Source organism: Hippocampus guttulatus, chromosome 3, assembly GCF_054856545.1.
Source record: "Hippocampus guttulatus isolate MCC_2025c chromosome 3, RoL_Hgut_1.0, whole genome shotgun sequence".
Classification (NCBI taxonomy): domain Eukaryota; kingdom Metazoa; phylum Chordata; class Actinopteri; order Syngnathiformes; family Syngnathidae; genus Hippocampus; species Hippocampus guttulatus.
Window position 1 is genome coordinate 3,314,989 of NC_141263.1, and position 122,903 is coordinate 3,437,891.

Genomic DNA, 122,903 nt, shown 5'->3' on the forward strand with positions numbered 1-122,903 from the left:
ATGAAACCACTCTGAAACTGAAATTTACACAGCAATAAAAATGTGTAACAGTCCACGTAGGCAGCAGCGTACACAGCAGAGGGAGAAAGGTCTGTTTTAAAACCAGTTTAAAATCCCAGATTAAACTGGCGGACTCCAGATTGAATACATATATAAAGTTTGCCTACACAAATTGTTGAAAGATTGGATTTCATATATTTTAGAAACAAACCTTTCCGTTGCAAGACAATTGGCAGGATGGCCGAAGGTCCATTGTGTTTAGAAGTAGAGATATAGTTCTTGGGCTAACAGAGAGGTTCATGGAGCCTGAGGTAGGTACAATTCCTAATGCAAAGCAGTTTGGATCATAAAATGACCAACAGCTAATGTCAATGTCACTGACGGCACAATTGTGATTGCGATGGACAAAAACGATGGTGACTATCGCCTGAAAGCTCGTGGAAGACTTGGGGGGAGTAGGAATTTTTCTGCTTCCAAGATTTCAACGTAGCCTCACCTTACTCCTCCTTCCGGCACCCTCATGCCCCTTGACCAAAGCCTCACCAGTGACCGTGCATGAAACATCTAACCGTAGGTAAAGTGCGCTCACTGCTGAAAACAAGCTGAAGTCACGGCTGCTACGCTGGTTGGCATGGCTTATTCGTGTTGGTAGTCAAAACACTAAGAGCTCTATTTTCGTAAATCCTGTAACTCTGCGTGTAGGTGGGTAAGGTTTTGGTTACTTAGTGGATAAACAACCGCATCCCCACTGAATCTAAAAGAGGGACATCTGTGCTGATGTGGGCGTGGTCACAGACAAATTCACTCCTATAGAATCAAATCGACTCCTTTCACTTCCTTTAAATTTTGCATACCTGTACACAATTAAGTACTTCGACAGTCTTTGACATGGCGGAAGAAGAAATTCATTTGCTTGAGTCCAGGCGGTGGAGCGCACAGTACGTTTCACAAAGCTCCAAGCAGGCCTCTACGGGGGGTTTACTTGGTTTGGGAGGAGATCACAGATGTGCACTGTAAAATGGGCAACTGCCCCCACCCCCACTTCCAATGCCAAGCAGTCAGGATGCTTAAAAAAAAAATGTAAGCGGAGTTCAGAGTCTGACTGCCTGCGCCTCAAATTCACAGTGTTTGACCAACTGTACGAAATGTTGTAAGCGGTCTCAGTAGGTTCAAGTTCAGACCGACTTTGTGCCACCGAATTGCCACTACGCTCAAGGGCACACCACGTTTACCCTTGATTTGTCTCGGCAGCTGTCCAATTCATTGTTTTGAACTTTTTTGGATCACCGGAATTAACTAATCAGTCCAAGAAAACTCCATGCGTGAGACTTCTCAGCAGACACAACGCGTGTCAGACTGTGTGTGCTTTATGAGTGGGTGTGTGCGTGCATGGCGAGTGATTGAGATGTTTCGGTGAGTCTCACATGTTATTTTTGTCACACAAGTTTTAAAAGTAATAATTGAAATACAACTAAAGTCATGAAATGAGGTGCGAGATGATTTTTTTCAAAAGATCATTTAAATAATATTCTTGGGCAAGGTCATTCAGACTTTTTAAAATGTATGACTTATTTTTCTTCAAAACTGCAAACTCCTCCTTCAAACTGCCATCACTGCCAACTCCGGCAGAGTTATAAATAAATAAATGTTAATGTAAGCAGGAAGCTCTTTATCACTGTGCTTACAGTGGACGAAGTCGTGCTGTAAACAAAGTGAGCTTTTGAGCAAGTCAGTGAGCATAAGCAACATTGACTATCATCGCCTTTCAATCTTCTCATTTTTATTTCTTTGTGTTTTAAGACCCTGCCGTTGACCCTTACAATTCCAAATATCAATCTGTGTCTATGTGCGGCATGTCGTGTCTCTTGATTGGTCCTGTATACCGGCCTGCCTGCCTCCACTGCTAAGCAATGAGACAGCGTGATATGACTTCATCTCAAAACAACGACTGGAGGTTTTTGGTTTCACATTTCAGACACACTTTTACATTTGTTGGTCTTGAGTCCATTTGGGAACTGCATTGTTCACCTTCAACTCTGATGAAGTTTGTGGGGCGTATCCGTGGTAGTAAGTTGGAGTTGGTTTTGAGTGGTATATGTTAAATCAATAAAACCGTCATCACTTTGAGGTTAGAATTCTTGCGTAGTGTTTGTGTTTGTATTTCAGTCGATCTTTGTTGCAGAGTCTGACTGCAGTATTGTTGGCTGGCTCACTCACTCACTATTTATACAATCAATCAGGGGTGGTCAACCAGTCAGAGACGAAGAGTCAATTTTTTTACTGAGTTACTACAAAGAGCCACATCATACCCTTCCTCGCGCATGCGCGCGCACACACACACACACACCTTTTTGGGCAAAGATCGTCTTTTGAAGCGACCAACTTTTCACGAACGACCCGATCGCGCACGTGCAAGCATACACACACACACACACACACGCACACACACACACACACACGCGCGCTACGCACTCACACGGGTGCCCACCAGTGCACTCGCGCACATATGCACGCACACCATGATGAGCAACAGTCGGAACGGGCCGAAAATGAATGAAAGCTCAAGATACAAACAAACAAATCTTTCATTTTTTTCCCTACAAACTTCCTCCTCCCACCCCTTGCGGTCGACTTGGGACCAGTTCGCTGGCTCCCGGTCAATTCTGATCGACGTATTGGGCACCGCTGCCTTAAAATCAGAGGTAATTCGCTGACTAGCTTAGCACTTAGCGCCGTTGTTTGCGCATGAGCGGTGATGTAGTCATCTGATTGGTTGCTCTCTATGTCAATCAAGTAACGGGGATGGATGATAGGCTGACAGAGTACGTTCTGTGAAGTTGGCGCCTTGTTTGAATGGCATCGCCGCTGCCGAGGCATTTTCTACGCTTGTCATGTGAGAGCCCGGGAGCCGCATTGAACCAGTCAAAGAGCCGCATACGGCTCGCAAGCCGCGGGTTGGCCACCCCTGCAATCAATGGATGTGCGACATGGCAACCAGTGTAAACAGCACCATGAGAGTTGTATTAAAGAGTGCTAAAAATCTAATCATCTTAAGTTTTGACTTCTCCAAGGCTGCCTGATCCCTCTGTGTTCATTGAATGAGAACAAACATCAGTGGCCAGGTAGATTTCACGCCATTGTTGGACATTAAGTGCCCTATTTTGGTCAATTGAAGCCTGTGAGCTCGGCGGACAAACTGACGTAACTTCATTTTCGTCAACCGTGTTCGGGGCTGTGTTGTGCCTCTCTGGCTCTTGCGGCACACGGAGTTGCCCGTTAAAAAATGGTAACAGAGAGGAGACTGTGTTCACGTAAAAACAGACACATCTCCATTTTCGTGCCGGACAAGAGTCAGCGTGTTTGTTAATTTGGTTGTTCAAGAAGCTCATCTGTCAGGAACAGCCCGAGGAAGTCCACTGCCTGACCCGAGTCCAAGTCCGCAGCAGTGTTTAGGAGCCCAGGGGCTGCCCTTTGAATGGCCTTTGTAGGTTTCCAACCAGTCGCTGTCCAGTCATCAACAGCGTCATCAAATACGTCGATGACAGCCCCACTGCTACTTGATGCAGCTTCTGCAAATGATAAATTAAAAAAGAGCATCTAAAGAAACATTGCTGCAGTATGAAGTGGAGAAAAACAATCACCTTTGTTGCTCACAGGTCTCTCAGTACAACAATTTATAGAATTCTGTTCAATAACTACAGAATATTTATGTTGCTACATTGCGATTAGGAAAGGTAACAAAAATAGATACCCATCACGCACATCACGGGCCGCATAATTTGTAAACGTCTGATATTATTGAAGGATAAATGTGTGCTTATTTTTGCATGTTGTATGATAGAAATGGTAACCGTAGTAACAACTCAGACAACGGTCATTAGCTTTGAGGTTGGCAAGTTATCACCTCTTTCACAACTTTCTAGGAGCTCAGGGGAGGAGGGTCTGCTGCTCTCAGGTGATCCGGACGGATAATAGTCGCTTGAAGAATCTGTCTCAAACTCACTTACCTCCGAGTCTCAACATCAACAGTGGATGCTTCTGGACAATTGTCCACACATAAATACTCCAATCTGTTTTTTTTTTTTTAACTGACATCACTATGCATGATTTTAAAAAAAAAACTTATGCGCAAATGGGAGAATGTGGCCCATAGTGCAGGTCACGGCATTGACATTTGACATTTTTAGTGCAACCCTGAAACAAACCATTTCCTTGCTGCATTGCATTGTATTAGGACAGAAATAAAAACACATCAGACTTCACTGACAATAACTCTAAAAACAGACCAACAGGACATTTGTTGCACGATTACCTGCAGTGATTTGATGGCCCTTTACTTCCTACCTCAGCTAGACAGGAACGGCTATCACAGAATGTTTCCCTGGAACCAGGATGAGCATTTTAAATGCTAATCTAACAGGATGAAATGAAGCTTCATCATGGGAATAGAAAACACCCAAAACTGGAAACATCCTTCTGAGGGTCAAGGGTCATAAGGAGGAAACAGCATACCATGACAAACAGTCGATTTTGGAAACAGATTGGTTCTGAATGAAATCAAGTTGGTTTTGGTGTCTATTTTTTTTCTCTTGTTAAGAAATAGTCGTGATGCAGGAAGTGTTAAATGATGATGTTCAATGTACATGTCACAACATTCTTTATATGCTCATTTTATTTTAACGATAAAGACGGAATTTAATCCAGCCTTAACATTAATTTCTCTAGATCAGGGGTGGCCAACCAGTCAGAGACTGAGCCAATTTTTTTACTTTGTTACTGCAAAGAGCCACATCATACCCTTCTTGCGCAAACACACGCACACGCGCACGCACACTTTTTTGCCCAAAGATCAACTTTTGAAGCGACCACCTTCCCACGATCGCGCACATGCAAGCACACACACACACACACACACGCGCGCACGTGCGCGCGCGCGCACGCGCAAGCACGCACGTGGGTGCCCACTCGTGCACATGTGCACGCACGCCACGATGAGCAACAGTCGGAATGGGCCGAAAATGAATGAAAGCTAAAGATACAAACAAACAAATCTTTTTTTCCCCCACTGACTTCCTCCTCCCACCCCTTGCGGGCGACTTGGGACCAGTTCGCTGGCTCCCGGTCCATTGTGATTGACGTATTGTGCACCCCTGCCTTAAAATCAGAGGTACAGTAATTCGCTGACTAGTTTAGCGTTTAGCGCCGTTATTTTCCCATAAGCGGCGATGCAGTTATCTGATTGGTTGCCTTCTATGTCAATCAAGTAACGGGATTGATGATAGGCTGACGTAGTACGTTCTGTGTATTTAGCGCCTTTATTTGAATGCCATCGCCACTGCCGAGGCGTTTTCGACGCTTGTGGCGTGAAAGCCCGGGAGCCGCATTGAACCAGCCAAAGAACCGCATGCCACTCAACTTGCGGCTCGCAAGTTGGCCACCCCTGCTCTAGATGATTGCTAGTTTGGCTTCTCCTTGAGCAACCTTAATCGAACAGTTGTTGCTGCATTTTTTTTAACTTCAAAAGGTGTCCTCATTTAGTGGATCGTTGCAACATAAACTGAGTTGATGAAAGTGGAAAAGTTGCATTCAAATCGCATGGCTTTCAGTGGCGTTTCTCGGATGGAGAGAGCCTAATTCAACTGACAAATAAGTAAACTGAAAGCCTTACCTTCCATCACCTATTTTGAGTGGTTATTGAAATACAGTTAAAAAAATATGCCGGTGACATTATAAGGGCAGTCTTTCCACTCTAGATGAAACCTTTCATTACAGCATTACAATAATGCTTCTATATTGTATGTACTGTATGCAGGCGGCGTTCTTAAATCATTGAGACGGCAGCAATTTGAAACGTGGCTAAATACTGCCACCTGCTGTCCATCTGATGTCAATACATCATGTTGGCCTTAATAAGCAAAACAGAAATTGCGGCATTGATTATAATAGTGCCCTGCGATTGGATGGCAACCGATTCAGGGTGTCCCCCGCCTACTGCCCGGAGACAGCTGGGATAGGCTCCAGCACCCCCCGCGACCCTAATGAGGATCAAGCGGTTCGGAAGATGAATGAATGATTATAATAGTTTTGAAATTCAAAACGGGATGTGATACATATTAGGAAATAAAGGTGACGCTGTTTATTAGCAACGTTGCTGACACATTTTTAATCAAGATAACAGATTTTTCTTGGATTGAACATTCTTGGCTCATATCCAATCACACAAATTTTATTTAAGAAGGCTTCTTTGATCTTACATGTGTGTCTTGATTGGTAGTACTGTAAATAGTTTATCTTGTAAAAATGCACAAGAGCATCCACTTCTATATTGATGTACTGTATTTCTCTTTTATTCCAACACCTTTACAACACACAGGAAGGTCTATGATGAGTTCGAGTCGTAACGTGTTTCAATGACTGCTCCGACTAGAGACGCACGTTGGACAACGAGGAAGACACAAAGAAAAACAACGCTATAATGCATGGCAAAAATTTGCAAGGGATCGACCAGAAACGGCAAACGCTTCCATAATTCTTACAAAGAGTGTACTTAACACAAGTTTTACCCAGTGCCAGTGTGCACAGCAATACGCCGGCACACGCAACCTATGCAGCTCACCTGCCTTTTTCCGTGACTGCTCTAGCGTAGTCTTATACCAGGGGTGGGCAATTATTTTCCCGGGGGGGGGGGGGGGCAAATGAGAAGCAGAAAATATTGTGGAGGTTAGAAATAGAAATAGAAAATAAAGAAGATAGCACAATGTCTTTGTATGCCAGTAATAATGTAACATTCTCCTCCACCATCACACTCAGCACCGGTTCTCCTCAAGGATGTGTACTGAGCCCCCTGTTGTTCACGCTCTACACATTTGACTGCTCTCCGACTCTTATTAGTGGTCCAGTTTGCGGAAAGTTTTTAACATGGTAACAATCAAATCATTCTAGGAAATGTTCATTTACTCGCGCCACAAGCAATTCACTCTGAGCATGGAAATTGCCAGATTCGGACTGAGTCAGAATCACTTTCTTGTTTTTCAAAGTCTCGTAGATTTGAGTCTTTCTGACTCCAGGCGTCTCCTGAATGTTTCTTACTTTGTTACCCGCTTTGTTTAATCAGATACATATCACTTTCCCTTCCATGGTCATTACTCTCTCCCTCTTTCTTCGTCTTCCCCTCCCTCCCTGTGCTCTGCAACTTGAAGTAACTGCGCCACCTGGTGTTGAAATACCTGTCATTACAAGTGCAAACGAAATGAATGCAATCAAACCTTAATTGTGCACCAATCTTCGGCGGGCCGGATTAAAAAGACCAATGGGCCAGATCCGGCCCGCGGGCCGTAGTTTGTCCACCACTGTCTTATACACAGTAAACCCTAACAAATATAAATATATAAAACATATAAAATGTCCGAAAATATAATCGAAATTTATCTCTCTGGTGTTTGTGGGCTTGAAGCACACATTTTTGTTTTTTTAATTAGGGTTCGTTCAAGGTTGCAAAAGGTCGCAAAGATGTTTGCGAAAGAGTTTTAATGGTCGTAGATAAATTTTTTGAACAAAAAATAAATCACATTTTATTCCAAATGTCTTTGTGACAAGAAAAACTGACCATTAAAACTGTTGGCAAACATCTGGCAAACGTCTTTACGAATGTTTGTGACCCTGTACAAACTGAAATAAAATCAACATCCACTACATTCATAAACCCTCGCAAACCTTCGCCAATAAGTGGAATACGGGCTTTACCGTGCTTCCTTTTTTCACTTCTGTTACGACTCACAGCTCATGTAAAGTTCACAAGCTGAGCTGCGATTGGTCGTTACCTGAGCCCTAAGTACATGTGATATCATTTTCAGCAAGTGGCAAAATGCATTTTTTAAGACGTTATATTCATCATAGACAAAATGTCAACCTTTTAAGGTTTAAAAATGGAAAGGTTAGTAACATAACCCTTTAAATTGTAACAAGTTATTGTCATTTACAGTCTGTTTAATCCCATTGACATTATTTTAATTAAAATGACATGACATGATGATGTTCTGCTGTGTCATTATTGGATGCATTGGATGTATACATATCATGTTACAGGCAGCAATATGGAGTAAAAGGGAGTTAAGAGTGAGATAGCCAAATGTACTATGGAAAGCGATTGCCCTCAACTTTTGACTGTAAATGAGTCAGCGGAGCATTCAACGTGCATAATAGGCTCAGCCTGGTGTTGTCTCCGAAGATTCCAATTTTAGAAGCATCCTTGCGCAACATAATGAACCTGCAAGTTACTCCTCATATTGGGGTTGTAAGCGAAAGAGCTACTTACTTTACTTGGGTGGTACTATAGGCCATTAGCATTGTGTGAATGGCTAAATGAGGTAGCATTATAAAAGCACCATGAGTACCTTGAAGGTACAAAGGCGTTATACAAATGCAGCCATTACCATTCACTTAGCAGCCTCTCTCCAAAGATGTGGATCAAAGTATGCTTCGGGAATGAAGTGGGTTTCCTCCACTGATAGCCATTTCCTGTAAACACTCAAGAGTGTATCAGTTTTACCGTCCTCTACCTCCTAACTGGTATACTAAAGGTGCCATTGGTCTCGTGGTGCATTGTTGTTGATTGTGCAACAGCAGTGGATATCTATCTTATTATTCTGCTTTTGCTGACTATACTTGTTAAACCAAAAGTAAAAACAGAAAACAAGTACAATGAATTGCAAATCATGTTCAACCTGTATTTAATTGAATACACTACAAAGACAAGATATTTAACTCATTCAGTACCAGCCAATTCTGGACCAAGTCTGAAAAGACGTATAAAAACGTCTTTGGGAGTGAATGAGTTAATGTTCAAACTGATCAACGTTATTGTTTTTAGCAAATAATCATTAACTTTGAATCTCATGGCTTCAAAAGGTTCCAAAAAAGCTGGGACAGGGTCATGTTTAGCACTGTCTTACATCACCTTTTCTGGCCTGGGAACGCTTTGAGATCCCTCCACAAGAATTGGAAGAAATGGATGGGGAGAGGGATGTCTTTGTATTTACAGCACAGTTAAGTACTGTACTTGGTAAAGTGCACAGTAAAGTACTTGTTTGGTCCAGAACCATACTGCAGTGATCATCGATACCAGATAGTCGGCCAGATGACCACTCACAAAAATGAGTTGCCAAAACCCCCACACTGTGTGACAGTTCTCTCAGATGTGTCACAGGCTAATTCGTAAAATAGAAAGTGGTGCAAGAGTGAAGATACAAACAATGTACAATGTACATGACAAAAAAAAAACATGTTGGCCCACCTTAAAGGGGACGTGAAAGCAACAACGCCTGAAGATTATGAATGTGGATGACTATTGACATAAATTTACAAATGATATACAAATATACAGTATAAACAACTGAGTTCAGTTTATTGAGAACTTTATTCAAGTATTTAACAATGTACTCACGTTTTTTTTGTTTTTGTTTTTTATCAATCCTCATCCACAAATCCATCAAAGTCCTCATCTTCTGTTTCTGAAATGAACAGCTGGGCAGGTTCTCCATCAAACACGCCAGGTTCCCTCGCGTCATTCTCAGAGTCAGCCTCGTTGCCGTGCAGCTCCTCAGAAATGATGTTGGCTTTTGCGAAAGCTCGAACAATCTATTCACAAACTGACGAAACTCGCCTGATGCTGCCTTCATGTCTTCGTAAAGTTGTGTTCACCATTCCTCCCACGCCGCTCGCAACCTCGTTTTGACTCCAGCTGGAAACCTTTCTTTCGGCTTAAAAATGACTGTAGGTGGCCATTCCAACATTTGTGACCATGTGATTGATGCAAGCATCAGTCCTTCATCGAAGCTATTCAACAACAACAAAACCAACCAAAACCAACAGTAAAGGCCGACTTCTCGCACCCCGTTGGGCGTACAGCTATCGTGCTGGTCCCCTTCTTCTCGACAGTGTGGCTCACCGGGATGTCGAAAGCGAGTGGCACCTCATCCATGTTGGTGATATAGTTGGGCTGTCTTGTGGTTTGTCAGCAATCTTATTGTTGTAGTATTTGAAAATGCAAAATTTGCTTATCCCTCATCACTTACCGTAGCACGAGCTGTAGATTGAAAGTGCTCTATAAATACATTTGAGTTGAGAATGTGGAGATTGGTTGAGAGATCAGTCGGTAATGGAAGCCAAGTGGGGACGGCAGAGCGGCAGAAAAAAGTATTAATAATAAGATATCCTTTATTTGTCCCACACTGGGGAAATTTACAGCCTCCAGCAGCAAGAATGTGGGTAGAAAGAAGAAAGAAGAAAAAACAAACAAACACCGTTTCAATTAATTAATTAATTACTCAATTAATTAATTAATTGATTAATTACAATCTCCAAGAAAGCGTCTTTATTTTATGTAACGCAGAACATGACACTTTTTACTGCAGTCGGAGCGGAAGATGGACAGCTTTTCCTTGGACTGATGTTGCTGCACCATGGTCGTCTTTGCAATGATGCATAGATGGCGTCGTTTCATAAAACAAAAGCACCAAGCAGCATGGATTAAATGATCTTGAATTCTCTCGATTGCTGCTGCTCGATTCCCATAGTTTGCCGTGTAATTGATAGATTACAGATTACTGTGCTTCGCAAGCGCGTCTCAAGATGTTGTTTTGCTCAAGGCACGTACCGGCAATATTTACACCTGCTTCGGGATGTGCCTTTAGCGTCCTCTTTCACTCCCACCCTTCCCACTTTAACGCCCGCATGCTGTCCTCAGTTATGGCCACCTTTCCTCGATGTAAGCTGCGTGTTGGTAAAACATCAGTCGGTCAAGCAGACCCCACATCGAAGTCACACAACAGCATTCACAGATTTTGGAATTCGGTGCATATACAAGGCATTATTAGGCACCACATCCATTTTGGAGAAAATTTAATACATTTATGGTTGTGAAATTACGGTACTTTTGCATTGACCATAATGAAGTCAAGATGGCGCCCGAGTAGGCAGCCGTCAGCAAGTGCTCTCATGAGCCTTGCTTTTTTTTGTTGTTTTTGTGTTTGATTTGTCACTTTGTGTTTGTTGTTATGTCGTGTGGACCTGATGTGGACTTTTTTCAGCATTTTTTGGCCACGACATTCATCAAGGAGGAGACTCTGTGATCGGTGGTTGCGCCTTCTCGGCAGCATGGGCATACCAGCACTGTTTTTGCCTGGGAGGAATGTCGGCGCCATTTGACTGTCGTTGCTGGACTGTCCCTGGGCGCTTGTGTCTTGCGCCTGTAATGGGCAGCATTTTTCACAGCCCCGCTTTGTTCAGCGGAGAGATCGGTGCTGTTGAACGGTCTGCGGCTGGATGGATGTAAGGCTTGAGGAGCCGACGATGAGAAGAAAGGAGCGTTAGTGCGGAGCGCCGATGCGGATTTGGAACTTGGAGTCGCGGCTTGGAGTTTGAAGCAGATTACGTGGGACAGAAGTGAACTGATCTCTTTTCGTCAATGGACACTACAGCTTCGTGTTTGCTTTCAAAACTTAGCTTGTAGCAGACGTGTGCACATTTTCAGCATGACGTCTCTGATCCACTGGTGAAAGGACACTTTGATCCTCTCCTCTTTCATCTAGAACTGCTTCAGACAACAAAGTGTATGCAGAAAAGTGGTGAAGATTGCACGACTGTCTGTGTCCTATGTGTTGTGTTGTGTTATTTTTGTTATTTTGACTTCAAAATGGCGCCGCGAGAGTGGCTGCCTTTCCAGCAGCTCCTATATTTTGTTGTTCTACTTCTTCCTTTCATAACTTTGCTGCTGTGAATTGGGAATTTCTCCATTGCGAGACTAATAAAGGTTTTCTTTTTCTTTTCTTATTGATAGATTTGACCATGTAGAGGGCGGTCCGTGCAGGTTCTCAAGTTCAGTTACTTATGAAGGGAAAACATCCTACTGGTGCATGCACTTAGCACACATTGATAGGTCGGATGTTTTTTTTTTTTGCTTTTTGTTTTTTTTAAGCGGTTCTTGAATTTTGTGCATATTTATGAGGATCAATCAATAAATAAGGTGAATTTTTCGGTATAAGGACCTCTTATTCATACATGAGGTCACTTTTTTAAAAAAATGTTCAACATAGTCTTCCAGCACTATCACACACTTTTCCCATCTGTGCACAGGCTTCCATATTCCCTCAGCGTAAAAACCTTTGGACTGATGTCTCAGCCAGTCGCCCACAACACTTTCGACTTCATCATCACTTTTAAACTTAAAAAATGGCATGTTGCCATCAGGATGTGTGCGCACTGTTGGTGCAGAAAATTACTTTACAAAACTAACATTGAAAGATGGAAAGCAACTTTTCGATCCTAATGGGATTACAGAGTCGGAGGAAGATGTTATAAAATGACCTGAAATTGATCTTTATTTAGGAGAGAAACCTAGTGTTTAAACGACAGAAAACTGCAGCCCTGCTTGGGCCACTGTCAACTCATAGGAGAGAACTACAAACCCATAGCTAACTCTATTTGCATGGCAAGATGAGTGTAATAGCCAGCTGGTAATTTGTATTGTTGCTTATTATATTACATAAAAAGGTACTGAGGATTTAATGGACGGCAATCTAGGTGGGACTGCACCGTCGGGCAACTTTTAAGTTGCTGAGTTGTTGTTGGATGGCCTTGGAAAAACGGCAAAAGTAAACATCACTAACCATAATGCGAAGGAATTAATAGCTTAAGTTACATGGAGCTAGCGAACACCGACGCTCACCGTAGCCATCAGTTAGTTTCTAGTTATCGCTATGAGCAAACACCTAATGATTATTCCAGAATTCCTGACCACTTTAGGCCTCTTGATGCTTCCGCGTATGTGCAGACGCCCTTGTACGCATTGTGCTGCACAGAACGTCTGCAACACATGCCACGCACACGTCAGAATTTGAAGCTGAATGCCTTTGTTCGAGTTGGGTTCATTGTTCGTCAAAGTAAAAACGGCGACAAGAATTGCCCAGAAAATGCAGAGGAAATTAGCAACATCCTGAAATTTGGAATGAAAGTGCAGCACATTTTCAAAACATCGCATGTAGGTTTTGCGCAAGTAAAGGACGCAAACACTGTTATCAGTGGGTTGTTTTTTTTAACATTAGGATCCTACACTAGATGGAGTAATGAGAGCCTCTCAAAGAGCTACCGGTAATTTCTCTGTTTGCATCAACCATAATGCGCACCTAAAAGCATTCAATTTTCTCAAAAGCCAACAGTGCGCCCTATAATCCGATGCGCTTTATATATGGTGTTACAGTCTCTTCATTATATGTCCCATTGAATTGTTTCCCTGTTAGTGTTCCGATGCCATCTAGTGGTAATTATTAGCAGGAACCAATTGTAACGTGAAAGGGTTCTGCCCGACATACACTCAGAAAACTACTTTCTGATCTCTGCACAGCCATTTTGAAACAAAGGCCAAAAGCAAAGTTACCTACTAACTAAACGAAGTAAGGAGACAAGCAAGACTTTTAAGGATATTCAGCTCCTTGTGGATGTGAGCCCCCAAGATTTGTGTGCCTTTTTGTTGAATCAATTGTCTTCAAAACTTTTGTCTTTCATTTTTTTTGTTTTGCAATGCCATTTGTATTTATATGTTTCATGTCCGTGAAACAGACACACACACAATTTATATGTGAGTAAGTGAGAATTGTGCACCTGTCAATAAAACAGACAGGACAATAACATCCCCAGAGCAAATACGATCGAATACCCTGTGTGTTATCGCCAATGACTTAGATACCAGCTGAGAGAGTAGCTTATCCTCCCCTTTGGTGACTTCCTTGAGAAGAGAAGAACGAGAAGAGAATGGTTATTGCCATTGATTGCAAGTGGAAGAGACCTGTGGGTGTGGGTGGGAGCTGTTTTCTGTTGCGACCGCATTGTTCCTCCCTGTGTTCTGACACAAATAGGGAAGCCGTGACTCCCACTGTTCTACTGATAACAAAATCATCTCCTCCTTCTTTCCGAGCGACAACAAAAAAAAGCCATTGATGAGATTATGAAACCATGAAAAGCTTGATTTCAAGTCATTATGAAAGAAAAAAATGGAGATGATTTATGCCGGTTTCAGCTTGGTTGACATGTTGGCGGAACAATGACAAAACATTCAATGTTGTGACTTGGTGGTCCCAATGTGGGCACCTTCACTAATCATATCCAAACAGTTTGCTTGATTAGTCTTTTCTGAAGATCTTCCAACATTTGTGACCATGTGATTGATGCAAGCATCAGTCCTTCATCGAAGCTATTCAACAACAACAAAACATTACCCATTTCCATTTCCTCCCACAGTCCGAAACAGATCTCCCTCTGGAATGACAACCAACGCCCGAGTGGGACTCATTTGCAGGCCTGGGCTTTCATTGCTCAGGCCGCCCCACTGTAGTTCATGTTTTTATGAAGATTTTCAATTTTACATTTATTCGTGTATCACTATAAAATTACCATTCCCTCAAATTCAAATTGCATTTTTGCATTAATCAAAAATCTAATTTACAATTGAATGTGCTAACAAGTTCACAATCAGTGTTGATTTGAACAAGTCTGGACAAAAAGGGACCCAATAGGCAAGTATACAAAACATGGGATATGACATTTTATACTTAACAAGGCTTCAAAATAGTGTGCAACAAGCATTTCCGAATATGAGCAGGGGAAAATACAGAGGTGACGTGGGCGTACAATTTGGACATTTTTGTCACATTGAGCAGCGCACACGGAAGGCGGATACAATTGCTGACCGCGATTGGACAGTAGGGTCTGAATCCCTATCTTTGGGCAAATTCATACCTTATAATAAATATACATGTCTCGAAAGTGCACCACAAGTGTGTTTTACTTCTTTTTTTTTCTCAAGTAAGTGAAGACATGAAAATCATTTTTTTCCCCTCAGCTTCCCCACATCGGTCAAGCCACGCCCCCTTAGCCCGAGAGAAAAATCCTTGCGTGGCGCCTGAATGACATCAATGTGTGTTGTTGCCATTGAATATTACGTCCATCCAGGAGCTTATCGTCACGAGGGTTGCTGGCAATTTGGAGTGTTCCATTAATCTGCCATGCATGTTTTTGGAATGTGGGAGGAAACCAGAGTACCTGGAGAAAACCCACGCAGGCCCGGGGAGAACATGCAAACTCCACACAGGAAGGCCGGAGCTGGAATGAACCTGGTACCTCTGCACTGTGAGGTGAATGTGCTAACGAGTCGACCACCGTGCCGCCGAGATAAAAACAAAGCTTCAAAATATAGAAGTTGACCTCAAATATTGAATTCTCAATTTCGATTATCGACCTAACTGTTACGAGTTGACTGACATTGTCACTGCCAGCCCCTATTTCTAACATGTTCGTCCGAGTAACACAGAGAGTAATCAGTCCTCTTAAGTCATCTCTCCCACTTCACTTTCCTTTTTTTAGCGCTGACTCTCATCTCTCCCTGTCTTCTCTGTGATGCACTCTCTTCTATATCTCCTCTGCGGATACATTCGGTTCCACATTGTTAACGCTGCCCGTGTCGCAGCCCCTCCAGCCGCACCATCAAGGACAGTCAAACAGCGTCGACATTTGGGGCCAAAAATGCTGCCTGTTAAGCCGCCAAACAACAAGTTTCCAACAATTGGACCACCACAGCATAAATCCGGTGCTGTTGCAAGAATACTGCCATGAAGGTATCGCCGGTTTGTGCCGATATTCTCCACCAACAAATACCATCAGCCAAAAATCCAGAAAAAAAGTCCACAACAAGTTCAAACGACATAGGCGCTGTCCCAATACCCAATACCCACACTATACCTTATGGTCCTCAAAATTGCAGACTTAGGACAGTCCGTGTCGTTACGCCACTGTGTTGGATCTCTGTCATTAAAAACAATCGGTTGGTTGTAGTTTTGGAATTCTGCTGTTTAAAATGATTTTAAAACTGCAACCAACAACAATTTTGTGGAGGAAAACAAAGTGCAGGAATCGAAGGAGGCGAAAAAGTCAGACCCTCACTGCAGCACCAGAGTTCATATTCACTTGGTAAATTTAATGTAATGAGCTACTGCCTGCAGGGATGCCAAGCATCAACCTTTCGCTGGGTAGTTTATGAGCCAGAATATTTTTAAAACATACAAATATCCATCCATCCATCCATTTTCCGATCTGCTTACCCTCACAAGGGTCGCAGGGGTGCTGGAGCCTATCCCAACCATCTTTGGGCAGTAGGTGGGGGACACCCTGAACTGGTTGCCAGCCAATCATAGGGCACACTGAGACGAACAACCATCAACGCTCACAATCACATCTTGGGACAATTTTGAGTGTTCAATCAGCCTGCCATGCATGTTTTTGGAATGTGGGAGGAAACCGGAGTACCTGGAGAAAACCTACGCAAACTATGAAATAATATAATACAAATAATAACAACTAATGTAAATATAATAATATTAACAATACCAAAAAGGCCAATCTAACATAATGATAATACTTATAAAATATATAATAATTCCATATTTATACTTGAAAATAATTATTTTGGCACAAGCACAGGAATTTCATCGAGCGTCGCCATTTTCCAGCAATTTTGGTCAAATCTGCAATGATTTGTGGGGAATATGTTTTGGCTGAGGGTGCATGGATGTGGGTCGAGCCAAAGTGTGGAGCAAGGTTGTAAAGGGGGCGGGGCAAAAGAACACTGGAGAATTGGGACACCCCACATTGGCACCCATTATCAGGAACGCGCAAATGAGGGGGACAAGGGCGGGGACAGGGCCATACCAAAAAAATTCAATGAAATTGATAGAATAAATGTACATAAAGTTATCCCACATGTACTCTCATCTTAGGACAAAGCATTTATTCAGCAGAATGGCCTTGCAAGGTTTCACTGAGAGAGGAACAGTGAAGAACAATGTTAAAGGGAGCCAGCCGGTTCCCAAGCTTGGACGCGATAAGTCATCAAGGAGTGGAGCTTCTTAGGCTGCATCGCTGTGTAAAAGAACTTTCGACCTTCCAAGTACACAAAAGTGCATCTAAATGATATTCTTTGAATTGGAGACTTCGCCAACACTCTCAGACTGAAATCAGATAACCTCTGAGGAATGGAAATGGCTACCGTGGGACGGCATGCTCACGACGACCTTGCGCAAATGAGCTCATGAACTCCTCTAAGCACAGGAGTGCATTGTTTCTGACCAGACATCATCTTTCTGTGGACTTTATCGATGGTTCTGACATGTGTGTGTGTGCTTTCACCTCCCTTCCCTTTCGAAGCTCGTGTATTAAGGAGCTCTTTTTTTTCAATAAATTAAGGACTCGGCAGGTTGTATCTCAGAGCGGGTCGGAGATCGTAACCGGCCGGGTACAACCTGTCTGTTCTCTTGTCTTCCTTCCGTGTTTGTTGTTTATTAAATGCTGTAGGTTGCAATAATAACAACTAAAAAGAAATGTAAAAATAAGGTCGGAAAACTACATATAAGAGAAAACCTAGCGAAGCTTGTGTAATAGGCTGTGACTCAAAGGCGCCAAATTCAATTTCTTGACCTTCCATTGAACATCTCAATTGCAATCAATGCAGCTGATCTAAAGTTATTGTTATTCTTGATGCATTTTAAACAGCGTTTTTGTCATCGCGGTTCTTAAGCAAATAAGAAGCCAACAAGACTGATCTCGTGTTACTCTGTGGTGTGTACAGAATAAACAGAGCTAAACGATTAGAAAAGGGCAAATTTATTTCAAGCACTTACATAGAAAAATAAGATCCAATAATAATAAATAGAGTGCCCGAAGACAGGCCTTTTTGTGACAATCAAAATCAAGTTCCACAATACAGCAAAGGCACTACAGTATAGCATTTACCACAATTAGCAACAACTCAATGGACGGGGCATTGATGGCAGGAGTGCGGGGGCAGGATTCATGTTCATGCATAATGCTGTTGACTCACGGTTAAGGCCTCGCTGCATCTGCTTTGCTCAAAACCTGGACTGTTTCTCTATTCACCTTGTGTATTCAATTAATGCGGGGAGGAGGTTGATAGAGATGCACATAAAACACATTTTTTTAAATCCCGTATTGCAATTCCAGAACCATGCAATGCTATAGTCATGAAATGTTGTATCCACTACTGGTCCACTACTTTTTCTCTCTCATGTCCAGAGGTCTCATTTATAAAATATACAGTGTAATATACAGTGGCATGCCTACCATTACTCATAACCTGTGATGATAATTAATTAGTTACAGCTGACAAAATACAAAACAAAACAAAACTACCCAAGTCTACACACTCTGTCATGATCCTGTCCTGTTTGCTTTGTTTCCTCCAGCTGGAGAGTGGGCGTTTCCTCACGAGCCGCACCTGACAGGAATTTGGATTTACATTCCGCCTTTAAAAAGCCACGCCATGCCAACTACTGCTGTCAGAAAATTCGTCTCGCTCAGAACTCTGTATCCAAGTGCCCGAATACTCTAGCTCAGTGGTTCTTAACCTTGCGAGAGGTATTGAACCCAACCGCCTTGTAGTTTATCGCCACATGTTTTCTTTGTTCTATGTAAATAGTATTTTGGTTGATAATTCTAGTCACGTTTTATTAAGGTAAGGCGCTTTGTGTTTTCTTGTTTTTTGTCCTTGCCTTTGCAAGCGTTTATTTTGTGATTTCCTGGTTTATTGTAACCAGCGGCCTTTGCTGTACTTGCACGTTTTTGTATGAATAAAACCTTTTTGTCAATCCTTCTCTGAGTCTACGTTTGAAGAATCCAATTCTGTCCGGAGAACTCCGGACTACCTTGACACACTCCTCTTCAAATACCAAGATTTTATGATATCAAAACCAGAGACCAATAAAAATCCTTTCTAAACACTGGCCCAAAGTGTTCTTTGGGACAGTCCGTGGGTGTGGAGCGAAAATGTGATTTATCTAGGCAATTTTGATTTGGTACCATCTTTAATTTTTCATTGAAAGGTGCCAATGGAATATGTTTGGTTCTCAAAAGTTTAGTCGGCATAACACACACACACACACACACACACACACACACACACACACACACACACACACACACACACACACACACACATATTTTGTTTGACCGTGAATACACCATTGAGGAGCAAATCTACCAATCTCCTGCTCAAAGTCAGATTTGACCATCTTGCCTTTTGTGGCATTATGTGGTGAAGGTAGCACAACTTCAATTCACACAAGGAACAAGAGCTCATGAATTAATTTACTTTGGTACTATAATACGCCAGCAGGCTATGTACACTGAAAAATAAAGTTTCGACCCAAATGCTGTTCTTTGGCTTGACTATGTAGCGTAGTTGCTTCCGAGTCGTATTTCGCACCCATTCTCATTGTTTCTAGAAACAGCCAACTATTATCCAGTGGTCTCAATAGCACCCACTCATGATAATATAATTCTTGGCTCTTCAGATTCTCTGTGCTGCTAAAACAGAGGTTCCAAAAACACTGGGCCACACAGAGAGAACAAGACAACAGAAACAACTTTTGTCTTTTTTTTTCCCTTTGGGTATACTGGTAGTTTCGTGTGAAGGAAGAATGGAGTGGGAGATCTCATCTCACTTTTGTCGCGGGCCATATTTTTTACCGTTTCACTTGGAGGGCTGTTATGACTGAAACCATAGAAAGAAGTCAAGTAACTGCCACCAAAATGAATTCATGAACAAATAATTTTCAAAAAATAGATATTTGTATAAAAATAAATTTTGGTCATTGTCTAGTCCACACAGGAATCTGCTGTGAAAAAGTGTTGCTTCTGTGGAGAACAATTTTGATTGTGCGGAGAGCAAATCTTGCTTCCTCGGCTTAAATGTTGATTTTCCATGTTCAGTTAAAAAAAAAAAAGATCTAAAATGACAAGCTAAAAAGCTAATAAATTGAGGCAGAACAAGTGATATTAAAGCAAAGACTTAAATTGTAAACTCGCCACTTGACCTGGATATTGTTAACAGACTGCATACAGTATGACAGTAAATGTCATTCAACCACACAGACAGTTCATTTTTTTATACACGGCAATAATGTGACGTCATCAATTGAGGCAACTCTTTTGTCTCCATCAAATGGAGACAAAAGCGTTGCCTCAATTCGCCCAAATAATTCCCAACACCTCCTATATTGATCTTCAGCTGGTGATTAAAAAAAAAAAGATTCGATTTATTCCTGTATTCATTACTGCGTATCATCATCTTTTGCGTGTGTCACTCGATGTCGTGCTTTATGCACACGTGTGTCACATCATGGAAGCGTCCAGTTAACATTGCAGGACACATTTGTTTTTGTCACATGAACGAGAACATGGAAAAAAAATAGAATTGGGCATCACGCTCTGCAGTGTATCCTGTCTGACCACGACGTCTAGACACCAGGATCAAATACTACATGTAAAAGTAATATTGGGCACCCGGACTGCTTTCAATTCCAGGCAGGGCTTTGAAATCCGCGGCAAATTTTGCCAGTGTTGCGTCGCGAATTCCTGCAGGGACAAATTGTAGATGATAAAAAGTAGTTGAAGGATGATGCAAAAACCCCCAAAACAAAACAAAACAGAAAGAAACTTCCTTTGGTGTGGCCATTTATATTTAGGAAACCCAACTAAGGCTGTGTTCACATTGCATCTCACTTTTTGCCCATATGTGACACGTATCTCTTTTTTTTCATGCAGTGCAAACAGTATAGTTCCGATTTTTTTTTTTTCAAATACAACCTGGGCCTCTTTTGGATGTGGATGTAAATCGGATAGGTATGCGATGTGTCTTCTGTATGAGATCTCATCCGTGCACATCTTTTGAGTAATAGTTGTTGTCGTTGTCGTTACATTAGAATTTAAATTCATCCCACTTGAAACATGAAGCATAAGGTGGACATTTGTGGCGATAATAGTAATTCAGCCATGGAGGCGTTTCACTTATTATGCACGGCAATGTCATGAGGTCATCTTTAGTGGACATCTCCATGAAACGAGGAGATTGAGAAGCGTTACCTCATATCCCCAAAATGTTTCTACCTCCTCCTGCCTCGCTACTCTGGTGACATGAGATGATAAAATGAGTCGCTGTATATGCAGGGCCACTTGAGTAAACACTGCGCCACATGAAGTCGTTTTTTTGTTGCACGCGAATCAGCATCTGCGCATGCGTACCACATCACGAACGCATTGTTAACATCAGAAGCCGCATTTGTTTTTGTAATGTGAACAAATTGGGCATCACACCTTGCAGTATGAACGTAGAGAAATGGTGTTTTTTGAACAAAAGTCGCAGGTGAAAAACAAGGTCAACTATTATCAATTTGGATACAAAATGTTCTGTGAATTAGGCTCCAATTTTGTGCTGTTTTGATGAATTTGCTTTTTAATTTAATTTGCACTCTAAAACTGTTGTTGGAACGGTTCAGCAGATCACACAATATCCAGTGAATAAGACAACAATGCCAAATATACAGAAAACTAAGCATCTGCAATTCAGTCATACATATAACAGCTTCTCGATAATACAAATTTTAGTTTTGAGTTGTTTTCTATCACTGCATTGCTTATTAACGTCGCCTGGAAGGAAAAATAATGAGATACCTGATCTTACTATTCTTCATTTGTGAATAGACCACATGAACATGTGGTGCTTAAGCACATTTGCAGAATGATTCGTACCCAACCGGAATAAACCAGATGCAGAGTGCTGACAGTGTGTGGCACCGATACAGTACAAAATCTCCACACGTCGACGCACACAGACACTCCCCTGAAGCTACTTAATTATTGAAACTGGCCTCTGATGGATAATATTTTAAAGGTCTCAACAAGAATGACAAATTAACCGGCTCACTTCTTTAAGTTAATCGGTTTATATTTACAAGTGTAGATATGAAAATATTAAATATCTTAGTAAATACTGTACAAAGTCATAAGGCGTAAACATTTCCTCACGGTCAGCTGACCGTCACAACCGCTAACTTTGTGATGTAAATGCCAACTGTACTGCTTGTTTTGTGTTCTTGAACTTGGTTTCCAGAGATCCATGTCTGCCTGAAATATCCCTGATTGACGAAACAACTTGTAACATTGTTTTCAATCACACGCTTTAAAGCGAGATCTTTCAGTCTCACACCTGCATCGGCCTCGTGAATCCATATAAATGAGGATATTTGCCATCATGTTAAACTTTCTTCTTGTCCTGTAGGGGCTGTAAAGCTTTACCGTCGGATTGCAACTTGGTGCTGGCCATCGCTGAGCACCAATCAATCAACGGTATGTATGAGCTCTTTATCTTGTGAAAAAGTGCGTCTGACAGCATTGCTCAGATGTTCCTCTGGGCAGTGAGGTACTTGAGAGCAGCTGAGCCATATTTCCTGGATAAATCCTGGTGGAATTCCTCTTTTATAGTCTTCAGGCAGTTGCGGTAGCTCGAGCTGGAGCGAAACTTGGAGATGTCAAAGCTGGGTGCATGGGGCATGTGGATCATGAAAGCATTCGGGAGAACCACAAGGTCATACTCCTGAAAGGGAAAAAACCGAAATCAATATTATGAATTAATCTGGCATTTCCTGATTTCCTGCATTAATATTGTACGTAAAACTAATTGTAGACGTGTTTCTTTCATTTGGTAAATTCATTCCATAAAGCAGAAGTAAACCAGGAGCTTGCATTGCGAACATCACATGACCAAATCCAGAAAAGAGACCGTGACGTTCCCAATTTAAGGCTAGTGGCACTTTGACGTCCATTCCCGTCGACAGCAGAGGGCGATGCTGCATGAACATGTCAGCCACCTAAATATGGTTGAAAATGGGTGGCTTGACTAATCACCTTTATTCTTATGCCACAAATGTAATTTTTTACTGTGTTTAGACCGGTGTCTGCAGAGAAAGCATATTTTTGCCAGGAAAATTTTGACCTTGACTTCCCCTTTACCAACCCACCAAATTCAAACACCAGACTGAAATGCGCTTTATGCAGCGACAAAGTACAGTGCATGTTATAGATCTGATAATTTGTGTTGCACAGTACCTGTGCGTCAAGCTCGATGATATGGGAAACCTTGTTCCAGCCGAAGCCCACAAAGCGCTGATCATATTCTGGGCAATGTCGTTTCACGACAACATAAGGTTCAAAATCTGCCTCCCAGTCAACCTTATAAGGTGTGGTGGCTGTCCTCCATTTAGCATAGTTGGTGGAGGCATGGCCTTTCGGCCACACGTGATACCTGCAGATAAAATAAGTCATGGTGAAAATGTTTTTCACTGATCAGGTTCCGATTCAAAAGGGTTTTCTATAGAGTTCATTGCATGTTACTTTGACATGCTAGTCACAGAGTTCATGGTGGTTCCAAGAATCACAGGAAGTGCACCCAAGAGACAGATTTCCCTCATCATGCTCCACTCCCATGGAATCCACCTTAATTTTCAGAGATAAACACTCGTCTTTACATTAGTAGTTTTAATTTTCGTGCTCTCGAGCCAAAGACAATCCCAATATTTTCTCACTCAAATCCCCTGAACTCTGGAATTCCACAGTCTGTGTCACTTAGGATCCCCACAGGAATTCCCAAGTTTGTGAGCAAATTTGAGCTGATTATAGTTTCTCCCCGGACAATACACACGTTTTCAGTTTGGCACATGGAATAAAACAAGTCATAAATTTACATTTTCTTTTTGCTTCATACAGTGTTATGTTCTTGGTTTCTTCGTTTTCTGTCTTTCCTTTGCAACTGCTGGCGAGTGGAGTCGGCCGAGGCACACCTGCTAAGAACACACTCGATGTATTTACTTGTGCCTTGATCTCAAATAGTTGATCCCCTCTGGATCTATGACGGAATATACCGGTACCCTCCGTCTTTATAGACAAGAGCACGTTTCAACACAGCCTATAAATACATTTCCTTTATCGCATTCCTATGAAGTCCATACATCCACTTATCTACTAGGTCACTTGAGACTGTACAAGTAAATCTGAGTCCGCCAGAGTGCCTCGTTATTTATGCAGAACCCATCAACATTACCATTCAGTTTCATCAGCATCAATATACAGTAATCACAAGGTATAATAGCCGTGTTAAGGGGCTTTGGAAAGCTCTCCTTTCATTCCTTTCCAGAAGCTGAAACCATCTTTCACAGTTTACTCGGTGTGGCTTTGTCTCAGATGACTCCAATGACTACCCAGCTGTCATTGTGCCACACTCGCAACACTGACTAGCCAAGTCATCATGGAAATGAAAATAAAAATCATTGATGATTTTCGTCATAATTTGTACCGTCCATATACTGTCACCCAGAATGTAAAAAAAACATTGGCTGAGAGGGCACTGTCATGTTGGTTTTAATTCAGTAAACCCTCTATGCTACATTCTCAATCTGGCGCTTTCTGGCATTTTCTTGATCACTCCAAAACAGTAAGCAGGTGAAAGAACCTCTAAATGTTACATTTGATTTATAATTGAAGACCTGGTACAGCCTCTGATGGTATATGCTGCCCTTACTGTTCTCTCAACACATTTCCCATTCAAAACGAACGAAAATCCGAACAGAATCACGGGTGCACCGATGACCCTTTCGGGCCGATCACCGATCTTTAAAATGTCTGACTTGTCAATCCTGATCTTTTCTTTTTTTTTTTTTTCCAGAACCAACAGCATATGCCTTTGATGCTCCAATCTTGTCTTATTGTGAAACATTGAACACTTCCTGTGAAACAATACAAGCGGGTTGTTTTAATTGCATATTAAGTAGTTCTCTGAAATAAAAACCAATACCTTATCGGTAATCTCACAGCAGAAGTGAACAGTGGCTGACTTTTCCATACCTCTGCGGAGGGAGATGAGATCGGTGGAGAAGACTGGTTTTATTTTAAGGGATCAGTCGATTACCGATCCCCCAAATTAAAAGAAATTGGTGCTGATATCGATTCCGGCCGATTAATCGGTGCACCCCTAATGGAATAGTTAACAGCAACCGGGTAAATGGTTATCAGGATTACGGCATTAAAACTATCTCAAGTAGAGCATCAGAACTGATGTAGAACAATTCTGATTAGGGGTTGAAATGAATTGTAGAGAACATTTGATCATAGAATACTGACAACATCCTGCATTCACATTCTTGTACTGTACCTGAAGGTATAGAGTGTCCCCATGTCCAGCATGGAGAGGAGCTCTGCTTTGGATTTGGGGAAGGACAAGCGATAACGCAGTGTCTCGAAAGCTGGAACCACCAGAGCCTTCTTATTATTTGCCATGTCCAATTGTGTGACCGTTTTTCTGCACAGACGAAAGAAATCAATCGATCAACGATTACAAATCCAACCCCATATTTTGGACATTGCTTTAATCCAGCTTGTCTGTCTGATGTTTTATTTTGAAATGGATTCATTTACCAAGAAATTTACGATGCCTTTTTTTTTTTTTTTAAACGTCAACTTTTACATGAATTTTTATGGTAAAATACATAAACACCGGGGATTTTATTTAACACAACAACTACAATGACATTGTCATTACACGAAATCCAGTGTTTCAAATTGTGCACATCCACTCAAGTCTGTCTTTACATTGACATCATTCTTCAAATATACTAATATTATTTCCGCTTGAATCCACTGAAACTGACGACTCATTTTAAGCTTGGTCCACAAGCTTTTAATAGAATTGAGGTCATGGAGGATGGTGGCCACACACAGTGTTTCCCCCTTTTCACTCGGAGTTTCAATTGTATATTTTCTCCAGGTGCATATCCCCTCTCGCTCCCTCAGATCCTCGTCCTCCCTCCGCCTGTCAGTGCCCCCTGCCCGACTGAGCACCATGGGAGCCAGAGCCTTCAGTCACGCTGCTCCAAAGCTCTGGAACAACCTACCTCCGGACCTCCAAAACTGCACACCTCTTTCCACTTTCAAGTCCCGTCTAAAAACACACCTGTTCAGGATTGCCTACAACACATAGCTCTTCCATTTCCTATGTTTTTATGATTTTATGTCCTGTTTTTATATAATATCTCGTTTACTAATTTTTACATTGTATTTTCTTATTGTCTGTACAGTGTCCTTGGGTGGCATGAAAGGCGCTTTTAAATAAAATGCATTATTATTATTATTATTATTATTTGCAGTGTGGCATAATTTATCGTTTTATGCAATTTTTTTCTGCATTATGTGTAATTCTTTGGAAAACATGACAGGAATTGGTCAGTTGCAAACTCCTCATATTCTGTGGTCATTCTGTCATTTTGAGACCTCCATGAACCCGACAGGGGCTGACCATCTCAGCCCCATTATTCCAGCACAAAACATCAATTTAACGCCTCTTCGCTGGCACCACAGCCTTTGTGGACATGCTGTCCATTCAGCAACCGTCCAGAACCTCGTCCATCTGTGTCATCCAAATTAGCATGGTATTCATTGGTGACTTAAACTGTTTGGAAATCAGTCTTCCTGTATTTCTGAGGCCCCCGCAAAAATGGGTATGTGTAGCGGAAATACAGTTAATACAAGAGTTTGAGCCTTTGAAAGGATCCTGCATCAAGAGTTTCTTGGGACGTCAAAGACGGTAGCTTTAAATACTGTAGCTGCTTGCTGTTCATCATTGACTTTTGAACACTTGCTCTGGGCGTAGCATGCATTTGCCTGTGTTGTAATGTAACAGTGTACAAATACTTTGTTTCTATACCCAAATATATTTTTTATATATCTGGACTTTTTTTTCTCCTCTACATTTCCTCAATAAAATAGATACTTGTTGGCCTACTTAGAAACCATCTTTGATAGTTGAAAAAAAAATTGCTTGTTGACATAATGCCTGAACCATAATCAAAGTCCTGCCTGTCCAAGGAGAGAGACGCAACACAAATTACCGGAATTTAATGACTCAGCTGCTCACACATGTTCTGCACCAGAAGATGATAACCAAAATGATTACAATGGTGACAACCAGGATAACGTTACATAGTTGTGGGTGTATTTACAGAAAAGCTTTTCATACATTGGGTGAAGAGCCTCTTGAGCTCAACTGAACTGAGATTTATTTATAGAGCATTTAACCGCATCTGAAAGAGAGTACTGTACAAAAGTACTAATTGAACACGAGTGAAAATAAAACCATTTAGAACCCCCCCCCCCCCCCCCCCAAAAAAAAACAAAAACAAAAACAAAGCTAAAACTACGAAACAAAAAACTGTAAAACAAGAGCAACCTCTCAAGCTGCATTTGAAAGCTATGGAATAAATGTGTGTTTAAGGCTGATTGTAAAATGGATAGTGATGGTGCTTGTCTATTTTGGGCCCAGCAATAGAAATCATTCTACTCTCTCTAACCTTCTGCTTAAACTTTGGTAGCTCCAGGTGCAGTCATTGTAGTGGAGCTATACTTCCTTCATACCATGAGAAAGTATTGTTTAAGACTTGAAGAGTGTTAAGACAGCAGACAGACTAGTGGGAGCAACAATCAAAGCAGCTGAAGCGATAACCTTCAAAGTCTTGTTGCATTACACGACGAGGACTCAAAAACAGGAAATTAACTCAAATGAACACTGCACAAACCAGCGAGACTGAGATCACCAAGCATTCACTGTTCCATTGTGAACAGGCGGCTGAAATACAGTAGACTGAAGGGCAGCAGCCGGTCTTACCTGAGATAATCATAGAGACCATACATTGGTAAGAAGTCCACATCCGTCAGGAAAACATAGGGAGTGTTTGCATTCTTCAGGGCAACATTCCTCACCAGGTTGACGGGGTAGAACTGGCCCTCCTTATAAACAATGTGATAACCGACATTCTTGCGTTTTTTCAGCACTTCGGAGGCTTGAGCGTAGCGTAGGAATTGCTGAGCTTCTGCATCAGACACGTACAGGGCCAGGCTGATGGGCCCTTCCCAGTGCTTGCAAATGGCCTCCAGCATCTGTAGCCTTCCGGTGACATGCAGAAAAATCACATTTTATTCAGACATACAATGCTGTGATAGGTTAGCTATTTTAGTTAGCACGTACATGTATCTGTGGAGTAGCAGTAACAAGCACAGGAGTGCTACAACTAAGGTTACCTCATAATTCACTGCACATGCATTGATAGTTTACTAAATACATTTATAAGATGAAGGACAACGCAATAACGTCCTGCCAGTACAGTGCTGAATGACAGATGTACAAATTGCTACAAAGTTTATTTGGACTTAGAACAATAGATGTTATGTAGGCATTTTTCAGGCAGGCAAACATTTTATCCAGATTTTCCTGATATGCTACTTCTAAATTTAGTGAAATGCCTTAATAGCAGGTACCTATCCATGGATAGTTGAGCTACGAGAGTGACATCATTCTCATCCTCTGTGGGGGTATATTCATACTGCAGGAAGTAAAGATGGACTCTGTGGACGGTGAGTCGCTCACGGCGGAAGTCATAACACTGATCATCCTCAACCAGCTCCTCAAGAGCAGTCTGCAACTAAAGAAAAAGAACCTTTGGTTGAAACATTTTCAGGGTTTGTGGTCTTTGATTCAACAATGGTGAAATTTTAACTTGCCATGAATGATTTCGGGATGTTGGAGGAAACCAGAATACCCAGAAAAAAACCCATGGAGGCACGGGGAGAACATGCAAACTTCACACAAGAAGGCCGGAGCCAGAATCGAACCATGCACCTCTGCACTGTGAGGCCAACGCCCTAACCAGCCGCCTTGCAACAGTCACACAATATCATTTACATTGTTTTTTTTCTTTCTTATTGTTTAGCAAATCCCCATTAGCACAAAATCCTCATTAGCTTTTGCAGCATGCACACATGCATACAAACACAAATACAGCAGTATACTGTAATATCAAAATGAACTAAATTCAGAGAGACAGAGAGAGAAAAAAATGGAATATCCTGTGTATATATTCACAATCACCAAACATGCTGGACATGAGTTGGGGCGAGCAAAACTAAGGAAATTAATCAAAAATGTCCCAAGCACGGTTGGAGCCAAAGATGAATTGGGGCCACATTTGAATGAAAGCACCATCACACAACATTGCATCTACGTAAACAGGAAATAATTTCAGACAAGCAATGCCCAAATAATCTGCGATCCACATGATAATGCACGACTGATTCATTTGAACGCAAGGGGGTCGCCAGGTCGTCCCCAAGAAATTTATGCATGCGGTCCTGTTCTAAAAATTATGACTTGTACACCGGTACACGTCATCCCTCAGTTATGGTGAAATAATTGTGAAAATAACTTGCAATATAACTGGATATGTTTTCCAAAACAATATTCCATCTGTTTCTAGAAAGGCATGCATTTTTGAATTCCATCTCATGACTTATGTCGTGTTTCCCGCAGCTTCTTTCCATCATATGTGAAGTCAAGAATTTTGGATTTCTAATATTGCTCTAGATATTTTGATTCAATATTGTCACAGTATTTCTTAATATACCGGAAATGCACGATCAGTTCATTTTCCTTTTGGTTTGAACATAACATGCGGATACCACTCTCCTCTCATGGTGTATAATTTATATGTAGGAATCATTGATGGTTTTTGATGAACTGTGAATCTCTCTCTCTCTCTCTCCCCCTCTCTCTCTCTCTCTCTCTCTCTCTCTCTCTCTCTCTCTCTCTCTCTCTCGCTCTGTGTGTGTGTGTGTGTGTGTGTGTGTGTGTGTCCAAAACATTCAGGACTTTTATCGGACATGGTGCTACCACGGTGTGTGTACTGTACTTGCGTGTGTTTATCTAACCTGGATGCTCTCTGGACTGGCCTGACTTGGGCACCCAAATAGCTCCCGCCGCAGCAGGTTCCCATCATACTCCAGGAAAGTCAGGTAAAGGTTCCTGAAAAACTCCACGTGCTTATTCTTCACACGAAGCTTCTTTGGAGAGTTCCAGTGGATTACCTAGAAGCACAGATTGAGACCAGGTGTCATTGGGTTCTAAATAGGTCAAAATGATATATATAGAGAGAAAATAGTGTTGCAAGAAAACTATATACAATGACCCAAAACACCGAAGCTAGTCCACAACATGATGGCTTCAGAAAAACAACAATCTGCCTTTTGGAATGACCCAATCAGAGCCCAGACTTCAAATCAACAAAAAAACGATGTAAAGGGGCGAACACACATGAGATTATGATCGAGCTCAAACAGTTCTGCCAGGAAGAGTCGGCTAAACGTCCTCCTCAACGATGTGCAGGTCTGATCCACAGCAACAGGAAGTGCCCGGTTGAGATTATTGATTTGATTTTAATTCTCAGGATTATGAATTGCAAGGGTTCATTTATGTCCATGCTTTTTCCACTGCCATTGTAAATGTTAATGAGCGTACTGAGTTGCAACAGTTTATCGACACCGAATCGATTGTCAAATGTTTCCAATTTTTTTTTTTAATTTGATTTTCACAGAGTCGTTTTCTGAGTTTGGTTATGTGCTGTTCGCAAGATAAGCCATGACTAGTCTTTACTTGAGCAAGTTTACAGCAAATAGCAAAATAGCTGCCCCTTAAAATGGATAAAAATGGGTGGAGTTTTCCATTTGGTTCCTGTTCAATAAATGCAATATTAATCATAGTACCATGTTTAGATTAGTTGGGTTGCATAGAACATATTATTGGAGAGAACATTTTTGACTTGACTTCCCCTTAAAAAAACAAACAAAAAAATCAATCTTGAAGATCAAACCCGAAATGAATAGATGAATTAAAAAAAAAACATTTGGGCGTTTTTTGCTCAATTGAAATAATGTCCTGTTTTTGAATAAAGGAGTGGATATTACAGTTTTTTTCAGCCATTCATCGACAAAAATCCACAGATGAATTAATTATTAAAATAATAATCAGCTGGACCCTTAAATTAGAGTGTAAAAAACATGAAAGGTGACCATTTTTTTCTGCTGAGACAGCAGATCTGTGGTGGGGCGCAAACGCTCGTGGATCTTGATTTTCATGCAAGCACAAGACTCACTGCACTTGCTTGCCCATTTGACAGACCCCTCTGCGCAGAGGGAGTGAGCCGAGTGACAATTATGTGGCGGAAAATCGATTTAAACGTATGCCTGCTCAGACCACGTCGAGCCACTGGTGCAGAGGTGACCGTTGGCCACATCGAGGCACAGGCAGAAAGATACTGAACTTTGCGGACATATTTAAGCCGCCAGCAGCTATCACGGTTCACATTGTCTCGAGCATGGCTGGAGCAGTGGCAATGCTTGACTTCACTCACGCAGAGATTGCTGCAATTATGCATCGTCCTCCTCCGCAAAAAGATGTTTCCATCGAGACTGTTTGCTGTGCCACATGTGACTCCCGCTGCGCGGGATTTATGAAAAGGGGGCCCATTTTAGTTTTCAGTGCCTTTGACTTATATGAGGACTACATAACACGATGACAAAGTTCTCCAGAAAACAATTACAAATGGTTTGCATGTTTTTCTTGCCACTGTATTTCTCATCTTTAACTAGAGATACACTTTTTAGTGGTACGCACCACCTATGTGCACGACTGGTTCAACACGAATGGCTGATCTTGTTGAAAGCATGTCACAGATATGTTCTTAAGAGATCTCGTGGGGTTTGAAAATGTGCACAATTTATTACCCTTTAAGAGTCACCGGCCCCTCACCCAATTTTGTGTGAGTATACCTTGAGGTCAGAAACCTCAGTGTAGCACAGCTCAGAACGAGTGTGATCAGACAGCTGAACGTTCCAGAAGCAGGGCAACTGGTGGACCAAAATCGGGTTCTGCTTTATGAATGCATTGAAGATGTCCTGAAAGCACAAGTCGTTATTACATGTGATTACCTTCAAATATTGAACTAAATTCAAGAACACATTTTTTCCCCCCAATGAACAACAGAGGTTTTCCTCACCTGATCAGCCAGAGATGTACTGAGCATGCTCATTAACTCTCTCTCTGCTGTCAGGCGCCACATCTGCTCCCATCCAATTTGTCGGAGTCGCTCCAGGTAGAGGAGAATTACACCTAGTTTTGCATATGAAGCAAGAGAAAATATGATCATTTTAGGACTCACTGGACAACAGGTTGTTGAAGGTCATCTGTGAGTGGGCAACACTGTAGCGCAGGAGTCTCAATTTTGTAGACCGGGGGCCATTTGTGGCCCGCAGGATGAGATTTTATGGCACCCACCATTTTGCCGGGTCGTTGCACTGGGCATTTTGTGTGTTTGTGCGCATGCGTGTTTATTTATTTATTTGTTGAATCACTCATGGGCTACCATAGCTCAGGCTCATGACATCTTTTGGGGAAAGGCAATTCTCAAGTGACAGCAAGTAGAGTCCCAGTCATGTTGTTTTTCAAAACTCGCCATGAAAAGAAAAGGTTGGCGACGAGAACAACCAGTTTCAAGACAAAGAGGGGATGGAAAGTGGCGAACTGACATGTGACTGCGCAGAGAAATTTGCGGTGCTCAAAAAATTCAGCCATTGCTCAGCCACACACACACACAGAGGAGGATGGAAAATACCAGGGAGATGAGAGAGACAAACCGAGTCAGCAATCTTGTTCATGACCTGAAGAGCCATAAATATTCTGAACAGTTGTTAATAAAAATTGCGAAGATTGGATTAGTTGTACTTTTTTTGAATAAATGAACCAATTTTTTGCATAATGCATAATACAGCCCAGACTCTCTCTCCAGCGGCCCCCCCACACAAATTGAGTTAGCGACCCCTACTGTAGATTCTAGGTGCAACAGGTGCAGTAGCAAACTGTTACCTTATGTCAGAATCCTACCTGTATTGAAGCCCCGGCCAAGTGCAGGCCACGGTTTGTGATTTTTCCACAGGTTTCCAAGGTACCAATCACTCTGGTTCTCCACAAGACCAATGACCTGTTTATCTGCGAACACATAAACCAGGCCAAAATGAGTTTTGGTTGCATGGGATTAGAGGCAAAGCCTCTGTTACCCATCTGGAGATTTAGTTTGTGTTCATTCATAAAACTCCAAAGCAGACAGTGAGATTAAGTGTGACAGCATCTTTGTTTGCTCATGGTTTCTTATTGAACGTATAACCTTAATAAATACACTGGTGTAAACGTAAACCTGATGATTATTTTATGAACTTGTCTGCTTAGGCAGAACTTAATACAAGACGCTGCCGTAGAAATGTGAATAAAACGATGACTGAGGGGGCCTAAATGCCATCATCACTTTCTATAAACTCTTTCCCTTTGAGGATCTTTCAGTTCTTAACAGTACATGGTGATCAGACACATTCAATTCCTCATGAATTGGGTGTAATTGGCATGACGTTCCATGACACCTCTGTGTCTTGCACCGAGCTCTGCAAAAATCTTGGACTGAAAGAAGCACTTTTTTCCACATTACAGGATGTGTGACTCACGCTTATAAAATATAGCACACAAATCAGTTTTTCTTCCAGACTCCCGCAAGAGACAGAGAGACAGAACCGAACCAAACTGCAGCGCAAGGTTTATTTGACCTCTACCAAACTTTCAGTCATTGGCGTCTTGTTCAGCAGATACAGTACAATGTACATGTTTTTATTTTTTTGGTACACTACAGTATGTAAATTTCAAAATGCCTTACCTGTGAACCTTCTGAAAACACCCCAGAGCTCAGCAATATCAGTGGCAAAAGTGATGTCCGTATCCAGGACAATGACCTTTGACAGGTCATGTGGCAGGGCTTTGGTTAGAGTCAGCTTCATCAAGCCGTTAATACCTGAGTAATGAGTGTTTGGTATCCACGACACCTCGGACTGAAACACAACAATGAAGGATTGGTTGGTTAGGATTCACCCACAGCAAAAGCACCGAACTTGAGCATGTGTGATGTCTGAAACGCCGACTGTTTGACTAATGCGCAGGCAAAAGGGTCTGACGTGAAAGGACCACACCGGTCAAAATTAAATTTCCAGTATTCAATTAGTCAGTGTGTATAAAGAACAAAAGTGCAAATATCAATGGCTTCTGATTCCCTGAAAAAAAGGTTTAAGCCGATTATGAACCAAAACAACGACATACCCTGCCTGACTTTCCAAGTTGCCTGGTACAGAGAAAACACTGTCACTTATTGTAAAAAAATTTTAAAAATTTTAAAAATAAATATTAAAATGACCGATTGACACTGAGGCAACGTACAGAGGTATGTCATTATTTCAATAGTTAATCCTTTTTTGAATGAAAACCTTTTTTCATGGAATCAGATGCCATTGATAATGGCCCTTAGAATCGAATGCCAGGAAGTTAATTTTGACCGGTATGTTCATTTAAGGCTGAAACCCAAGTTGCGGTGGTTCTGTCAGAAATGGGACTGGCCCCGTATATTCAGAACATAATACAACTTTTTGTGACTATTTCACATTTGTTGTCTTTACAATGTACAACTGCATTGATGACTATGACTGTGAAGTGTGAACTAACTTCACTAAAATTGAATTGCAGTCGTAGATTCATATTGTCGCTTCAAAGAATAAATCAACAAACAAATTCTTAAAATATTTACTTACGACATTCAAACAAAAACAAAATGAATTTTTGCTGGTTTGTTTATTTTATTAAAGATGGAGACCCCCTAAATGTAATAGTTCCACTGACCATTTTCATGTGAAGACATTTTGATGGATGATCTTAGAAATGAATAAAAACAAATAATAAGAGTGAAGAAGACCCGTTGCATGCCATATCGCAAAAAGTGTTATGACAGTAAAGACTGATTGCTGTTAAGTGTCATGATGTGAGTGCACGTTGTCCTAAAACCTCTATGATGAATGAAGGTCTCGTTAGCACACACAGCTGTTGTCCGCGTATTACTAGACATCATAATCTGCTGGGGAAGAATCACTTTGCACTGCTTCCATATTGTTCCAATGAGGTTTCTCACTGCCGCAAGCACGAATCTATTAAGGCTGGGGGCAATCGGTCCATCCAAAACTAGCAACATGAGGCGACGCTCAATTCATGACGTTTTATCCAATTGAGTGTGTCCCTATCGTGTATTTTTTTTCTTGCGTCCTCACGACATTCTGTTTCTGCTGGGATAACAAAAATCTTTCAGGCTGAAACCAAAAAAATGCACTTATGGGCCATTTTCAGTGGCTGTGACTGAGAAATTCTGAAGTTGGGTTGTGGGCCCCCACAACGGCGCAGCCGCCATTGGCCATCAGTCTGCTGATGATGATGAACCCTGAATATGCAAGGACAGTACACATGCTTCAGTAAATTATGGTTGAGCACAGGCATGTGCATGCAACATAGACTGATGTATAAAAATAAGATAATTTACTCAGTATTACAGATGGGACAATAGTTGCTGTGCACAGAAGTATACACCCTTATGTACCAAAGTTTTTCGGTTTTGCAATGGGGTTTAAACCATGGTTTTCCGGTTTTATGGATTACTCTGGCTCGGGTTCTTCTGGTCGGTGCAACGCCGTACAAAATGACAGCAAGATTATTGAAGATGTATCTTTCAAACAGTCATCTAGGTCATTGCCTAAATTCAATATGTACTGATAGTCCAATGTGTATCTGTCGATGTTAGTTCACGAGACCCTCTTGATCCTGGATAGCGAGGGAGACTGCAGTCCTGCTTTCCCCTCCCGTGGTTTTGCACCCAAAAAAAGTCTGACATCCTGTATCCTGAGAAAGAGGATTTTGCACTTTTCCTTGTGGAAGAAATGAACAAACTTCTTGCTGAGGGACAGAAAGTAAATCAGTCGCTCCTTGAAAATGCATAAAAGCCATGTTTTTGTTAGGGAGGGGCCAGCCAGGGTGCTCTGCACCTCACACCTGAGACTCGTCAGCTCATCACCCACCTGTTGCCAATCTGCTCGTTTGGACTGGTATAAATTGACTCACAGACCATTCCTCAACGCAAGTCTGTGCCGTCACCACACCAGTGGGCTCTGTTGGAATCACCTGCAGTGTTCTTGTTCCATGTGTGGACATTCCCTTGTGGACTCCTCGTGCTTCCCCCTGAGCGTTTAAGTCCCAGTTTTCTCCCTGAGTAAGGGTTTCGTTTCCTGTGGACATTTTCCCCGTGGCTTCTTCCTGAGTGACGTTTCTAATCGGGTGTTCACACGGCAAGATTTGGTCCGGCGTAGCCCCGGAAAACAGCTTACACCGGACCAAATTTGATCCACCTCAGGGAGGTGGTTTAAAAATTTGCTCCAGAGCAAATGCTTGTTACCGAAGCAGCACCGATGTAAATGTGCACGTGTGAACGCAACTGGGTTAAATTTGCTCCAGAGCAAATGCTTGTGAAGAGTTTACGTACGGCGAGAATGCGTTGCTTTCGCGCTCTGTCGGACTTCCGTTATGTGTTTGTTTAATAACGACACAAGACTTGGCTGGTAACATCTTTCCTTTTGTAGGAGACTGGGCTGTCTCAGAGTTGTTCGTGTAGTTTGTTCCTTTGTTGTGTGTCCACAACCCCCCCATATAATTTATTTTGTGATTTCCTCTCTTGATTTTCTGTTTGGCGCATTACGTGTTTGCTTTTCTGAGTGTCATTGAAGTCAGTCATCGTTGATTTACGTTTTCGGGGGCGGTCACTCTCGAGCAGAAGGCACGGAGACCGAGAAGGAGAAGGACGTGCCTGTCCAGTAGTCGCTTGAGTTGTGTATACGTTTTAAAAAGAACCAACACGACAGCTCATTTGTTTTCTGTCGTTTTGCTCCGCTGCAGAAACTGCCATGTGAACGCAGGTGGGGCTGCACCGACGCTGTGCCGGTGCAGCCACGCTCAGCGGCTTTGTACGTGTGAACGCTCCACACAATTTGCTGCGGTGCAAAATATATCGCAACAAAATACATCGGTGCAGCGCCGGAGCAAATGTGTGCCGTGTGAACACCCCTTAAGACTCTTCAATAAACTACGCCAAGTGTTGGCTTCAACTATACCTGCCTGTTGTCGTGCTATTGGGGTCACATCCAAACCCGAACAGTTTTGTTTCATTGAACCTCGCCCTATGTGCCTAGCAATTGAATGTGCACATGCTGTTGTGCCCCTGCTGCACACATTTCAGCCATGTTTGAACTCCTTTGACCAGGGGTGCCCAAAAGTTTTGGACCGAAGATCGACTTTTCAACCAACCAACCTCCCGCGATCGACCCGTTACCGCGCACGTACATACACACGCACGCCATGATGAGCAACAGCCTGACACGGAGGCATGCGACGCACCTTTGGAGCCTGTTAACTATCATAGCTCACACGTACCGTTTTGAAGTGCTTCCTCGGCCCTCTAGATTCCTATTCTTTGCCCGTCCCCTCGGTGAATTGTACACGAAACAAACTCTGAATGAGAATACTGTAATGATACCGATAAAAGATATAGTGCAACAGCTATGATCACAGACTGCAATTGCAGACTGCTGAGCGCTAACAACTTCCGAAGACGCAGTTCAAGCACCACCGTAGCTTAAAGATTTACCCGCTTTATTTGATTAATTTTTGTAAATACTTTTTGTGAAAATGAGACTGATAGGATGATTAGGGTGCAGTGTACATTAACACACACCAAAAAAATATTACTAACATGCACAAAGACACACAAGTGGTTGTTTGTTTTTTTCTCCTCTACACCCCTGGCGATCGACTTGGGACCAGTCAGCGATTTACCGGTCGATTGCGCATGACATAATGGGCACCCCTCCCTTTGACCATGCAATTGCTCATGCCAGGAGAGCTGTAGTGCAGGCATGATCAACTGACATAGTCCAACTGTTTTGCTTCCATTGTTAAACGCTTACACAAACATTCATGTGATAAGAGACAGTTTACCATTCAAGAGAATGTTGTTTATACAACAGTTACCTTGAGATAAATTACAGTATTTTTTGCACTATAAGGCACACCCAAAAACATTCGATTATCTCAAAAGTCAAAAGTGCACCCTATAATCCGATGCGCTTTATATATGGATCAATATTCTGATTTCTCGGACGTAGTATTTTAAATGTTCTGTGAAGCGCTTTGTTACAGCTGCAGTGGTTGTGAAAGCTCGATATAAATAAAGCTGTATATCACTGCATTGTATTGTGTTACCTTTAGCTATTCTATGCACCTTATAATGTGGTGTGGCCCTTTAATATATGAAAATGGTTTTAGGCCATTCATTGAAGGTGTGCTTTATACTCCAAAGCGCCTTACAGTGCGGAAAATACGGTAGATTATTCAGTGCAGTACAAAATGCAGTTTGCTGACATGCAAAAAAGAGACAATTTTGAGAGAGGAAAAAGACGCTTTTATGCACAAAACACACACACACTGAAATTGTCCAGAACAAAGGCCCCAAAAACCAAGGACAAACAAAATATTTTCACGTGGAAAACATTTATGGAAACGCTTTATATTTGTGTCTACAAATCAGACGCGTTAATTATTGTTCTTTATTTAGTGTAATTGGATCTGGATAAGCGCATCATCTGCAAATATAATCACCTTGAAGTCTTGGCTGATTTTCTTGAGTTTGATGAGTTAATGGAATGCTAGTGCAGGTCTAAGTAGCTGTCAGCACAAAGGCCTCATTATTTAGGATAAAGATTACCCTGGAAGTAGAATGTGATTTTGTGAATGAATCAAGATGAAATCACACACAAGCATGCACTCGCTCAATCACTCACTCGCTAGCTCACTCATTCACTCACCCACGCATGCAGGCACGGAACCAAAGAAGGGAGAGAGAAGGGGCCATAACATAACCTTGGAGGATAAATATTTTTCATTTTTGTCTAATCCTTTTTCCGACATGTGTTCCAAAATAGGTTGCCCAAATGTCTTTTTTAGTGCAAATTTGAATACATACTGGAGTTGAATAAAATAGCTCAGGAATACAAATAACAAAATATATGAATTTATTTGGGTATTTGAAATATTATATTTACTTGATATTTAATAGGAATTTTTGGAAGTGTATCAGTGCATGTATGTATTCACCCACTATCATCCTCAAAGTCACCAAAAATACAAACAAACACACGAAAGAAAAATGATAAACTTAACTATCGGTCTTCACAACTCTTCAGCAGCTCACTGCCTTCAACAACAAAGCAGTAGAAATACATTGAGGGAAAACTGGACAACAAATAAACTTTCGACCGGCACATCGTGGACATTCAACGGGGTCACCAGACACAATAAGCCCTCTGCAAACTCGGAGAGCTTTGTGTTGCTCCACATCTCTTTCTGTTACTGTATTCAAGCATCATCCCACTGATGTTTCTATACTGATCCATCTATTTCTATAAAAATCTGTCTGTTAAAAAAAACCCAAAAACAAAGTAAACTCACAGATATGAACCAACATTGCTGCAAATATCATTGGTCTGTCTGTAAATTCAATAATGAAGCTGCCAGAAGTAATACAACTTCAATAATTCAAAACACGATTTACACACACACACCACCCTCATGCCCTCGGGGCGCAGTTACAGGTCACTAGGGTGCAGGAGGGCTCTTTTTCAGAAAAGCCTTCTTCCCGCAGTTATAACTGCCACTGAGTTGTGTGTTGTGTTCTGTTCATGTACCTGTATAGGCTTGTGGGAGAGAATTAATAAGAAAGTCCCAGTTGAAATCTTATAAAAATGTGGAAACACTTCCTTTGCATGACAGAGGAATTTTAGGCAAAGAAAATGACATGCCTTAACTTGACTTAGCTTGCTGTGATCCAGATTTCATGTTGATGTAACATTGCTCACACAATCACAGTAACAATTCCTTCGTGCTCTTCCGGTTGATCCTCAGATGCACATTTAGCAACGCACCTTATGTTGCTGCTTTCTGCAAGCTCATGGTGACTGTTTGGAATTGTCTGGTCTGAAGTTAAGCTCCCCAGCAAAGCCCAAGAGCCCATTTTCCATCCTTGTAACCAGGGTTCTAAATGAACTTTTTGGATCACCAGTCAATATGGCTGGTGACTCTCTAAAGTAGCAGGAGTACAAATGACCATGAACAAAACAAAGGTAGGGTTGGGCGTCCTTTGGACTGGAACGATTCTGGTTCAGATTCCAAGTTCCAAACGAACTTCAAGTTCATTTCTGTTGAAGTAGCTTGCAGCAACCAATCCAGTGTCATTCCAGAGGGCCACCAGCCACGTCAAAAGCTTGAAAAAATCATTGACGTTTGCTTCATTACCTACAGTAGCTGTCCCCCCAGCCCCAACTACATATATATATATATATATGCAGTGCTGGGAACAGCAAGGATACTGCGCAGAACCCCCAAGCTTCCTGGCCTCTGGTAGAGGACCCGAGCTGAATGAGGGACGGACAGCACCCGAGGGGGGGGGGGGGGGGTGAGACGAGGAATTTTATGTACAGTATGTACCCTAAATTCCGGATTACGAGCCGTAACTCTTTTTCCACACTTTCAACACTGCGGCGTGTAATATGAAGCGGTTTAAAAAACGGTTGGAGGCTAAGATCAAGGCGGCTCGGAAAGATGTGAGTCAATTGACGGAGGCCCAGAGAGGTGTGATGAAAAGGCCGATACCCGAGAGGTACATCCAGATGCCCATACCTGAAGCACTCGAAACTGCCAAACAAAGGCTCCAAGCCTTGTCCAGCCGCCTAAAGCGGTACACGAAAGAGAATGAGGCCAGACGAATAAACAGGCTGTTCGCAACACAACCTGCAAAAATGTACGCTCAGTGGCAGGGTCCTAACAACAGAGCTGACCCACCAAGACTGGAAACTGAAAGGTACTGGAAAGGCATATGGGAGAAGGAGGTTGCACATAACAGCAGTGCACACTGGCTGGTGACCCTGAGAGAGGAGCACAGCAACCTCCCTGAACAGAACCCAGTTACCATAACAGTGGCAGACATACAGGAAAGAGTCTCAGATATGAAGAACTGGACAGCACCAGGCCCGGACATGGTCCACACCTACTGGCTAAAGAAACTCACAGCACTCCATGAGCGCCTAGCAGCACAAATGAACCAGCTGCTGAGGGATGGGACTCACCGAGGATGGCTAACCGAAGGGCGAACGATCCTGATCATGAAGGATCCCTCAAAGGGTGCAGTCCCATCCAACTATCGGCCAATAACCTGTCTCTCCACAACATGGAAGCTCATGTCAGGCATCATTGCGGCTAAGATAAGTGGACACATGGATCAATACATGAGCGAAGCACAGAAGGGCATTGGTAGAGATACCAGAGGAGCCAAACATCAGCTCCTGGTTGACAGAACAGTCGCACAAGACTGCAGGTCCCGACGTACCAACCTGTGCACAGCCTGGATTGATTACAAGAAAGCCTATGACTCGATGCCACATACATGGATCACTGAATGCTTGGAGTTGTATAAGGTGAACAGGACCCTAAGAGCCTTCGTTGCGAACTCGATGAGGATGTGGAAAACCACACTTGAAGCCAATGGCAAGCCACTTACCCAAGTGTCCATCAAATGTGGCATATACCAAGGTGATGCACTCTCCCCACTGCTGTTCTGCATAGGACTGAACCCCCTAAGCCAAGTAATCACCAAGACAGGCTATGGATACCGCCTCAGAAATGGAGCTACAATCAGTCACCTCCTCTACATGGATGACATAAAGCTGTATGCTAAGAGCGAAAGGGACATAGACTCCCTGATCCACACAACCAGGATCTACAGCAGCGACATTGGGATGTCATTTGGGCTTGAGAAATGTAGTCGGATGGTGACTAAGAGAGGAAAGGTAGTCCGCACTGAAGGGGTCTCACTCCCTGAAGGAACAATAGCAGACATTGAGGACAGCTACAAGTACCTCGGTATACCACAAGCCAATGGCAGCCTCGAACTGGCAACAAGGAAAGCGGCTACGGCCAAATACCTCCAGCGAGTGAGGCAAGTCCTAAGAAGCCAGCTCAATGGCAAGAATAAGACCCGGGCAATAAACAGCTATGCCCTGCCAGTGATCAGATACCCTGCAGGAATAATAAGGTGGCCAAAGGAAGAGATTCAGACCACGGACGTTAAGACCCGAAAGCTCCTAACCATGCACGGAGGGTTCCATCCCAAATTCAGCACCCTGAGACTGTACGCAAGCCGAAAGGAAGGAGGCCGGGGACTAGTGAGTGTGAGAGCCACTGTCCAGGATGAAACATCCAAGCTCCATGAATACATCAAGGAGAAGGCTCCAACGGATGACGTACTCAGAGAATGCCTCAGACAATGGGGAACAGAAGATGAGGCGCTGGAAGAGGGACCATCATGGGAGGACAAGCCCCTACACGGGATGTACCACCGGACCATAACTGAAGTGGCCGATCTCAAGAAGTCCTATCAGTGGCTAGAGAGGGCTGGCCTGAAGGACAGCACATAGGCACTCATCCTGGCTGCTCAGGAGCAGGCCCTGAGCCATTGAGGCCCAGATATACTACACCAGACAAGACCCAAGGTGTAGGTTGTGCAAAGAGGCACCTGAGACGATCCAACAATTAACTGCAGGGTGTAAGATGCTGGCAGGGAAAGCCTACATGGAACGCCATAACCAGGTGGCTGGCATAGTCTACCGAAACATCTGTGCGGAGTATGGACTGGAAACCCCAAGGTCAAAATGGGAAACACCTCCGAAGGTGGTGGAGAATGACAGAGCGAAGATCCTGTGGGACTTCCAGATCCAGACTGACAAGATGGTAATGGCGAACCAACCAGATATCGTGATCATAGATGAAGGGCAGAGGAAAGCCGTTGTAGTGGATGTAGCGGTCCCAAGTGATGGAAACATCAGAAAGAAGGAACACGAGAAACTCGAGAAATACTAAGGGCTCAGAGAGGAGCTGGAGAGAGCCTGGAAGGTAAAGGTGACAGTCGTGCCTGTGGTGGTCGGAGCACTCGGGGCAGTGACCCCCAAACTAGATGAGTGGTTGCAACAGATCCCGGGAACAACATCGGACATCTCAGTCCAGAAATGTGCAGTGCTGGGAACAGCAAGGATACTGCGCAGAACCCTCAAGCTTCCTGGCTTCTGGTAGAGGACCCGAGCTGAATGAGGGACGGACACCACCCGAGGGGGGGTGAGACGAGGAATTTTATGTACAGTATGTACCCTAAATTCCGGATTACGAGCCGTAACTTTTTTTCCACACTTTCAACACTGCGGCGTGTAATATGAAGCGGTTAAAAAAAAAAAAAAAATCCATCGCGGGAAAAACATGGACCAATAAAATGAATGAGTCTTTCACAGCGGTTCAGTGAAATTGTATGATTACCGGTAATCACAACTTCCTTATTTCAGTCTTTCTTCTAACCCTGATCACCATGGAGAATACCAGACAAAAAGCATATGATGCAGCTTTTAAACTAAAAGCGATGTCTCTGGCAGTTAAAGAAGGAAATCAAGCTGCTGCCCGTAATCTTGGCATAGACGAATTGATGGTGCGAAGGTGGAGGCTTTGATTTGCCTCTCACTCGGACTGTAAATAAAAAAGGTCACTCCCCCATCATACTGAAAACAAGTGGCCACGAGAGAACACATTTTACCTGTGTTTTGAGCCGCGCAGCATCGGGTCTAAAGTTGCCAACGATGATCATTTTTAAGCGGCTGACTCTAGAAATAATTTCATTTATCTTTTCCCATTTATATGATTTGCATTATTCTATCTAAAGCCTAGTGGGCTGCAGTATTTCTCCTCGTAATTACGCAAATGCACATCAAGATCTCTCTTTGTCTGGCCTCTTATTATGTGTTTCAGCGTAATTTCGTTGTGCAAATGCATTTATCATGCTCATAAAAATATGGAGATTATTTTAACCTTAAGAAATTTTGCGTTTTTTTTCCTGTGGGGGTTCAGCGGGGGACCGCGTCAGCCGCCTCACCCAGAGGCGCTCCACGGCGGCAGGGACGCAGAAGCAAACCCCCGCCTACTGATTGGCCAGCGGTTTATAGTACGGTGCGGCGCACATAATTACAAAATTGATTTTTCTTCATAAATCTGAGCATGCGGCTCTTAATCAGGTGCGGTCTGTAGCCCGGAATTTACGGTATGTATATATATACTGTATATATTCTCACATGAAGGTAAATGTGTGGACACTGAGCTTCCACTGATGGGCTAACCGGCCATGTAGACAGACAAAACCAGAGCAACATATGTGCTGTGTGTGTAAATAGTAAATTAAAAAACAAAAACAAAAAAAAAACTTTGAATGATTGTTTTAAATTATGTAATGATTTAGTTCAAAGGTCCAAGCTTTCCATTGATTTCCTTTTCACAATGCAATAAAGATCAGAATCTGATTTATTTGCCAAGTGTGTAAAAACACACAAGGAATTTGTCTTCACGGTCACAACCTGTCCAACAAAACAAGAAATAACGATGACCAGCCGAGGGAGATAGATTGCTTTAGCGCCCCGCTTTTTTCGATGAAAAACAAGAAAACACGGGAAAAAAAACAAGCCCCAATGTATGTTCTTTCAAGGGGAGCATCGCTTAAACGTAATGAAATACATGAAAACAGAACTCGAAGACATCCATATGTAGAAGGTGGTGTAGGATGTTGTGACACCCAGACACTCTGTCTCACAGTGCATCCATTTCAAGGCTAAGGCATCCGCAGCACACCTGGGCCATCACGAGGAGGTGGAGCGTGAGCTAAAGCCAACAAAGGTGGAGAAATGTCAGGCATGTTGCATTGTGTGGAGTCGTGAATTGTGTGTGTTGATGTCCCAGCCAGCACGTGAAAGTCAGCCTTGGAGACGTAAACAGAAACATAGAGCACAGGAGAATGGGAGAGGTGAAGGACAAGTGCTTGGCAGCATCACTTCCAGGAGAAAGTCTAGATAGCTGTTGTTTTAGGAACAGGCTAACAATATTTTCAGTCAACATTGAATCCTTGCTGGTGCCTCCCAGACACCATCAATTAGCCAAATTGGCAATCAATCCATCAATGTGTCGACATTGTGGACCAATTTCAGTGTCCAGAGATTGAGTTCACTCATCACCTGAGTCTGAGTGTTGACAGCTCGTCCAACACCATTCAGAAAGACCGGCAGCATGTTCACCTCCAATAGGAGCTGCTCCCGTGACTTTTACGATAAATCGGGAAACTGCCAGCTCCAAACAACAGGATACCTTTTCTCAGAATTGCAATGGCACAGTTGTCTTCCCCACCCTCGATGGACAGAATAGACAGACACAGCATCTGCCATCTTTTCCGGGAACCCAAGGCGTATCAAGCTCTAACTGTCCACTCAGGGCAAGCCGTTTCTTCGCTACCATTTATAGTTGAGAAAATCTTGTCAATTGTGTCTAGAGACCAGCTGAGGAAATCCATGATGACATTTTCGGAAGAAAAGACACAAGACGACACGAGACAAGGACAGCAGCGAAGATAAGGGAGGAGAGGAGCCGAAGCAGAAGCGTCTTCCTCCGTTGACAGCCAAGCAGAAAAAAACCTCATCATTAAAATCACTGAATGGGCATATTTCTTGTTCAAATATACGGGCAGGAAGTGAAGTGGAGCACACGCACATGCATTGCCGACTAAGGCAAACAAGAGACAGTCTGTTTGTCTTCCTGTCACCAATAAATGTGTCACACACGTACCGCACATGCTGACCTTCAACTGTTTGTGTATCATATTTAAGAATGTGTGTGACATATTTCGTCACTCTTTATGGCCAAAAAAGTGATTCAAAGTGTACGTTGGAGCCCAGAATGTACCGGGCCGGTGCCCGCATGTGGCAACGCTGCGCTCCATTCTAGCAATGTGTTGAAGAAGCCCATCGATGAACATAACCAGTAGAGCAGGGATCAACAACTCCGGTCCTCGAGGGGCCCGCCCTGCAAATTTTGGATGTGTCCCTCCTCCAACCAGTGTTGTTTTCGTCGACGATGACAAAATTATTTCGTTAACGCCCCTTTTTTTATGACGATAACGAGACAATGACAAGCTAAACGTGGCTCTTTGATGACTAAAATATGACGTGACGAATGTGAGTTTTTGTTGACGAGACGAGACTGGAACTAAAATGACGAAAACTAGACTAAAACCTTATTGAGTATTTGTCGACCAAAACTAGACGAAAACCTTTTTTGAATTTTCGTTGACGAAAACTAGACTAAAACTATCACAGATCGAAATGACTAAAATGTGACTAAAATGAAGACGCATTTTTGCCCCAAAGACGAATACTAAATCTAAAATGGCTGCCAAAAACAACACTGCCTTATCTGCACTGTGGAGTTTTTATATGGTTGTCTTTTTAACTTTGATGCTCTTTAAACCTGGTGAAATCAATTTTCTGCAAGACCATTTCTCGTCTTTGAATCAGTGCAGCTCCTTTTGACAGCAGAGATTGTCTTTTGATCTGATAATTGTTGTGACTCATCCTTTACTAACAGGGAGCAGGTGGCAAGGGCATTGTACAACTTTTGGGACTGACACAGTTATGCGTGCCTGGCATACTCTTACCTTGAGTTCTTCTGCATCGTAAAAGCTAACTTGCACAGAAGGGATCATCCAGGACTGAAACAGGGAGCTCAAAGTTTGGTTGGCCACAGCATCAGTGATAAAATGAAAGTGAAGAGGGTTTCTCCTGGAAAATTGAGGGAGGGAAAACTCAGCTCAGTCAATCGAAAACATCGTGAAATTAATCACATTTCTAAAACAACAACAACAAACATTGCAGACAACAGTTTGAAAAATTTAAACCAAATCAGCTGCAAAACATGGCCAAATGAGACAACCTTTATCTGATTCTGTCCACCAAACAAATCAGCACAACCTACAGGGGTCGCCACATCTGCACACACCATTCAAAAGCAGAGATTTTGAAAGGCTATACTCCTTTTCTCATAAATGTGTGATGACTTTCAATTTTTATAACTGCAGTGTAGTTTACAAAATGGTTGGTGCAACTTAGAAGAAAATAGCGTGGTCAATTTGATCTCATTTTCATAAAATATGATCCGGATGAAAATGGGTGGGTTGTGTCAGGAAGGGCTGTCATCGCAGGAGCGACCCCTGACAGGGAAAGGCCAAAAGTCACTTTTATGTAAGATTGTGTAACATTGCATCATGTCACTTTCAAATACCATGACTTAACTTGGAACCCAGCCTTAAGGAGTGACACACAATATCTTAAAATGTGAGAAACATCAGTGGAGAAACATGACTGCCATTCGTCAAAACATCTCTGCAGGTGTTGGGCGTGCAGCTTTTAAGTCATCCCTCAGTAACCATTTATCTACTCATAATCTTTGTGGATGACTTCAGAAGGCATCTTTGCATGCGCTTCTAAGAATTTTGATTCCAACTTATTGGGGGCATAAAAAAAAATGGGGGCAATGAATCGCCCCGCCCCCTCTTGCAAGTGTGATTAACTTGAAATTTTAGACTCAAGTCCAGCTTGATACTTATACATTTAAAATGTTTTTGTTTTTTTGTTGTCATTATAACTGCTATCCGTCAATCCATTATATTATCCCTAATGATTGCTAATGACACCCAACACTAATATTCTGAAATTAAATCAGATGACATAGCTCACCTGTGAAAGAGGACCGACTTGACAAGTGTGACCACATCTCTACTGGCTTTGTGTCCAGCACAAACACAGGCGACGTTTATTACCTGTAGAAACATGAAACTGTCGATGTCACAGAGTGCATACTCAGTATTTACACTTATTTGGATTCTCCGCCTGCAAATTGAAGGCATGAATCACAAACGTGACACCAACATTCGATGTGAAAAGGTGATTCTCAAACCTCAAGATAGAAAGGGAAATCTCTGATACTGGTCCGATTCAATTACTTGGATTTCAGCGTGCATTATACTCGACACTGCTGCCAGGAGATGTCCATGTGAATTTGTCCACTAGTATAAATATCATATCACAATATCAGAAAACGTTTGCCAAAATATAATTTCAAAATACGTCTAATTACCAAGGTTAGATATGAACAAGAATATAATCACAACAGACGTGTCCTTTGTCAGTTTGTAATCCCTGGTTCCAGGTTAAAGCCCAGTCTGAGACTCCAGCAGTGACCCTAGCAACTTTACATAAGAGCTGCTGTATCCAGGACATTCAGTCAGTCCCTTGATGTGAAACTTCGGATTTACTGTAGCTCGTCAAATATGTATGATATCAGTTCACTGGATATTTAGCAGCAACATCTATAATAGTTGGAGCTCAGAGGCAGAAAAAAAGATCAAAGTTTGTGCGTGCATGCATGCATGTGTGTGTGTGTGTGTGTGTGTGTGTGTATATATTTATCTTCCTGAATTTTAGTCACTGTCAATGCTACTCTGATTCTTTTTGTATATTATAGCGGATGAATGGAAATATTTTAAATTGGAAAATGCAATGAGGTATTTTGAACATTCCAATTTCTACCTGTACATAGTGCACAGTGATTTGTGATTGAATGTGCACATTTTTTATTGCTATATTTCACCATTTAACTCATTTAATGCCACAATTTACAAATCAGTTTGCAAAAACCCAATCCATTAGTGCCAAAACGTACAAACACGTTTGGGTGTGTTCTATTCAAAATATATTCAAAAAGGAATTTGTGCATCTCCTCAATCCGTATTCAAACTGTGGGAATGATTTCAGTATGATAAATCACCATTAGATGGCAGGAGTGGCAGCAGCTCTTGGTCACTCTCACAGTGTGAGTGGGTGTGGTATGGCGATCCTATGGCGATCCTACGTCGCAAGGTTACGTGTGGAAGCAGTGTAGTAGAGAGAACATGGATAAATACCTCTACTACAGCTTTTTCAAATGAAAAAAAGATGACGAAATCTATTGTCATTCTTGACAAACGCGCGTTCATGAAAACTTCATGCATAGGGCACGCATCAGCACACTGTTTTTCTTGCAATAAACTGTTATTTTGCAGTCAAAGTGACCTTTTTGTGTTGTTTCTGTTGTTATTTAGTCGGAAAGCACTGTTTAGATATTTGAGGTATCACAAATGCAAAGTGACAGTTCTACTTGAAATGCATCCTTTCAAAAAAGCTCTTTTTCTCAGACTTTTCAAGAAACTTAACAATGTTAAACAGCTGTTGGCACTTGAATCAGTCAACTAGTCACTCGACAATATGGCATAATTTAATTGCATTACCAGCAATGTTATGAAAATGTCACATCTGGAATAATGTCTGCAAAACAAAGATGTTTGACAAATGACACAAAGCACAGCCACCCAAGAAACAACCGATGTACAGCCAAGCCTTTTATGCTCGGAAAAGTAAATGATAGTTTATTTACCTCACACTTCTGGACGGCAGGCAATCTTGAACACTCAGAGTGGTTCTTCTTCTCTTCCATTGTGTTGTACCCGTCCTCTGGTCCAATGTCAGCAGAAGCACCCCATTGCAAGTTGCCATAATTTCTCTCAGCTGACTGGGTAGCAGTGCTCTGTGACTGGCTGAGCTGTAGTCTGATCTGTCTGTTTTCCTCTTCCACCTCTCGAACCCGTGACTCCAGGATGGCTCGTTCCAAGAACTGAGATGCCGGCATGTCCACCAAACAGGGAGGAAGGAACAGGGATCTACCATCTGTAAAAAGGGAAAGGGAAGATAAAGACTTTTCTTTATGTGATTAATGAGTTAAAGGCTAAGTGTCTTGGTTTTCACAGCAACCGCTGCAGTGTAGAAAACACAGAAATACGCAGGAATAACAACAGCATGATGTAAATGGTTTACCAGATGCAACTGCACAATAATATGTTCGAAAGGCAGTTGTGAGGCAATATCGGACCTCATTCTGACACCTTATTTATGCATGTTTAGGTGTGATTGATGAAAGAATCATCCCGTTACTTGATGATGCTATTATCGCTCAAATTTCAATATTGTGCTGACTGCAATTTGCGAATGCAACTTTAATAGCTCCCAGTCATACTCGAGTGGAAATTCAGAGTCAACTGAATAGTCCCCTTAAAATTTATGAAAATTGAGCAGCTGTTGAGAAGTTGAGCTGACTACCATAGTGATGTCCTATTCTCAAATGTTTCATTTCCCTGAAACTATTTGCATATACTGCAATTTTTCTGTGAAAATTTGTACTCACACTCCAGGTTTCCAGACAGCAGGTAGAGCCCGGTAAGGAGCACAATGGAAGTTAAAGACGCTACTAAAAACTTCAGGCGTCCACGGCACAGCAAGGTCATGATGTTATGGTGACTGAGAGTGATAAGGGTCAGAGGTCAAGCGTAATGGGTGAGCGAGAAGAGCGTAGATGCCAAATCAGGTGGGTGCATCTTTTCATCTGGGAAGGAGAACAAGAAACATCATTTTTAAAACATATTAAACAGAATAGAACAGGTGGCACATTTCTTATGCCCACAGGGTTTGACATTTATGGTGCCTTGATGGCTGCAACGTCGCTTTGTCAGGCCATACCCACCTTAAGACACTGTCCCAGATAAGACCAGTCTCATGTCCAAAACTGCATTTCTTTTTTTCAGACCGAAAGAGTTTATCACCAAAACAAACCGACAGTAAGAGGATATTGTGATGATGCAAGAAAAAAAATAGCCTCATGTCACTAGTTTCAGCTAGCCCGATTGCTGCAAGTCTGAATAGATTTATACCAGCGGCAGCAGGACTAAGGCAAGGAAGAAGGGCAGCGATACAAAGTGACACTTCATTGCCAGCAGATGGGAAAAGTTCGGCGAGTCCATGGAAGCCGACTTTCGGAAGGCTTTCAGGGAATTCCGATCCACCATCCAACGTCTCAGGAGGGGGAAGCAGTGCACCATTAACACTCTATATGGTGGGGATGGAACATTGCTGACCTCGACTTGGGACATTGTGAGTCGTTGGACAGAATACTTTGAAGACCTCCTCAACTCCACCAACACGCCTCCCTTGGAGGAAACAAAGTCTGGGGACTCTGAGGTGGGCTCTCTTCTCTCTGGGATTTAAGTGACCCAGGTGGTTAAAAGGCTCCTCGGTGGCAGAGCATTGGGGGTGGATGAGATCTGTCCCGAGTTCCTCTAGGTCTAGGCTCTGGATGCTGTAGGGCTATCCTGGTTGGCCTCTGCAACATCGCATGGTCATCGGGCAGAGTGCCTCCAAATTGGCAGACTGGGGTGGTGGTCCTTCTTTTTACGAAGGGGGACCAGACGGTGTGTTCCGATTACAGAGAGATCACGCTTAGAGAGGAGCTGGAGAGAGCCTGGAAGGTAAAGGTGACAGTCGTGCCTGTGGTGGTTGGAGCACTCGGGGCAGTGACCCCCAAACTAGATGAGTGGTTGCAACAGATCCCGGGAACAACATCGGACATCTCAATCCAGAAATCTGCAGTGCTGGGAACAGCAAGGATACTGCGCAAAACCCTCAAGCTTCCTGGCCTCTGGTAGAGGACCCGAGCTGAATGAGGGACGGACACCACCCGAGGGGTGAGACGAGGATTTCTTTATATACACACGCGCGCGCGCACACACACACACACACACACACACACACACACACACACTGTATTTTCAACACCATAAGGCACATCTAAAAGCATCATGTATGATGGAAAAATTGGCAAGCCTATCAAGTCAGACACAGATGATGACAACGTGGACAGATTTGTGGGAGAAGAATCATTAAAAAATAATTTGAGTGTATTGTCAATGGTTGAATAGAATCAAGTTCGACTAACCTCACTGTTTTGCTTGCGTTACCTTTTTTGTAGACCCTATTTCGCCACGCATTGTAAGACAGCCTCGTGGAGTGATATGTCTCCTTGCATAAAGAGTTGCACTGTGCTTCAAATTCATCATCGATTACGAGGAGATCCTTCTTTGTGTTTCTGTTTTATGACGTCACATCTCAAACAATGATAGCAATTGCTAACATGTTCGCCTAAATATCACTGAAACAAAAACTGATGTGACATCACACATGCACAGGGAGTGTGGGGGCAACGCAAATTTTCACTCTTCGCGTTGCCGGCTACATAGTGGGGGTTAACAGATCTTCTGTTTTACTCTTCGACACTTATTTTAAGTGATTGTCGTTAACAAATGGAATATTGTTTGACCACAAACCTTGCTGCTGAGGGGGAAACATTGACAACACTTGTTTAAAGCTTCTTTGTGTTCTCAGGAGGTTTGGATTGTTCATTCGGTCAAACGACGACTTTGCTTGGTCATGCTTATACAGAGTTGGAGTACAATGTAACTTAATCTATCTATTCAAATTTTACTGAGCTTTCTCAAAACAAAACATTGTTAATCATCTTCATCTGTAAAATGTGAGTTTAGCAAGATTCAATTTTCTAGTGTGTATGTGTGAACTACAATTACAAGGAAGACAATGGAACTGCTCAAATATTTTCTTCTCCAAGAGATTTTGAGAAACCTTTTCACGCTGTATGCAATCCATCTCATGCCTATTGCATTGAAGAAAATACAGTCAACTTTAAACGACAACGACAACCAATTTCTCTTGCTATTCACAGTGAAAGAAAGCACCAACACTTTTAACACACTCCTCTTCACCTATACTGCCCACTGTGTGTGTTTGGGCACAGCATATATCACAACTAATTCAAACCTGGATGATAAAAACAGTAGAGTAGTCACATCGAAGACAAAAATAAATACCAAATGGGGGAATCTTTCTGTCAAATAGAATAGTACCAAAAAAAACATATTCACCTGTCATTTTATCCAAGAAAACACCACCAGGTTGCAAGTGCAAGAAGTGACCTTTGTCCTTACCTGTGTATATCGTGTCCAACACTTGGTATGACTCCAACACGGAGTTACTTATTTGATCATCCTTTGAGACAGAATCAAATAACGTGCCCCTGCTATTTAATGCTTCTTTCCACAGTGTCTCGGACACAAACAATAAACTCCACAGGTCTTTTATTTTGCTCTCAGAAGACTTTTGTCCCACTTCTTCAACTTATGTCGCTGCCTCATGCTTTCATTTCCTTTCCTCTCCCACACTCCTCCCACTGCTCCACCTCATGCACAAACATGCTATAAATCGCCTCCACCTCCAAGGGGAGGACTCTGATTTCAGCCCCCTCTCCTCCCTCTTGTTCTCATTTCAGCTCCTCTGACAAATAGGAGGAGATTGGTGGAAAAAGGAGGAACAACAGGGAGAAAGGATTGGTGTCACCTTGCATACTGTCAGCAGTACAAGAGGTTCACGTTGCGAGATTCTTTTACAGCTGCGGTATGCAACGTCGTGAAATGAAAGGAAAGGCTTTCAGTTTCGATCAGTTTGCAGGTGTTTATAACACATTTTTCCTTGTAGTATTCTTGCAAAGGCTCACTCAGTCTCACATAGAGGCAAAAGAAACATTGGTCTTAACCCGAATTGAAATGTTATAGTAATCCTAAAAGTAAATGCCCTTATTTATCTACTTTTGCCAAGTGTGTGTGTGTGTGTGTGTGTGTGTGTACAGTCAAGCCTCGGTTTTCGACCATAATCTGTTCCGGAAGGCTGTTCGAAAACCGAATTGTTCGAAAACCGAAACCATGTTTCCCATTAGAATCAATGTAAAAAATTTTCATCCGTTACAAGTCTAGAAAACAACTTTTGTAAAAGCTTTCTTTTCAACTATTTTTCACCATAAACTATATACACGTGTAATAAGAGAGCAGGTAACAACAAACAACAAACATTTTGTGTGTTTTATTTTTAGCAATTTTAATATAAACATTGACATTGTAACATAAAAATTGAACATCTCTCTGTCATCGTGACAATTTTAGATTGCATTTTTTTACACCTTGAATTTATAAACCCTAAAGTATCGACTGTAACTATGGACGTGCTGTCTGCAATCCTTCACTACGGTACGAGGTAACATCCCTCCATCCATTTTCTGAACCGCTTTATCCACACAAGTCAAGTCTCGTCCATATTAAAAGTTTGCTGGGGAAGACATTCCTCAGCGTTGATGAGATTTTGAAACTCTACTTTAAACTTTTTCAGCAGCTTCCTTGTCTGAACTGGCTGCCTCCCGATGACGAATCACTTCTTTTCCTCAACTTTTTGAACCATCCCGTGCTTGCTTTAAAGTCAAACTCTTCAGTTTTCTTAAAAAAAAAAAAAAAAAAAAATCTTGATTGAACACGTCTGCTCACAACCGAGGCGTCACTTCTTCGTCAACCCAAAGAAGCGCCACTTCCTCGTGTAAGGAAGTCGAGAAAAGTCGAGTGGCGCATTCAAGTGCGCTCAGTTTGGTCGAGAACCGAATTTCGGTTGTAATCCGAGGCATAAAAAACTCGAAATTTTTGGTCGAAACCGATTTGGTCGAGAACAGAGACGTTCGAAAACCGAGGTTTGACTGGATATGTACACAGATATATATAATGTGGAATCCCACGGGGGATAAAGCGGTTCGGAAGATGAAGATGAGATGAATCCCACGGGGATGTGTAGTTGATAGACATTCCATTCAGTTCCAGAAGCCTGTGGTGCACGCCAAATTGGCCGACAATCCAGACACTGCGTTTCCCGGCATGCCACAAAACACCAACAGGTGTGGCTACTTGTGGCTACTTTGTCCATCTGATTAACAGATGGACAAAGAGATGGTTTAAATAACATATAAGTCCCTGATGGTCGAGTGGCAAGAATTTGGCGCTCTCATCGCCACAGCCTGGGTTTGATTTCTCCAGAGTAAAGCTTTCTTAACAGGTTGAGGGAAAATCAGTTCTTACAAGAGCTCAGCCGCTGATGGTCTAGTGGCTAGGATTTGCCGCTCTGACCGCCACGGCCTGGGTTCAATTCCCGGTCAGGGAAAAGCTAATTTTGTGAATGCATTGGTTCAGTTCACGAGGCCTTTGCTTTGGCACTACGTCATTCCCTGAACAGATTGAGGGAGAAACAAATAATTAGAAGAGCACTTTCCCTAATGGTCTAGTGGCTAGGATTTGGTGCTTACACTGCTGCGGCCCGGGTTTGATTCCCGGTCAGGGAAAAGCTGATTTTGTGACTGGCATTGGTTCAGTTCACGAGACGTTCGCTTTGGCGCTACGTCACTCCCTTAACAGATTGATGGAGTAACAGTTTTTAGAAAAGCTCAGTCCCTGATAGTCTAGAGGCTAGGATTTGGAGTTCTCACCGTGATGGCCCGGGATCGATTCCCGGTCAGGGAAAAGCTCATTTTGTGAATGGCATTGGTTCAGTTCACGAGGCACCTACTTTGCCGCTACGTCACTCCCTTAATAGATTGAGGGAGAAACAGTTTTTGGAAGAGCTCTTTCCCTGATGGTCTAGTGGCGAGGATGTGGTGTTCTCACCGCAACAGGCCCGGGTTCGATTGCCAGTCAGGAAAAAGCTCCTCTTGTGAATGGCATTGGTTCAGTTCACGAGGCATTTACTTTGGCGCGATGTCACTCACTTAATAGATTGAGGGGGAAACCGTTTTTAGAAGAGCTCTTTCCCTGATGGTCGAGTGGCAAGGATTTGGTGTTCTCACTGCCACGGCCCGCGTTCGATTCCCGGTCAGGAAAAAGCTCCTCTTGTGAATGGCATTGGTTCAGTTCACGAGGCATTTACTTTGGCGCTACGTCACTCCCTTAACAGATTGAGGGGGAAACAGTTGTTTAGAACAGCTGTTTCCCTGATGGTCCAGTGGCTAGGATTTGGCGCTTTCACCGCTGCGGCCCGGGTTCGATTCCCAGTCAGGGAAAAGCTGATTTTGTGAATGCCATTGGTTCAGTTCACAAGGCAATCACCTTGGCGCAAAGTCGCTTTCGTAACAGATTGAGGGAGAAACAGTTTTCAGAACAGCTCAATCCTCGATGGTCTAGTGTCTAGGGTTTGGCGTTCTCAGCGCCACGGCCCGGGTTCCATTCCCGGTCAGGGAAAAGCTCCTTTTGTGAATGGAATTGGTTCAGTCCACAAGGCATTTTCTTTGGCGCGACGTCACTCCCTGAACAGATTGAGGGAGTAACAGTTTTTAGCAAAGCTCACTCCCTGATGGTCTAGTGGCTAGGATTTGGCGTTCTCACCGCCACGGCCCGAGTTAGATTCCCGGTCAGGGAAAAGCTTCTTTTGTGAATGGCATTGGTTCACTTCACAAGGAATTTTTTTTCGCGCTGCGTCACTCCCTTAACAGATTGAGGGGGAAACATTCTTTAGAAGAGCTCTCCCTGATGGTCGAGTGGCTCGGATTTGGCATTCTCACTGCCACGGCTCGGGTTCGATTCCCGCTCAGGGAAAGGCTCCTTTTGTGAATGGCATTGGTTCAGTTCATGAGACATTCGCTTTGCCGCTACGTCACTCCCTTAACAGATTGAGGGGGAAACAGTTTTTTAGAAGATCTGTTTCATTGATGGTCTAGTGGCGAGGATTTGGTGTTCTCACCGCCACGGCCCGGGTTCGATTCCCGGTCAGGGAAAAGGTCCTTTTGTGAATGGCATTGGTTCAGTTCACGAGGCATTTTCTTTGGCGCGATGTCACTCCCTTAATAGATTGAGGGGGAAACAGTTTTTAGAAGAGCTCTTTCACTGATGGTCTAGTGGCGAGGATTTGGTGTTCTCACCGCCACGGCCCGGGTTTGATTCCCGGTCAGGAAAAAGCTCCTATTGTGAATGGCATTGGTTCAGTTCACGAGGCATTTTCTTGTGTGACGTCACTCCCTGAACAGATTGAGGGAGTAACAGTTTTTAGTGAAGCTCAGTCCCTGATGGTCTAGTGGCTAGGATTTGGGGTTCTCCCCGCCATGGCCTGGGTTCGATTCCCGGTCAAGGGAAAAGCTCCTTTTGTGAATGGCATTGGTTCAGTTCACGAGGCATTTTCTTTGGCGCGACGTCACTCCCTGAACAGATAGAGGGAGTAACAGTTTTTAGCAAAGCTCGGTCTCGTGGCTAGGATTTGGCGTTCTCGCTGCCACGGCCCGCGTTCGATTCCCGGTCAGGGAAAAGCTCCTTTTGTGAATGGCATTGGTTCAGTTCACGAGGCATTTTCTTTGGCGCAACATCACTCCCTGAACAGATTGAGGAGGAAACAGTTTTTGGAAGAGCTCTTTCCCTGATGATCTAAAGGCTTGGATTTGGGGCTTTCACTGCTGCGGCTCGGGTTCGATTCCCGGTCAGGGAAAAGCTCCATTTTTGAATGGCATTGGTTCAGTTCACGAGGCATTTACTTTGGCGCATCGTCACTCCCTTCATAGATTGAGGGGGAAACAGTTTTTAAAAGAACTCTTGACCTGATGGTCTAGTGACTTGGATTTGGTGCTTTCACTGCTGCGGCCCAGGTTCGGGTTCGATTCCCGGTCAGGAAAAAGCTCCTTTTGTGAATGGCATTGGTTCAGTTCACGAGCCATTTACTTTGGCGCTACGTCACTCCCTTAAGATTGAGGGGGAAACTGTTTTTAGAAAGCTCTTTCCCTGATGGTCTAGTGGGTAGGATTTGGTGCTTTCACCGCCGCGGCCCGGGTTCGATTCCCGGTCAGGGAAAAGCTGATTTTGTGAATGCCATTGGTTCAGTTCACGATGCGATCACTTTGGCGCTACGTCGCTTTCTTAACAGATTGAGGGAGAAACAGTTTTCATAACAGCTCAGTCCGTGATGGTCTAGTGGCTAGGATTTGGCATTCTCAACGCCACGCTCCGAGTTCGATTTCCGATCAAGGAAAAGCTGATTTTGTGAATATCATTGGTTCAGTTCACGAGGCTTTGGCGCTACGTCACTCTCTTAATAAATTGAGGTAATAACAGTTTTTAGAAACGCACAGTCCCTTATGGTCTAGTGACTAGGCTTTGGTGTTCTCACCGCCACGGCCTGGGTTTGATTCCCGGTCAGGAAAAAGCTCCTTTTGTGAATGGCATTGGTTCAGTTCACGAGGCATTTACTTTGGCACTATGTCACTCCCTTAACAGATTGAGGGGGAAACAGTTTTTAGAAGAGCTGTTTCACTGATGGTCTAGTGGGTATGATTGGGTGCTTTCACTGCGGCGGCCAGGGTTTGGGTGCGATTCCCGGCCAGGGAAAGCTCCTTTAGTGAAATTCATTGGTTCAGTTCACGAGACATTCGCTTTGGCGCGACGTCATTCCCTGAACAGATTGATGGATTAACAGTTTTTCGAAATGCTCAGTCCCTTATGGGCTAGTGGCTCGGATTTGGCATTCTCACTGCCACGGCTCGGGTTCGATTCCCGCTCAGGGAAAGGCTCCTTTTGTGAATGGCATTGGTTCAGTTCACGAGACATTCGCTTTGCCGCTACGTCACTCCCTTAACAGATTGAGGGGGAAACAGTTTTTTACAAGATCTGTTTCATTGATGGTCTAGTGGCGAGGATTTGGTGTTCTCACCGCCACGGCCCGGGTTCGATTCCCGGTCAGGGAAAAGCTCCTTTTGTGAATGGCATTGGTTCAGTTCACGAGGCATTTTCTTTGGCGCGATGTCACTCCCTTAATAGATTGAGGGGGAAACAGTTTTTAGAAGAGCTCTTTCACTGATGGTCTAGTGGCGAGGATTTGGTGTTCTCACCGCCACGGCCCGGGTTTGATTCCCGGTCAGGAAAAAGCTCCTATTGTGAATGGCATTGGTTCAGTTCACGAGGCATTTTCTTGTGTGACGTCACTCCCTGAACAGATTGAGGGAGTAACAGTTTTTAGTGAAGCTCAGTCCCTGATGGTCTAGTGGCTAGGATTTGGGGTTCTCCCCGCCATGGCCTGGGTTCGATTTCCGGTCAAGGGAAAAGCTCCTTTTGTGAATGGCATTGGTTCAATTCACGAGGCATATTCTTTGGCGCGACGTCACTCCCTGAACAGATTGAGGGAGTAACACTTTTTAGCAAAGCTCAGTCCCTGATGGTCTCGTGGCTAGGATTTGGCGTTCTCGCTGCCACGGCCCGCGTTCGATTCCCGGTCAGGGAAAAGCTCCTTTTGTGAATGGCATTGGTTCAGTTCACGAGGCATTTTCTTTGGCGCAACATCACTCCCTGAACAGATTGAGGAGGAAACAGTTTTTGGAAGAGCTCTTTCCCTGATGATCTAAAGGCTTGGATTTGGGGCTTTCACTGCTGCGGCTCGGGTTCGATTCCCGGTCAGGGAAAAGCTCCATTTTTGAATGGCATTGGTTCAGTTCACGAGGCATTTACTTTGGCGCATCGTCACTCCCTTCATAGATTGAGGGGGAAACAGTTTTTAAAAGAGCTCTTGACCTGATGGTCTAGTGACTTGGATTTGGTGCTTTTACTGCTGCGGCCCAGGTTCGGGTTCGATTCCCGGTCAGGAAATAGCTCCTTTTGTGAATGGCATTGGTTCAGTTCACGAGCCATTTACTTTGGCGCTACGTCACTCCCTTAAGATTGAGGGGGAAACAGTTTTTAGAAAGCTCTTTCCCTGATGGTCTAGTGGGTAGCATTTGGTGCTTTCACCGCCGCGGCCCGGGTTTGATTCCCGGTCAGGGAAAAGCTGATTTTGTGAATGCCATTGGTTCAGTTCACGATGCGATCACTTTGGCGCTACGTCACTTTCTTAACAGATTGAGGGAGAAACAGTTTTCATAAGAGCTCAGTCCGTGATGGTCTAGTGGCTAGGATTTGGCATTCTCACCGCCACGCTCCGAGTTCGATTTCCGATCAAGGAAAAGCTGATTTTGTGAATATCATTGGTTCAGTTCACGAGACATTCGCTTTGGCGCTACGTCACTCTCTTAATAAATTGAGGGAATAACAGTTTTTAGAAACGCACAGTCCCTTATGGTCTAGTGACTAGGCTTTGGTGTTCTCACCGCCACGGCCTGGGTTTGATTCCCGGTCAGGAAAAAGCTCCATTTGTGAATGGCATTGGTTCAGTTCACGAGGCATTTACTTTGGCACTATGTCACTCCCTTAACAGATTGAGGGGGAAACAGTTTTTAGAAGAGCTGTTTCACTGATGGTCTAGTGAGTATGATTGGGTGCTTTCACTGCGGCGGCCAGGGTTTGGGTAGGATTCCCGGCCAGGGAAAAGCTCCTTTAGTGAAATTCATTGGTTCAGTTCACGAGACATTCGCTTTGGCGCGACGTCATTCCCTGAACAGATTGATGGATTAACAGTTTTTCGCAATGCTCAGTCCCTTATGGGCTAGTGGCTCGGATTTGGTGTTATCACCGCCATGGCCTGGGTTCAATTCCCGGTCAGGAAAAAGCTCCTTTTGTGAATGGCATTGGTTCAGTTCACGAGGCATTTTCTTTGGCCAGTGTCACTCCCTTCATAGATTGAGGGGGAAACAGTTTTTAGAAGAGCTCTTTCACTGATGGTCTAGTGGCTAGGATTTGGCGTTCTCACCGCCACGGCCCGCGTTTGATTCCCGGTCAGGAAAAAGCTCCTTTTGTTAAAAGGCATTGGTTCAGTTCACGAGGCATTTTCTTTGGTGCGACGTCACTCCCTGAACAGATTGAGGGAGTAACAGTTTTTGGTAAAGCTCAGTCCCTGATGGTCTAGTGGCTAGGATTTGGCGTTCTCACCGCCACGGACCAGGTTCGATTCCCGGTCAGGGAAAAGCTGCTTTTGCGAATGGCATTGGTTCAATTCACGAGGCATTTTCTTTGGCGCGACGTCACTCCCTGAACAGATTGAGGGAGTAACACTTTTTAGCAAAGTTCAGTCCCTGATGGTCTAGTGGCTAGGATTTGGCGTTCTCACCGCCACGGCCCGTGTTCGATTCCTGGTCAGGTAAAGGCTCCTTTTGTGAATGGCATTGGTTCAGTTCACGAGACATTCGCTTTGGCGCTACGTCACTCCCTGAACAGATTGAGGGAGTAACAGTTTTTAGAAACGCACAGTACCTTATGGTCTAGTGACTAGGCTTTGGTGTTCTCACCTCCACGGCCTGGGTTTGATTCCCGGTCAGGAAAAAGCTCCTTTTGTGAATGGCATTGGTTCAGTTCACGAGGCATTTACTTTGGCACTATGTCACTCCCTTAACAGATTGAGGGGGAAACAGTTTTTAGAAGAGCTGTTTCACTGATGGTCTAGTGGGTATGATTTGGTGCTTTCACTGCGGCGGCCCGGGTTTGGGTGCGATTCCCGGCCAGGGAAAAGCTCCTTTAGTGAAATTCATTGGTTCAGTTCACGAGACATTCGCTTTGGCACTATGTCACTCCCTTAACAGATTGAGCGGGAAACAGTTTTTAGAAGAGCTGTTTCACTGATGGTCTAGTGTCTATGATTTGGCGCTTTTTATCTGCTGTGGCCTGGGTTCGATTCCCGGTCAGGGAAAAGCTGATTGTGTGAATGCCATTGGTTCCGTTCACGAGGCGATCACATTGGCGTTACGTCACTTTCTTAACGGATTGAGGGAGAAACAGTTTTCAGAAGAGCTTAATCCCTGATGGTCTAGTGGCTAGGATTTGGCGTTCTCACCGCCACGGCCCGGGTTCGATTCCCGGTCAGGGAAAAGCTCCTTTTGTGAATGGCATTTGTTCAGTTCACGAGGCATTTTCTTTGGCGCGATGTCACTCCCTTAATAGATTGAGGGGGAAACCGTTTTTAGAAGAGCTCTTTCCCTGATGGTCGAGTGGCAAGGATTTGGTGTTCTCACTGCCACGGCCCGCGTTCGATTCCCGGTCAGGAAAAAGCTCCTCTTGTGAATGGCATTGGTTCAGTTCACGAGGCATTTTCTTTGGTGCGACGTCACTCCCTGAACATATTGAGGGAGTAACAGTTTTCAGCAAAGCTCAGTCCCTGATGTTCTAGTGGCTAGGATTTGGTGTTCTCACCGCCACGCTCCGAGTTCGATTTCCGATCAAGGAAAAGCTGATTTTGTGAATATCATTGGTTCAGTTCACGAGACATTCGCTTTGGCGCTACGTCACTCTCTTAATAAATTGAGGGAATAACAGTTTTTAGAAACGCACAGTCCCTTATGCTCTAGTGACTAGGCTTTGGTGTTCTCACCGCCACGGCCTGGGTTTGATTCCCGGTCAGGAAAAAGCTCCTTTTGTTAAAAGGCATTGGTTCAGTTCACGAGGCATTTTCTTTGGTGCGACGTCACTCCCTGAACAGATTGAGGGAGTAACAGTTTTTGGTAAAGCTCAGTCCCTGATGGTCTAGTGGCTAGGATTTGGCATTCTCACCGCCACGGACCAGGTTCGATTCCCGGTCAGGGAAAAGCTGCTTTTGTGAATGGCATTGGTTCAGTTCACGAGACATTCGCTTTGGCGCTACGTCACTCCCTGAACAGATTGAGGGAGTAACAGTTTTTAGAAACGCACAGTACCTTATGGTCTAGTGACTAGGCTTTGGTGTTCTCACCGCCACGGCCTGGGTTTGATTCCCGGTCAGGGAAAAGCTCCTTTTGTGAATGGCATTTGTTCAATTCACGAGGCATTTTATTTGGCGCGACGTCACTCCCTGAACAGATTGAGGGAGTAACACTTTTTAGAAGAACTCTCCCTGATGGTCGAGTGGCTCGGATTTGGTGTTTTCACCGCCACGGCCCGTGTTCGATTCCCGCTCAGGGAAAAGCTCCTTTTGTGAATGGCATTGGTTCAGTTAACGAGGCATTTACTTTGGCACGACGTCACTCCCTGAACAGATTGAGGAGGAAACAGTTTTTGGAAGAGCTCTTTCCCTGATGATCTAAAGGCTTGGATTTGGGGCTTTCACTGCTGCGGCTCAGGTTCGATTCCCGGTCAGGGAAAAGCTGATTTTGTGAATATCATTGGTTCTGTTCACGAGACATTCGCTTTGGCGCTATGTCACTCCCTGAACAGATTGAGAGAGTAACAGTTTTTAGAAACGCACAGTCCCTTATGGTCTAGTGACTAGGCTTTGGTGTTCTCACCGCCACGGCCTGGTTTTGATTCCCGGTCAGGAAAAAGCTCCTTTTGTGAATGGCATTGGTTCAGTTCACGAGGCATTTACTTTGGCACTATGTTACTCCCTTAACAGATTGAGGGGGAAACTGTTTTTAGAAGAGCTGTTTCACTGATGTTCTAGTGGGTATGATTTGGTGCTTTCACTGCGGCGGCCCGGTTTTGGGTGTGATTCCCGGCCAGGGAAAAGCTCCTTTTGTGAATGGCATTGGTTCAGTTCACGTGGCATTTACTTTGGCGCTATGTCACTCCCTGAACAGATTGAGGGAGTAACAGTTTTTAGAAACGCACAGTCCCTTATGGTCTAGTGACTAGGCTTTGGTGTTCTCACCGCCACGGCCTGGTTTTGATTCCCGGTCAGGAAAAAGCTCCTTTTGTGAATGGCATTGGTTCAGTTCACTAGGCATTTACTTTGGCACTACTTCACTCCCTTAACAGATTGAGCGGGAGACAGTTTTTAGAAGAGCTGTTTCACTGATGGTCTAGTGTCTATGATTTGGCGTTTTTTTATATCCGCTGTGGCATGGGTTCGATTCCCGGTCAGGGAACAGCTGATTGTGTGAATGCCATTGGTTCCGTTCACAAGGTGATCACTTTGGCGTTACGTCGCTTTCTTAACGGATTGAGGGAGAAACAGTTTTCAGAAGACCTTAATCCCTGATGGTCTAGTGGCTAGGATTTGGCGTTCTCATCGCCATGGCCCGGGTTCGATTCCCGGTCAGGGAAAAGCTCCTTTTGTGAATGGCATTTGTTCAGTTCACGAGGCATTTTCTTTGGCGCGATGTCACTCCCTTAATAGATTGAGGGGGAAACCGTTTTTAGAAGAGCTCTTTCACTGATGGTCTAGTGGCGAGGATTTGGTGTTCTCACCGCTCCGGCCCGGGTTTGATTCCCGGTCAGGAAAAAGCTCCTTTTTGAATGGCATTGGTTCAGTTCACGAGGCATTTTCTTTGGTGCGACGTCACTCCCTGAACAGATTGAGGGAGTAACAGTTTTCAGCAAAGCTCAGTCCCTGATGGTCTAGTGGCTAGGATTTGGCGTTCTCACCGCCACGGCCCGGGTTTTATTCCCGGTCAGGAAAAAGCTCCTTTTGTTAAAAGGCATTGGTTCAGTTCACGAGGCATTTTCTTTGGTGCGACGTCACTCCCTGAACAGATTGAGGGAGTAACAGTTTTTGGTAAAGGTCAGTCCCTGATGGTCTAGTGGCTAGGATTTGGTGTTCTCACCGCCACGGCCCGGGTTCGATTCCCGGTCAGGGAAAAGCTGCTTTTGCGAATGGCATTGGTTCAATTCACGAGGCATAGTCTTTGGCGCGACGTCACTCCCTGAACAGATTGAGGGAGTAACACTTTATAGCAAAGTTCAGTCCCTGATGGTCTAGTGGCTAAGATTTGGCGTTCTCACCGCCACGGCCCGCGTTCGATTCCTGGTCAGGTAAAGGCTCCTTTTGTGAATGGCATTGGTTCAGTTCACGAGACATTCGCTTTGGCGCTACGTCACTCCCTGAACAGATTGAGGGAATAACAGTTTTTAGAAACGCACAGTCCCTTATGGTCTAGTGACTAGGCTTTGGTGTTCTCACCGCCACGGCCTGGGTTTGATTCCCGGTCAGGAAAAAGCTCCTTTTGTGAATGGCATTGGTTCAGTTCACGAGGCATTTACTTTGGCACTATGTCACTCCCTGAACAGATTGAGGGAGTAACAGTTTTCAGCAAAGCTCAGTCCCTGATGGTCTAGTGGCTAGGATTTGGTGATTTCACTGCTGCGGCCTGGGTTCGATTCCCAGTCAGGGAAAAGCTCCTTTTGTGAATGACATCGGTTCAGTTCACGAGGCATTTAATTTTGGCGCTACGTCACTCCCTTAACAGATTGAGGGGGAAACAGTTTTTTAGAGGAGCTGTTTCCCTGATGGTCTAATGGCTAGGATTTGGCGCTTTCACTGCTGCGGCCCGGGTTCGATTCCCGGTCAGGGAACAGCTAATTTTGTGAATGCCATTTGTTCAGTTCACGAGGCAATCACCTTGGCGCTCCGTCACTTTCTTAACGGATTGAGGGAGATACAGTTTTCAGAAGAGCTCAATCCCTGATGGTCTAGTGGCTAGGATTTGGCGTTCTCACCGCCATGGCCTCGGTTCGATTCCCGGTCAGGGAAAAGCTCCTTTTGTGAATGGCATTGATTCAGTTCACGAGGCATTTTCTTTGGCGCTCCGTCACTCCCTGAACAGATTGAGGGAGTAACAGTTTCTTGAAACGATTAGTCCCTGATGGTCTAGTGGCTAGGATTTGTTGTTCTCACAGCCACGGCCTGGGTTTGATTCCCAGTCCGGGAAAAGCTCCTTTTGTGAATGGCATTGGTTCAGTTCACGAGGCATTTACTTTGGCACTACGTCACTCCCTTAAGATTGAGGGAGAAATGGTTTTTGGAAGAGCTCTGTCCCTGATGGTTTCGTGGCTAGGATTTGGTGCTTTCAACGCTGTGGCCCTGGTTTCGATTCCCGGTCAGGGAATACCTGCTTTTGTGAAAGGCATGAGCTCCGTTCACGAGGCATTCACTTGGGTGCTACAGCACTCCCTGAACAGATTGAGGGAGAGACACGTTTTTATAGAAGAGCGCGTTCCCTGACGGTCTAGTGGCTCGGATTTGGCGCTTTCACCGCTGCAGCCGCGGTTCGATTCCCCATCCGGGAAAAGCTGATTTCGTGAATGGCATTGGTTCAGTTCACGAGGCAATCGCTTTGGTGCTACGTCACTCCCTTAACAGATTGAGGGAGTAACAGTTTTTAGCAAAGCTCAGTCCCTGATGGTCTCGTGGCTAGGATTTGGCGTTCTCACCGACACGGCCCGGGTTCGATTCCTGTTCAGGGAAAAGCTCCTTTTGTGAATGGCATTGGTTCAGTACACGAGGCATTTTCTTTGGCGCGATGTCACGTCCTTAATAGATTGAGGGGGATACAGTTTTTTGAAGAGCTCTTTCCCTGATTGTCTAGTGGCTAGGATTTGGCGCTTTCACCGCCACGCTCCGAGTTCGATTCCCGGTCAGGGAATACCTGCTGTTGTGAAAGGCATGAATTCAGTTCATGAGGTATTTACTTTGGCACTACGTCACTCCCTGAACAGATTGAGGGAGTAACAGTTTTTGGTAAAGCTCAGTCCCTGATGGTCTAGTGGCTAGGATTTGGCGTTCTCACCGCCACGGCCCGGGTTCGATTCCCGGTCAGGGAAAAGCTGCTTTTGTGAATGGCATTGGTTCAATTCACGAGGCATTTTATTTGGCGCGACGTCACTCCCTGAACAGATTGAGGGAGTAACACTTTTTAGAAGAACTCTCCCTGATGGTCGAGTGGCTCGGATTTGGTGTTTTCACCGCCACAGCCCGTGTTCGATTCCCGCTCAGGGAAAAGCTCCTTTTGTGAATGGCATTGGTTCAGTTAACGAGGAATTTACTTTGGCACGACGTCACTCCCTGAACAGATTGAGGAGGAAACAGTTTTTGGAAGAGCTCTTTCCCTGATGATCTAAAGGCTTGGATTTGGGGCTTTCACTGCTGCGGCTCAGGTTCGATTCCCGGTCAGGGAAAAGCTGATTTTGTGAATATCATTGGTTCTGTTCACGAGACATTCGCTTTGGCGCTATGTCACTCCCTGAACAGATTGAGGGAGTAACAGTTTTTAGAAACGCACAGTCCCTTATGGTCTAGTGACTAGGCTTTGGTGTTCTCACCGCCACGGCCTGGTTTTGATTCCCGGTCAGGAAAAAGCTCCTTTTGTGAATGGCATTGGTTCAGTTCACGAGGCATTTACTTTGGCACTACTTCACTCCCTTAACAGATTGAGCGGGAAACAGTTTTTAGAAGAGCTGTTTCACTGATGGTCTAGTGTCTATGATTTGGCGTTTTTTTTATATCCGCTGTGGCCTGGGTTCGTTTCCCGGTCAGGGAACAGCTGATTGTGTGAATGCCATTGGTTCCGTTCACGAGGTGATCACTTTGGCGTTACGTCGCTTTCTTAACGGATTGAGGGAGAAACAGTTTTCAGAAGACCTTAATCCCTGATGGTCTAGTGGCTAGGATTTGGCGCTTTCACCGCTGCGGCCGGGGTTCGATTCCCCATCCGGGAAAAGCTGATTTCGTGAATGGCATTGGTTCAGTTCACGAGGCAATCGCTTTGGTGCTACGTCACATCCCTTAACAGATTGAGGGAGTAACAGTTTTTAGCAAAGCTCAGTCCCTGATGGTCTCGTGGCTAGGATTTGGCGTTCTCACCGACACGGCCCGGGTTCGATTCCTGTTCAGGGAAAAGCTCCTTTTGTGAATGGCATTGGTTCAGTACACGAGGCATTTTCTTTGGCGCGATGTCACGTCCTTAATAGATTGAGGGGGATACAGTTTTTTGAAGAGCTCTTTCCCTGATTGTCTAGTGGCTAGGATTTGGCGCTTTCACCGCCACGCTCCGAGTTCGATTCCCGGTCAGGGAATACCTGCTGTTGTGAAAGGCATGAATTCAGTTCATGAGGTATTTACTTTGGCACTACGTCACTCCCTGAACAGATTGAGGGAGTAACAGTTTTTGGTAAAGCTCAGTCCCTGATGGTCTAGTGGCTAGGATTTGGCGTTCTCACCGCCACGGCCCGGGTTCGATTCCCGGTCAGGGAAAAGCTGCTTTTGTGAATGGCATTGGTTCAATTCACGAGGCATTTTATTTGGCGCGACGTCACTCCCTGAACAGATTGAGGGAGTAACACTTTTTAGAAGAACTCTCCCTGATGGTCGAGTGGCTCGGATTTGGTGTTTTCACCGCCACGGCCCGTGTTTGATTCCCGCTCAGGGAAAAGCTCCTTTTGTGAATGGCATTGGTTCAGTTAACGAGGCATTTACTTTGGCACGACGTCACTCCCTGAACAGATTGAGGAGGAAACAGTTTTTGGAAGAGCTCTTTCCCTGATGATCTAAAGGCTTGGATTTGGGGCTTTCACTGCTGCGGCTCAGGTTCGATTCCCGGTCAGGGAAAAGCTGATTTTGTGAATATCATTGGTTCTGTTCACGAGACATTCGCTTTGGCGCTATGTCACTCCCTGAACAGATTGAGGGAGTAACAGTTTTTAGAAACGCACAGTCCCTTATGGTCTAGTGACTAGGCTTTGGTGTTCTCACCGCCACGGCCTGGTTTTGATTCCCGGTCAGGAAAAAGCTCCTTTTGTGAATGGCATTGGTTCAGTTCACGAGGCATTTACTTTGGCACTACTTCACTCCCTTAACAGATTGAGCGGGAAACAGTTTTTAGAAGAGCTGTTTCACTGATGGTCTAGTGTCTATGATTTGGCGTTTTTTTATATCCGCTGTGGCCTGGGTTCGATTCCCGGTCAGGGAACAGCTAATTGTGTGAATGCCATTGGTTCCGTTCACGAGGTGATCACTTTGGCGTTACGTCGCTTTCTTAACGGATTGAGGGAGAAACAGTTTTCAGAAGACCTTAATCCCTGATGGTCTAGTGGCTAGGATTTGGCGTTCTCATCGCCACGGCCCGGGGTCGATTCCCGGTCAGGGAAAAGCTCCTTTTGTGAATGGCATTTGTTCAGTTCACGAGGCATTTTCTTTGGCGCGATGTCACTCCCTTAATAGATTGAGGGGGAAACCGTTTTTAGAAGAGCTCTTTCACTGATGGTCTAGTGGCGAGGATTTGGTGTTCTCACCGCCACGGCCCGCGTTCGATTCCTGGTCAGGTAAAGGCTCCTTTTGTGAATGGCATTGGTTCAGTTCACGAGACATTCGCTTTGGCGCTACGTCACTCCCTGAACAGATTGAGGGAGTAACAGTTTTCAGCAAAGCTCAGTCCCTGATGGTCTAGTGGCTAGGATTTGGCGTTCTCACCGCCACGGCCCGGGTTTGATTCCCGGTCAGGAAAAAGCTCCTTTTGTTAAAAGGCATTGGTTCAGTTCACGAGGCATTTTCTTTGGTGCGACGTCACTCCCTGAACAGATTGAGGGAGTAACAGTTTTTGGTAAAGCTCAGTCCCTGATGGTCTAGTGGCTAGGATTTGGCGTTCTCACCGCCACGGCCTGGGTTCGATTCCCGGTCAGGGAAAAGCTGCTTTTGCGAATGGCATTGGTTCAATTCACGAGTCATTGTCTTTGGCGCGACGTCACTCCCTGAACAGATTGAGGGAGTAACACTTTATAGCAAAGTTCAGTCCCTGATGGTCTAGTGGCTAGGATTTGGCGTTCTCACCGCCACGGCCCGCGTTCGATTCCTGGTCAGGTAAAGGCTCCTTTTGTGAATGACATCGGTTCAGTTCACGAGGCATTTAATTTTGGCGCTACGTCACTCCCTTAACAGATTGAGGGGGAAACAGTTTTTTAGAAGAGCTGTTTCCCTGATGGTCTAATGGCTAGGATTTGGCGCTTTCACCGCTGCGGCCCGGGTTCGATTCCCGGTCAGGGAACAGCTAATTTTGTGAATGCCATTGGTTCAGTTCACGAGGCAATCACCTTGGCGCTCCGTCACTTTCTTAACGGATTGAGGGAGATACAGTTTTCAGAAGAGCTCAATCCCTGATGGTGTAGTGGCTAGGATTTGGCGTTCTCACCGCCATGGCCTCGGTTCGATTCCCGCTCAGGGAAAAGCTCCTTTTGTGAATGGCATTGGTTCAGTTCACAAGGCATTTACTTTGGCACTACGTCACTCCCTTAAGATTGAGGGAGAAATGGTTTTTGGAAGCGCTCTGTCCCTGATGGTCTCGTGGCTAGGATTTGGTGCTTTCAACGCTGTGGCCCTGGTTTCGATTCCCGGTCAGGGAATATCTGCTTTTGTGAAAGGCATGAGTTCCGTTCACGAGGCATTCACTTGGGTACTACAGCACTCCCTGAACAGATTGAGGGAGAGACACGTTTTTGTAGAAGAGCGCTTTCCCTGACGGTCTAGTGGCTCGGATTTGGCGCTTTCACCGCTGCGGCCGGGGTTCGATTCCCCAGCCGGAAAAAGCTGATTTCGTGAATGGCATTGGTTCAGTTCACGAGGCAATCGCTTTGGTGCTACGTCACTCCCTTAACAGATTGAGGGAGTAACAGTTTTTAGCAAAGCTCAGTCCCTGATGGTCTAGTGGCTAGGATTTGGCGTTCTCACCGACACGGCCCGGGTTCGATTCCCGGTCAGGGAAAAGCTCCTTTTGTGAATGACATTGGTTCAGTTCACGAGGCATTTAATTTTGGCGCTACGTCACTCCCTTAACAGATTGAGGGGGATACAGTTTTTAGAAGAGCTCTTTCCCTGATGGTCTAGTGGCTAGGATTTGGTGCTTTCACTGCTGCGGCCTGGGTTCGATTCCCAGTCAGGGAAAAGCTCCTTTTGTGAATGACATTGGTTCAGTTCACGAGGCATTTAATTTTGGTGCTACGTCACTCCCTTAACAGATTGAGGGGGATACAGTTTTTAGAAGAGCTCTTTCCCTGATTGTCTAGTGGCTAGGATTTGGCGCTTTCACCGCCACGCTCCGAGTTCGATTCCCGGTCAGGGAATACCTGCTGTTGTGAAAGGCATGAATTCAGTTCATGAGGTATTTACTTTGGCACTACGTCACTCCCTGAACAGATTGAGGGAGTAACAGTTTTCTTAGCAAAGCTCAGTCCCTGATGGTCTAGTGGCTAGGATTTGGTGTTCTCACCGCCACGGCCCGGGTTCGATTCCCGGTCAGAGAAAAGCTCCTTTTGTGAATGGCATTGGTTCAGTTCACGAGGCATTTTCTTTGGCGCGATGTCACTCCCTTCATAGATTGAGGGGGAAACAGTTTTTAGAAGAGCTCTTTCACTGATGGTCTAGTGGCTAGGATTTGGCGCTCTCACCGCCATGGCCCGGGTTTGATTCCCGGTCAGGAAAAAGCTCCTTTTGTGAAAGGCATTGGTTCAGTTCACGAGGCATTTTCTTTGGTGCGACGTCACTCCCTGAACAGATTGAGGGAGTAACAGTTTTTGGTAAAGCTCAGTCCCTGATGGTCTAGTGGCTAGGATTTGGGGTTCTTGCCGCCACGGCCCGGGTTCGATTCCCGGTCAGGGAAAAGGTCCTTTTGTGAATGGCATTGGTTCAGTTCACGAGGCATTTTCTTTGGCGCGATGTCACTCCCTTAATAGATTGAGGGGGAAACAGTTTTTAGAAGAGCTCTTTCACTGATGGTCTAGTGGCGAGGATTTGGTGTTCTCACCGCCACGGCCCGGGTTTGATTCCCGGTCAGGAAAAAGCTCCTATTGTGAATGGCATTGGTTCAGTTCACGAGGCATTTTCTTGTGTGACGTCACTCCCTGAACAGATTGAGGGACTAACAGTTTTTAGTGAAGCTCAGTCCCTGATGGTCTAGTGGCTAGGATTTGGGGTTCTCGCCGCCAAGGCCTGGGTTCGATTCTCGGTCAGGGAAAAGCTCCTTTTGTGAATGGCATTGGTTCAGTTCACGAGGCATTTTCTTTGGCGCGATGTCACTCCCTTCATAGATTGAGGGGGAAACAGTTTTTAGAAGAGCTCTTTCACTGATGGTCTAGTGGCTAGGATTTGGCGCTCTCACCGCCATGGCCCGGGTTTGATTCCCGGTCAGGAAAAAGCTCCTTTTGTGAAAGGCATTGGTTCAGTTCACGAGGCATTTTCTTTGGTGCGACGTCACTCCCTGAACAGATTGAGGGAGTAACAGTTTTTGGTAAAGCTCAGTCCCTGATGGTCTAGTGGCTAGGATTTGGGGTTCTTGCCGCCACGGCCCGGGTTCGATTCCCGGTCAGGGAAAAGGTCCTTTTGTGAATGGCATTGGTTCAGTTCACGAGGCATTTTCTTTGGCGCGATGTCACTCCCTTAATAGATTGAGGGGGAAACAGTTTTTAGAAGAGCTCTTTCACTGATGGTCTAGTGGCGAGGATTTGGTGTTCTCACCGCCACGGCCCGGGTTTGATTCCCGGTCAGGAAAAAGCTCCTATTGTGAATGGCATTGGTTCAGTTCACGAGGCATTTTCTTGTGTGACGTCACTCCCTGAACAGATTGAGGGACTAACAGTTTTTAGTGAAGCTCAGTCCCTGATGGTCTAGTGGCTAGGATTTGGGGTTCTCGCCGCCAAGGCCTGGGTTCGATTCTCGGTCAGGGAAAAGCTCCTTTTGTGAATGGCATTGGTTCAGTTCACGAGGCATTTTCTTTGGCGCGACGTCACTCCCTGAACAGATAGAGGGAGTAACAGTTTTTAGCAAAGCTCAGTCCCTGATGGTCTCGTGGCTAGGATTTGGCGTTCTCGCTGCCACGGCCCGCGTTCGATTCCCGGTCAGGGAAAAGCTCCTTTTGTGAATGGCATTGATTCAGTTCACAAGACATTCGCTTTGGCGCAACATCACTCCCTGAACAGATTGAGGGGGAAACATTTTTTAGAAGACCACTCCCTGATGGTCGAGTGGCTCGGATTTGGCGTTCTCACCGCCACGGCTCGGGTTCGATTTCCGCTCAGGGAAAAGCTCCATTTATGAATGGCATTGGTTCAGTTCACGAGGCATTTACTTTGGCGCATCGTCACTCCCTTCATAGATTGAGGGGGAAACAGTTTTTAAAAGAGCTCTTGACCTGATGGTCTAGTGACTTGGATTTGGTGCTTTCACTGCTGCGGCCCAGGTTCGGGTTCGATTCCCGGTCAGGAAAAAGCTCCTTTTGTGAATGGCATTGGTTCAGTTCACGAGCCATTTACTTTGGCGCTACGTCACTCCCTTAAGATTGAGGGGCAAACAGTTTTTAGAAAGCTCTTTCCCTGATGGTCTAGTGGGTAGGATTTGGTGCTTTCACCGCCGCGGCCCGGGTTCGATTCCCGGTCAGGGAAAAGCTGATTTTGTGAATGCCATTGGTTCAGTTCACGATGCGATCACTTTGGCGCTACGTCGCTTTCTTAACAGATTGAGGGAGAAACAGTTTTCGTAAGAGCTCAGTCCGTGATGGTCTAGTGGCTAGGATTTGGCATTCTCAACGCCACGCTCCGAGTTCGATTTCCGATCAAGGAAAAGCTGATTTTGTGAATATCATTGGTTCAGTTCACGAGACATTCGCTTTGGCGCTACGTCACTCTCTTAATAAATTGAGGTAATAACAGTTTTTAGAAACGCACAGTCCCTTATGGTCTAGTGACTAGGCTTTGGTGTTCTCACCGCCACGGCCTGGGTTTGATTCCCGGTCAGGAAAAAGCTCCTTTTGTGAATGGCATTGGTTCAGTTCACGAGGCATTTACTTTGGCACTATGTCACTCCCTTAACAGATTGAGGGGGAAACAGTTTTTAGAAGAGCTGTTTCACTGATGGTCTAGTGGTATGATTGGGTGCTTTCACTGCGGCGGCCAGGGTTTGGGTGCGATTCCCGGCCAGGGAAAAGCTCCTTTAGTGAAATTCATTGGTTCAGTTCACGAGATATTCGTTTTGGCACGACGTCATTCCCTGAACAGATTGATGGATTAACAGTTTTTCGAAATGCTCAGTCCCTTATGGGCTAGTGGCTCGGATTTGGTGTTATCACCGCCACGGCCTGGGTTCAATTCCCGGTCAGGAAAAAGCTCCTTTTGTGAATGGCATTGGTTCAGTTCACGAGGCATTTTCTTTGGCGCAATGTCACTCCCTTCATAGATTGAGGGGGAAACAGTTTTTAGAAGAGCTCTTTCACTGATGGTCTAGTGGCTAGGATTTGGCGTTCTCACCGCCACGGCCCGGGTTTGATTCCCGGTCAGGAAAAAGCTCCTTTTGTTAAAAGGCATTGGTTCAGTTCACGAGGCATTTTCTTTGGTGCGACGTCACTCCCTGAACAGATTGAGGGAGTAACAGTTTTTGGTAAAGCTCAGTCCCTGATGGTCTAGTGGCAAGGATTTGGCGTTTTCACCGCCACGGCCCGGGTTTGATTCCCGGTCAGGGAAAAGCTGCTTTTGTGAATGGCATTGGTTCAATTCACGAGGCATTTTCTTTGGCGCGACGTCACTCCCTGAACAGATTGAGGGAGTAACACTTTATAGCAAAGTTCAGTCCCTGATGGTCTAGTGGCTAGGATTTGGCGTTCTCACTGCCACGGCCCGCGTTCGATTCCTGGTCAGGTAAAGGCTCCTTTTGTGAATGGCATTGGTTCAGTTCACGAGACATTCGCTTTGGCGCTTCGTCACTCCCTGAACAGATTGAGGGAGTAACAGTTTTTAGAAACGCACAGTCCCTTATGGTCTAGTGACTAGGCTTTGGTGTTCTCACCGCCACGGCCTGGGTTTGATTCCCGGTCAGGAAAAAGCTCCTTTTGTGAATGGCATTGGTTCAGTTCACGAGGCATTTACTTTGGCACTATGTCACTCCCTTAACAGATTGAGGGGGAAACAGTTTTTAGAAGAGCTGTTTCACTGATGGTCTAGTGGGTATGATTTGGTGCTTTCACTGCGGCGGCCCGGGTTTGGGTGCGATTCCCGGCCAGGGAAAAGCTCCTTTAGTGAAATTCATTGGTTCAGTTCACGAGACATTCGCTTTGGCACTATGTCACTCCCTTAACAGATTGAGCGGGAAACAGTTTTTAGAAGAGCTGTTTCACTGATGGTCTAGTGTCTATGATTTGGCACTTTTTAACCGCTGTGGCCTGGGTTCGATTCCCGGTCAGGGAAAAGCTGATTGTGTGAATGCCATTGGTTCCGTTCACGAGGCGATCACATTGGCGTTACGTCGCTTTCTTAACAGATTGAGGGAGAAACAGTTTTCAGAAGAGCTTAATCCCTGATGGTCTAGTGGCTAGGATTTGGCGTTCTCACCGCCACGGCCCGGGTTCGATTCCCGGTCAGGGAAAAGCTCCTTTTGTGAATGGCATTTGTTCAGTTCACGAGGCATTTTCTTTGGCGCGATGTCACTCCCTTAATAGATAGAGGGGGAAACCGTTTTTAGAAGAGCTCTTTCCCTGATGGTCGAGTGGCAAGGATTTGGTGTTCTCACTGCCACGGCCCGCGTTCAATTCCCGGTCAGGAAAAAGCTCCTCTTGTGAATGGCATTGGTTCAGTTCACAAGGCATTTTCTTTGGTGTGACGTCACTCCCTGAACAGATTGAGGGAGTAACAGTTTTCAGTAAAGCTCAGTCCCTGATGGTCTAGTGGCTAGGATTTGGCGTTTTCACCGCCACGGCCCGGGTTCGATTCCCGGTCAGGGAAAAGCTGCTTTTGTGAATGGCATTGGTTCAATTCACGAGGCATTTTCTTTGGCGCGACGTCACTCCCTGAACAGATTGAGGGAGTAACACTTTATAGCAAAGTTCAGTCCCTGATGGTCTAGTGGCTAGGATTTGGCGTTCTCACCGCCACGGCCCGCGTTTGATTCCTGGTCAGGTAAAGGCTCCTTTTGTGAATGGCATTGGTTCAGTTCACGAGACATTCGCTTTGGCGCTACGTCACTCCCTGAACAGATTGAGGGAGTAACAGTTTTTAGAAACGCACAGTCCCTTATGGTCTAGTGACTAGGCTTTGGTGTTCTCACCGCCACGGCCTGGGTTTGATTCCCGGTCAGGAAAAAGCTCCTTTTGTGAATGGCATTGGTTCAGTTCACGAGGCATTTACTTTGGCACTATGTCACTCCCTTAACAGATTGAGGGGGAAACAGTTTTTAGAAGACCTGTTTCACTGATGGTCTAGTGGGTATGATTTGGTGCTTTCACTGCGGCGGCCCGGGTTTGGGTGCGATTCCCGGCCAGGGAAAAGCTCCTTTAGTGAAATTCATTGGTTCAGTTCACGAGACATTCGCTTTGGCACTATGTCACTCCCTTAACAGATTGAGCGGGAAACAGTTTTTAGAAGAGCTGTTTCACTGATGGTCTAGTGTCTATGATTTGGCACTTTTTATCCGCTGTGGCCTGGGTTCGATTCCCGGTCAGGGAAAAGCTGATTGTGTGAATGCCATTGGTTCCGTTCACGAGGCGATCACATTGGCGTTACGTCGCTTTCTTAACAGATTGAGGGAGAAACAGTTTTCAGAAGAGCTTAATCCCTGATGGTCTAGTGGCTAGGATTTGGCGTTCTCACCGCCACGGCCCGGGTTCGATACCCGGTCAGGGAAAAGCTCCTTTTGTGAATGGCATTTGTTCAGGTCACGAGGCATTTTCTTTGGCGCGATGTCACTCCCTTAATAGATTGAGGGGGAAACCGTTTTTAGAAGAGCTCTTTCCCTGATGGTCGAGTGGCAAGGATTTGGTGTTCTCACTGCCACGGCCCGCGTTCGATTCCCGGTCAGGAAAAAGCTCCTCTTGTGAATGGCATTGGTTCAGTTCACAAGGCATTTTTTTTGGTGTGACGTCACTCCCTGAACAGATTGAGGGAGTAACAGTTTTCAGTAAAGCTCAGTCCCTGATGGTCTAGTGGCTAGGATTTGGCGTTCTCACCGCCACGGCCCGGGTTCGGTTCCCGGTCAGGGAAAAGCTCCTTTTGTGAATGGCATTGGTTCAGTTCACGAGGCATTTTCTTTGGCGCCACGTCACTCCCTGGACGGATTGAGGGAGTAACAGTTTTTAGAAAAGCTCAGTCCCTGATGGTCTAGTTGCTAGGATTTGGTGCTTTCACTGCTGCGGCCTGGGTTCGATTCCCGGCCAGGGAAAAGCTCCTTTAGTGAAATTTATTGGTTCAGTTCACGAGACATTTGCTTTGGCGCGACGTCACTCCCTGAACAGATTGAGGGAGTAACAGTTTTTCGAAAAGCTCAGTCCCTGATGGTCTAGTGGCTAGGATTTGGTGTTCTCACCGCCACGGCCCGGGTTCGATTCCCGGTCAGAGAAAAGCTCCTTTTGTGAATGGCATTGGTTCAGTTCACGAGGCATTTTCTTTGGCGCGATGTCACTCCCTTCATAGATTGAGGGGGAAACAGTTTTTAGAAGAGCTCTTTCACTGATGGTCTAGTGGCTAGGATTTGGCGCTCTCACCGCCATGGCCCGGGTTTGATTCCCGGTCAGGAAAAAGCTCCTTTTGTGAAAGGCATTGGTTCAGTTCACGAGGCATTTTCTTTGGTGCGACGTCACTCCCTGAACAGATTGAGGGAGTAACAGTTTTTGGTAAAGCTCAGTCCCTGATGGTCTAGTGGCTAGGATTTGGGGTTCTTGCCTCCACGGCCCGGGTTCGATTCCCGGTCAGGGAAAAGGTCCTTTTGTGAATGGCATTGGTTCAGTTCACGAGGCATTTTCTTTGGCGCGATGTCACTCCCTTAATAGATTGAGGGGGAAACAGTTTTTAGAAGAGCTCTTTCACTGATGGTCTAGTGGCGAGGATTTGGTGTTCTCACCGCCACGGCCCGGGTTTGATTCCCGGTCAGGAAAAAGCTCCTATTGTGAATGGCATTGGTTCAGTTCACGAGGCATTTTCTTGTGTGACGTCACTCCCTGAACAGATTGAGGGACTAACAGTTTTTAGTGAAGCTCAGTCCCTGATGGTCTAGTGGCTAGGATTTGGGGTTCTCGCCGCCAAGGCCTGGGTTCGATTCTCGGTCAGGGAAAAGCTCCTTTTGTGAATGGCATTGGTTCAGTTCACGAGGCATTTTCTTTGGCGCGACGTCACTCCCTGAACAGATAGAGGGAGTAACAGTTTTTAGCAAAGCTCAGTCCCTGATGGTCTCGTGGCTAGGATTTGGCGTTCTCGCTGCCACGGCCCGCGTTCGATTCCCGGTCAGGGAAAAGCTCCTTTTGTGAATGGCATTGGTTCAGTTCACAAGACATTCGCTTTGGCGCAACATCACTCCCTGAACAGATTGAGGGGGAAACATTTTTTAGAAGACCACTCCCTGATGGTCGAGTGGCTCGGATTTGGCGTTCTCACCGCCACGGCTCGGGTTCGATTTCCGCTCAGGGAAAAGCTCCATTTATGAATGGCATTGGTTCAGTTCACGAGGCATTTACTTTGGCGCATCGTCACTCCCTTCATAGATTGAGGGGGAAACAGTTTTTAAAAGAGCTCTTGACCTGATGGTCTAGTGACTTGGATTTGGTGCTTTCACTGCTGCGGCCCAGGTTCGGGTTCGATTCCCGGTCAGGAAAAAGCTCCTTTTGTGAATGGCATTGGTTCAGTTCACGAGCCATTTACTTTGGCGCTACGTCACTCCCTTAAGATTGAGGGGCAAACAGTTTTTAGAAAGCTCTTTCCCTGATGGTCTAGTGGGTAGGATTTGGTGCTTTCACCGCCGCGGCCCGGGTTCGATTCCCGGTCAGGGAAAAGCTGATTTTGTGAATGCCATTGGTTCAGTTCACGATGCGATCACTTTGGCGCTACGTCGCTTTCTTAACAGATTGAGGGAGAAACAGTTTTCGTAAGAGCTCAGTCCGTGATGGTCTAGTGGCTAGGATTTGGCATTCTCAACGCCACGCTCCGAGTTCGATTTCCGATCAAGGAAAAGCTGATTTTGTGAATATCATTGGTTCAGTTCACGAGACATTCGCTTTGGCGCTACGTCACTCTCTTAATAAATTGAGGTAATAACAGTTTTTAGAAACGCACAGTCCCTTATGGTCTAGTGACTAGGCTTTGGTGTTCTCACCGCCACGGCCTGGGTTTGATTCCCGGTCAGGAAAAAGCTCCTTTTGTGAATGGCATTGGTTCAGTTCACGAGGCATTTACTTTGGCACTATGTCACTCCCTTAACAGATTGAGGGGGAAACAGTTTTTAGAAGAGCTGTTTCACTGATGGTCTAGTGGTATGATTGGGTGCTTTCACTGCGGCGGCCAGGGTTTGGGTGCGATTCCCGGCCAGGGAAAAGCTCCTTTAGTGAAATTCATTGGTTCAGTTCACGAGATATTCGTTTTGGCACGACGTCATTCCCTGAACAGATTGATGGATTAACAGTTTTTCGAAATGCTCAGTCCCTTATGGGCTAGTGGCTCGGATTTGGTGTTATCACCGCCACGGCCTGGGTTCAATTCCCGGTCAGGAAAAAGCTCCTTTTGTGAATGGCATTGGTTCAGTTCACGAGGCATTTTCTTTGGCGCGACGTCACTCCCTGAACAGATTGAGGGAGTAACACTTTATAGCAAAGTTCAGTCCCTGATGGTCTAGTGGCTAGGATTTGGCGTTCTCACTGCCACGGCCCGCGTTCGATTCCTGGTCAGGTAAAGGCTCCTTTTGTGAATGGCATTGGTTCAGTTCACGAGACATTCGCTTTGGCGCTTCGTCACTCCCTGAACAGATTGAGGGAGTAACAGTTTTTAGAAACGCACAGTCCCTTATGGTCTAGTGACTAGGCTTTGGTGTTCTCACCGCCACGGCCTGGGTTTGATTCCCGGTCAGGAAAAAGCTCCTTTTGTGAATGGCATTGGTTCAGTTCACGAGGCATTTACTTTGGCACTATGTCACTCCCTTAACAGATTGAGGGGGAAACAGTTTTTAGAAGAGCTGTTTCACTGATGGTCTAGTGGGTATGATTTGGTGCTTTCACTGCGGCGGCCCGGGTTTGGGTGCGATTCCCGGCCAGGGAAAAGCTCCTTTAGTGAAATTCATTGGTTCAGTTCACGAGACATTCGCTTTGGCACTATGTCACTCCCTTAACAGATTGAGCGGGAAACAGTTTTTAGAAGAGCTGTTTCACTGATGGTCTAGTGTCTATGATTTGGCACTTTTTATCCGCTGTGGCCTGGGTTCGATTCCCGGTCAGGGAAAAGCTGATTGTGTGAATGCCATTGGTTCCGTTCACGAGGCGATCACATTGGCGTTACGTCGCTTTCTTAACAGATTGAGGGAGAAACAGTTTTCAGAAGAGCTTAATCCCTGATGGTCTAGTGGCTAGGATTTGGCGTTCTCACCGCCACGGCCCGGGTTCGATTCCCGGTCAGGGAAAAGCTCCTTTTGTGAATGGCATTTGTTCAGTTCACGAGGCATTTTCTTTGGCGCGATGTCACTCCCTTAATAGATAGAGGGGGAAACCGTTTTTAGAAGAGCTCTTTCCCTGATGGTCGAGTGGCAAGGATTTGGTGTTCTCACTGCCACGGCCCGCGTTCAATTCCCGGTCAGGAAAAAGCTCCTCTTGTGAATGGCATTGGTTCAGTTCACAAGGCATTTTCTTTGGTGTGACGTCACTCCCTGAACAGATTGAGGGAGTAACAGTTTTCAGTAAAGCTCAGTCCCTGATGGTCTAGTGGCTAGGATTTGGCGTTTTCACCGCCACGGCCCGGGTTCGATTCCCGGTCAGGGAAAAGCTGCTTTTGTGAATGGCATTGGTTCAATTCACGAGGCATTTTCTTTGGCGCGACGTCACTCCCTGAACAGATTGAGGGAGTAACACTTTATAGCAAAGTTCAGTCCCTGATGGTCTAGTGGCTAGGATTTGGCGTTCTCACCGCCACGGCCCGCGTTTGATTCCTGGTCAGGTAAAGGCTCCTTTTGTGAATGGCATTGGTTCAGTTCACGAGACATTCGCTTTGGCGCTACGTCACTCCCTGAACAGATTGAGGGAGTAACAGTTTTTAGAAACGCACAGTCCCTTATGGTCTAGTGACTAGGCTTTGGTGTTCTCACCGCCACGGCCTGGGTTTGATTCCCGGTCAGGAAAAAGCTCCTTTTGTGAATGGCATTGGTTCAGTTCACGAGGCATTTACTTTGGCACTATGTCACTCCCTTAACAGATTGAGGGGGAAACAGTTTTTAGAAGAGCTGTTTCACTGATGGTCTAGTGGGTATGATTTGGTGCTTTCACTGCGGCGGCCCGGGTTTGGGTGCGATTCCCGGCCAGGGAAAAGCTCCTTTAGTGAAATTCATTGGTTCAGTTCACGAGACATTCGCTTTGGCACTATGTCACTCCCTTAACAGATTGAGCGGGAAACAGTTTTTAGAAGAGCTGTTTCACTGATGGTCTAGTGTCTATGATTTGGCACTTTTTATCCGCTGTGGCCTGGGTTCGATTCCCGGTCAGGGAAAAGCTGATTGTGTGAATGCCATTGGTTCCGTTCACGAGGCGATCACATTGGCGTTACGTCGCTTTCTTAACAGATTGAGGGAGAAACAGTTTTCAGAAGAGCTTAATCCCTGATGGTCTAGTGGCTAGGATTTGGCGTTCTCACCGCCACGGCCCGGGTTCGATACCCGGTCAGGGAAAAGCTCCTTTTGTGAATGGCATTTGTTCAGGTCACGAGGCATTTTCTTTGGCGCGATGTCACTCCCTTAATAGATTGAGGGGGAAACCGTTTTTAGAAGAGCTCTTTCCCTGATGGTCGAGTGGCAAGGATTTGGTGTTCTCACTGCCACGGCCCGCGTTCGATTCCCGGTCAGGAAAAAGCTCCTCTTGTGAATGGCATTGGTTCAGTTCACAAGGCATTTTTTTTGGTGTGACGTCACTCCCTGAACAGATTGAGGGAGTAACAGTTTTCAGTAAAGCTCAGTCCCTGATGGTCTAGTGGCTAGGATTTGGCGTTCTCACCGCCACGGCCCGGGTTCGGTTCCCGGTCAGGGAAAAGCTCCTTTTGTGAATGGCATTGGTTCAGTTCACGAGGCATTTTCTTTGGCGCCACGTCACTCCCTGGACGGATTGAGGGAGTAACAGTTTTTAGAAAAGCTCAGTCCCTGATGGTCTAGTTGCTAGGATTTGGTGCTTTCACTGCTGCGGCCTGGGTTCGATTCCCGGCCAGGGAAAAGCTCCTTTAGTGAAATTTATTGGTTCAGTTCACGAGACATTTGCTTTGGCGCGACGTCACTCCCTGAACAGATTGAGGGAGTAACAGTTTTTCGAAAAGCTCAGTCCCTGATGGTCTAGTGGCTAGGATTTGGTGCTTTCACTGCTGCGGCCTGGGTTCGATTCCCAGTCGGGGAAAAGCTCCTTTTGTGAATGACATTGGTTCAGTTCACGAGGCATTTAATTTTGGCGCTACGTCACTCCCTTAACAGATTGAGGGGGAATCAGTTTTTAGAAGAGCTGTTTCCCTGATGGTCTAATGGCAAGGATTTGGCGCTTTCACCGCTGCGGCCCGGGTTCGATTCCCGGTCAGGGAACAGCTAATTTTGTGAATGCCATTGGTTCAGTTCACGAGGCATTTTCTTTGGCGCTCCGTCACTCCCTTAACAGATTGAGGGAGAAACAGATTTCAGAAGAGCTCAAACCCTAATGGTCTAGTGGCTAGGATTTGGCGTTCCCACCGCCATGGCCTGGGTTCGATTCCCGGTCAGGGAAAAGCTCCTTTTGTGAATGGCATTGGTTCAGTTCACGAGGCATTTTCTTTGGCGCGATGTCACTCCCTTAATAGATTGAGGGGGAAACCGCTTTTAGAAGAGCTCTTTCACTGATGGTCTAGTGGCGAGGATTTGGTGTTCTCACCGCCACGGCCCGGGTTTGATTCCCGGTCAGGAAAAAGCTCCTATTGTGAATGGCATTGGTTCAGTTCACGAGGCATTTAATTTTGGCGCTACGTCACTCCCTTAACAGATTGAGGGGGAAACAGTTTTTTAGAAGAGCTGTTTCCCTGATGGTCTAGTGGCTAGGATTTGGCGCTTTCACAGCTGCGGCCCGGGTTCGATTCCCGGTCAGGGAAAAGCTGATTTTGTGAATGCCATTGGTTCAGTTCACGAGGCAATCACTTTGGCGCGATGTCGCTTTCTTAACAGATTGAGGGAGAAACAGTTTTCATAAGAGCTCAGTCCGTGATGGTCGAGTGGCTAGGATTTGGCATTCTCACCGCCACGCTCCGAGTTCGTTTCCCGGTCAAGGAAAAGCAGATTTTTTGAATGGCATTGGTTCAGTTCACGAGACATTCGCTTTGGCGCGACGTCACTCCCTGAACAGATTGATGGATTAACAGTTTTTAGAAGCGCTCAGTCCCTTACGGGCTAGTGGCTAGGATTTGGTGTTCTCACCGCCACGGCCTTGGTTCGATTCCCAGTCAGGAAAAAGCTCCTTTTGTGAATGGCATTGGTTCACTTCATGAGGCATTTACTTTGGCACTACGTCACTCCCTTAATAGATTGAGGGAGAAACAGTTTTCATAAAAGCTCAGTCCGTGATGGTCGAGTGGCTAGGATTTGGCATTCTCACCGCCACGCTCCGAGTTCGTTTCCTGGTCAAGGAAAAGCTGATTTTGTGAATGCCATTGGTTCAGTTCACGAGGCAATCACATTGGCGCTCCGTCGATTTCTTAACGGATTGAGGGAGAAACAGTTTTCAGAAGAACTCAATCCCTGATGGTCTAGTGGCTAGGATTTGGCGTTCTCACCGCCATGGCCTGGGTTCGATTCCCGGTCAGGGAAAAGCTCCTTTTGTGAATGGCATTGGTTCAGTTCACGAGGCATTTTCTTTGGCGCTCCGTCACTCCCTGAACAGATTGAGGGAGTAACAGTTTTTTGAAACGATTAGTCCCTGATGGTCTAGTGGCTAGGATTTGTTGTTCTCACCGCCACGGCCTGGGGTTGATTCCCAGTCAGGGAAAAGCTCCTTTTGTGAATGGCATTGGTTCAGTTCACGAGGCATTTACTTTGGCACTACGTCACTCCCTTAAGATTGAGGGAGAAATGGTTTTTGGAAGAGGTCTGTCCCTGATGGTCTCGTGGCTAGGATTTGGTGCTTTCAACGCTGTGGCTCTGGTTTCGATTCCCGGTCAGGGAATACCTGCTTTTGTGAAAGGCATGAGTTCCGTTCACGAGGCATTCACTTGGGTGCTACAGCACTCCCTGAACAGATTGATGGAGAGACACGTTTTTGTAGAAGAGCGCTTTCCCTGACGGTCTAGTGGCTCGGATTTGGCGCTTTCACTGCTGCGGCCGGGGTTCGATTCCCCATCCGGGAAAAGCTGATTTCGTGAGTGGCATTGGTTCAGTTCACGAGGCAATTGCTTTGGTGCTACGTCACTCCCTTAACAGATTGAGGGAGTAACATTTTTTAGCAAAGCTCAGTCCATGATGGTCTAGTAGCTAGGATTTGGCGTTCTCACCGACATGGCCCGGGTTCGATTCCCGGTCAGGGAAAAGCTCCTTTTGTGAATGGCATTGGTTTAGTTCACAAGGCAATCGCTTTGGTGCTACGTCACTCCCTTAACAGATTGAGGGGGAAACAGTTTTCAGAAGAGCTGTTTCCCTGATGGTCTAGTGGCTCGGATTTGGCATTCTCACCGCCACAGCCCGGGTTCGATTCCTGTTCAGGGAAAAGCTCCTTTTGTGAATGGCATTGGTTCAGTACACGAGGCATTTTCTTTGGCGCGATGTCACGTCCTTAATAGATTGAGGGGGATACAGTTTTTGGAAGAGCTTTTTCCCTGATGGTCTAGTTGATAGGATTTGGCGCTTTCACCGCCACGCTCCGAGTTCGATTCCCGGTCAGGGAAAACCTGCTGTTGTGAAAGGCATGAATTCAGTTCATGAGGTATTTACTTTGGCACTACGTCACTCCCTTAACAGATTGAGAGGGAAACAGTTTTTTAGAAGAGCTGTTTCCCTGATGGTCTAGTGGCTCAGGTTCGACGCTTCCTCCGCCACACCCCAGGTTAGATTCCCGGTCAGGGATAAGCTGATTTTGTGAATGGCATTGGTTCATTTCACGAGGCCTTCACTTTCCCGCTTCGCCACTCCCTTCACAGATTGAGGTGGAAACAGTTTTTCGAGGATCTCTGTCCCTGATGGTCTAGTGCAGAGGTCGGCAAACTACGGCCCACGGGCCGAATCCGGCCCCTTGGTCTTTTTAATCCGGCCCGCCGAAGGTTGGTCCACAATTAAGGTTCGATGTGAATGATTGCATTCATTTCAATTGGACTTGTATTGACAGGCATTTCACCGCCAGGTGGCGCATTGGTTTGAAGTTTGTTCTGTTGATGTTTGATATGGACTGTCAACAAATGCATTTTTTTTTTTAATGTACCATAGCTCGTGCTGACCTGGCCCTTCTGTCAAATTTTAAAAGTCAATGCGGCCCCCGAGCCAAAAAGTTTGCCCACACCGGTCTAGTGGCTCGGATTTGGCGCTTTCACCGCTGTGGTCGGGTTCGATTCCCGGTCAGGGAATACCTGCTTTTGTGAAAGGCATGAGGTCACGAGGCGTTGACTTTTGCTCAATGGCCTACCCCCTTACCTGATTGACGCAGAGAGAGTTTTAGAACCGCAAAGTCCCTGATGGTCTAATCATGGCTCGGATTCGCTGCTCTCACCACTGCTACCCGGGTTTGATTCCCGTTCAGGGGAGACATGCTTTTGTGAATGGCACGAGTTGAGTTCATGAGGCATTGAAATCAGATGCATAAGTGGGTCAAAAAGGACTCGGTGAGTTTGCTTTGTTGAAACATCTTTGGAATTTCCTATTCCAGGTAATCTTCAAAAATATATCTTTATATAATGTCATTCACAATTTTAACTTACCTTTCATACATTTTAAGAAATTTCAGTTTTTGTATTTCTCCCCCAAAAATGACCCGAGTGCATTTTCTATGGAATCCAATGGGAACCACTGATTCTAATCTACTTTGGCTGTCAGCAATAAATTAACTGTGGACCATGCAGACTATATCAGAAGTGTCACCCCTCAGGAAGATTATTTTACACAGTAAGAACTGATAGGTGGAAGTATTATCTTCATATATATTGTGTGTCTTTCATGACTATTATTTATCTACAAATTGGCCTGCTTTATAACTAGCTAACACTAGCTTGGTAACTCAGATCGCTAACATTACTATATGCATTGTGTGTGCGTGCAAGTCATTCATGATTGTTGTGTGAAGAGTATTTTATTATTTATCAACAAATTAGCCTTCTTCATAATCATTGTACATGTAAAATCGTTTTCTTTCCGTGCTGAGTAAGCAGGCGGCGCTCATGTATCATAACTCGCTAACACTAGTTCGCTAACATTACTGTATGTAGTGTGTGTGCATGTGCGTGTGTGTGTGTGTGTTCGTGCATACGTGTGTCTCCGTCTGTGTGTTTGTGCGTGTCCGTTGTTGTGCGTGCGTGTGTGTGTGTGTGTGTGTATTTATTTACATTGCTACATATTGATCTATTGAAAACACTACTCTTGTCTTTCCTGATCCAAAGTGTCATGGCTGCTAGATGCACAGCTGAAATGGTCCGACAAATGCTGGATGATGAAGAGGCAGTAACAGGGTTGGACTCAGAATCTGACATTTCTGATGAGGACCCAGACTATTGTCCAGGTGGCAGTATCAGTCGTCCATCTGGAAATCCAACTGAACAGGATCAATCTGACTCAGAAGATTCCTCTTATGTGTCCTCTGAAGAAGAAAGTGTCCAAATCATGTCCAACAGAATGAGTCGGAAGGGCTCTTCCTGGAACGAGTAACACAGAGCCAGTATATCCTCAGAAGACAGTCAGGGCCTGAACAAGGGCTTAGCACCACTGTCTGGATTGACCCTGCTTGCAGGAAGTGAGAAGAATTGGGATGTATCTATCCGTGAGTTGTTCGGAAGTCCTCTACATAATCTCATGTCCAAGGCCAATATGGCTGTTGGAAGATTTGAAGACATTCGCTGTAACTTGCGCTTTGATGATAAGAGGACCCGAGCCTGGAAACATATATGGCAGCCTTCCGCTATGTATGGGAACTGATCCTGGTCAACTGCAGACAGCGATTCATCTTCAGTGATTGTGTCACTGTGGACTAACAGCTTGTGACATTCAGGAGTAGTTGCAAGTTTCTACAGTACATGCCAAGCAAGCCTGCCAAGCAAGCCTACCAAGTACGGCCAAAAGATCTGGGTTTGTGATGCACGCATCTCCTATGCAGTAGATGGTATAGTTTACACAGAGAGACAACCACGGGAAGAAGTTCAGAAGAATCTGGGAGAAAACATTGTCCAGCAGTTGTGTAGTAAATTTAGAAACAGGTCGCAACATCACCATTGATAACTTTTTCACCAGTGTGCCACTCGCGCAGCATCTCCTGGAGAAGGATCTCACTTTTGTGGGGACTCTACGTCAGAACAAGCCAGACATCCCTCCTCTGATGAAGCCTTCCAAGTCCAGGGAGGTTTACAGCACAGAGTTTGGATTCAACGACAGCCTTACGATGGTCAGCTATGTCAGAAAGAAAGGAAAAGCTGTTGTGCTCCTGAGCATGATGCACCACGACAAAGCAGTGGATGCATTGCAGAAAGAAAAAAACAGAAGTGATTATATTTTACAACGAGACAAAAGGAGGTGTAGACACCAGATTGTTGGCAACTACACGTGCAAGCACCAAACGCAGAGGTGGCCCATGGTGCTTTGGTACAACATAATTGACATCGGCACCCTGAATGCCGACACCTTTTTCATGGTTCAGCACCCAGATTTCAAGAGCGGCATCACCAATGCACGACGGCTGTTCCTCAAAGAGCTGTCAAAGGAGCTTGTCACACAACACATGAGGAGTCGACTGGAAAGCTGCCCCCAACTGCAAACCCCGATTATTGAAGCAATGGAAAGGTGCGGGGTGACAAAAGCCACAACCCAGACACAGGAAAGAAATACACAAGGCCAACCAAAGAGAAAAAGGTGTCAGATCTGCCCAAGTAACAAAGATCGCAAAGTCAACAATTGGTGTGGGAACTGCAATACACCTAAGTGCAATGATCACTGCCAGAAACAGGTAGTTTGTCTGAATTGCATACAGTGATGAGACAAGAAGGCAAACGGGGAAAAGAGAGAGGAAATGTCAATCAATGACTGGACAGTTCTACACATATATACGCACAGACAGACAGACAGGCACACGTGCACGCACACACACACACACACACACACACACACACACACACACACGCACACACAATGGATGCTCACATTTTTCTATTGCTGTTCTGGGTAATCTTTTTCAAAAATGTTAAAAAGTGAAAAATAAAGATATTTCAAACATGGTCAAGATGTGCTGTCAAGTTTTAGGCCCATTTCCAAACTGCCTTTCGTTTAAAAAATTCTGGAAAAAGTGGTGCACATGCAGTTGAAATCTTTCTTGGATGAACATAACATCTTGGAGGTCTTCCGGTCAGGTTTCAAGAAGATGCAAAGCACATAGTCAGCCCTGTTACGCGTTTCTAATGACATCCTCCTGGCAAATGACACTGCAGACTACGTGTGTCTGGTTTTATTGGATTTAACTGCAGCATTTGATACAGTGGAGTATTCTGTTGACTCGTTTGCAGCACTTGGTGGACGTTGATTAACTCCTCTTTTTTACCTTTAACTTGTAACACACATATGGAAAGGTTTGAACAACGTTATGAAGCTATCAAAACTAATTTCCCTTACGAGATGGATTGCTTTACCCTGTGATGCATTATTGTCATCCCATTGAGTAATATTTTGCATGACTCTTTATATACCTCATCTACTCTGGTTGGCCAGATCACCTTACGGGGCCTGCGCATGTCGAGGATATCACGCGATGGCAACTCCCATCGGACAAACTACATTACCATTGATGACAGTCAGGATCTGCTCGTGTTTTCTTTATTAGCGGTTAATCATTCAATTCACATCGAGGCACGATCAGTTACACGTATAATAGTGAGATGAAGAACTTACTGTACTGTAATACACGTCATTAAATAAGAGTCTGGATGTGCTTGATCTTCCTGTGTTTCTTCATTCAATTCACATCGAGGCTCGAACATTTGTACATTTGTAATGCGGAGAATTCAAACTAACTGGACTGAGAGGCTTGTTTTTTTTAAATGACAAAAATGCACTCAGGGCAGCTCCACAGTTACACATTTCCTATGCGAACAAAAAAAAATGCTGTTTTTACACATTATCTGTCTGTTTATCTATTTCTCTATATCCATCCATTCATCCATCTGAGGTGTTCAATTGAGGGAAGGTTTGTATAAGTGGTGTTGAGAAAATCCATCCATCCATCCATTTTCCGAACCGCTTGATCCTCACTAGGTTCGCGGGGGGTGCTGGAGCCTATCCCAGCCGTCTTTGGGCAGTAGGCAGGGGACACCCTGAATCAGTTGCCAGCCAATCGCAGGGCACACAGAGACGAACAACCATTCATGCCCACACTCACGCCTAGGGACAATTTAGAGCGTCCAATCAGCCTGCCATTCATGTTTTTGGAATGTGGGAGGAAACCGGAGCACCCGGAGAAAACCCACGCAGGCCCGGGGAGAACATGCAAACTCCACACAGGGAGGCCGGAGCTGGAATTGAACCCTGTAACTCTGCACTGTGAAGCCGACGTGCTAACCACTGGACTACCGGGCCGCCCGTGTTGAGAATATAAATATTTAAATTAAATTATATACTGTATATACTGTATATCCATGAAAAATGGTGGGGAAATGAAGGGAATAAAAAAAATGCTAGCTCATTTGTTAGCTGTTTTTCCGTGCTTAGTGGGAGGGCTGAGGGGGTTCATGAACACCTACCGGTAATCTAGAGGTGCTAATTATAAAGCAGTTGTATTTTTTGTGGAAGTGCATGAAGAACTATATCTCGGTTATTTTTAGGCTGTCTGATACATGTATCTCAAGCACAGATATCAGTGGCGTGGATCAGCCTGTTAGGTAGGAACAGAGTGCACTTTTGCAATGTTCCCGTTTCCAGAAAACACTCCACATTGATTTTGAACCCTCAGGGTTTATTTCTGAAGCTCACAGCACTAGAGATGTCTGTTGTCATCTTTTATTTTGCAAATTTTGCAGACTACCAGACAAAATGGAAATCACTGCTGATATTTTAAAAACGAATATACTGTCCTGTCATCGGCGTATAGGCCTTACTGGAATGATATAGAACAGTCTATAATTTAAAATAGCCCTTGTACTTATATTGTCCATTAGATTCTTAATCTGTTTTAATGAAGGTGTGAAAAGTTGATGTTGTTCAAATCATCAATCTGGGAATGAGCTGGCATAGTCCAGACTGAGCGGGTTTTTTTTGTGGTTGATTTAATGATCTATTATTTAGCTTCAACGTGTTTGTGGCTTAGCAATGTCAACCATTGTTTTGTCGAGGAAATAAATCCCACAAAAGACAGACCGACCGACACACAAACATATTCCAGAGGGGACAAACACCCTAAGTTTACATTTACTCTGCCTCTGAGTTACCAGGCCAGGCTATCTTCAGGCCGGACAGAAACAAGTTGAGTAAGAAAAATGCAGTACTACCGTGCGTTTATGGAAGAGAACGGCTGGGGCACGAATGCAACAATTAAGGATATTGGCTATCTTAAATTACGGTGTAGGTCTTTTTGTCTGCCTTAATTTTATATGCCATTTTAAGATAATGCACTGGTTGCCATGGAAGCACTGCAGCGCTTCATCGACAAAAAGATGTTGAGGTCGTCAGCTTGAAAGACTGGTGACAATGTGCTACTTGCAGGTTCTACCTACTTAAAGCCTTGTAAAGTTATATCTGAATGTCAAAGGTCGAAGGAAAGCCTGCAGGCAGGTAAAGTATGAGCTATTTTCTCCCTGACCTATTTGAGTTTACGAGCCAGTCTGTCTCTCTTCAAAATGAAATTTATTCACAGTGACACCTCATTAGTGCATGTCTTCCCACAGTGCGCAACATTTTACAACCTTACTGAACTGCTGTAAATGTTTGTTGCAGAAAAAAAGGGTCAATAAATGTGAGCGGGATAGTGTTACATAAGGCCATCTTTTACCATTTTTAATGTTGGATAGCCGACTAATAATTGCCTGTACTTCTTAATAGTCAACAGTATGATGAACTAAATACCCAATGTTTGTTAACAAACTGTCAAAAATTTTGATTTGTTTCTTTACAATGTAGCTTTCAATTCAGGGAGCCTCTTGTGAGCAATTGTACCCTGGGCTCTGACTTGGTAGTTTGTTTCATTTCCATTGCATTAATTTTATTACACCAGGTGTAGTAGAGCAATAATTAGTAACAAAGATGGTAGTAGGCACCAAACAATAAAACTAAGTCAAATTTACTGACATCTGATCGTTCTGTTGCAGCTACGCTCAAGGAAATGCCAAAATAAATTCTGTCGGGGGGCTATAGAATTTATTTTGTGATTTTCTGTTTTGATGCATTACTGTAATTTCAATTTTCATAGTTTAGTTTCATTGAAGGAATGGTTAATTTATGTTTTTTGGAGGCGGTCATGAACGCCTCTCGAGTCTAACGGAAGAAGAGAAGGCACGGAGATGGACAAAGACGTACCTGTAGCTCTATCTAGTGGATGCATTGTAGATTGCGCCTTAAAGTCCAGTGCGTGCAATATATGAGAAAAATCTAATATAGGCCATTCATTGAAGGTGCGCCTCATAATCCAGTGCGCTTTTTAGTGCGGAAAATATGGTACTTAGTGATGTGGTGGTGGGGGGGGGGCACTCTCAAAAGTAGTCAGTGACTGGTAAATAGCTCAAATTAATCACTTTTTTTTGTAATCAGAGCGCGAACATTAAAAGAGCATTTGTAAAATAGACAGATTCAACTTCAGGTAACGCCCAATGATGTCACTGAAACTAAAACCACAATACATTAAACCATTATACAATAACATGGGGCAAGTTTTGCTCACCAGGCAGAGATGGCAAGAGTTTCCTGTTCCTATTTAATACTGTTTAAGGTAAAGAGAGATTGAATGTGAGGTCAGAGGTGTTCCGGCTCTATCTGTGAGTCACGCCAAGTTGTTTCTGTCAAGCTTGCTATGAGAAAGCGTGGGTGGATCTCATGTCTTTTAATTGCAACATTCCCTGCCCTTTGATGCTCTCATATTGCCATATTAAGAAGCATCTCAACTGTGATAAATGTGCGTCGAAGCATGAGGGTCGAGCATCGAAGAGATTCCACGGACAAGCTTTTCCTTTGTGGACGTTTTTAGGCTCTTCCACAGTGAAAACGGCACAGCATTTGATTCTGTTTGTTTTTTTTTTTTATATTTTTGAATATAGGTATATTGCAGAGGTGGGCGTCGTCTGTCCGCCGGACAGACGACTGACCGTAACTTTGAAACAATGACGGAATAAGCACAAATGGAAGCAATTTTCAACCACCCTTCAGATCACCATGAACCCAAAATAAAAAGATGAGAAGCATTTTAGGGATGAGAAGCAGGAGCAGTAATGGTATGAGCAGTAATGTGTGTATAGCGGTCCAAATTGTTTCGAAATGAATTAGATTGAGCGCTGTTCTGATTGGAAACTGTTTTTTTTTTTTAAACTGATGGTGTTACCGTGTTGGTAGTTGTTGGGAGGACCCCAAAAAGCACGGAGGACACTGGAGAAACTAACTCAAAAACTCCATAAATTCCAGAAAATCACAGGAAACCAAAGTAGCAAAAAAAAAAAAGACAGAAAACAAAACACGACACATGTACAGAGACAAATACAACAGTAACAACGATCCGACACCGACTGGTCAGGCAGGGAGTCCTTTTAACACAACATGAACTAATGACACAATGACCAACAGGTGTGCCACTGCAGGAGGAGCCCTAGAGTGCCACCTGTTGGTCACAAACAGAACCACCTTAACAGATGGCCCTAAAATAGCTGTGATGAAATGTAATTGTATTTAATGTAATTAATGTCGGCCTGAAATAATGATGACTGACTGTGACCAGACGGTTAGCGAATGACCAAAGTTTACTAATGCGCCCACCCCTGGTATACTGCAGCATCCATTTTATTTTGAAACTATTTATTTTCACTCGCTCATGGTTACATGGTTAAGTCTGTAAAAATAAGCACAAGGATGTAACTGTCCAACGCAATTGGCCACGTCAAAAAAAAAAAAAATTATCGACAGTGTTTTTGTATTCCCTCAATGCTCAAAATAAGCGATTTCGCATCACAGGTTGCAAGTAAAATGTTGCACTTTGCGCCTCATCAAAATCCATTGAATAGCAAACAGAGAATACAGATTTTTAAAAAAAAAAAAAGGTTTTCTAATAATTGATCCGCCAAGACGGTTCCAAAAAGCTTCGCTACTTACGCCGTATCTAGAATAATTTCAGCTAAAATAAAAGGAAAGGTGTATAAAACCATGCTGTTTGGACTGGAGACAGTGCCACTGAAGAAAAGACAGGAGGCAGAGCTGGCGGTAGCGGAGATGAAGATGTTTAGGTTCTCTTTGGGAGTGATCAGGTTGGATAGGATCAGGAATGAGTTCATCAGAGGAACAACTCATGTTCGAGGTTTTGGAGAGAAAGTCAGAAAGGCCAGACTGAGATGGTTTGGACATGTCCAATGGAGAGAGGGTGAATATATTGGGAGAAGGATATTCATATATCATTCTTTTTAATGAAAATTCTTGTGTATGAGACAAAGAAAATATGTTCCATTGAAAAAATTCTTATTTCCTGCCTGCTTTTTGGGGTCCTCCACCACCTCGTATCATGACAGCCTGTGTTTTAACCTTATGAGACGCAAGGGCTAAAGAACACTTTCTAACTTGACTTGCAAGACACAAACTTATAAACACACTTTCTTTTTCCATCATATCTTAATTTTCCATCATCAATATCAATATGGAGCAGCAGGAGCTCAACTGCAAGGGCCTCAGGAGCCAGAGAGTTTGAGTATCGATGCAGACACAATGTAAAATGACATCGGAATCGAGGATGCTCGACTGGTTTCCTCACACATTCTAAAAACATGGATGGCAGGTTAATGGAACACTCGAAATTGTCCCTAGGTGTGATTGTGAGCGCAAATGGTTGTTCGTCTATGTGTGCCCTGCGATTGGGTGGCAATCAGTTCAGGGTGTACGTGTCAGTGAATGTGGACCCTGCCTTCTGCCTAAAGTCAGCTGGGACAGTCTCCAGCACGTCCGTGAACCTTGTGAGGATAAGCGGATTACAAAATGGATGGATGGATGGATGGATGGACATGTTCTCCCCATGCCTACAGTGGGTTTTCTTTGTGTACTCTGGTTTCCTCCCACATTCCAAAAACATGCATGGTAGGTTGATCTATGTGTGCCCTGCCATTGGCTGACACCCAGTTCAGAGTGTACCCCGCCTACTGCCCAAAGACAGCTCGGATAGGCTCCAGCACGCTGGCGACCGTGTTCAGGATATGCAGTGTTCAAAATGGATGGATGAACATTGTTTTGGGGTTTTTTTTTTTGTTTTTTTTGGTCATCCAAGTAACTGAACCAGGCAAGTTATTGCACCCTGTGACCACACACCACAGGGCGCAGTAATAAACACGAGAATTAATTAGTGGTCTAACAATTCATAGAAGAGGGAGGATCAAATGGAAACATAGTTTGCCTTGGACAAACATGAAGGCTGAAAGTCCTTCAATGTTTAATGTTCAACTACAGTCAAACAAAAAATCACTGATATCATAACGTCATATGACAGCAGTGTTTCTCAAATAGTGGGGCGTGCCCCCCTGGGGGGCGCTAGGCTCCGTCAAAGGGGGCGCGTTTGACCTCGGGGAACATGCTTTTTTTTTTTTAACTGTCCTAAAATAATGTGCAGTTGCACTCCACTACATTAGGTGGCGCTCTCACTGGCAGAGTTTGCGCAGGGAGCATTCTCAGGGAGGACGTATGACGAGACGTAGCGTTTGGCTTCATTGTGACTGCGGTGGCAGACGAGGAAAGATCGATGTGCTTACTGTGTCTAAAAATTTTGGTAGCGGACAGCATTAAGCCAAATAAATTAAGGTGTCACTTAAAGACATTACACCCCAATCACGCTGATAAGCTGCTTGAGTTTTTTTCAGCGAAAACGTGCCGAATATTGCCAACAATCATGCCGCTTTGTGACTGCTACTTCAGTAAAGTAAAATACAGGTCCCGGCTACACATTGAGCAAGAGCCGACAGTTGCTGTGTCCTGCTTCAAGCCTCGCTTCGAAAAGCTGTGCATTGCAAAACGTTCTCATTGTAGCCATTAATCCAGACACCATCTTCAATTAAAAAAAAAAAAAAAAAAAAAAAGCACAAATTCTTTTATATATTTTTGTTTTGCTGGTTAAAGTTTTTTTATTATTATTGTGCTCTGAGATAATGGTAATTAGTTTGAATGCATTATTAGTTATTGATTTTATGTAATTTAATTTTTCAGTATCGTATGGTTTGACATGGTCAGTCAAAAAATATTTATTGTTAAATTAAGGATTTAACTGTATTTTTGAATTTCAGATGCACGTTAAATCTTTTCTGTTCCAGTTACTAAAGCTATTCTTTTTTGTAAGTTGGTCCATAAAATTGGTCCATATTTGTTTCTTTTTCTATTCTCTTATACATTAATAAGGATACAGTGTTATGCAAAGGTGTACTTATAACAATTTTACAGACAAATGATACTATTTATAGTCATGCGGGGAGGGGGGGTGGGGTGCGAGATGTTTTCCTCTTCCTTGGGGGCGCATGACAGAAAATAATTGAGAACCACTGTATTACAGCATTGTCATTATAATAACAATGCATCAGTCATACAGTATTTTCCATTACATTCAAAGATGCTTCACATTGAATGCATTATTCATCGACTTGCAAATTCACACTCTGGTGGTAGTAAACTACGTGTGTAGCCACAGCTGCCCTGGAGCATGCTGGCGGAAGTGTGGGTGCCAATATGCACCTACAGCACTGTTATGCACCGTTAAGTCCCACAGAACTCAATGAAATGTGACCCATATTGTTTTTATTTCACCAATCACTATGCTTTGCGCGTGTGTGTGTCTGATTTTATTGAAATTATTTTTCTTTATTTGGCTGGGTGTCGGCTTGTGCGGCACCTGTGTGTGACGAGGAAAATACACTCTCGATGCCAATTGGCTATCGCCAACAAGGGATGGACTAGGCCCACGTGGGTCGGCTTGAAATAGTGACGGACTTACAGATTTCTCGTAGTCTGATGCAATGCCCACCTCTGGTTATTAGTCATAATAACATTTCATGTAGATTACCTTTTCAACCATTTTTATATTCAAATATTGTGGATGAAAACATGTTTTGCTGTCCGGTGCTTTCTACCGTCTTTGTTCCCGATTTGTTGCTTTACTGTTGTATATTTTAGTTGCTCCGTGTACAGCACTTTGTATGCAGCGATGGCTGTTTGAAAGTGCTCTATAAATACAGTTGAGTTGAGAAAACTCACATCACTCTTCAATTCATAGGTTTTTTTTATCTTGAAAAAAGCAATTTATTTTCAAAGTTATGATTTAAAAAAAATTATTTACTTATATCGATTTCTGGACAATTCAAGTCACTTTCGGCTGATTCGCGATATAAGTGGCATAAAATCCTTTAAGTTTTAAGTAAGTCTTACCAATCCGGCTCATTTTAACCCTGTCACAAATCTAATTTTGGGAGAGCTGTTTTAGTTTTACACAAACTAGTTCAAAGTTTCTTTTTTTTTTTTAATGAACTTGTTCAGTTCCGAGTTCACATAAAAAAATATTGAACAAAGTACATCCTTCAAAAAAATGAACAAATCTATCATTCTTATTTTTTTTTTGACAATATGTTACAACAAGCCATTGTTCTCAAAATATTGGCATTTCCCCCGTGTATGGATTGAATAGGTTTTCACCTATTCAATCCATACACCTCCTTGAATAGGTTTTCACCTATTCAATCCATACTGGTACAATTAGTAATGAAGAAAACCTTGTTTCTTGAATGCTCTTTTTAAAATGAGGAATTAAGGGCTGCAGTCTTTAATTTGCAAGCGCGTATAAAATCCAATGTAGAAACCATTCTGAGGTGTGTAATGGGCTGTCACAAACATTCTAACTAAACCCTTCTATCGTCTTCAGGCTACCGTAAAACACACAGACCTGCTACTTCCTGCAAACACCCCACCCCGAAATCAAAAAGGAAAAAGAATGTGTATTGTCGACCAGAGAGTAACTTGTCTTACTCTTTGTTGCTAACCAATACAGACTTCCGAGTGAGTTAACCACCACGGGCTGTTTTTTTTTCCCCCCTCCCAGCTGCTGTCACCCTTTTTGATGACACTTGCTGCTGTCTGAGGCTTGGTGGCTTGTGTTTCCGAATAAGGTACTTTTACTCCCCCTACATATGAAGACGCTGGGTGGTGAGCTGAGTTTTTTTTCCTGGAAGACTAATGAAACCTGGAAGCCAGAATGAGCGCGTTCGCAAAAACGTTCGTCGGGCAGAAATACACTAACTTCAGTTCACATGCAGCAAAATATGTTCATTGATGAACTTTCGTTAATTGAAGATTTTTAGGTAGAGCGCTACACAAATCTCTATTCAATTATATTCTTTATTTTGATATAGATTTAGAATGTTACCTCCATACTTATATCGTGGAACTGACGATCTCAGGTTTTGGACATGTGTGAAAATGCTATGGGGGGGCGGGGGGGGGGGGGGGGTGCTGACATAAATGCTCCGTTAAATAAATAAATAAATGGGGGGAAAAAGGTCTGTCTCTCTTTGTGGCCCCGTACAAATGGACGTGTACAAAGCCACAGACTGGTGATTGTACAGAGACCACTGTTATAATAGACAAAAAAAAAGTTTCAGCTTCACCAATACCATAGCAAATTGACAATTAAATGATGATGCAAATCATCACTTCTGAAATTCTTTTGTGTTTAAAGTATTTTCATTTGTAGTCAGTGCCCTTCATGTCACAACCCTGCCTGAGGCCAAAGGTCGCACCTCTCATGAGAACACAAACTAATCAAAAGTGAAGCCCGCTCAACTTCAAGCAAAGCCGATATCCCTGCAAGCAAATCTCATATGTGTTCAGTCCGAGATAGGATGAGGTGGAAGGTCAGAGGTTAGAGGATTTGGAGTGGGAGTAGGAGAAAGGCAAGCCATCGTGGGTGAATGCCCGCCGGCTTTGTCAGGTCGTTTCATTATGGTGGGGGAGGACACTGTGTTCAGTTTGCGGGTGTGTGTTGGCCTTATTACATTTCTCGCAGGTCATGTAAAGCTACATACTGAGCACATCAATCAAACAGATTATTCAGGATACACACAACCACGTACACACTTGGCGACAGAGTCAAAATAATTGTGCTCACAGCTTAGTTTGGCCAAATCTCTTTTGGTGAACTGTACAGGGTATATCCCATCGTATATGCAAAGGGACTGTTGATATGTAAAAAAAAAATTAAATGACCATGCATGGACTGGAGATGCTGTGGATTGGTGCCTTGCACACTACAACAGGACATGATCCTAATATTGTCATTCCCCTTAGTTAGCTATATAGGTTGATATATTGGTGTTGTTGCGCAAACAATCCCTTCTCTCCGTAGATCAAGCGGCCACTCGCTTGCATCGAATTCTCTAGACGATTGCCTTCATTGCTCACAGGGGCGTGACTGGACAGGAAATGGACTGCTTATGCGAGGGAGTTGCTCGATCATATATCCTACAGAATACTGTCTTTCTTTCCTTTGCTTTCAAATGTATTCAAAATATTTTGTTTGTAAATGTGCTGAAATGTTGTCAAGAGTATAAACTAGAAAATACCCAGTGGAAAGGTTTGCCTGTTGTGGATGTATTCTGGATAAAACATTCAATAGGTAATAGGCAGTCATAGATTTAATGATGTCCTATTAAGGACTAGATTGAGTTCATCAATTGTTGATGAACATCTTGCTATGATAAGCACTTCCAGACACTTGAAGCAAATTTCTTTGGAAAAAGATAATGGAAGGAGGAGTAAATAGACACAGAAGGAAGGTAAAAAAAAATTGTTCCTCACCAATTTCACAGATGCAAATCCCACCGTGGAGATAACTCACGCGAAGCAACAAAGCTCTTCAGTCACAGTTGACAACTCCTCCAGGAAACTGAGAAGATCTAATGGAGAATTCGGATGACAAATCGTGTAGAAAAAGCATGTTCAGGTTATTTTGAAATTGCCTCTTTGCTGTTACACTATTTGGGACTCAAAAAAAAAACTGAACGCAAATCAACACCAACTTTAATTTAAGAGGGACAATGTTCCATCAATATTGAGTGCACCACACTATACAAGGTTCGAAATAACTTTTTTTCTTTGATGAGCAGTTTTTCAAATCAGAGTCTTCGTTTGAGAAGCAGCTGTGCAGTTTTGAGGAGCGATTTTGTGAGGGATAATTCCAGGGACCTGAAGCATTATTAAACAATAAAAACATGACCGCACAATGAATGAACAATTGGTTTCCTTTTTCATTAGCCGTGTTTAATTTCAGACAATTCCATTGTGAATATGGCTGCGTTTGAAAAACAAATCTTACCGATTCCCCTTTTCAAAGCCTGATATCGATTCAAAAAACCATGAAGCGATTCTTGAAATATGTCTTTTACCCATAAGTTCATGTGACTTCTAATGTCATGCGAGATCTCCGCTAAACATCAAGCTACGCGTAAACATCAAGAAGACGAGTTTTGTCTTTAATTTATCCTCCTCGGCTCGCAGTCTAAATGGTAGCTGATCTCTGGTGCCAAATACTGAACTGTTGATCAGAAAGAGGCCACACAATGCTTTTTAAGAATTCGGTGAAATTGCACTCCGAGGTTCAATCCCTGCAAATTGCCAAGAGAACTCCCCACCCTGCATGCCAATTCTTTTATCTGCATTCACATTGAGAAGGATACAGGGAATGTGAAGAGTCCCACACCCGCACCACAGGGGGGTCATCATGCTGTTGTCGGTGTGCTAACAGCCTGCTGTGGCTCAAGGAGCATAGATTGTGTGTACTAACATGAGCCATTAAAGTTGCCCCACACCCCAACTGGGGGCTGGGGATCCATTTGCCCTAAACAGATCCCTGCCCTCTGTGATTGTGTGCAACATTCTCTCTCTCTCTCTCTCTCTCTCTCTCTCTCTCTCTATAATCAATCATCAAACATCTTCCGAACCGCTTCATCCTCATTAGGGTCGCGGGGGGTGCTGGAGCCTATCCCAGCTGTCTTCAGGCAGTAGGCGGGGGACACCCTGAATTGGTTGCCAGCCAATCGCAGGGCACACAGAGACAAACAACCATGCACGCCCGCACTCACACCTAAGGACAATTTAGAGTGTTCAATCAGCCTGCCATGCATGTTTTTGGAATGTGGGAGGAAACCGGAGCACCCGGAGAAAACCCACGCAGGCCCGGGGAGAACATGCAAACTCCACACAGGGAGGCCAGAGATGGAATCGAACCCGGTACCTCTGCACTGTGAAGTCGACGTGCTAACCACTGGACTACCGGGCTGCCCTCTCTCTCTCTCTCTCTCTCTCTCTCTCTCTCTCTCTCTCTCTCTCTCTCTCTCTCTCTCTCTCTCTCTCTATATATATATATATATATATATATATATGTGTGTGTGTGTATATACACACAGTATATATATTCAGTATACATATATACATATATATATTCATTCATTCATTTTCCGACGGTCCCATCTCGGGGTAATAGGAGACAATGACACATCAAGTGTGTGGTTTATGTCCAGTCTACTTTGTAATTTTGTTTTTAGTCGCCGTTGCTGCAGAAAACCCCCGCCTCACACAGGTAGGATGTCGGAAATAGCAACAGTGCTATTGTGGCGATCTCAGAGTATTCAGCCGTAACTTTAATGCAGTTGTCTCGAACGTACTTTTAAGGCCGCCGTCATTTATGATCTCCAGCAGTTTTTTTACTCATTTTGCGAGCTGCGGCGTTTTGTTTTTAGCATAATCGATCACGTGACGGAGAAGCGTGGCATGACACAGATGTAACGGAGAATCCGGTAATTTTTCAAAATAAAACATCTTTCGTATTCCGAAATCAATAAAACTGAATTAAGGCAAGTTCTTTCTGTGTGTTACCAAATGCCCTGCGGACCAGTACCGGTCCGCCGACTGGCGGTTGGGAACCCCTGATTTAGAGTGTTCAATCAGCCTGCCATGCATATTTTTGGAATGTGGGAGGAAACCGGAGTACCTGGAGAAAACTCACTCAGGCATGGTCCAGTGGTTAGCGTGTCGACCTCACAGTGCAGAGGTACCGGGTTCAATTCCAGCTCCGGCCTCCCTGTGTGGAGTTTGCATGTTCTCCCCGAGCCTGCGTGGGTTTTCTCCCGGTACTCTGGTTTCCTCCCACATCCCAAAAACATGCATGGCAGGCTGATTGAACACTCTAAATTGTCCCTAGGTGGGAGTGTGAGTGTGAGGTTGTTTGTCTGTGTGCCCTGCGATATGCTGGCAACCGGTTCAGGGTGTCCCCCGCCTACTCCCCTGCGACCCATGTGAGGATAAGCGGATCGGAAAATATATATGTATATATATAAAAAGTATATGCACACGCACACACACACGCGCGCACACACACAACACACACACACACATTTCAAACCATTTTTTTCTTCCTTTATCCTTAAAACTTGCAAGAAATATTCCAAATAGTATTCATTTGCGTCCACGTCTCAGCCAAGTACTACCTCATTGGCTGTCTTGTAGATTCTCTCCACTCTTTTTGCCATGCTTTTGGATTTCTTAAAGCCATTGCTGCTACCACATGTGGTCAATACGACACATTTTTCAATACAAATGAGGCTGGACATGAATGAGCGTGGACGTTTAGAACTGGTGGGATTTATCAACACACATTACTTAGGTACAGTACATGTGCGGACAACAGGTGTTCACACATTTGATAACTACATACCATTTTTTTACCTTACGCCAGGGGTGTCAAACTCGGGTCCTGGAGGCCCACTGTCCTTCATGTTTTCCAAGTCTCCCTGTTGCAACACACCTGATTCAAATGATCAGATCATCAGCAAGCTCTGCGGAAGCCTGACATTGAACCTGTTCATTTGAATCAGGTGTGTTGCAACAGGGAGACTTGGAAAACATGCAGGACAGTGGCCCTCCACAACCGGAGTTTGACACCTATGCCTTACGCACACTCGATATCAGTCGTACGAATGAATTTAGAACCTGTTCTAAGCGTGCTTTGAGGCCACTAGTATCTAATCACAAGTGGATAGCTCAAAGTGAATGTGTGACTGAATACAAGGAGGCCACGCTTATGTTGACGTGACATTCGAAACAAATTGGGGTGCAAGCCACCCCAACTCAGCGCTGTTTTTTAGCTGTAATTATCGACTGCACACTCATTCAGCTTGTTGTAAGTATCACAATACTCGTAACCCACTGTAAACATGAAACTGTTTGCCCTGATATTTACATATGGACACCGCTCCTCTCTCAATAGTTTCCCTCACTTACGTGTGAGATTCACAGAAATCAAAAGTATTTGTCTCGAAGCTGTCAACATCATATCTGTAAACTAAATTCAGCCTATAGTGTAATTATTTGTTAGCTCTGCTGCAGGTGCCATTTGCGTTTGGATCCTGCCTTTAATCCTTGTACTTATATTTTCCTGTACCAGCAAGGATGAGAACTGCTGATATTGATTTGGTCTTCGGAGATTAATGTTGATGTTTTTAGTGTTGTTGCTCTTTGGTGATGCTTAGATTTATCTTAGCCAAACAACAATTCAGACAGGCGCCACGACTTTTTTTGGATAGTTAATTTGGCAGTACACAAGCTTGTGAGGGTTTATTTTTACCCGAAACACACAGGAAGTCACGAATCTCGACCACAACAAACCCACTTATGATGTCACCATATATCCACCTCTCACCATGATACACATAAGCAGGGCAGTGTGCGTGTGGGCATAGAGAGGTGAGCTTGTACGCTGAAGACCTGAGTCACAGCCCACACACAGTTATAAAAGTACATATGTAAAAAAAACAACAACAAAAAAATAATAAAAATAAAAAACTCTTCAATTACAAAAGACAATTAACAGAGGCATGGCTTCCAATTTACCATGAAAACCAGATAGCACTGAACTTCAGTTCATTACTTTGTAACCACAAATCACCCCATACGTTTCCCGTGGAAAAGCTGCAGTGCCGCCCGCACCTACACTTCCACAAGTCCAAAGCATCCAAGTTCGGGCCACAATGCAGTTTGTCTCTTCGACTGATATAAATATCTCACTTTGTTTTCCTTTTTAAATTTAGACTCACAAATTGACATTGGGCCAAACATATATAAAACTGACAACAGTTATAGTTAGGGTTGTAAATGCAGAACGGTGGAGGCAGAGCTCGCAAAACAGCTTTACCATCCGAAAGACAAATACGCACAATTAAAGATGGACCAGCTTTTGAAAAAATAAAATAAAAATGTAATAAAAAAAATAAACACATCTTTTACACAAGATCTGCAATATATTGAAATTACAGTCATTGATCAAATCAATAATAACAACTTTTACAATAAAGATGAAGAAAGATTTTATGGCCTCTTTGGCAACTTTAAATGATCGCACAATGGCTAATGCTACACTCACACCATTGTTGTTGTTAGCTTCATCTTTCCCAAAAGCAGTAGTATTTGTGATTTGCTTTCACCCACCCATGTTATTCATTAAATTTTAGTGACTCTTAGCCGTACATTTGAAATGCAGCATGACTAGATATATGATTCACTTCCACTTTTTGCTTTTCAGTCTGCCACAGGGTGGCAGACCTGTGGCATAAGATTGATGAGTGAACACTTTCAACCATCAAATCAAGCGTTGTCTGATGATATGACATGGACTTTGCTGCAGATGACAAATGACGATCGAAACAAAAAATGACATTTCAAATCTCATTTCTATCATCTTCACAATATATATTGTCACAACTTTACTATTTCCTGGTCACCACATCTTCCAGCTCATTTCCTCTGGTTGACCCTTCAGAGCTCTGTACAATCAAGACATTCCGATGGCTTCTTCCCTCTTGCCGTCCATTGTCGCATTTAGCACATTTATGCCAAGTATGCACATCTCTGTCTGACAGTTATTGTATTTCGTTTTTGTAGCTTCAGTATTTCCATAACTATTGTTGATCCCTATTCCTCACCACTGGAAACTAAAGTGCTCAAAGACTCTGTGCATTATTCGCACAATTGCCGTATCAATTACTGCACTTTATTTTGCTCTCGACTCTCCACATCATCTGTACAGCTGTCATACTTCAGTACTACAGTACCACACGAAACACTAGTCGTATCCTTACATTGCTGAAAGATTCTCTGTGCTTATATGTTATGTCCTAAATGTTCTTTTTGTGAAAGTTGATTGCTGCTCTAATAGTAGAGTGGCTCAAACCACCGGAGACTAATTCTTGATGTGTTTTTCAACACACAGTACTTGGCCAATAAAGATTATACTGATTCTGGTCATTGAAAGGAAAAAAAATCGGATTCACTCACAAAAAAAACCCCAACTAACTAACCAACTGCTGCAATGGTGAGCTCGGTATTTTAAATGAAGGGACATGCTGTCTTTGTGATCAAGTTGCTTGTTTAATCAGCGCCGGGAGAATAAAATAGAAGCCTCTAAATTGTTAGGATATACAGTACATGCATATTCATGACATATAACTTCTGCTTTTAAGTCATTACAGTAGTAAACACTGCAAACATACACAGGCACACACTCAGCAGGGTGTTGCTTTTGTGCCCGTTGAGCACTTCAGGAAACAGTCTCTTGCTTTAGGACACCTCAGCTGTAGGTCCAGCAGATGGTCCCTTACTGCGTCCTCTTCAGCTCTGTCTGTCCACATTTGCTGAATCTCATTTAATGTTGTCCATATTCTCCTTCCAGAATTGAACCAAGACTAAATGGTGGCAGGCGGCAATTTTATCTTTCCCACATGGCCAATGTTGCCCCATGATAAGATTTTTTTTAAACCACTGCTAGGTTTACCACCACACATCCACACACATTTTGGACGGCTGTTGTCTCAAAACAGGGGCCAACTCCTTAGACTACATTAACACAAACAGTAACTGAGCACTTTCCTTCTAATACAAAATAAGCATTCTGTATAATGCATTACCATTGTTATCCCTTGGCTTGTACCATTATAAATGTAAATAACTATCGATGCATTAATTAACTCATTCAGTACCAGCCAATTCTGGACCAAGTCTGAAAAGACGTTTAAAAACGTCTTTGGGAGTGAATGAGTTAATATCTGAAACAAACACAAAAATGGAGGATTTCCAAGAGTGAAAACTCTCCAGGCCCGGTTTTCAGCTTTTAAAAAATCTTGCTCCTCCTGAAATATTTAACAGCCTCTCTTCAGCCATCTTTATCTCAGTCCGTTCCTGGCCCACGCCCTGACTCAGCGACTGAAGAAAAGCAGGATTTTGCTAGTGTTGCTCTTTCCATTTGCCATTTATCAGAAATGTCATCACAATCATGCACAGATGACACAAGAAAATTCCGACTCATCAACAATTGTAAATGGTAAATGGACTGTCACAAAAAAAAAAAAAAAAAAACCTTTGGCACTCAAAGCGCTTTACACTGTTACCTGATTTTCGACTGATGATGCAACTGGGTTCAATATCTTGCTCAAGGACAGTTTGACATGACCACTATAGCCGGGGTTCAAACCCCCAACCGCTGGGTTGAGAGACGACCATTCTGCCACTCAGGCCTGCCCACCCATTTTTCAGTAGTATCTGTGTTTCCATGTTTAGCATAAACAAGTATCAAACATCTTTCTGTCAGAAGAGCTTTTCAAGTCCAAGACTATTTCCACTGCATATCATGACTTTACAGGCACCTTCTACTAAACCACTGCATTAGTACAAGTGGAGGAGCCAAAAGGTTAACACAAGTGGTAACACAAACCTGCCAACTACAAAAATCTTTTTTAAACAACAACAAAAAAATGAAAATAATGTTTTAAGGATGAAATTCTCCTGCAATCATGCTGAAAAGTAAAACAGAGACAATGACTAACGAGTCAAGTCTTGGGTTTCAGTTTGGTCCTTAACCCATGATTTCAATCACGGTCAGAATTTATAATGCGGTGTACAAAATCTCATTATAAAGGCACCCAAAAAATATGTTTACAAAAATGACAATGAACTACCCAAATCAAGATATATAAGAATTAGGGCCCCGCCTATATGAATGTTTTGCGGCCAATGACAGTTTTTGGCAGAAAAAAAATACACATTATTAATTGATCAGACCATTTATTAAAAATATATACATAATGCATAAATGAACACACCCCTCTCAACTGCAAATACAGTACATTGTTTAAATAATCATAATATTAATAATTAAATTACTTTCCTTTTGAGAATGCATTGTGTGGCATTTAAGTCATAAAGTCCAAAGGACATTCATCTGTCCGATATGTGTTTTTGTGTGTCATATTTAAAACATTTAGGTTTGATTTATGTTGATATATATCTATATCTATATCTATATCTATAGATATATCTATATATATATACCGTATTTTCACGACTATAAGGCGCCATTAAAAGTCTAAAATTTTCTCCAAAATGGACAGGACGCCTTATGATGCGGAGCGTCTTGTCTATGCGCTGAGTTCCAAAACCTGACTGACAGCCGACACGCTGTTTATATAGAGAAAAGGCGGAAGTGACTGTGGACAGGCATGCGGCAAAGAAGTCGGCCAATCAGTGAAGGGTGGGCGTGTATATATACATATATGGAGAGAAAGAGCGAGAAAAGGCAGACGTGAGTGACAGGCATGCGGGGAAGAAGTCCGCCAATCAGTGAAGGGTGGGCGTGTAAGTGGACGCTAAAGGGACGCGACAAGCAGGTACCAACACCTGTATAGAGTGTGGCTATGTGCATTGTTGCAAAACAACTTCGGTTTTGGTTTCTAAGAACCCCCGAAAATAAATTCTACAAAGAGACACGCCTACGAAGCTCAGTTCAAACTTCAAGCCATCGGTTATGCTTTTGGCATGCGTGCCCATCTCACAGCAGCGGTGAAAAACCAAGTCAAGCAAATGAACTCTGAGCTTGCCGTTATTCCCAGAGGCTTGACTAAAGAACTCCAACCGCTGGACATCGGCATCAACCGGGCGTTCAAAGTAAAGTTGCGAACGGCATGGGAACAATGAATGATCGATGGCAAACACAACTTTACAAAGAGTGAGAGGCAGCGCCGGGCGAGTTACGCCACAATTTGCGAATGGATTGTGGCTGCTTGGACGAACGTGTCTGCTTGCACTGTTGTTCGAGTTTTTGGCAAAGCCGGCATCATTTCTGTGGAGCCACATGGCAATGAGAGTGACTGACAACGAGAGGGAACACGGCGTTTTTGATGTATTACCGGTACTTGCACAATTGTTCAATTCTGATACAGAGGATGAGGACTTTGATGGATTTCTGGGTGATGATTGATCGAAAAACGTGAGTACATTGTACGATGGCTAAATAAAATACAACGGAACTCAGTTTTCCGTTGCCTTTTTAAAAACGTGTTTTTAAAATCTGTATGTCTTGGCATGCTACCGTATGCTACAAGCTAACGTGTTTTTAGCGTGCGCGCATGCATGCCGTATGTTTAAGCTGGCGTATGTTTTACCACTTTAAAATTGCGCCCAATCATACAGTGCGTTTTGTCTATGTGTAAAATACAGAAATAGCACCCATTAATGAGACTGCGCCCAACCATACGGTGCGTCGAATGGTCGTGAAAATACGGTACATATATTGTGTGTAAATTAGCAGAGGCTGACATTCCGTCACTGTTTCCGTCATTATTTCAGGCCAAGCTACGTGAGCCCAGTCCATCCCTCATCTGCAGCATCCAATCATCGTCAAAAATGTAATTTCCACGTCACACAAAGAAAAAAAATAAATTGATGATTGGTGAAATAAATATAATATGAGACACATCATTGAGATCTGTGGGACTGAAAGATACACAAAACTGTTTTATTTTTTCTGTATTTGACAGTAGTACCCGTAACGCCATTCTCAACGCCGTTTGGCTGTTGCCAACAACTCGGACGGACTGAGCAGGCCAGAAAAACTGGCAAAAGCTCACTGACAGACTCACCCAACTAATGATGCCCATCTCTGTAAAATAGCGACCTCCCGGTAAATTCCCTGCACAACTTGCATTGCTGACCAAAGTACCGGTATTGCTCTTAACAATTAGGAATTGATTTGTTTTGAATGACAGGTCCATAGAATGACCTTATTGAATAATGGCATCATGTATTCCATATTTAGAGATACAAGGTTATGTATAGATTTATGTGTAATAATATAATAATGAGACCAGAATCACTTGTACACAACTGTCAAATGGTTAGCATACATAATGGTCAAAATAATCAGCAAACATCTGTTATTTGGCCGATAATTGACCGGCCATAACCATCGATTAATCGGTCGGTTAATAAGAAGATGAATATCTTTGCGGTGTGACTCGAATTGGACTTGCGTCATTCATTGCATTTTGAGGCAGTCTGGATCGGTACTGCTACAAAGAAGGACAATATGGGTTCCGATAAACAGTCAGGACTGCTGGAATAATGATTGTTCATAATAAACTCCCAAGAGAAAAAAGGGGTTGTCAAATATGACATTTACATCCAGGCTTCACCGCAAAGTCTTGAAATAACCCAGAGACAGGATAAAATAAATAACAACAGAAATTATATCAAGGGCAGCTCAAGTAAGGTGAATCAAAGAATTTACCTCTGAGAACTTGAGCTGAAGGCTCGCAATTGAAATGCGCTCTTCTCCAGCCCCTCAATGTGCCTTCCCTTCCTCTGCGCCAACAGCTAAATTGACACTCTATTGCACTAGTACAGCTCATCTTACTATGAAAGGACACAAGACTGCATAGGAGAGCCGACACCTCTTGAGGATGCAACACTTCATCCCAACTCCAATACCTCCTCTTCCTAATCCTCCATTCACATTACCCTGCAGGAGACGCCTCCCCACCTCTGCCTTGACACAACCAACTGTGGCTTTTTAATGGCAAAGGCTATTCAGGAGCTACATGTTGATCACAGCCCATCAAGACCAAACATCCCAACAACGCCACTCAGAGACAACTCGAAAAGTCCGGAAGACCTCTCTACAAGGTTCCCTTTTAGGTACAGCGGTTACCACAGTGGACAGCTTATCATGTTATCAGGTTACAGGGTGCATGAAAGGGTTAATGTGAACCTACTGATCATGTTCGTGATTTCTCACGAGAATTAGGAAAAAGACACACTTCCACATTTTCAAATGATCACTTCTACAACATCCCGTGAAAAATCTCAATGTCCTATCAGTGGGGAGATTTTTATAACTGTCCCATGGGGTATGCATGTGTTCCTTGGAGGCTACCTGGTGCCTGCGGACACCAAGCACATCATACTCTGGAATGAATTTTAACCAGAACTGTTACGTAAACAACTAAAAGTACTTCTTTCCCTTACTACTACTAGGTTGAAATTTGGGATCTCTATAGTGGAGTCGTTCGTTTTCAACCTACTTTGTCCTTCTTTCCTTTCATTTTTATGCAAATATCTGTACTTTCTACTCCTTATCCACAAAATGCGATTTCATTTTGGATTATGTTCATCCCAGTTTATTATTGTTCAAAACACCAATCCAAAAAGAGAAATTGATATTTTTTTTGTGCCTTAATAAATTAAATTGGCATTTAGAAACTGCATTTTGCATTTCCTTGGGTAGTCTTTGGGTGATATTCAAATTGGTTTGGTGACCTTTGTATGTGATAAAGAACACAGAAATCAGGAAGGGGGCAAAAACTATTTCACGGCACTGTACCAAACAATAAAGGTGATAGTGATGACACGGCATTGAAGTTGGCCTTTTTGCACCATAACAATGTTTAAGGCTGTGAATGGCTGGGATAGGCTCCAGCACGCCTGCGACCCTCGTGAGGAAAAGCGGCTCAGATAATGGTTGGAGAATAGTTTAGGTAACTGGTCGTCATCAAATCTTCCGCTCCATGAAACACACGCTCATGCTCAGCAGTACTCATGGCTCTTTAATGAATTTGCCATGTAGGCCCACTCAAATGTGATCCTTTTTAATGGGCGTATACTGTATGTAGCTGAAACAGGGAGCCTTCAATGTATCATTTTAATAAAACATTATAATCATTATGGCTTTGATAAAAATATTTTTGCGGGGAAGTGTGGGAGTGCATAAGATGCTCTTGTGATGTGGCCCAAGCTTTTGTCCTTGAAGTCAAGTAAAAAATGTGAATAATTATTATTCTGTGAATGCGATATTAATCAGAAAACTGTGTTCAGACTGTTGGGGCAAAACATATTGAGAAGAAAATGTTTGACTTTTGTTCTTTTTAAACCATTACTTTTATATTTGTACTTCATTTTCAAAAATGGAGTTGACACTTTGACTGAAGTCTTTTTAAATCGCAATATTTATACTCGCGTAAGGAACAGGAATACTTTGGACATTTATGTTAACAATTTATGTTTAGGATTTGGTGCTCAATGGTCAGTGGTCTGAGTCGCGCTGCGAATGTGTTCACGTAAAAATGGCAAGTACTTTTTGTCTGCTTGCTGGCTAATGTTGAGGTGTCCTTGAGCAAGGCCCCATCCCCCAGCTGAAATGGCGCAGCACTATTTGCATGCCTCTTTCAATCTGAATCAGTGTTTGCATGCCTGCATGTGTGACTATATTGAATTAATAAAATTAACAAACATACAATGGTTAGCTTGCCTTGTGCGCATTGCACAATACAGTATTACAAGCACACATTCATCAGGCTACTGACATACAAGTATTTTTCACACTTCTCTGTGAGTCCCAGTTTACAAGCACTAGGTGCTATTTGATCTTTGGACAAACTGGGTCTCGTTCAACTGTGACTCAACAAGGTAAATTTGGATTCCAACTTGCTAACAGCGTTGGGCGTAACGCATGACAAAAGTAATGCACAACGCTAATATACAGTATTACGTTGAGGTGTTAACAAAGTCACATAACTTCCTCATAAAACGTTGGTAATATTGTTACAATTACTGAGCCAGGGAATGCATTACAGTATCAGGACTAGTGAAGTGAGGTTCATGAAGTCCTTCGAGCAGCTCTTCAATGTGAACGATTCAGTCTTTGTATTGATCCGTTCTTCGTCCCCTGCCCCTTTCTTCACTTCTGAAGGGAGCGTCTACAGCAAATGCATAAAAACTAAAAAAATAAAAATAAAACGAGCGTACCGCGTGCTTCGCATGACTGCTTTGGTGCCACGGTGAACTCAGAACACAACAAGGCATGGAGGGATGGAGCGTAGAGGAGACGTGGAGTAAACAACAGCAGTGTCGGAGGAAAATGGGGTCGAGGAGCAGTGGAGGGGCTGCCAGAAGAGTGGCAAGTTTAGCAAGGTCATGGTGAAGAAGGTATGCATTGTTACAACATCAGTGACTTTTAAGTGTTTTCTCTAAAACGGGACAAACATTCTCTGAAAGGACAAACCGCCTCAAGCTTGAAAAAGAGTCAGCAATTGTCTTTCTCAATGCTAATTTGGATGAACAGAAGCCTCAATGGCAGAAGAAAAATGAAACTGATACTTTGCTTAATATATGATTTGATGAACCATTTCATAGATGCCATCAGGTATTTTGGGAAAATATGTAAATTTTCCCGAACGGGCCGTTCCTGGGCATCACAATCATAAAATACAGTGGCTTCCTTATTCAATCAACAACTCCCAAATAATTCCTTTTGCTCATTAGATTATTTTTTTTTCTCTTTTGACGCACACAACGACACACATCAATCTCTCTTATGGGACCGAACACTCACAGACCCGGTGCGTTCATTGACTGAGGCTGCGTCAATGCGGATTCATCAATGTTATCGCAGAAAAATAAAAACTATCAACATTGTTTTACCTTGAATTTATATTTAAAACTGCCAAATGAGCCGCATCAACAGGCCCAGAGGCTATTATCTATGTGGCTATATCAGGCCTGCAGGCTGTGGGTTCCTGCCCCTGTTATAGACTCCACATATCCACATGAGTGATTGATAGTGGCATGAGTGTAATTCACTTCAAATAGAAGGCAGTCAACGTGCCAGTGCGAGCAGTTAAAGTGTAAAAGTGTACATGATGGGGACTCACTTTCAAAGCAGCAAAAGACTCCAGAGTCAGCATGCACACTGTCACTTGTCAAAAATGTTTGATAATGGTTCACCTTTTTAAACACTTGTATGGAAAGAATATTAAAGAGAGTGATGTGCGAGACACTGAATTAATTCTTATATCTTATCTAGTATCTCACCCGTAATGTAGTTCAAAGTAAAACCTGCAGGGTGTCATAAAAAGACATGGCATATTTGTTATTAGCCACAGGATTAAGTTGAACTTTGACACCCTCCTCATTCCAGGCTTTGTGCTTTCAAAGAGTCCTCTTAAGCCCTTATGTCACTGAGCGGTGAAGGTTTGCAAGTGTTTGAGCATGGCCCGAATGTTTTTGGTCTGGGTTTGTTCAAGATTGCAGTTACCGGTTTTTACATGAACTGTCACTCATATCAGATGTTTTCGCCATGCCCGATGTTCCTACCAACAACGTCATTGGATATGTGGTCCTATGATCTCCTGATGATGATGATGAACTTGATTTCCATGAAATGACATTTCTGCCCCCCAACCTCCTGACCGCCCCTTTCAAACGAACACACAAACATTCATGACTCTGGATGAATGATGAGCAAAATAGCAGCTCACGTGTGTGAGAATGCGCTGTATTTTCATCTGCAGGACTGCAGATAAAATCAGTGGCCCACATTTATAGGTGTGAACCTAATCCCAATGCATATTTTATGCCACATGCATTCAACTCTTGCAGCAAGTGACGTGTGTGACATTAGCATGACAGTTTGATGAAATTGCACACCCCTCCCCTCCACACACAGTTGCTCCAGTCAAACAGTCACCCCTCTGCCTTACCGCTTTTTGGGGGGCGGGGGGGGGGGGGGGGGGCAAAAACGAATTAAAATGTGTCTCAATTAGAGTATGTTCCTTGTGACACAAGAAGAGCCCCCATTTCATTATGAAAGCTTTGGATTTCTAAACTGCCATATATGAAAATATGGATTTCATGTCCTACAAATAGAGTACAAACCCTCTTAAACACTCAGCCGTACACGATCAGGATTTTAAAGCCGATCACCGATCAAAAAGTGAGAAAAAAGAAAACGATAATCAATTTAAACAAGTTGTTGCAGTCTACCCCCGCTATTTGCGGGGGATTGGGACAAGCCCAGCCCATCAACAGTCAATATCTGCATATAATTGTCACCCACTGAAAATGTATTGGGTAGAAAAAAATAATAATCAAACAAAATGAAAAATTCTCCCCCAAACCTGAAAAACACTCAATACATGGAGAAGGGAGTGGAAAAATAAAGAAATAAATGAATAGATAAATCACCTCTCAATGCCATTTGCTCCGGCTCTGACACGCTTCCTTACCAACCAGCCACAACTGGATGACAACTTGAACAATAGGATGACAATATATACACAAACCATCTTAGCCTTTTGGCCCCTCCCACAGGTGGTGAGCCCATGGAAAGGGGGACACACATTGCCTCATCGGGCTGAGCCCGGCTGGGCCCCATGGGGGTAGGCCACCAGGCGCTTGCCAGCGAGCCCCACCTCCAAACCTGGCCCCAGAGAGCGACCCCAGTGACCCGCGTCCGTGCAAGGGAAAATACGATCCAAATATCTTATTCGTCATACTGGTCTTTTAAACATTAATCCATTGCCATTTTTAAAGGCCATGTAAACACACCCAAAAACACAAATACAGTATGCCCCTAGTAGGGATTTTAAAAACCTGAATGAAACCCCCGTCAGTTACCCCGTTTCTAAACCGAATATTTGGTCACATAAACACGTATCGGAATACCTCCACTGAAAGGGACATTAGTTTGTCTTCTCTCTATGTTCTTACTCTAGCTGAAGAACAGGAAGTATTTGAATGTGGGCATCATTGCCATTGCGAGCCTAACTCAAATACATTGATTTCTCTGTGCCGTGTTCACGTTATTTTCTGCCTCGGTAAAAAATACAATGTGTAAAAGTTACAGCAGGGGTGCCCATTAGGTCGATCCTGATCTAATGGTAGATCTAAGACAGGTCCCAAGTAGATCCGAGGAGTGTCGAGGAGAAAAACAAACAAACAACCATTTGTGTGTCTTTGTACATGTTTGTAATAATTTTTTTTGTGTTAATGTACACTGCACCCTAATTATCTTATCAGTCTCATTTTCACCAAAAAAATATTAAAAAAATAAAATAAAGCAGGTAAATCTTGAATTTAAGGTGGTGCGTGATTACGTCACCGGAGGTTGTTAGCTCTCAGTAGTCTGCAATTGCAGTTTGTGATCAGAACTGTTGCGCTCTGTCTTTTATCGTCATTATTCTCATTCAGAGTTTGCTTCGTGTGCAATTCAGCGGGGGCACGGGCAAAGAACAGGAATGTAGAGGGCCCAGGGAAGTATTTTAAAACGGTACGTGTGAGCTACGATAGTTAACAGGCTGCAAAAGTGCGTCGCATGCCTCAGTTTCAGGCTGTTTCTCATCATGGCGTGCGTGTGCGTGTGTGTGCGCGCGCGTGTGCCGGTAATGGTAGATCCCAGGAGGTTACTTGATCGAAAAGTAGATCTTCGATCCAAAAAGTTTGGGCACCCCTGAGTTACAGAATATATGCCTTTGAGTATTGTATGCTCTGTCTTCATGTGTTGCGACCGCTTGAGTTCATATAAAAGTTCTCAGCATAACCTAGAGTCAAACCTCGGTTTTCGAACGTCTCGGTTCTCGACCAATTTGGTTTTCGACCAAAAATGTAGTTTTTTTATGCCTCGGATGACGAACAAATTTCAGTTCTCGAACAAACTGAGCGCACTTGAATGCGTCACTTGACTCCTCTCGCCTTCCTTACACGAGGAAGTGACGCTTCCTCGTGTAGCATTTAAAACAAAAAAAAAAACTCATTTTGAACAGACGTGTTCAAGAAAGATGTTTTTATTAAAAAGAGCGTGGTTTCGGTTTTCGAACAGCCTTCTGGAATGGATTATGGACGAAAACCGAGGTTTGACTGTACATGGTTAAATACACCATGCATAATACTCTTTTTTGAACGATAGTACACAACATGATAGTACATGATATTGTGATGCATATCATGACAGTTCAATCTTGTGCTGATGATGAGGCATATTTTCTCAGGGATTTTCGTGAACCGGTATTCAAATTTTTGGAATCTGGGATTGGCCCAGGTTTTATCATGACCCTGAACACATATACATTGTATCTCTACAACATATATACACACACACAACACATACTCAACTACTTACTACATATAATCCGACTGAACAGATTTAGACTGTGACAACACTAAATTCATTCATTTTAATGATGTTTTAAAAATCTTGTTTCATTGTAGAGCAGCATGAGCAAAGAAAAGTAGCAAGTGCTTTTCAAACATGGGTTACATTAACAAGCAGGACGCACAGAGACAAAACTTTGCAGGATGTTACATTTCAGCCCTCTGGCAACAGTTTCCATTAAACACAAAACTGCATGTCGTACGTGTTTTTGTTTCATCTGTGACAACAAAAAGCATGCCTCCCACTCAAGTCTCCTTCTGCTTGGTCAAACACATTTACTTCTCATTATGACCACAGGCTGTGAGTATATTAACTGCCATCAGGTGGAGTTAATGGAAAAACCATTAGCAGGAAGCGAAATATGAGTGGAAAGATGGAGGAAAACGTTGGTAAAGGTGGAGGAGGAATTGAGGAAATTCTGCAATCACATGATAATGATGATTAATACAAATAAGTACTGTTCAGGGTCGAGGCTGAGCTCATGTCTAACATCGGTGACTTTGGCTGAGAAGCAGGGCACATGGAAGGTCACTTGTCAATCACTCAACACATATGGACAATTATTATGAACAGTATTAAGTCTCCAGTGAGCACACAATGCATGTTTTGGGACTGTGGAAGGAAATTTAAGAAAAGCGAGAAAAGTGGGAAGAGAACACGCAAACTCTACGAAGAAAGGTCAAGGCCACGATTCGATGCCAGAACTCTGTTGCCATGAAGTTATATTTGCTGAAATATTTTTTCATGGATGAAAAACCCCCCAACATTTATTCAGATGTAAAGTTATTCCTCCATTTGGCAAAAGAGGTTATTTCCACACTCGGCAAAACAGAACAAAGAACTTCCTTCTGGTTCACCCAAAGGTTAAAGTAAAAAAAAAAAAAATCAATTTGACTGAAAACGTTTTATGCTTAAAATGACTGTGGTCAATTAACCCAAATTTTGCAGTGCAAAATTATTTTTTTAAATAATATTGGACTTGACACGTTTAAAAAAAAAAAAATCTAAAGGCCAAAAACGGTGCAATGGAGGCATTAAAGTAAACAATGGGCGTCACTAAAGAAGGGATTTTCTGATTTTTTTTTAATTTTATGCATTTTGATGAATTTTAATGGGTACAAGGTGCTTTCTAACGGAAACATATGTGTCCTAGAATCTGCATTTGTTGGGATAAAGCATTTAGAGAAAATTTGAAGAGGACATTTAGAATGCGGTGCACATTTTCATTTGTCGCCTCATTCACGCCACATATTTTTATTCTATAGCACTTTGAGATTGCTGAAATATTCATACAACTAAAATTGAGGACAACCATTATGTTTTGGGAGAAATGTACAGCCTGCAGTTTTTAGTCAAGTTGACCTTTTTGACTTGCAGATATGCTATGTGTGTAAAGACCTGACACATGAATTGTATATGGATAGTCTTGACGAGGGGTGGGCAATAAGTACAAATAAATAAATATCTCCATATTTTTTTCAAAAAACTCACACACAATAATTTCTTGCTATTCTACCAAAATATTGCAAACGTGCATTTGCTCCACAGAATAATTATGGATGGACAAAGCTCTTGTTTTAAATTGCATCAGACATATTCTGCAACATTGTACATGAGTATTCGACAGTAATATTTAATATGAGGTGATTTATGCCACATATGCCACCCTGGAATAGGTTATTTGTGAACAGCCCTTAACGCAGACAGTAAGCTGTTAGCGCCATTATTCCATATAAATTCGAAATGAACACAAATGCAGATGCGATACTTTGACAGTTTCCGAAATGTTCCTGCACATACTACACATGTGTTAAATTTGCTGTAAGTGCATTCGAACCGAATCTTAAGAGAATATGGCAACATTTCCGAAATGTTCCTGCACATACTACACATGTGATAAATTTTCTGTAAGTGCATAAGAACTGAATCTTCAGAGAATATGGCAAACGTTTAGCCAGGACATCACTTTATTGCCATTTCCACATACTTTGAATTCAGAAACACCATCTACAGACAAAAAAGAAGGATTTGCCATAGAAGACCCACTGCCAGTCATCATGTAATTTTTTTTTTCCTGGAAGATCTTGAACAGAAACCACTCACAACAACCTCGGTGGAATACGGACCATCACTATGGAAACACTACATGGATGTCATTTTGAAAAAAAAGTCAAAAGAGAACACACTCAACAACTCTGCGTCCACTTAAACACTATAGACACCACTGTTAGCATTAGGTTCACTCATGAAGATGAAAAAGACAAATCCATAGCCTTACGAGTGTTAAGATAAGATAAGAAAACCTTTATTAGTCTCGCAATGGAGAAATTCCCGATTCACAGCAGCAAAGTTATGAAAGGAAGAAGTAGAACAACAAAATATAGGAGCTGCTGGAAAGGCAGCCACTCTCGCGGCGCCATTTTGAAGTCAAAATAACACAACACAACACAACACATAGGACACAGACAGTCGTGCAATCTTCACCACTTTTCTGCATACACTTTGTTGTCTGAAGCAGTTCTAGATGAAAGAGGAGAGGATCAAAGTGTCCTTTCACCAGTGGATCAGAGACGTCATGCTGAAAATGTGCACACGTCTGCTACAAGCTAAGTTTTGAAAGTTAAACATCCATCCAAAAGAGAAGGGACACATCAAAATAAAAGTGTACAGGAAAACCCACACGCACTGACCCATACCTCCTCGGGACCTCGAAACGATCCCCACACTGTCAGTGTTCAGAACGCGACATGAAAGGGGAACAATAATTACAGACCTGGAAGACAGAATACAGGAGAAAAAGACCGCACTGAAAAAAATGCAAGAATCCACAATGGGCAAGAGCCAAAGGAGCAGGACAGGTCAAAAATAAAAACAAAACAGCACAGGGAGGGGGGGGGGGGGGGGACAAACAAATAAACAAGAACACAGGGCGCGGCAATGCTGCCATACATAAGAGGAGTCACAAATCGCATCCAAAGACCAATGAAGAAAATAGAACGTCAACACACCCGTCAAACCCCAGACTACAACATTCGGTCAAATACTGGCTCACTCTAAAGACAAGGGAGGAGGCTTTATGACAAGAAAGAGGGACCATAAATAGGAGTGTGGAAAGGCAGCAAGACAAACAAGAGCAATAAAAAAGAAGCACAACAGAAACACCATATATCAGCCATCACTGAACGCTGCAAAAAGGAAAACCACATTATGGACTGGGCCAGACTCTTCCACAACGAGAGAACAAACACCAGCGCTGGGATTGACATATCTTTTTTTGGAGGGTCGGTACACCGCCAAAATATTTCCTGTGTTTGTGTACTGTATTAAAACAGACTGCAATAACAATACAGATCTAATTTGTTGAGTTTAAACTTTGACATAGTATTATCAGACTTTTTTTGCTGCTTGTGAAATGCGGTCACGCTCTTGATTTGTTCACATCCTGCACATCTCCTGGAGTCTCACAGAGCTCGACAACTTTTGCATTAGTACCACTGCTGCAACCGACTTTTTCAGTAGGTGGCACCAGCACAGACCTGGTCACACCCTTTTTTGTGTCGGGACAGCATGACCATACTTGCTGAGACAAAGTCGTCTCAGCTGTCTTATCATAGTTTCGTAGGATGTAAAGGTTGAACTTGACAGCAACTGAAGACATATTTGTAAGAATATTTTACTGTAACAAGAACTTTCTAAGCAGCGGCTAAAAATAGGTCTGTTATTTTATAAATTAAAAAAAATAATACATAAAAGAAAATAATACCATGGCAAAAACTTAAGTAAAAAGCAGTGAAATAATTACTGACAGTTAAACAACTTCATCTATCCATTTTCTAATCTGTTTATTCTCACAATGGTCGCAGGTGTGCTGGAGCCTACGCCAGCCATCTTTGGGCAGTAGGTGCGGTACGCCCTAAACTGGTAGCCAGCCAATTGCAGGGCATACATAGACAAACAACCAATTACAGTCACAATCACACCTGTGGATAATTCAGAGTGCTCAATCAGCCTGCTATGCCTGTTTTTGGAATGTGGGAGGAAGCTGGAGTACCCGGAGAAAAACCACGCAGGCACAGGGAGAACATACAAACTCCAGGTTCTATTAGTTAGCATGTGTGTGTGTGTGACTGCGTGTGTGTGTGTGTGTGTGTGTGCGTGCGTGCGTGCGTGTGTGTGTATAAATATATACATATAAAATTCAAAGTTTGACTATTTGCTAAAACAATAAAACGTATCATTTTCAACTATCAATATTTTGTTTTTGTTGTGTATTCAATTAAATATAGGTTCAATGTGATTTGCAAATCATTGTTTCAATTTTTATTTATGACTAACACAATGTCCCAACTAAATTGGAATTGGGTTTGGATTAAATTACAAGCATCTAAATCAGGGGTGCCCATTAGGTCCATCCTAATCTACCGGTAGATCTAAGACAGGTCCCAAGTAGATCCGAGGATTGTCGAGGAGAAAAACAAACAAACAACCATTTGTGTGTCTTTGTACCTGTTAGTTATATATTTTTTTGTGTTAATGTACACTGCACCCTAATCATCTTATCAGTCTCATTTTCACCCAAAAAATATTTTAAAATAAAATAAAGCAGGTAAATCTTGAATTTACGGCGGCGCGTGATTACGTCACCGGAAGTTGTTAGCTCTCAGCAGTCTGCAATTGCAGCTTGTGATCAGAACTGTTGCGCTCTGTCTTTTATCGTCATTATTCTCATTCAGAGTTTGCTTCGTGTACAATTCACTGAGGGCACCGGCAAAGAATAGAAATCTAGGAGGGCCCAGGGAAGCACTTTAAAACGGTACGTGTGAGCTACGATAGTTAACAGGCTGCAAAAGTGCGTCGCATGCCTCAGTTTCAGGCTGTTTCTCATCACGGCGTGCGTGCGTGCGTACGTGTGTGTGCGTGTGCGCGCGTGCCGGTAAGGGTAGATCCTGGGAGGTTAGTTGATCGAAAAGTAGATCTTCGATCCAAAAAGTTTGGGCACCCCTGATCTAAATACTGTGAATAGTCTAAAGGGGGGTTCACACGGCACACATTTGCTCCGGCGCTGCACCGATGTATTTTGTTGCGATATATTTTGCACCGCAGCAAATTGTGTGGAGCGTTCACACGTACAAAGCCGCTGAGCGTGTCTGCACCGGCACAGCGTCGGTGCAGCCCCACTTGCGTTCACGCGGCAGTTTCTGCAGCGGAGCAAAACGACAGAAAACAAATGAGCTGTCGTGTTGGTTCTTTTTAAAACGTATACACAACTCGAGCGACTACTGGACAGGCACGTCCTTCTCCTTCTCGGTCTCCGTGCCTTCTGCTCGAGAGTGACCGCCCCCGAAAACGTAAATCAACGATGACTTCAATGACACTCAGAAAAGCAAACACGTAATGCGCCAAACAGAAAATCAAGAGAGGAAATCACAAAATAAATTATATGGGTGGCGGGGGGTTGTGAACACACAACAAAGGAACAAACTACACAAACAACTCAGAGACAGTCCAGTCTCCTACAAAAGGAAAGATGTTACCAGCCAAGTCTTGTGCCGTTATTAAACAAACACATGACGGAAGTCCGACAGAGCGCGAAAGCAACGCATTCTCGCCGTACGTAAACTCTTCACAAGCATTTGCTCTAGAGCAAATTTTTAAACCACCTCCCTGAGGTGGATCAAATTTGGTCCGGTGTAAGCTGTTTTCCGGGGCTACGCCGGAGCTAATTTGCACGTGTGAACGCTCTACTGGGGCAGCCCGGGCGTAGCACCGGACCAAATCTTGCCGTGTGAACACCCCTTAAATAACACACACAATAAATTTTCATGTTTTGAATTCACGATTGCTTAATACAAGTTAATAGTTTGAGACCCAAACACCCATACACATCAAGTGTTTTATAACAGTAGTAGTAAAAGTATTTATAATCCCACATGTACCACTGAAAATAGCCAAGCACACAGTCTCCGTAGCCAAAATGCGGAGTAGGTCGTGAGCGCCCCAGTTAATGGGAGCGAGCTGAATGGAAAGCCATCCTTTATAAAAGCAAATAGTGCTAGTTCAGTTAGATGGTTATGAATATGGCAAAGTACAAATCCAGACTTTATACAGGAAGGTTTTAACCTGACATGGGTTCCGTCTTCTGTGCGCAGTTTGACAGAAGTACACAAGAGTTGGAACGCTTCTGCGGTGTGTATCAGTTGGAGCGTTACAACACACTCGCAAGGAGCGACCAGAGGGAATTTTTACCAACGCACATTGAAAAATGGGTACATTTGCGAGCATATTGGCTGCACTGTCGAGCCCTGGTTTAGCCCCCTTTGTCCATAAACACTAGTGACCGCCTCCCCCCCCCCCCCCCAGTTACATACATCAAAACTCTACGAATCCACAAATGTAACCTGTTCTGAAAATCTGTGCAAAACGTTCTAAAGTGAAAGTTGAACATTTACCTGCCACAAAGAAATAGAAAAATTCAAATAATAGTAATAATATTAATAAAATTTACCTTTGCCTGTAGATATTACCCCAAGTGTTGCTCTTTTTGGTTATTCCATAGAAGTTCTAAGTCTTTCAAAGATCCATTTCAAATCAAGGCTAACACTCTTAGGAGGCAGTCTGTATTGTTTTCAATCCAGAAGTTGCGTGCATACTTGTATGATGCGCGCACAAAAAACCAAACTGTGCCCCTGAGATGACAGAGACAACCGTACGTGCGCTGGTACCGGAGCAGACGAGATTGACTTAAATTGTAGCGCTTGGAACGAAGAGACTGCCTTCAAATACAGAATTTTCCCGGGATGGAACACTATTCCTGAGTTGGAGCAGTGTGGACGTTGCTGTCGAACATAATCTTTGGTTCACACGTTATTTACCATACGGTAACTGGGAAGCAAACGCTCACTAAAACATCTTCGGATTGAATGAGAGAGGTTGTCTGTGCCAACAGCATTGCGCCGCATCGCAAACACCACCAGGACCACCACCTTCCCACAAAGCCCCGCCCTCTCATATCAAGCTTAGCCAATAAACAGCGGCGGCTGCCTGTTATTTCCCAGCACCAATGGTCTCTCTCTCTCTCTATCTCTCTCTCTCTCCTCTCTCTCTCTCTCTTTCTCTCTCTCGAACGCACTCATCCGCCGCCCGATTCCCACGCACGCACACACACACACACAAATAGCGTTGCCATTGCCAGGAGAAAGACCCGACCGAACTACTGTACTGTACATCTATTTTACACGGAATCGAAATGTATACAATTTGAATCTAAATAACAATTGCCTCTCTCATTTATGTCCATAGTTCATGACACCTGAAATGTATTTGATTCTAATCCAAGGTCCTTTAAATCAGTGTTTTTCAAACCTTTTTAAGCCAAGGCACACTTCTTTCATTGAAAAAATCTCGCGGCACACCACTGGCTGAAAATGTGAAAAAAAAACGCTTATTTTAACAATTAACGTGTTATGTTGTTAGTATGACCGTTTTTAACATTGAAGAATAATGTTATAACAGCTTGAATTGGAATCAAATGAGCACAAAGTATTTTATAATCTTTCATGAAAAAAGTATTTTATAATCTTTCATATTTATTGTTTCACTGTCACCCTGCATTCATGCGGCACAAATTTGCTTGTCTCTAGTGGTCGAAACACAAGGCAATTGGCTAGCTGTTGCTGCTACTTAGCGGTATAGGAGGGTACTACACGATTACTTTCTAGGCGACAGACCGCACTGGCATACAAATTGGATATTTTATTGTGGCACACCTGACAATGTCTCGCGGCGCACCAATGTGCCGCAGCACAGGGTTTGAAAAACACTGCTTTAAATGGTGGGAGGTGTGTGCCATATAAAGACCCTTGAAATATGATGGAGCACATAGATTCTATGGTGTCAAATTCATTTTTGTCATGGGTCACATTTGAGTTACCATTTCCCTTGGAGGGCCATTATCAGAATCAGAATCATCTTTATTGGCCAAGTATGTAGAACACACAAGGAATTTGTCTCCGGTATAAGACGCTGCATTAGTGTCATCGTAAACAAGGACATGACAAATAGGTATGGAAGGACATTTCATAATTTAAGTGAACCATGGTGCGGTAGTACCACCCAGTGAAAACTGTGAGACAATGTGCAAAGTATCAAGCAGAGCTAAAGTGAACTGTGG

General features: G+C 43.7%; 1 protein-coding gene and 27 non-coding genes across 29 annotated transcripts; 27 read left to right on the plus strand and 1 right to left on the minus strand.

The window, feature by feature from the left end:
- Positions 1 to 18,952: 18,952 nt before the first annotated feature.
- Positions 18,953 to 121,634, minus strand: large2 (LARGE xylosyl- and glucuronyltransferase 2). Of its 2 annotated transcripts, XM_086106805.1 has the most exons (16): positions 121,239 to 121,634; positions 98,227 to 98,324; positions 49,967 to 50,164; positions 49,163 to 49,452; positions 47,428 to 47,510; positions 46,350 to 46,473; positions 33,528 to 33,699; positions 32,711 to 32,815; positions 31,827 to 31,939; positions 31,600 to 31,725; positions 29,704 to 29,859; positions 28,258 to 28,421; positions 27,608 to 27,886; positions 25,103 to 25,249; positions 23,005 to 23,200; positions 18,953 to 22,492 (listed from the first exon to the last, which is right to left on the minus strand). In XM_086106805.1, the coding sequence occupies exons 3-16, from the start codon at positions 50,064 to 50,066 to the stop codon at positions 22,295 to 22,297; spliced, it is 2,253 nt and encodes a 750-aa protein (XP_085962931.1). In that variant the 5' UTR covers positions 50,067 to 50,164; positions 98,227 to 98,324; positions 121,239 to 121,634; the 3' UTR covers positions 18,953 to 22,294. The 2 variants fall into 2 exon arrangements, with proteins under 2 accessions (XP_085962931.1, XP_085962930.1); XM_086106804.1 differs by lacking the exons at positions 98,227 to 98,324; positions 121,239 to 121,634 and adding an exon at positions 52,614 to 52,857.
- Positions 55,478 to 55,549, plus strand: trnae-uuc (transfer RNA glutamic acid (anticodon UUC)). Its single transcript has one exon. It is a non-coding gene; the product is annotated as a tRNA-Glu (tRNA).
- trnae-uuc (transfer RNA glutamic acid (anticodon UUC)) lies at positions 57,249 to 57,320 on the plus strand. Its single transcript has one exon. It is a non-coding gene; the product is annotated as a tRNA-Glu (tRNA).
- trnae-cuc (transfer RNA glutamic acid (anticodon CUC)) lies at positions 61,181 to 61,252 on the plus strand. The gene has a single exon. It is a non-coding gene; the product is annotated as a tRNA-Glu (tRNA).
- trnae-cuc (transfer RNA glutamic acid (anticodon CUC)) lies at positions 63,327 to 63,398 on the plus strand. Its single transcript has one exon. It is a non-coding gene; the product is annotated as a tRNA-Glu (tRNA).
- On the plus strand, positions 63,861 to 63,932 carry trnae-cuc (transfer RNA glutamic acid (anticodon CUC)). Its single transcript has one exon. It is a non-coding gene; the product is annotated as a tRNA-Glu (tRNA).
- Positions 64,575 to 64,646, plus strand: trnae-uuc (transfer RNA glutamic acid (anticodon UUC)). Its single transcript has one exon. It is a non-coding gene; the product is annotated as a tRNA-Glu (tRNA).
- On the plus strand, positions 65,823 to 65,894 carry trnae-cuc (transfer RNA glutamic acid (anticodon CUC)). The gene has a single exon. It is a non-coding gene; the product is annotated as a tRNA-Glu (tRNA).
- Positions 67,252 to 67,323, plus strand: trnae-cuc (transfer RNA glutamic acid (anticodon CUC)). Its single transcript has one exon. It is a non-coding gene; the product is annotated as a tRNA-Glu (tRNA).
- Positions 68,680 to 68,751, plus strand: trnae-cuc (transfer RNA glutamic acid (anticodon CUC)). Its single transcript has one exon. It is a non-coding gene; the product is annotated as a tRNA-Glu (tRNA).
- On the plus strand, positions 69,038 to 69,109 carry trnae-uuc (transfer RNA glutamic acid (anticodon UUC)). Its single transcript has one exon. It is a non-coding gene; the product is annotated as a tRNA-Glu (tRNA).
- Positions 69,931 to 70,002, plus strand: trnae-uuc (transfer RNA glutamic acid (anticodon UUC)). The gene has a single exon. It is a non-coding gene; the product is annotated as a tRNA-Glu (tRNA).
- trnak-cuu (transfer RNA lysine (anticodon CUU)) lies at positions 70,646 to 70,717 on the plus strand. The gene has a single exon. It is a non-coding gene; the product is annotated as a tRNA-Lys (tRNA).
- Positions 71,356 to 71,427, plus strand: trnak-cuu (transfer RNA lysine (anticodon CUU)). The gene has a single exon. It is a non-coding gene; the product is annotated as a tRNA-Lys (tRNA).
- Positions 72,423 to 72,494, plus strand: trnae-uuc (transfer RNA glutamic acid (anticodon UUC)). The gene has a single exon. It is a non-coding gene; the product is annotated as a tRNA-Glu (tRNA).
- trnae-uuc (transfer RNA glutamic acid (anticodon UUC)) lies at positions 73,497 to 73,568 on the plus strand. Its single transcript has one exon. It is a non-coding gene; the product is annotated as a tRNA-Glu (tRNA).
- trnae-cuc (transfer RNA glutamic acid (anticodon CUC)) lies at positions 74,395 to 74,466 on the plus strand. Its single transcript has one exon. It is a non-coding gene; the product is annotated as a tRNA-Glu (tRNA).
- trnae-uuc (transfer RNA glutamic acid (anticodon UUC)) lies at positions 74,751 to 74,822 on the plus strand. Its single transcript has one exon. It is a non-coding gene; the product is annotated as a tRNA-Glu (tRNA).
- On the plus strand, positions 75,649 to 75,720 carry trnae-cuc (transfer RNA glutamic acid (anticodon CUC)). The gene has a single exon. It is a non-coding gene; the product is annotated as a tRNA-Glu (tRNA).
- trnak-cuu (transfer RNA lysine (anticodon CUU)) lies at positions 76,717 to 76,788 on the plus strand. The gene has a single exon. It is a non-coding gene; the product is annotated as a tRNA-Lys (tRNA).
- On the plus strand, positions 77,784 to 77,855 carry trnae-uuc (transfer RNA glutamic acid (anticodon UUC)). Its single transcript has one exon. It is a non-coding gene; the product is annotated as a tRNA-Glu (tRNA).
- trnae-cuc (transfer RNA glutamic acid (anticodon CUC)) lies at positions 79,399 to 79,470 on the plus strand. The gene has a single exon. It is a non-coding gene; the product is annotated as a tRNA-Glu (tRNA).
- On the plus strand, positions 79,755 to 79,826 carry trnae-uuc (transfer RNA glutamic acid (anticodon UUC)). Its single transcript has one exon. It is a non-coding gene; the product is annotated as a tRNA-Glu (tRNA).
- Positions 80,653 to 80,724, plus strand: trnae-cuc (transfer RNA glutamic acid (anticodon CUC)). Its single transcript has one exon. It is a non-coding gene; the product is annotated as a tRNA-Glu (tRNA).
- trnae-uuc (transfer RNA glutamic acid (anticodon UUC)) lies at positions 81,365 to 81,436 on the plus strand. The gene has a single exon. It is a non-coding gene; the product is annotated as a tRNA-Glu (tRNA).
- On the plus strand, positions 81,544 to 81,615 carry trnae-uuc (transfer RNA glutamic acid (anticodon UUC)). The gene has a single exon. It is a non-coding gene; the product is annotated as a tRNA-Glu (tRNA).
- Positions 82,792 to 82,863, plus strand: trnae-cuc (transfer RNA glutamic acid (anticodon CUC)). Its single transcript has one exon. It is a non-coding gene; the product is annotated as a tRNA-Glu (tRNA).
- On the plus strand, positions 83,862 to 83,933 carry trnae-uuc (transfer RNA glutamic acid (anticodon UUC)). Its single transcript has one exon. It is a non-coding gene; the product is annotated as a tRNA-Glu (tRNA).
- Positions 121,635 to 122,903: the final 1,269 nt, after the last annotated feature.

Excerpts from the sequence above, each read along its gene's own strand:
- large2 (XM_086106805.1), bottom strand. The coding sequence starts at position 50,066 with ATGACCTTGCTGTGCCGTGGACGCCTGAAGTTTTTAGTAGCGTCTTTA. Across the intron at positions 49,453-49,966 it reads GCTGTCTGGAAACCTGGAGT|ATGGTAGATCCCTGTTCCTT; the intron begins GTGAGTACAAAT and ends CCCTTTTTACAG. Across the intron at positions 23,201-25,102 it reads GGGACACTCTATACCTTCAG|GTATCACGTGTGGCCGAAAG; the intron begins GTACAGTACAAG and ends TTTTATCTGCAG.